Source organism: Pelecanus crispus, chromosome 6 (genome assembly GCF_030463565.1).
Source record: "Pelecanus crispus isolate bPelCri1 chromosome 6, bPelCri1.pri, whole genome shotgun sequence".
In the NCBI taxonomy this organism is placed as follows: Eukaryota; Metazoa; Chordata; class Aves; order Pelecaniformes; family Pelecanidae; genus Pelecanus; species Pelecanus crispus.
In genome coordinates this window covers 31122484-31260551 of record NC_134648.1, presented here as the reverse complement: position 1 = coordinate 31260551, position 138068 = coordinate 31122484, and the positions used below count along the sequence as shown (strand labels likewise).

At 41.3% G+C, this 138068-nt stretch overlaps 5 protein-coding genes across 5 annotated transcripts; 2 read left to right on the top strand and 3 right to left on the bottom strand.

The window, feature by feature from the left end:
• Positions 1-10614: 10614 nt before the first annotated feature.
• Positions 10615-12013, bottom strand: LOC104028105 (carbohydrate sulfotransferase 9-like). Its single transcript, XM_075711761.1, has 2 exons — positions 11920-12013; positions 10615-11465 (listed from the first exon to the last, which is right to left on the bottom strand). Exons 1-2 carry the CDS (start codon positions 12011-12013, stop codon positions 10615-10617), a joined length of 945 nt encoding a protein of 314 aa, XP_075567876.1.
• A 53899-nt stretch (positions 12014-65912) lies between these two features.
• RTF1 (RTF1 homolog, Paf1/RNA polymerase II complex component) lies at positions 65913-104490 on the bottom strand. The gene is given in 19 exon segments (XM_075712729.1): positions 65913-68038; positions 69974-70085; positions 70384-70479; positions 71620-71697; positions 72261-72318; positions 72699-72820; positions 74701-74778; positions 75369-75476; positions 75566-75653; positions 76848-76930; positions 77865-78042; positions 78644-78779; positions 80710-80821; positions 87438-87552; positions 89708-89912; positions 91417-91564; positions 101433-101543; positions 104292-104396; positions 104398-104490. Coding segments are annotated over 19 exon segments (2133 nt in total). The 3' UTR covers positions 65913-67931.
• A 408-nt stretch (positions 104491-104898) lies between these two features.
• Positions 104899-113533, top strand: NDUFAF1 (NADH:ubiquinone oxidoreductase complex assembly factor 1). The gene is made up of 5 exons (XM_075712702.1): positions 104899-104917; positions 106556-107181; positions 109090-109275; positions 110528-110602; positions 113086-113533. Exons 2-5 carry the CDS (start codon positions 106672-106674, stop codon positions 113224-113226), a joined length of 912 nt encoding a protein of 303 aa, XP_075568817.1. The 5' UTR covers positions 104899-104917; positions 106556-106671; the 3' UTR covers positions 113227-113533.
• Positions 113534-115506: 1973 nt separating this feature from the next.
• Positions 115507-128347, bottom strand: NUSAP1 (nucleolar and spindle associated protein 1). Its single transcript, XM_075713023.1, has 12 exons — positions 128255-128347; positions 126763-126828; positions 125481-125669; positions 124250-124424; positions 122405-122494; positions 121576-121688; positions 120790-120855; positions 120417-120604; positions 117936-118111; positions 116786-116896; positions 116083-116194; positions 115507-115603 (listed from the first exon to the last, which is right to left on the bottom strand). Exons 1-12 carry the CDS (start codon positions 128345-128347, stop codon positions 115507-115509), a joined length of 1476 nt encoding a protein of 491 aa, XP_075569138.1.
• Positions 128348-128754: 407 nt separating this feature from the next.
• Positions 128755-132624, top strand: OIP5 (Opa interacting protein 5). Its single transcript, XM_075713022.1, is given in 6 exon segments — positions 128755-129061; positions 129339-129405; positions 130381-130503; positions 131052-131133; positions 132483-132572; positions 132574-132624. Coding segments are annotated over 6 exon segments (705 nt in total). The 5' UTR covers positions 128755-128769.
• Positions 132625-138068: the final 5444 nt, after the last annotated feature.

Below are 138068 nucleotides of genomic sequence, written 5' to 3'. Positions count from 1 at the left end.
CTAAGAAAAAATGTCAAAGGTATTTTACTCATTCATCCAGTACATTATTGCCTCAGGTAAGTACAATTTTGCAAGGTTGCACGATGACCAGACAGGAAGCAAAGAAAACCACATCCTCTTTGAAATTCCAAGGAGAAGACCTTTGCTTCCCTAGTGGGGTTGTTATCAACCTGAAGAAAAACTTTTTTGTTTTAGCTTGGGGGTTTTTTGTTTGTTTGTTTATTGGTGGGGTTTTTTTTAAGTTGGCAAGGGTGACAATTAGTTATGATGTTTACTAACTAGAACATAATGTTTCTGTGTTTTTTTTCTGTATATCAGTTGGAGGAACAATGAATCCTATTTCTCTTTTAATGTTATCAAAGTACTTGCCAAAGAGTGTGAGAAATTGCCTCATGAGGACATAAGCACCTTCAGAAGTGGAAACACTGGGCTGAGATGATACAGGGAGGCTGATATGAAGTGTCTAGGGGTTTGTTTGCTGGATTTCATTTTCATTCTAGGAACTGCATTTCCCTCACAGGCAGTTTTTGGTAATTTTCATGAAAACATTTTCCCTTTGATACAGATGCATATGGATTCTTGGAAAACAATGTTATCTGCAGATTTCATCGTGTAAATACATCTGCAGAATTTTGGCTCAGAGTAATAATAGAGGTATTGAGCTGCACTTTACACACTAAAATGCCTAATGACATGTTAGATGTTCATACATAACTGTATACCACACCGTGTTTTTTCAGATTGTCACATGAAGATCAAACTCATAAAAGATATTCAAAGAGGGTGAGTGGATAAATGTCTCCCTGAAACAATGACAGAGGTGAATCAAAGCATACAAAAGAAAATGCCTTTTCAAATGTAGGCAACTGAAAATTAACTGTCTTTGTAATTTATTTTTATATAACATTGAACCATAAAGTTCAGTTAGAGCTTAAGAAGGGGACATGATTTGATAAATCAAATCCATAATGCCATATTTTCCTGCCCACTTGCAGGCCAAAAAAAAAAAATAGTAGGCTTTCACCGTGGAAGAAGCTAAGTGCAACACAGAAACAAGAAGTTCTTGCTGGAGCAGCACTTGTAATTTCCAGTATCAGAAGCTGGACAGTCCTCACATCTTAGCAAGTTAGGGAGGAAGGCTTGTGGCAAACTGATGAACAAACTACTGGGACAAGAAAGCCACTAGTGGCCAAGTTGAAACTGAATTCTTGTTCCAGGGAAAGAGGGAGGCAATCAGAGGGAGAGGGGAAGAGAAGCAGGGGGAGAGGAGGAACAGGCGTGAGAGTCTTGAGATACAAGACTTCAGGTCAAAAAAGGAATTGAAACACAGCAGCCACCACGCACCTCTCTTCGGGTCAGCCTCGCTTGCCTGGCCCACACCGCACCACGAGGTGGCCCCGCATCAGCTTGGGTGAAGAACGGGTTACTGCCTTCAAGGACACACGGCCTGTAAACCTGTCTGATTTCCAAGGGTGCTAGCTGCCAAAACAACAACAAGCACCCCAAACAAACTTCCAAAAGTCTGTCCGCATGAGGCTGGAGAGTTTGAACACTTCCCGATTCCAAAGCTTGGATTAGAATTCACATCTCAAGTCCTGGGATGTCTGCATGCAGTTATCATCATTCAGTCTTAAAAACACAAGAGGTACACTAGTACAAGGGGGACACTGAATTCACAGTACAAATGGGCATATATTATGTGACATACCTGAGTTCATGCTTTCAATCTATGCGGCACTTGTAACTAAACTGGGAGCCAGTGAATGGGAGGTAACAAATCCTGGAATAGACAGTCTCTTGAGGACCCCTTCACGTTCATTTTCTAAGATGTCTAGGAGGTTTCTTTGCAGGGCAATTAACAATTACACATATCAGTGGAAAAGCACTGAACGCTAATTTCAACACCTACAGGAATTCCACTAAAAACTTTTCTAGAAAAGGTGAAGTACACTGTGTCTGGCATCCCAGGCCTTTTGACTGGGGTAGGTCAGATGAATGTAGGCTTAATTATAGAGCAGAATTTAAGAGACAAGGAGTCCTTGATGAACCAGTGTTTATTGTGATCGGCCCCACTTCAAGGTACAGCAGTGCTGGGCTGCAGTCCCCAGGCTTCTCGTTCCAAACACTTAATTTCTGGCCCTCACTGGTGTCCCAAAGGTTCTTGCACACTTCAGTCAGAGGATTCAACTCGGACTTCCCAGTTCTCCTCTTCCAGGTGCAAGGTGTTGTGGACACCTCTGCCAGCTCTTCATTCCTCAAGGAGAGGAGAGAAAAAACTCTATTGTTATACTTAGTAGGTAAGCACTATAGGTCAAAAGCTCAGTTCTTCTAATCTCTCACCTATACTGTTGGAGCCAAGCATTTCATCAATATATTCTCATAGATGCTTGAATTACTGCTGTGGTACTTTCCAAGATCTGTATTCTCTCCTGCCTATGACAACTTGAAATATCCAGGCTGGGCAATCCTGAGCTCACAACTCTTGAGGCATTCTTGCTGGTCAGTGTGCACAGGATACACCTGTCCCACGAATGAAGGACTGTGATTTTTCCCAAAACTCAACAGCCACAGCAACCAAATCCTACTTTTCTTTTCAGACTAGAGCATTAACCCTGGAAGTGAAAAATTTTGATCTAGAGTCCTCTTTAGCCTTAACTCAAATGTGGAAAACACTCCACATATATAGCTGTAGCATAAGCCATGTTCACTCCTCTGACAGGTTGATGTCGTGCTGTGTAAGCACCCGAATCAGCTTGCTACTGCATACCTGTATCAAAAAGTGTTGCCAAGCTTTTCAGAGTTCATGTGTCTCCCACCCTGCAGGAACATCGTGTGGAAGTCTCCATAGTCAGATAGGAGCATGAAGCGCTGCAGTACAGCCTCGTAAAATATTACCAATAGCTGAACAGTACATCCCTTCCTTGCTTTCTGATAGGGATGCACACACCGGCTATGCCTTATCCTGGGGGAGAGAGCAGGAAATATTCATTGATGTACTGATTTGTTTATCTATTTTACCCTTCAAACACCACAAGATCATTATAATCAATATAGACACCTACTCCTTCAATGATAAATTTAAATTGTTAATTGTTACTGCAGGGTTTTGTGTGTGTGTGTTCAAGTTATGGGCCCTTTTAGGTAGACCTGATTACACCTTTGCCTTACAGCGTGCTGCCCTGAAAGACAGAAAAATATTCTAAACTCACAAAATCCAAGGTTTATTAGAACACAAATTAACAAAAAAATGAAGCAAAGCAAACAGGAATTGCAATACATGATCTTCGCTAAGGCTGCAAGACTTAAATTCATATACAGAATGTATAGAACAGTTTACATATGAAATAAGTGGTTAAAACAGCTATTTCAGAGCTATTTTTTATGTATATTGTTACAATTTTAGAGACACTAAATATTCTCGTCAGCTCGTAAACCTGCAGTTTGCAGAATGTGCGGGGCAAATCTGTTTCAGATACAAGCAAAACCTCAAAACCTAAGTAGAATGAAAAGCCTTGGCAGAGGCTGTAACAAATGCCTAACGTAGCGCACCGTCAGCTGCCAGCAGTGAGACGAGGTACTCCTGAGACTCCTGCAGCGTGTAAACCACAGCAACAGGAACTTAGGGAACAAATCCAAATTCTGACATGGTATACAGCTAAGTGCATGTCTGGCTCTGCACAGCAACAAACAATACAACTACAAATAAAAGCATTGCTGTGACCCTTTGTTTAAAATTACAAAACCTGAAGGGCTCTACCTGTAGTAATAGTTGCTCCGCAGCAAGACCCCCAAAAAGCCAAACACGTAATCTCAGTCTTCCAGATAGGAACCTAATAAACAAAGAACAAAAAATGTACGATTCAGTTGCTGAATACCGAAAATCTTCAGGATAATAATTTGTTTATATTAATTTGATTGATTTTCTCCTGTTTTTGTTTCTTACCTATGCTGTCTTTCTGGAACAGGATGGAGTCAGAATCAACTGTTTAATATTCAGATGTCAGGTGGATTCTCTCCCAATTCCATCACTCTACTTTTCCATGCTTATCAAAAGCTAGAAGTCTCAAGGGGTTCCTTTACCATGGAGGCACCCCTGGGGACAAGACTTAACAAATCTCTGGGGGTAAACAAAATTTAACCCTGCAGACAATGATGGCCCTTCCTGAGAGAGCGTTCCTGTCCCTTTTGGTTTATAATTAACAGGGGCTTGATGAGATTAACAGAGGGGGCTTAACAGAGACTTGATGTCAATGATCCCAAAATTAGCTTTCTCCCTTACCCACTAAAGCTATCTGAATGGAAGGTGAATTTATTTTTAGGGGGGAAAATACCTTCAAAACGTCCTTCACTTTATATTCGCATCTCACCTTGCAGTAATATCTCACTCATGGAGCAGGTGCTTGAACAACTTTCTCACACAAAAAGCCTTCTTATGATAGTTGCAATACATCCAGCAGCATGCACATGGTAACAGCCTGTGCCTGAATAAGTCGGCATCTGCAGCACTTGTTTGGTGGCCCCTAACTGTGGGAACTTGGCAGGAGTCCATGCATGCAGTTCAGGCGAATGCTGAAGAAGGAATCTGGGGGAAATAGCAGGGACAATGCAATCAAGTGAGGTGGGAGGTGGGATATTAGTCATAGATTTGTAAGTAAAACGCTTTCCCCATACCTCTGCTAAATCATAGAAATATAAACTAGCGTATGCCTACCTGGCTCTGGGTACTCGTGCTGAGTTCTGCTCTGAGCTCCAGTAATGGCTGAACTGTTGAGTCTTTGGTGGGACACCATGAATGATATATAATCTCGCTAAAAATGTCTCTACAGAGTGGGATGATGGGACTTTTTAAGAAAGCCCTTTCATCTTGTTAAGCTTTGGTACATCTCCAGAAGAAGCTACAAGAAGGATCCTGGAGGTATAAAGAATGTGTTCTAGTAGCTGTGAGCAAAGGTGAGGCGTACATGGGTAGTGCTGAAATGGTATTGAGCCGGTTCCTTTTCACAGACCTGATCCTGTGGTGTATCACTCATTTTTGATCTGCTGATTCACTGGAATTTTAGTCTTGGTATACTGACTGAGATTTATGATCAATTGAACTTTTTTCTTTAGAAATAGTTCTTACTATTGTAACTGCACACCTGTGTACATTCGATACCTGGTCAAAACTTCCAAGAAGACTTCCTGAAATTTCAGACACTTCTATCTGTACATTCTCTCCCTGTTTTGACTTTATTTGGTTTGCATTAATTTATGTAAGTTATATAATTTAATAGCTTTTTGTTTTATACTGAAGTATGACCTAGCATATAGTTCTGGAAGGAAGGGATATAAGAAGTGCCGCGGCAGGGAAAAATCATGCCAGACCTACACCGCAATCACAGAGCATTAGTCAACTATCAGATCTGTTATACTTTCACCAAGAAAGTATGATGTCAGGTTGGTAGGTACCTATCCTGAAATGATGTGCATGTAGATATCCATGAGAATGGGAAAGTTCTCTTTTATCTCACTGCTGAGAGATAGATTTGTAGGAAAGCTGCAAGTTTGACTTTGCAAGATGTTTTGTTTCTCTTCCTTTCCCAGCTTAGCTCCTTCTTTTCTCCAGACTGGAACACTCATTAGTATTTGCTAATTCTTTTAAAGAATTGAAAGTCCTGTGAGACAGCTTTATATTAATGTACCAAAGCAGAGCCAAATGGCTTTGTGTTTATTGCTGTCTAATAGCGTGTGGCCTATGTTATGATTTGATGGAACAGCTCCGAGTCTTTTTTTTTTTTTTAAACAGATGTTATAGAGGAGGATGAACAAATAGATTAATGTGTTAACTCACTGCAGTTTATTACAGTAATTAGAAGTGAAACCTAGCAATGGTCACATCACAGGCATATAAGAATAAATCAGAAGATTAATTATGGCAACGTCTACCCCTTCTAATCTACCCTGCGGCCCAAGCCCTGAGCCACGCCATGCCACACTGCCACTGCCCTGCTCCCATCTGCAAGCACCCACTTTCCTCCCAGGAAAACATCACCCAGAGTTAGCACCCAAAGGAAAGAAGCTCCACTGGGGGTTCTTCTCTAGGCAAAGGCAGGAGGGAGGCCGGATCAGTGTAGAGCCTTTGTTCCGGACAGTACACTTGTAGGGAAGACAGTACAGGGTATCTCTTTCCCAGACCATGAAGAGACAGTTTTCTTATAATTTTTGTCCTAAAATGTACAGGTGTCTTGCAGTTCTTATAGGCTGACCAGGACAAGGTCCAGGGCCTTCATCAACGTTGATTACATTACAATATCAAGAATGAAATAACAGTAAGCCTTTCACTGATGAATTTACAGTGCTGTCAAGTGGAATGGGCCTTAGGGTTCACCTGGGGAATAAACAAGGTGGTACAGTCCCCACTCTGCTCTGGGCAATGGGCAGTCGCTCACACATTAGGAAATATTATAGACCAGAGTTTTCTGCAAGCATTGCCGCTTGACAGATATCACTAAAAAATACAGCCAACTCAATGCAAGTACTAAAGACCTTGCAATTTTCTCCTGCAGACTCGTTTTTTGAGCTCATCCCAAACTTCCATGCTCATCTTCACAAGCTGTGAAAGCTTTTTACAACATATAGCAAGTCACCATTGTTTTCATTAACTCTGAAACATGTTGCAGAGCTCTTATGTACTCCTGCGCCACTGCACAGCAGCTCTTGGGCAGGAGGGATGTTCAGGAGTATTCTCAAGCTCACAGAAATGGAAATGCAGTAAATTGGGCTGAGCATTAAAAGATGCCTGCAGGGGAATGTTACAAGATCCTTTACAAGGTAATGTCCATTTTTTCTATTTTCCAACAGGTATCAACCCATTATTCTCATTTTGTTAGCATTGGTAATGCACAATTTATACCATTCTTGTATGACACTGCTTTTTAAAACTGTTGGTATTTGTGCACACATGCACACACGTCATCTGCAGTTTTTTGTGTTGAGACCCACACCAGCTAAACAGCATTACAGCAGCCAGTGGTTCCAGGTCATGTGCTACTTATGGTTTCCTATAGGCAAATGTCAAATCTGAAAGTCTGTCGTGAATAGTTACAGACATTTTTCTGCATCAATAGATGGCCTTCTGTTACTGACTAGTGCTTGTGATGAATGAATTAGCCATCCATTTTTGTCACCACTATGGGAAGAATATGTGATCCTGTGTGAAAGAGGAAATAAGAATAGAAAGCCACTCATATCTAACAGCAAGAAATGGGAGGGGAGTGTTAACACTAGAGTGCTGATAGCAAAGACACCTATCAAACTCTGTCAGCATCATTTCTTCAGAGTTTTCCTAGGCTGGCTGATGGATCCAGAAAATTTAAGTATCTTTGCTGAAGCTTATAGCTCTGGAGGGATCTATCATGTAGAACCAAGCTATGAAGCAAATCTTATTTCCTTCTTCCTCTGCATGGTCTGGCAAAGAAAGTAGGAGAAGCATGTAGCTGGGGATGGCTCTGATTCAGGAAAGAGAGAGAGAGAGACTGCATCTCTCTGCACAGCCGTAACTTTGATGGGAGTCATTTCCAGCTTCCTCTGCCTCAGCACAATTAAAAAGTAAAAAAAATTTACATGAACTACAGGGTTGCCAGGGCAGCATGAGCACGCCAGTGTCAGGGGATAGTAGGACTGTGGGCAAAGGAGGTTGTAGTGAGGTGGGTGTTGGTCTCTTCTCCCAAGTACTTAGTGATAAGACCACAGGAAATGGGCTCAAGCTGCGCCAGGGGAGGTTTAGATTGGATATTAGGAAACATTTCTTTACAGAAAGAGTGGTCAAGCATTGGAACAGGCTGCCCAGAGAGGTGGTGGAGTCACCATCCCCGGAAGCGTTCAAAAAACAGGTAGACGTGGCACTTTGGAACATGGTTTAATCTAGTCTACCCTTAATTGGTTTAGTGTGGACTTGGTAATGTTAGGTTAATGGTTGGACTGGATGATATTAAAGGTCTTTTCCAACCTACACGATTCTATGATTCTATGACACCAAATATTGTGGTGGTGAGAGTATGATCCAGAACCATGAATCACTCCACATAAAATCACAAGCTATTTAAAAAAAAAAAATTGTGTTGCTGTTCTTGCTTGGTCTTCTCACTTCGGATCTCTCCCTGTGCCAAAGCTGCCCCATTTATGGAATAGTCAGCCATGCAAGAGCTGCCAGATGTACTGAACGGTAGTCCTGGCTTTGTCTACCATCTGCCGTCAAGGAGGGATGCAGAGAGCTTCTTCCTCTGCCTCCTCCTGTCACCAGGGTCTCATCAGTGTCTCCAGCTAATGTCCAATATATCACTGCATCTTCCCTCTGGGGTAGACCACCCCTGCATCCCGCTCCCTGCACTGGAAGGTCTCTTCACAATCCTCATGACTCAAATCCCATTGCATCCATTTTTCCCAGTCTCTTTTCCCTCTCCTCTGGCTGTGCTGCTGGCAGCAATGGCTATACAGATTGGTGGCTGCAGTGTGATTAAGTTATTTTGTCGCTGCCCTTTTCTATGTAATGACAAGCTGTGAGCCAGCTTTGGATCCAAGACTAGCCTGCCAGCCTTCGTACATTTGCAGATATGGCTGATAGGAACTAAGTGCATTTGAGAGATTTTCAAGTTACCTCCTGAGAGACTGACAGCCCCTAAAGGTGGTGTTAATACTCACGATTAGTTTCTAAAACATGCTACAATTAATATGGTCACAAAATAATTTTCAATGTGACTAGGGAATAGATTTTAAAAAAAATGGGGCAAGTCTTGTACTTAATATAGTAGCAGTTATAGACCCCTCAGTGATCCAAAACCAAAGCCACCTGAGAATGTAAGTGGATAATAGTTTGAGTTGCTTCTCCCACATGCTTCATTGCTCCCCTCACCATAATTCTACAATTTATTTGCACTCAGTCTCCTCTGAGGTGAGAAAGCAACAGGTATAACAAATTTATTATCTCAGGTTATCCAGCTCCACCTAAGTGCCATGCTCAGGTAAGTCCCCAGGGCTCATGGGCTCCAGCAGGCCCAAATATTGTCCCCCCTCTGCTGACCAGCCAGTCAGTTGACTGGGTGGTAAGTGCTTTTGGAGAATAGATAAGTCACCTTTCCACTGAGATTTTAGATCCTGCATGTTGTGGTTTAACCCCAGCCAGCAACTAAACACCATGCAGCCGCTCACTCACTCCCCCTGCCCCGGTGGGATGGGGGAGAGAATCGGAAGAGTAAGAGTGAGAAAAACTCCTGGGTTGAAATAAGAACAGTTTAATAATTGAAATAAAATAAAGTAAAATAGTAGTAGGAGTAATAACAATATTATAATAATAGTAATAATAACATACAAAGTGATGCGCAACGCAATTGCTCACCACCTGCCGACCAATACCCAGCCCGTCCCGAGCAGCAATCACTGCCCCACAGCCAACTCCCCGCAGCTTATATACTGAGCATGACATCATATGGTATGGAATAGCCCTTCGGCCAGTTTGGATCATCTGTCTTGGCTGTGCCCCCTCCCAGCTTCTTGTGCACCTGGCAGAGCATGGGAAGCTGAAAAGTCCTTGAGTAGCATAAGCAGTACTTAGCAACAACTGAAAACATCAGCGTGTTTTCAACATTCTTCTCCTACTCAATCCAAAACACAGCACTATGCCAGCTACTAGGAAGAAAATTAACTCTATCCCAGCTGAAACCAGGACACTGCACCACGCCAGTTGTACAGTTTAGAAGGTACTTCTAAGTACTCTAAAAAAACATGCAATTTTCAGGCCTTCCCTCTTAAATCAGACCACAATGCTCACAAAGGTGGTGAAAAGAGTTTGCAAGGTCACCATGAATACCAGACCTGCTCATCAGAAGATTTTGAAGAGATATAAGGGAAACCCTGGCTGGATTGCTGCCAGCTGTACTGCTTGAGGGATGAGGCTGGTGGGCTGTGGTGAGAGCACTGCCAGAGGGAATATAATCAGGCATTAAGTTCTGTGTAATGCAGCTTCAAGCATCTGAAGTTATTTGCTCCTTTCCTACAGGATTCATGATTGAGGCTCTTGGAGACAGAGAGTGGTTTGACTCTAAAGCAGATTATTGCTTCGTATGTCTTTTTCTAATAAAAAATTTAAATCATTTATATAAAAAAAGGTGTTCTAAAAATATTCATTGTGAAAAACAACATTTATAGGACAGCACAGGAAGAGAAAGTAGTAATAATAATAATAATGATAAAACAATATACAAGTGATGCACAATGTAATTGTTCACCACCCACTGACCAATGCCCAGCCAGTCCCCAAGCAGCGATTGCTGCCCCCCATTCTTTGTCCTTCCCCTACCTCTTACCAACAGACCAAAATCTATCATTTATAAACAGTCTTCATGAAACAAACATACGCCATTAATGATCAACAGGAAAACAATAATTTTCTATACATAAAATACTGTACAGTACAACAGATCATCGCAGGGATTTGTTATAAGAGTGCTTAGCAAGATAAATCATGTCTCCAAACACCAGTAAAATCTCAGCAGCAGTCACTAGCCCACCTATCAGGCACCTGTGAGGACAAGTTCAGCCCATTTTGTAAAAAGTAAACTGTTCTTTGTGTAACCTACATTAGTCATTCAGGGAAAAATAATCCTCATATTTCATAGTATAGTTGAATAAGAAAAAATCCATTTGATACAATTTTTTTATTTTCTCAATTTGTTCTGAGGTTAGTTGTCTGAGATACTCCAAGGTGATATCACCATTAGTTCGTTTCTCTGAGCCATACCTCTTCAAGCTGGGGTAGTGCAGGCTCTCTGGTGCTCCAATGACCTTCAGAACATGCTCAGAATCTAACCCAAGAGTTTCATACTTACCCAGAATATCATAGGGAATGTTGCAAGGATCACAGAGCAGAAACATTGGTTTCCAGTGATTGTCAAGACTATTTGGTGGGTTCGCTGTAATGAAGCTGACAAACTCCTGGAAACTCACTTTTTCAGAAGAATTTTTGTTTTTCCTGAACATTGCCCTAATCTCATTAGCAATAGTGATACTGTACAATGGCTCAGAGTGCAGAAGTTTGTCTCTGTAAGCTGAAACCAGCCGTTCCAAGGGATGCCTGGTGAACATCACTTTGGTGTAATTGTTCAGAAAGTCCTTTTGTATGGCAGGAGGGTAAGCCACCACCTTTTTGATCACCGAGGTTTGATGGATGTGGTCATGCTCAATTTCAGAAGCCTCTGCCTTCATGTCTGCTTGGAGAATAAAAATAGTTCTCTTCCAGTTGGAGCAGCCTACCTTGGGCACCTCACAGTAGATAAATCTATGTTTGTGCTCCACAAAGAGCTGGCTTGCAACATGAGAATTCAATTTGCTGCTTAATTTAACAAGATTTTGCTTCTGGCAGACTGAAGCCAGTGTGCTTTTGCGATCATTTTGAATTGCCAGCCAATCTTCACTGGCATCAGGAAAAGTACCTGGAACTAAGGAAGAAATTTAAACTATTAGTGTGAAATAGACTTACATAAGTCTCTTTGTCTGTGACAACCATAGCACTCAGTCTAGCTCCCTGCATACAAAAACTAATGAAGATGCTAAAATAAATTTGTTTGCTGTCACCAGACTCCTCTATGGCAAACATGCGATAAACTATTCTGCTTAGTGAAAAGTTTGTTAAAATGAAAACTTTCAACATGTTAGCAGTATTTCTTTAAGCAAGATGGATTTTCTAATATTTCTTATTTCAACCGATTTTTGTAGTGCTCTTCCTCTCATACGTTGCTGAGATAGCTATCACAGTGACAGGGCCTTGAATATTTTCCTAGTGTTGTTTACCACTTAGGCTCCATAGTTACTTTCTAACACATTTGGGAAAGGTGTCCCTGGTTCTAGAAAACATTAAGTCTTTCTGTTGGTAAATTCTTTACTCACCTGTTAGGTTTTTTTGTCTCTTATAGAAAAACCCCAAAAGAAATATCCCAAAAAACAAGTTTGGGAGAAGGAAAATTAACACCTTCTGGTTCATATTATTTTCACAGGAAGGAGGATGACGTGACCTCCAAAGTGGAAATCTGCCTTTCTGTCAACAAGGAAAGACAATACAAGTTAGATTTGGTATGACATAATAAAGATAACACGGTATTCTCTTACAGAATTTACAATAGCAGAAAGACCTTTCAAGCCCTATAAAAACAGGTTTTGCTAATAAGTAAAAATTCTCCTATGAAAAACGATGACCACAATTATACAGTTAAACCAGACAAATAATATGACCATTTTGAAGTATTACAAAATTCCCCCCTTTCTCAGAGCAATGAACTATGTATGAGCAAATACTCCTCTCCTCTCCTCTCCTCTCCTCTCCTCTCCTCTCCTCTCCTCTCCTCTCCTCTCCTCTCCTCTCCTCTCCTCTCCTCTCCTCTCCTCTCCTCTCCTCTCCTCTCCTCTCCTCATTTAAAGCTGGTGTTCCTGCCAAGCAAACTCATCTATCCCTTGTGTAACAATAACCTCATTTAGGATTATAGAGATGTATTCTTTTTAAATAATCTTACTTGTTGGAGTCTGGGAGTACAGAGTTTTCTGTAACCTGCAACAGGCCTATCCACAACCCTATGATGCATTCAGGATGAAATTCTTCCCATCTCTTGCCCTGAAGCTTTCCACTTCGTACAAACAAATCAATATTCAGTGCAGAAGAAACTCTTCCACATGCCAGCAGAGAAACCTAACTACTAACAATAGATTAGTTCTCCCTTTTTCTCTCTCCCAAAGACACCGCAATGTATATATGTTTGCTGCCATTGCTGTGGCCCCAAAATGGTTCACTATGTCAGGAAGCATACAGAAGCAGCAGAGGAAACAACAGAAAAGGAGATGTTCCATGTTCACAGATAAAAGGAGAGAAGGCCAATGCAGTCCAACAATCAACGTATTCCCTCTCCTGTGCTCACTCACTAAGTCCTCTGTGAAATCTTATCGTGTTGCCCCCCCATGTTGCCCTGTGTTAGAAAGGTCTTCATCAGCATGCTTTTCACTTTTTATTTGAAGTAGCAAAATTAAGTGCAAAACCATAACTACCGGCAAACATGACATTCTATTTCTGTCCCACAAAGTCTGCACCATCAAAAAAGTCAAGCAACATTGTCTTCCTTTTCTGCTTTTTGATTTTTCACCCTGAACCTGCTCGCAATAAAAACATCTTTGCCTGGATTTCTTGAGGATGTAACTTCAAATTTGTTTTGTTTTGTTTTTACAAAGATACAAGAGGACCACTCTGGAAGTTTTGTGATGACCCCCACCCACCCTGTGTGGATGTACATAAACCCCAGCTGCCATAATGGAAAAGGGTTTCCTGTGTGTTCTGAGACAGCAGTAGGGGCAGCACTGGTTAAATTGCTGAAAATGTACTTGTACACAAGGCTTCTTCCTTTCAGAGCTGATGTGATTATTATATCACACAACTTTACCAGAATATCCAAACTCATACATTTAACAGCATTACTACTTATTAAATCTCTCTTAGTGTAGGCATGACCTGAGAAATGGAGAGGGATGACTGTTGACTATCTCTGACCCATAAACATCATTACGAACAAATCTGCAGTCACATATGTTAACAATTGACTTGTGTTTACATTAAACTGTTACAATACTCATTCAAGTGAATGCAGTGTTTTTACACACGATGGCATTTAGCCAATATTTTTGCATTGTCTTGGCTGCATAAAACCATTATAAAGGCTACAAGAAAAAATATGGGTTGATCTTTGGCCTTTAACCTTTTCTTCATTGCATGTCAATTCTCCTGTGCATGTCAATTCACTGTGCCATCTATTGACTTCTAATGCACCAAAGGCTGTTTTCAAGGCCAGCTGGTCAGTCAGATTGTTCATTGATCTTATGAGGTCCAACATTGAGTGATCTCTTTTTATTCTTTCACAGAAGTGGTTTGAAGACACAATTTCACACTGTGTAGAAATTAAAATAAATATGACACTAAATAATTCTGTACAGGGACTCCTTGTTAGAGTATGCTTAGGAGAAAGAGGTTCGGCTTCATTTACCTTCAAAGCTGTCATCTCAGGGTAGTTATTGTTATCATACCTGTCTCAGGAATCAGAAAATGAATGTCCTGGTTTTGGCTGGGATAGAGGTAATTTTTTTGTGTTCCTAGTAGCTGGTATAGTGCTGTGTTTTGGATTTAGGATGAGAATAATGTTGATAACACACTGATGTTTTAGTTGTTGCTAGAGTAGTGCTTACACTAGTCAAGGACTTTTCAGCTTCTCATGCCCTGCCAGCAAGAAGCTGGGAGGGGGCACAGCCAGGACAGCTGACCCAAACTGCCCAAAGGCATATTCCATACCATATGATGTCATGGTCAGTATATAAACTGGGGGGAGTTGGCCGGGGGGCAGTGACCGATGCTCGGGAATTGGCTGGGCATGGGTTGGCAGGTGGTGAGCAATTGCATTTTGCATCACTTGCTTTGTATATACTTTTATCATTATTATTATTATTAGTAGTAGTAGTAGTAGTAGTATCATCATCATCCTTTCCTTTTCTGTCCTATTTAACTGTCTTTATCTCAACCCACAAATTTTACTTTTTTTTTCCCCCCTCAATTCTCTCACCCATCCCACTGAGGGGGGATGAGCAAACAACTGTGTCATGTTTAGCTGCCTGCCGGGTTAAACCACAAAAATGAATTAATTTACCCTATTTAGATACTTGTATCATATATATTTGTTAATTAAATTACTAGTACAGAATATAAGGTCTGCCATAAGACACATTTCACGTTGAAACATGTCAACGAGTCATGAGAGGGAAATAGAAGAGACATGCCTCCTTGGGGGAAAGAAGATGTTTATGAGCTAGTCAAACACAGGAGACAACTCCTCTTCTAAGACGTTTGCATATTTGTGGAAGCAAAAGAATAATTTTTTTTAGTTCAGGAGAATGGTCAGGCCATAAGGAGGGATAGAATGAGCTCCAAGGTGACAGATGAAATCTGTCTGGACCCCTTAGAAAACTTCAAAGTGCAGACTGGCTGTAAGAGCTAAAACCGTGTGAGGTCAACACGACAATTCAGAGAAGTACCTGAGGGTGAAGTCCGAAGGCTTCTTCTGAAGATGTTTTCTGATCGTAGACCCCAATATGGAGTTCTGTGTAATGCAAGGTCTCCGATGATGGAAATCACCTAAGAGCAATCTGAGGAATAGGAGGAAAGAAAATTCTGAGAGCCATTTTGCCAGAAGAGGGACAAGTGACCTGGAAATGAAAAAGGGGGAAAAAAATCCAAAACAAAACCAGCTTTGTGATGCATTCAGTGTCAGTAGATCAGATGAACTTTTTCTTCTATTCTTTCAGTTATGTCTTTTCCAGATGCTTGTAATTGTGTTGTCTATTTTAGATGTAATGAATTCATACTCCTATTTGCATTTTACTTCATCCTGCCTTGAATTAAGTGTCATTTGAGGTGACTGGGTAACTACAAGGCATTCCTCAGTCAAGGTGTGGTGAATCTATTAATACAACAACTTCATAAAAAATAGTCTAGTTCTGTTGTAACCAAAGGGCAGCAGAATGGGTTCCCACAGGCAAGGTAGAAAGACAGTACCATAGGACTCAAAGTAAGACAGGAGTGTCTTCTAGTGAAAAAGAACACAGCAAGGAGTCGGAGATCTAAATGTCTCTTTGGAGCTAACATATCCCCAAAGAGAGGAGAAAATACTAAAAACTAAATATAGGGCATTAATCTGCATTGTTCTTGTTACACATAGTTGTGGGGGGTTTGTGGATTTTTTTCTTTGTTTTTTATTTTTATTGAAGCATAAAATCTTCTAGATAACAGCTTTACACTGCACTGTTGGTTTTTGCTTGTTCTTCAGATCACATCATTATAGATCAACCATATATAGCTTGGCTTAATATTTTCAACTTGGCATGTCTTACTGGATTCTGCAGATTTCATCAGAAATCATTTTATGACCCTTTCTTGGACATTACTAAACAGTAAACCAGGCAGTAAGAGGAATGATCCTCATAGAACCCTTTCCTGCAGAACCCTTTCAGAAACATTTCTATCAGGTGGTGAGATTTTTTGAAGCCTGTCAGTTAACTAGCGTTTAATTCCTTCAATGTGTGTCCAGCTGATTTGATGGCTTTCTAGATTCTTAGCCAAAACACGCTGCAGTATCAAGTTGAATGATTTATACAATTCTAAATCTACTATATCAATGTTATTACCTTAATCAACCAAATCCAAACAAATATAGTAAGTCAGTTTGGTGAGATCCATTCCCTATAACATAAAACAATGTTTCTATGAGAGAGCAACCAGAGCAATTGCTCAAGCCAAGAGTGGTAGCAAATGGAGGACAGATTATTGGAGAAAGCAATGCCAATCATCTCATGTGCATGTGAGATGGGAAAAAGGCCTGAAGCCCTCATAAAATGAGAAATATTTGTTGAATTCCAACTTTCTTTGCATTACTTATAATTCTACCATCTCCTCCTACTAATGCATTGTTAAGACTCTTTTCTTCCCGATATACACACTTCTCATAACAAAACCAAAAAAAGTTGTATCACATTGTTCATATCTTTGTTCTCAAGTTTGCTGACAATAACATGTTCTTTCCATCCTTCTGTTTCCTTCAAGAAATTTATGACAATTTTCTGCTTTTAATTACTTTCAACATCCCCCTTTTCTATATGCTATACTGGGTATGGAGGAGTGGCTGGCAACCTACTTGCACATCCCCTGTATGTCAGGCTAGATCATTTGACCCAGTAGAGCTCTCTGTCTCAGTGATGAGATTGTACTTTTCCAGGGCACTCACAAAATTTTCATATGCCTGAGTTATCGGATATTTTTGTTGTTATTGTTAAATTGCTTTCTCTTGGTTCATTTGTCTGTAACATTGTCATTGTCAGCTGAGGGAACTGGGATTGTTTAGTCTGGAGAAGAGGAGGCTGAGGGAACACTTTATCGCTCTATACAACTACCTGAAAGAAGGTTGTAGCAAGGTGGTTGTTGGTCTCTTCTCCCAAGCACTTGATGATAGGACGAGAGGAAATGACTTCAAGTTGTATGAGGGGAGGTTTAGATTGGATATTAGGAAACATTTCTTCACAGAAAGAGTAGTCAAACATTGGAACAGGCTGCCCAGAGAGGTGGTGGAGTCACCATCCCTGGAGGTGCTCAGAAAACATGTACACATGGGACATGGTTTAGTAGGCATGGTGGTGTTGGGTTGATGATTAGACTGGTGATCTTAGAGGTCCTTTCCAATCTAAATGATTCCTAGCTTTACTTTCATTAAAAATAATGCAGCCACCAAGCCAGGAAACATGAAATTGCTACTCTACACTTAATTGGTTTAGTGGTGGACTTGGTAGGGTTAGGTTAATGGTTGGACTGGATGATCTTAAAGGTCTTTTCCAACCTAAACGATTCTATGATTCTGCAACCATCCCATATGTCTGTTAGTGGTATAGACTTTAACTGTTCATACCATATGTAGCTACATCAGAACCACTCAACACTTATCCAACCACCAACTTCAGTTTTGTAATGAGTTCCTTTTGCCCCGACCAAAACAAGGTCTGATATAGAATCTTTAGTACTCTTTCAGTTAGGAAATATTTAGACAGTCCAAAGATGTTTTAATGATAAACTCATGTGAATACATGACCTAGCACATCACACTCAGATTGAAGTTCTCCCTCCTGCCCTGCAGGTTTATCCCTAGCACAGGCACTGAAGGAGTAGATTGCATTGCCTTTAACAGGTATCACTGGTACATCACTCTGTCTTCGAACTGCTGAAATAATGATTCATAATACAGCATTCCCTAATCCTTCTTCTGGAACTGCTGAACCATTGCAACTGAAAAATCTGCAGTTTTTAAAGAAGTATTAAAAAACTCAGTCTAAAAAACCCAGTATTTTGATACTTTTATCAACAATTAGAAGTCCTATGACTGGAAATGTTGAATAATGTTAAGTCTTCATATATGTCACCTACTACCCAAGTACAGAAATATATGTACACACACTCATGTGTGTCTATATATATGTATATATATTTCTGAACTATATTCATGTGTAGTTCAGAAACACATTAATATCAGTTACACTAGCATATTATTTGCTCCACATAAACTACGTAGGTTGATAAGGATTTCAAGCCTCCTGGTGATAAACTTACAAAGGTGTGTCTGAAGCTAATTTTTTTGCAAAGACAGACCTTGGTCACAGCTGAGCATACGGGGTGATCCTCTGCACGCTACGTGACAATAAGTGGAACTTTCCCAACTAGAAGAATGAAATTACAACAATACTTATTTGTGTTCCTGATACTTTTGAAGCCAGAAGTAAAAAAAGGTACCAGGAGGGCAGCTCACTCTAAGGTAGGGAAAAATCTCTGGAAACAGATAACATTCTCAGTGGCTGAGCCCCATTCTATACTTAAGCCCTGTTAATCCCTTCAAAAAGACAACTGCAAATACATACATACTGATATCTACATGGGTACATAGAAGGTGAGGAGGGAATGACGTGTAGAAACCCCACAGGAACAGCCAGAATGAAAAACAAACAGCAAAAAGAAGCTTTGCTGGACACAGTTCTGAGTGTGCTGTTCTAACAGTGTGAATTGCTCCTTTAGAAGCAAGGCCCTTGCTAACCCAAACCTGCAGCCCCCTTGTTCCTGTACAACTTGCTATGGATAGACAGGAGGGAGAGAGACCCCAGAAACTGGAGTCTCAGCAGGCAGGCTGGCCTGCTCCATTAAGTGGAAAATCATTAGTGGATTAGGAATCTCCAGTAGGCTGCAGACAGCCAAGGGCTAGAAGAACCATCTGATCTGGGTCATTTTGCCAACAAGAGCCAGGGTCTGACATCATCTCACTTGCAGCAGCAAGGGCTGAAAGGTGTTATGCAAGAACGAGTACAAGCTCAGTAGGGAGACAACATATGAGCTAGGGGGCTACTGAGGAAGAGACTGACAAGGGTGTCCTGCAGAATAGCACGCTTCACAGCAGTGAGGCAAGTACAAAGTCACAATTGCCAATGCAAGCACAAGCTAAAACTCTTGTTCCCTGCAGTGGTTATCTCAACCCTCCATTAGTGCATCAGATTTCTTTCTGGTCTCAGCAACTGCAGCGCTACCTTCCTCATCGCCAGCATTAAACTACTTGTTATGCTCTTTACACCACCTTCTTATGCCTGTCTTTTAGCTTCTCCTTGTCTATTTCATCCCATGTCATCTCCCTGTCTTGCCTTCCAAGGTTTTTCTTTACCTGTCATTTCTCATGCAGTATTAAAAGCTCAACTTTACTTTCTGAACAGTCATATTGCTAGCCCCTGCTAACAAACAAAAAGTTTCTGCTATCTCCTCTGCTGTCCCCATTTTTGGAAGAAGTTTCTGAAGTACCTACAGAGCTATTGCATTTTTCATCTAAAAATCACTCCTTAAAATCCTCCTTTTCATGGATGCCAACACCATAGGCTGCCAGTGTGCTAAAACTATTACTAACCAGTAACTCACAAAAGAACAAGTGAAAGGAAGAGCCAATTTGGGGATGAAAAGAACCAAAGTGAGAGGAAAGAAGAGTACATGGGAAAAGGCAGCACAGTCTGACAGGAAAACTCCCAGTGAGGCAGGGAGTGGCAACCTGAGTAAAAGTGGTGGGGCCAGGGCTATGGGAAATAGAAAGGCTGTGTAGCCTGCTCAAACGATGCTGTGGGAAAGGGAGGTTGAGAATAGGAGTGGAAAAGATGCAAAGTATAATTCAGTGAAGTAAAGATGGAGGAGAACAAATTCCAGAAAATGAGTATAGAAAGGAATATGCAAAACTATCCAATAAATTACCACAAACGTTTAAAGGAGAATGAAATTAAATGCACTGCAGTCACTCATGCACTGAAACCAACCCTTACTATGCAATAAAACTTGTCTGTTTTCCTTCCTGTAGTTGTAGACAGAAAGGCCATGGGCTTTTGATTTTGTAAGTATGGCCACTTCCCATCAATATTGTCAGGGAATAGTGAGGGACAGCTCTTCCCTTTGGGATAGGGAGCTGGGAGCCAAGTGCAATAACCACATGGCCAGTGTGGCAGGGGCCTCACCAGGCTGAATCCATCACCACCCCTGAAGGGTGAAGACCTAGAGATGGTGGCCAGGTTCAGCCAAGAGGCCAGATCATCAGGTAGAGCCACGGTGACATCGGCTTGTAGGTGGGCCCAGCTCAGATGGGCCGTGGGGAGCTGGACACCAGCCCTGCCGCGGAATCAACTGATGGCGCCAGGAAGCTGACAGGGGGTCCTGAGCATTAGGCAGCGTGGGGGAAGACCCAGGGGGCTGGGCAGGGGCAGTCAGGGCCCTGTTAGTGCTCTCAGAGCCTGACAGGTATGAGAAGGAAGTCCACCCCCTCTGCTTCGCCACCCAGTGGATGAAAAGCTGGACATGAGCCAACAATGTGCGCTTGCAGCCCAGAAGGCCAACTGTGTCCTGGGCAGCATCAAAAGAAGCATGGCTAGCAGGTCGAGGGAGGTGATTCTGCCCCTCTACTCTGCTCTGGTGAGACCCCACCTGGGGTACTGCGCCCAGGTCTGGAGCCCTCAGCACAAGAAGGACATGGAACTGTTGGAGCGGGTCCAGAGGAGGGCCAGAAAAATGATCAGAGGGCTGGAGCACCTCTCCTACGAGGCCAGGCTGAGAGAGTTGGGGTTGTTCAGCCTGGAGAAGAGAAGGCTGCAGGGAGACATTATTGCGGCCTTTCAGCACTTAAAGGGTGCTTATAAGAAAGATGGGGACAAACTTTTTAGTAGGGACTGTTATGATAGGACAAGGGGTAATGGTTTTAAACTAAAAGAGGGTAGATTTAGACTAGATATAAGGAAGAAATTTTTTACAATGAGGGTGGTGAAACACTGGAACAGTTTGCTCAGAGAGGTGGTAGATGCCCCATGCCTGGAAACATTCAAGGTCAGGTTGGACGGGGCTCTGAGCAACCTGATCTAGTTGAAGACGTCCCTGCTCATTGTAGAGGAGTTGGACTACACGGCCTTTACAGTCCCTTCCAACACAAACCATTCTATGATTCTATGTGTGGTTACTTGGTAATGAGCTGTAGGGTCGTCTTATCTAAATGCTTAATTCAAAGTCCCATGCATGTATCAACTGCCATTTAAACCACTGCAAAATCAATCATGGGAGAGCAACCTTCACCACTTTCTTTCAGGGAATCTAGATGAGCCTAAGAAACTTGGAAAGGAGGAAGAAAGGGAGAAAAGGGAGTGTAGAAGAAAAGCTTAGAACATGATGCCTGCCTACCATGGTGGCAATGAATTACTTCCTCCCAGGCTTGTTTCTTGGGAGATAGGGCCTCACAAAATCCCTCTGCTTTTCTCATTATATTGATAACTAAGTCTCTGGCTTTTTGTGTGTCTTACAGTTCTCTCCCATATTTCTCTTCTCAGTTACTGTTGGTAATAGCAATGTTGTCTTTGCCATTCAGGTCTACTCACCTTGTCTCAACCCTAGATCCTCTCTGTCCCCTCCTTGTGTAAACTTGATTCATTCATTCCTGCCATTGCACAACAAATAGCATAGCCAGAACTGTCTGTAACAGTCCTACTTGCTTAGCACACAGTCCCGGTTGCTTAGCACACAGTCCCCAGGCAACCTCCTGGCTGCTGTTTATGTTGCTATATCCTTCTTGTATTCCCTCCACTAGTACCCCTCTGCCATGACTGATGACAGCCATGATCTCTCTTTCTCATTTTACACTCCAGTGCATACAAAATGTGTCCTCTTAAATTATTTTCCTTTTTGTTCCCATCTCCTCCAGCTTCTTCTATCATTCTAGTCCAGATTTTGACCCTCATTTTCAGAACCCAACAGCGTTTTTTCCAAAACCATACCTCTACTCTCATTCCTCCCAACTCTTTCTTTTTTATACTCCTCCAATGATTCCAGTACAGGAATCACGTACAAGTCCTTACACCAGTGTTTTGGTGCCTGCTCTTTTACAGAAATAACTTTTTCACATCTTGACACTTACTGACAAATTGTGTGTATGCATTCTTCTCTCTTCCTACATGAATCTAGGCCTATTTTTCCCTTCCTTTCTGGTCTCCTCTGTATTGCAGGACAAGCTGTTCAGCAGAAATGTTATGTTTAAAGTCTGTTTTTATGAAACATATTTTTACATCATACTGTGGCATATGCAGTATCAAATATTAAGAAGTTAGGAGACAGTAGGGTTAAAGTGGTGCATGAGCTAAGTCATAGAGAGTATAAGATGAAGTATCTGCTGGCTTTTGGCAGCACACTATTGAAACTAAAGAGCTGACATTTCAGATTATTTAACATTACAGTACACTCTAAGTTTGAAATAGTCTTCCTGATTCAGTTACAGAAATGAATACTCAAAAATCTGCAAATCTGTTTTCCAGAGCCTGCTCAAGTACCCAGAAAAAGGAGAATGGACAGTCAGTGAGAGTCTCTGAAAACATGGGCACCCCACACCAGTATTTTGGCAGACAAAGAACCCAAACTCTCATCATAAAACCTCTTGCCTGATTCACTGCACACCTTCCCTCATCTGTAGATAGTGGGGATCCAACTGCACAGCCCTAGAGCATCTCAAGAGCATGTCCATCCTGTGAACTGAGTGTGTCAAGTTGTGTGGAATATCTTGTTTCTTTAAAAACCAAGTGTCGAAAAACTACTAAAAAAATGTATTCATGTGGCATTATAACAACATGCACAAAAATCATTGTCAGTGGTGAATCATTTAGCTCTACCGATCTTATGATACTCTAATGGAATAACCCATAGTGGCAGTGGATTATCTTCTGAACAAACCCAGCATCAACAATGCCGAGACCCAAGCTCATCCGACTTACCTGCTGACAGCAACAAAATGGCGAGACTCAGGCATGCAGGATGCCATTCCTGGCACTGGAGGTCCCTAGCACAGGTCCCTGTCTGTGCTTCCCCTGCTCCCACCATCAGCATGGCCTGCACAGAGTCTTCCGCTCCCACTACCCCCAATTCTACCTCCTTGCACCCCATCCCCAGCAGCTCTCCAACACTGAATTCCCCTCCTGCTGGACAGGTATTTGCATGGGCACCAGTGTTTTTCCCTCGGCCCCCACCCCAGGTGTGACTCCTTCTTCCCCAGTCCCTGTTTTCACTCCTCAGGCAAGATTTTAACCCGGTCTCCAGGAAATCCTCACCTCACCTCCAAGCCATCCTTGTATCGTTCCCAGTCAGCTTGCCCAGCAAATCCTGTTTTCCAGCTTCCCAAATGCCCATCAGATCTCACCCATTCTGCTGTTCAGTTTTCCCCATGCACAAGCCAGCTCTTTTCTGGCTCCCACTGCCAGACTCCTCCCTTAGTCTCCTCAGTCAGCCTCACAGCCCCCCACACCAACCACACTTCTGAGCCCAGCTCATCAGATCTGTCTCTCCTTCTTCTTCTTCCAAGCCTCCCACGCAGCCCCACTGCTTCTCGCTCTCAGCTCTGTACTCAGCTAGTCCCAGGCTCTGCACTTCAGCTCCTCTAGCTATTTTAGTATCTCCCAAACTATACTGACACATTTTCCTTTCCTTTCCCTCCCACATCAATTTTCACACTGCTCATCAAGGCACAGTTTCTTCCTGCTGATTTTATTCTTTGAATCTGTTTTGCTAGTGATCCCAAACAATTTCCCCCAAAAAGTCTTGCTCATGCTTGCCTTGTTATTTAAAATGGGTGGTTTACTCCCCTGTGCCGCCTAAGTCCAGCAGAGGTTACACTGAGAATCCCCTTAACCTCAGTTTTCAAATGCTTTTTCCAAAGCCTGCAAAGTACCTAAACTTCTTAGAGGAAAGATCACCAGAAACATTTAACATGAGAAAAAGCACAGTTTCCAAAACACCCTGTATAAAAAGCTATAAACTATTTTTGCTCAAAGGCTTTTAAAAATTATCCTGAGGCAGATATCTAGCATGGAAAATTTCTGCTTAAACATTTGAAATTTGACAAAATCCTATGCAGCTGCAAACTGCAAATGAGAAGAGTCAAGATGCATATTACCCTTAGCAAAGCCAGAAAGTGAATGAAAGCTTCTGTCTCTTCATTTCAGGCACCAGAATCCTTGTAGCATCAACTTTTAGCTGTTGTTAAAATCCCCTGTTCTTAACTGAGGAGAGATATAGCAATGAAAAATAGACTGCCAAAAAATTCCTCTGTAGATTCACTTCATCATGGTGTGATTTCAAAAGATAAACAATGTCTCAGTTTATTTCTTGAGAGATTCAATGGTAATTTCTAAATATATAAATGAAAAGAAAAAAAAAAAAAAAAACAAAAACGAAACCCAAACAACTCTGTGACAAAGAAATCTCTCTTTGTGGAGATTTGACTACACTGTGAAAATCATGGTAACCTGAAAAGCTACTAAGAATCCAATTTTACTCACCAATCAGACAACCTGAGTGGAGATTTCCCATTCCTCTGGGTGATGGTAAATAGAAAATAAAGATTCAGACAAAGAAACATCAGTCCAAAGAGACACATTAATTTAATTTTATGCCTAGGTCTGCAAAGAAAACATGGGAGAGGTTTTCATCTTCTCCTTACCTGGACTTCAAGGCTGGGTAGTGTTTTTGCATCCATATAGATGCTTTCCCAGGAAAGCATCTGAAACACTCTGTATATGTAGCGTTTGGCTTTCTTTTGATTAAATGCCCAGCTAAAAGATGCAAGTGTTTCCCTGTGAATGGTTAGGTGAGCATCTCCAGTTGCACATTACAAAGCAGTGTGCTGTGTCTGTCTGGGTATAATGAGCAGCATTTAACCACTCCCTGCGTATGGTCTACAGCAGCTGTCAGAGCCTGCCAAGTGCTTCAACAGCAGCCTGCCAAGAGGCTGCCTGCTAAGCAACCAAGAAGGAGGATGGTTGGGCATATGAGGGTAAAGGTAATTTGGTTGAGAGCAACTGTGATGTGATCATGTATATTATTTGTTGATGAGGAACAAGAGGAAAGAGCAATTCAAACCCAGTGGACTATACAAGAAGACTCCAATAAACCCTGGGAACTGGAAGGTAAGTTCTCATGGGAAACATGGCTAAAGCAGAAGGAATTCAGTAGAGTTGGCAGTTCCTTAAAGAAATTATGTTTAGGGTACAAGCACAAACAATCCCACACAGTAGGAGGATAGGAAGTATGGTCAGAGATCAACTTGGCTAAGCAACACGGTCTTCAATGACCTGAAGCACAAGAAGGAAATGTACAGAAAGTGGAAACCAGGCCAGACTCCTAAGGACAAGTGTGAAAGAATAGCACAAGATGCTGAAACAAAATCAGAAAGGATACAGCACAAATTTAACTGCAAAAAACTGTGGACATAAGGGATAGAAAGAAAATAAATATGTAAGGAAAAGAAAAACCTAGTGATAGCTCATTTGCAGAAGGCTGAAGTACATTTTCCATCACTCTTCATAAAAGGGTGATCTGTAATTACATGACTAATAACTAACTCAGTAAGAAAGAATCCATCTAAAATAGGGAAAAAACAGGTCTGAGAATAATTTGGAAATGCTGCAGTTCACCTCATCCTCAAGCATGCCTCTGCAGCACGTCTCCAGAAGAGGTCTCTATTGGTCGTTGACTGTACTACGTCTCCCTTGACTGTGATAGGAACCTACACCCCTGCACAGACGAAGATGGTTATTTTATAGGCAGCTAAAGTTAGGTGAAATCATAGTGATATCTGGGCCTGAGGAAGTGCACATGAAGATAGCTTGAGAACAGAGTGAAGCAAGCTTAGAGCTGTTAGCTTCCTCTGAAAATGTTCAGAAGTTGTGTGAGAAATGTGTGAAGGGGTGAACACAGTGCTCGTCTTTAAAAAGTCAAGAAATGAGAAAGAGACCAATTCTGGAAAAATATTAGACTAAATGAAAAAAGAATTTATTCATAAAAGGTTAGAGACAGTTTAAAAAGCTAATAGCAAACATGCCAAAAATATAAAGCGATATAATTTCTGTAACGGGGCAACAAGTCTTATAAATAGAGAAGCAGCAGGTCATGTAATATGTTTTAATTTTAATAATGTTATTGACATTAATTCATAACATTTTCAAAAGTAAATTAAAGTGAAACTACTTCAGGGAGTGTGCAAAACTACCTTGGCGGGGGGGGGGGGGGGGGGGGGATGCAGAGGGAAACCAACACAGACATTAAGATTAGTTTTTAGTCATTCATTATCAAACTCAAAAAATATAATCAGTGAGATTCTAGCTGGGTCTGTTCTGGGCCAGGTAATGGCCCAAGTCACTAATGACTTGGATAAAGGAACAATCCTTCAACCTTGTAGATAACAATAAGCCCAGATGAACAGCAAACACATTGCATGATACATTAAATTCAGAATGCTCTTGACAAATCAGAGTAATCATCTGTAGGAGAAAACACATTGCTGTGCACTTGTGTTTGCAAGTGTGAGGTTCTGAGGGGGTAATAGTTTGTAAAGATGTAGGATTGGCAATGACCAATTAGGCAGCCATTCTATCAAAAAGGGATAAGAGAGGTAGGAGTCACAAGCTATACATGAATAAGTAGTGTTACACCATATGTGTACAAGAATGTAAACTGCATATTAGGAAGATAAACTGTTTTGCTTGTATGATACATTAAGGAATACCTCCTATTATATTTCTGGCTAGCACAGCAACCAGTGGCACTGTGTCCTGTTCAAGCAAAACTGTTCAGAGAGAAGGCAGACCAACTGGACAGAGTCTAGAGAAGAGCAGATAAAATGGCCAGTTGTCTGGGAAAAAAACAAGAAAGAAAAATTGAAAGAATTGGGGTTGCTCAGTCTAAAAAAGAGAAGGCCAGCTGAACACATGAAAATTATCATCTACGTAAGTTAGCTGTAAAGAGGTAAGGAGGGATTCATGTTTTTTTATCTGTTGTGGATATGAAGTGATGGGTTTAAACTATGACACTGAAGTTTGTATTACATATTAGGAAAATCTTATTAACAATAAAGATAATTAAATACTTTTTCGTTTGTGAGATGCAGTTTATTCTCTCTTGGAGCTTCAGAATGCACAAGATGAGGTCTTAAGGTCTTTTCCAGTCTCCTTTTCTGTAAGTCTGTGGTTCATCCTGTTGTATAATTTAGAAGCCCCATCTTACTTCTCCAGAGAAGCTACCCTTATCAAAGTTTTCATGCTAAATTATACGAAGCCAGATTGTTGTTTCAATATAGTAATTTGGAACCAGTGAAGCCACTACAGGGCTTACTGCTGCCCAGATTAGCATGATGCCTCTTTTTTTTTCTACTGAACATCCTTTTAGCTCTCATCAGAAATGTGAAGAGTTGTGGCAAAAGGACTGCTATCTTCCAGAGACTAGCATGTCTGATATTTAATGGTTGTGTACTGCTTTTCCAAATGTCAGAAATGTGTCTGTCTTTCCTGGGGATTCCTAATGGAGTCTGCTAGAGGAGTACTCTTGTCTGCTGAAGCCTGTCCTTCTAGTGAGCTACTCCACAAACCGCTAATAAGACATGGAGCTCATTTGCCTCCGGGGGCATTAACTATGATGAGAGATGGAAGAGCACTAAACTGAGTGATGTGAGATGTGGGCAGAAAATATGGAGACATACTGTGTTAGAGGGCTGCAGAATCAGGCTGCTTCATCTCAGAATTTTTTCATGTGCTTGTTCTTTGTATTAATCAAACTTCAAGATCATGAATTTAATAAAGTATCCTCACTGGGCAGAAAAGATTAAATTTCTTTTGCCTGCCTTCCACCAAAGATCCAATTCTGTCAATGTATAGACATTTTCGGCAAAAGAACTGTATCATACAGATGACCAGCTGAAAGAAAATCTCAGAGAGGGGTGTTTGTTGTACTAATGTATTATATGAATTCCTAAGACACGTGACTCCATTGCCAGCAAATACCAGTGTTGGTCATTACCTGTACTGCCTCTGCAATTCACTTATGTAGACATGTTCAGGTGATTTTTTTGTACAGAAAAAAAACTCCTTAAAGCAGTTTTAACCTTGCAGAAAGATTACATTTTTCACTTTTTATGAACTATCTGAACCAGGAAAAATCCATTTGATATTGATTCTGAATTGATTTCTGGCCTTCTGAATTTCTACTGAACACTGCAATTCTCTAAAAGACACAAGATAATCTGTTTCTGTAAGACATAGTTTTTAAACTCAGAGTAATATAGAACCTAGCATGAAATTCATGCTTACCTAATATAGAATACTACAGGAGTCATACAAAAGAAATATTGTTTTCACAAATTCACTATCCTACGATTTTTCTTTGGGTAAACTTTTCAGACTTTGCTGAAGAAAAGTTTTGGTGAGGGCTGGGTATTTCACCTCAAATAAGGCTGAGAAGAAAGTTGTTCAAAGGAACAAGTAAACTAAAGCTTTTATTTATTCTGTCAGAGTTTAAGACCTTTATAAAAACAGGGACGAGCCTTACATCTAAAGGCAATCTGTCTGTCTTCCTGCCTGAGCACTGACTTTTCAGCTATAACCACATCCAGCTACACCCACCACGCAATATTAGTGACCAAGCCCCAAAGGTAAATGCCAACAGCTGTGACCCTGAGCCCATCTTCCAGTGAAATTAAGAGGATGATGTAATAAAATGTTTGATAAACTTAAAAGCCCAAAGGTCCAAGTTCCAGTACATGAAACAATAACTGTCATGAGGGAAAAGCCCTAGTCCTTTGAGGATAAAAGATGCCAATGCTATTTTCAGATGTGAGATGATAGATTTTTGTGACACTGTGGAATTATTTTATAATATCAGTATTCTTATAAGGCTGCAAAGATGAGAGATGTTAATTTAAACCATTTTAATTGGTAGCAACAGTACCTAAAGAAATAATTAAGATAAACCACAGCTTTCCCACAACTTCTACTCCTCCAGAAAGAAAAGAAGAAATAGCAGTGTCTGGATTTAGGATAACTAATGTAGCCTTGGAAAAGTATATCTGCATAAAGCCCTGCAATGATACCCTCTGGAAAGATCATCACTTTTTAAATTATTGACTCCTCACTGATTTTTTTTTTTTTTTTCCCCCACAGGTCCTAGTTTTCATGGTTTAGCTTCAGCCAGCAACTAAGCACCACACAGCTGCTCACTCACCCTCCCCAGCAGTGGGATGGGGGAGAGAGTCGGAGAGGCAAAAGTAAGAAAACTCCTGGGTTGAGATAAGAACAGTTTAATAATTGATAATAATAATAATAACAACAACAACAACAATAATGATTATGATGATGTAGCGAAAAGGAACAAAACCCAGGAAACACAAGTGATGCAACCTCTTAACACCCACCGACTGACACCCAGCCTGTCCCCAAGCAGCGATCGCTGCCCCACAGCCAACTCTCCCCAGTTTATATACTGACCATGACATTATACGATATGGAATAGCCCTTTGGCCAGTTTGGATCATCTGTCTTGGCTGTGCCCCCTCCCAGCTTCTTGTGCACCTGGCAGAGCATGGGAAGCTGACAAAGTCCTTGACTAGCATAAGCACTACCTAGCAACAACTAAAACATCAGTGTGTTATCAGCATTATTTTCATACTCAATCCAAAACACAGCACTATGCCAGCTACTAGGAAGAAAAATTAACTCTATCCTAGCCAAAACTAGGACACTAGTTCAGCCTGAATATAGTAATACAAAGAAAATACAGCTTTTAATGGCCCTTTTTACAGTTAAGAAACCAGACATGGTATCATGTTGTATAACCATAACATGGGTTGTACACATGTGACTAGCGATACATATGCTCAGCTATGATCCAGGGCTCACTCACCGTAGCCAAATGAAGAATGTCTGTATGAATGAGAGAGGAAGATGGCAGAAACACTTTGTACCGCCACAGTTAAATGGCACTTTCAGAGGTATCTCTTGCTTCATCCACAGAACACAGGGATGATTAAATATATAAAGCATACCTCTATTTTACATTTACGTGCTTACTCAGAAAATCTGCCAATACAGTTGACAAGAATTTCTAAGTAGTTAAGCACTCCCAGTATATGTGAAGCCTGAAGGGAAAAAACCCGAGGTGATCCTTCATTTCAATTTTTTTTGTTTCAAATTTAGAACTATTAGTATCTTTCAAAAGGCTAAAATTTTTTAAAAAGTAAAGCAGAGTGTGAAATAGAAATAGAAGCTAGTAATTAATTCATATTCTCAATAAGCCTTGGCAACTCCCATTCAAATGCTACAAGAGCTGAAAAACAAAGGCAGCTTACTAGTTCCAAAACAGTGTAGTAGAACTCATCCTACAGGTAAAAGTGCTCAAAAGTCTAAGTTTTATTGTGGAAAGACTACCAAAGCAGCTTCAGATTTTGACACAAAAGAACGCAAAAGGAAAGAGTATTCTGGAAATAATCTCAATAATGAAATGACAGTATATGAAGAAACTTGTGTGCACTTTTGCATTCTCTGTATGTTTTCATGAATAAGAGTCCTTGCACTAGTATAAAAATAGGTTTATGACATCGCATTGGTAGCTAAAAAAATTTTAGAATTTTGAAAGGGCAAAAATTCTTGTGCCTTAAGAGGATTGTCCAGGGCTTTGCAGCTAAAAGTTTTAGATATCAAAGAAGAAACTGAAGATGTGTCTTGGCTTTTAATCAAAGCAGAGAGAAAAAAAATATGGAAAACATAGAATGTAATATTCCACGAAGTTTAAAATAGTCTCTAAATAACATCAACATTTCTTCTTCATACTTCTACTTTAAATCTATTGTCTACAAAATATTTTGCATTTTTTCTGATTTGTGCATCTCATTTATGCTGATAATTACACACTATTTCTCGGGTAATAGGAATTAGCCACTGGATATCTAGCCAAAATTTCATGTATTTATGATTTTCTTTTCACTGCAATGAAGGCAATGTAAAAAAAAACCCAACAAACCACATCAAAGCATTAACAATTGCAAAATTATTTCTGCATCTGAAGAGATCAATTGAAAAGCCAATTGCTTTTGACATCACTAAGCCTCAAGTCAGAACTCAGTATCTTTTAAAGCATAAATAGAGAATATAAATGCTTTGATTTACTAGCAAAAGACCTAGGAGAAATAAAATTCATACTAATATTCTAAGAGAAATTGAAAAAAAGAAGATAAAGTACCTCTACAACATTTTCTGCCTCTGGAGCTTAGTGTCTGGATACAGCTTTGCACAACTCTGACTCCAGTTTGCTTTCTGTTTATTCAGTGCTTTAGCTCAAATAAAAAGAAGGTGTATCCTTGAATACTATATGTACAGTACAACCCATTGTGGTCTTTCTTCAGCAAGAGAGTTTGCATTTGTTTCTTAGCAATATAAGACTGTAGGAAAAAATGGAAGAAAATATTTGGGCTGAGTGAACTTTACCTTCATTTTTAACATTTTCTTTGATTTTAAACATTTTCCTTCATCTATGCACTAACCCTGCACTATGCAACCTGTCAATTTCTACTTCAACAAGGGTCTGATTCAAAGCTCACAGAAGTCTGTTTGAGATGTTTCAGACACTAATGTCAAATACATTGATTTGTAGCTAGTCTGGAATGGTACGCAATCATTTCACCTCTAGGCTGTCTGGGTGCCAAGAGCTGTTTGGTGACCTAAGGATGGACAAAAATACATATCTGAGTATTCAAAGGGATGTGTGTGAAAGTGTATGCCTTGGATTCATCCTGAGATTCACATTTATAGATGGAGAGAGGGATCTGTGAAGGCAGAAAAATGAATTAATATTATTAATTAATAATTTGATTTGTTAAATTAATAAAAATAAATTACTATTTATTTTATTTACATTTTAATTTATTAAATTAATAAAAATACATTGAAATAGAAACAAATTAATAAATAATTAATGCTAATTAAAAATTAACCTTAATACTATGCATTTGGAAATCTTTTTCCAATAACTGTCCTTAACTCTGTTGCAGCTCACTGATGATATTATGAAAAAAGTTGTTCAACTGTAGCTAATACGTAAATAGAAAATGGGCCAATCCTACACGACCACAGGAAATGGCCTCAGGCTGTGTCAGGGGAGGTTTAGATTGGATATTAGGAAACATTTCTTCACAGAAAGAGTGGTCAAGCATTGGAACAGGCTGCCCAGAGAGGTGGTGGAGTCACCATCCCTGGAGGTGCTCAAAAAACGTGTAGACGTGGCACTTTGGGAAATGGTTTAGTAGGCATGGTGGTGTTGGGTTGATGGTTGGACTGATGATCTTAGAGATCCTTTCCGACCTTAATGTTTCCTAGTTTTTACTTTCATTAAAAAATAATGCAGCCACCAAGCCAGGAAACATGAAATTAATTATTACTCTACCCTTATACATATACACTTGCTACACATGAAAAAGCAATATTCAGTAAAGAACATAAAAAGGAAAAGAGAATATGCAGAGAAACCTCCTCAGTCCCTCGGTTAATAAAAAAATAAAACTCATAATTAGATTGTTGCCCTTCACACATCAGTTATTTGCACTGCCTCTTCTCAGGCCTTAATAAATGCAGTGTTACCCTGCTGTAACCACTAATTCAACAGTCTGTCATGTCCCATCCACTCTCTTACATCTCCTTTCCATCCTACATTTCAATCACACCACACATCAATTACTTGTCTTTGCTCTGAAGACCCTGTATGTCTTTACTGTGTTCATCACAAGTGCAGCTCTCTCAGCTGTAAGATTTTCAAAGTGATACTGTATTAAAGGCTCTCCTGAAGTCCAGGCAAATTAAATCAACAGCATTTCTCTTAGCTAGATCATTTATTTTATCAGAGATATCAGATCAGTACAGCATGATCTATCTTTGGAAAAATGTATGTTCCATTTTACTGTCCTGCCTTAATTACTTCTTTCCTTTAAAATCTGTTATAAAGCTTTGCACACTGTTGAGTCAGACTAATGGCCCTATTGTTGCCTGAATCAGTTTTACTGCCACTCCTGGTCCTTCTTTAATATGGGTACAGTATCTGCTAGTCCCATAAAATGTATGATCTGAAGCAGTCTAGTGCTGCAGTGGATTAAGCATGGCCTGCTCCCCACAGGCACTGAAAGAAGTTGTATGGTAGGATCTGGGTATCTAACAATCATGCTAATAAGCAAGCTGCAGTTTTTCAAAGGTTTATTTGATCAAAGTGAACAGTTTCCATTCATCAAAAAAAAAAAAAAAAGTCAAATCATTCTCCAAAGCTTTGACAGTACTACAGCTGTTCAAAGAAAATTCACTATAACTTTATTTTCAATGTGGGCAAAATGCCTGCATTCCACAGACTCTCACTCAAACACTTGAAGTGTTTTGGCTGGCTTGAAAAGAAAAAATAATGCATTCTTTGTTCTCGTTTGAACTAGTTAGTATAATCATAGAGGCTTCCATTTCTGACTTTTTGCTTTATTGATCTTCAAAAGAATTGGGCACGTTGGTTAACTCAGTGATGAATTCTCTTAGGGGTAATATCCCTATATCCAAAGTTCTGCCATTCCCTGTGCACACATACTAAAGGAATCAGCATATGCACTTGACCAGTTAGGGATATTTCTCCTTACATGGAATTGGAATTTAGTTTTCTTTAATAGAGGCTAAAGTATATGAATATGTTACCAAAAAGGAACAAAAGGCATTTTTCTTTACAGCCCCAAGAGAGAGGCAGAACAGGGTAAGTCTGAGGATCATAGAGCATTTCATATCTTCAAGTACTAACAGATGAATGGCACCAAAGCACCCCTGGCATGTATAGGTAAAACTCTCCTACCTAGCGTTTCCTTTCTCTGGAATAATTAACCCTCTGGATATGGTGCAATTGCAATCTCTGTGGCCTGTTTACTCATTTCCTGTGTGCTGACAGAGACCAAAACAGCATCAGCAATCAAGGGATACAGCTGAATCGATCTGCTGGAGGGTAGGATGGCCCTGCAGAGGGACCTGGACAGGCTGGACCGATGGGCCAAGGCCAACTGTATGAGGTTCAACAAGGCCAAGTGCCGGGTCCTGCACTTCGGTCACAACAACCCCATGCAACGCTACAGGCTTGGGGAAGAGTGGCTGGAAAGCTGCCTGGCCAAAAAGGACCTGGGGGTGTTGGTCGACAGCCAGCTGAACATGAGCCAGCAGTGTGCCCAGGTAGCCAAGAAGGCCAACAGCATCCTGGCTTGTATCAGGAATAGTGTGGCCAGCAGGAGCAGGGAGGTGATTGGCCCCCTGTACTCGGCGCTGGTGAGGCCGCACCTGGAATACTGTGTCCAGTTTTGGGCCCCTCAACACAAGAAAGACACTGAGGTGCTGGAGCGTGTCCAAAGAAGGGCAATGAAGCTGGTGAAGGGTCTGGAGCACAGGCCTTATGAGGAGCAGCTGAGGGAACTGGGATTTAGTCTGGAGAAGAGGAGGCTGAGGGGAGACCTTATCGCTCTCTACAACTACCTGAAAGGAGGTTGTAGTGAGGTGGGTGTTGGTCTCTTCTCCCAAGTACTTAGTGATAAGACAAGAGGAAATGGGCTCAAGCTGCGCCAGGGGAGGTTTAGATTGGATATTAGGAAACATTTCTTCACAGAAAGAGTGGTCAAGCATTGGAACAGGCTGCCCAGAGAGGTGGTGGAGTCACCATCCCTGGAAGTGTTCAAAAAATGGATAGATGTGGCACTTGGGGACATGGTTTAGTAGGCATGGTGGTGTTGGATTGATGATTGGACTTAGGATCTCAGAGATCCTTTCCAATCTTAATGATTCCTAGTTTTTACTTTCGTTAAAAAATAATGCAGCCACCAAGCCAGGAAACATGAAATTGCTACTCTACCCTTAATTGGTTTAGTGGTAGACTTGGTAGTGTTAGGTTAATGGTTGGACTGGACAATCTTAAAGGTCTTTTCCGACCTAAACAATTCTATGATTCTATGAACATCACAGATTTTCAAAAGAACATTTGTGAAATGTTTACTTGCTTATCTATACATAAACTGTATTTATTAATTGGCATGTAGATGTATCAGTGTCTTGTTCAAGCCTGGATATAGCAGACTTACTAAAATTACATCCTGAACATAAAGTTCTCCTAAACTTCAGAAATTCACATCTAAATTTTGTTTCTGCCTTTCTGGGTATTTATATCACGATCATATACACAGCTATGACTCTGCTTTACTTGTGCTTCTTAATATATACTTTCCAACATCCATCTGATAAACTTGATCTAGTCAAATAGCAATCTATTATATTTAAGGTTCCTCTAGGAACCTCTGTTCTTAACACCATTGTGTTAGAGCAATGTTTCTGGGTTTAAGTATGTATCCAAAACCTCATTCCTGAAAGAATTCATACCTTTCAGGGTAGCAAACAAACAGGTAGAGCAAGAAACAGTGCCAAACATATAGCAAGAAGTATCAGATAAGCTCACTCTTATGGTAGGGTTTGTTTCAGAGAGAAGACCAAGAATGATAAATTTTAAGAAGTTCTTGATTAAATCCTTACAGGATAAGCAAACTTGATGAAATCTGTGTTTTACTCATTTTTCTACAAAAAGAACTGTAAGCCTCCACGTGGGGTCATTCAATAAAACTTTTGGTTTATATTCTAACATTGTTTTAAGGATTATGAATTTTTCATGTTAACTTGCAATTAGGGAGAAATAAATTTGTTCCTGTATCTCTTCTGTTATTTTTTTACTATGTATACATATTTATGTGTACATGGGTACTCCAATTCTTTTTTTGTACAGTTCTGTTATACTTTGACATTTCTAAATGAAAAATTGGACTTATTCTTTATTTATTTACTCTTCTCATGGGGATATGGCACAAGGAACATCTTATTGATTAAAAAAAGACTTTCTGCAGAGGAGTTTCAAGACATTTTTACTGTCTTTATTCTACTGCCTAAATTCCAAGATTTAATAATGAGTAATTTTAAGTTGAAAAAATAAGCTAAATAAAACATAAGAAATCCAAGATACAATTATCTTGGGGAACTAGCAACACAATACAGAAGTGTTTTTCTACAGGTTCTCAGCTCAAATAGCCCTCTGGCAATTAATGACCACCTGTATTATGTATTATTATGCTTATTTTCCTAGGCAACAGTTTTCTGACTGCTGACTCCTGATTTAGGTCAGAGCACACAGATTACTTACTAAATTCTACCAGCATCTACCAATGTATGCAGAAACCCTTTAAAGTTCGTCAGAGTAGTCTTGCAATAATTTAATACTTTGCCATTGTTCAAAATGTAATATTTTCAGTGGCTTAGGAAAAGTGAGACGTGTTTTACATTAATGTATGTCACTCTGTGGATTCCTTTATCATGTTTCTCAGGATTATTCATTGAAGTGGTGAAAGAACTCACAATGGTCTATTATTCCCATATGGGGTTGGTCACCTCTGGCACAAATAGTTTCTTGTTCCTTCCACAGATCTTTCCGGTGTACCTGAAAGACATTCACATCCACACGGAGCTCTACTCAGTTTCCCTTGATTACAAGTGCCAGACTGCATGCCAAGAAGTCACTGTTCTGATGAACTGTCCCTATTATTCAGTAATAGTTGGACATTTCTACTAAAAGGCTGATAAAGCAATAAAGTCTGATTAAATTTCAGAGTTGGTCAAACCAAGAAGCAGTTTTTTCCTCAATGATTTTTTTCCGGATGAGTTCACTCTGTGGGCCATCATTCTGGAAATATTTTGTACACTGAGTCTAATACCTAGAAATTCTATGATACTTTCTCTGGAATAGTAAGGCCACTTCTTGCTCAGCAACAGCACTTTTGACATTGGGGAACCCTGGGACACTTTCTCAAATGTAAATCTGAGGTTGCAAAAAGGCAATTTATTAGCTGTCACAAAAAAGCCATTACAGTATAGTTTGGTTGACATTGCGTACAATGTGTAAGTTTTATGACAAAGGACATTCAAAGACATGGCATGCTAACTGAAATCTTCATTAGCATACATAATACGTGACTCCTAGTCACGTAAAATCTTAGCTGTAACACTAATAGAAGCAACCTTCACACAAGGAAGGAAAATGTAATTAAGAACAGCAAATGTGCTTAAGCTTGTGTATATCAGGGCATGTGAACAAGCAGCAGTTAAGTGTATCAATATTAGCTCAAGAGTTCTCTCTGTTGTTCAGATAAATGAATAATACCGATGATCATCTGTATCATCATGTGTCATTATCCATTGGAAAAGGAAGGAGACAGCAAAGGGCTATTGAAATAATGGTCAGTTCTCCAAAACATCATATGCCACGCAGTTCCCACTAATTACAAAATTAACCTTATTTAATAACCACTGCATCTCAGTGTATTTGCTGGACGTTATGGTTTTTTCTAGACCAAATTTCCTCAGTCTAGATGGGCCAAGGGAGTCACGATCAGTTGCAGAATAGTTTTATGTTTGGCAACTGCATCATGAACAAACCAGGACTGAGAGGAGATTCTAGCGTTATGTGATTAGGCTATACACTGAAGGGTTTGCATTATAACAATGAGAACCTGCTATCATACTTCTGGATGGTGCTGTTTGGGGCAACAAGCTGTTTATCCTTGTTGTAGCTGAAAACTGAGAAAAATTCTAAGAAAAACTGTTAAACTGTTTTCCAAACAAAAATAAAGACAGGATTTGCTGAGATTCTCATATGTTTTGTTCGATTTTGGACACAGCACTTCAGGAGACACGAAAGAGGACTCATGAGAGGTGGAAATGATTAGACATCCAAAGACTATGACCTTTGATAAAGAAATGTAAAAGATGAAGTTATTAGGCTTAAAGAAGAGAAGACTGAGATGAAACATAACCGTCTTCAAATATGTAAAAGGCACTTTTGCAAAGAAAAGGAAATAATCTCTTGTCTTTGGAAAGAACAAGAGATAATGTGTCTGTAGTACAGTGAGGAACTTTAGTTAGATATTAGAAATAAACCTCTAGTAATAGTGTTGGTAAACCCCAGCAAGAAACTGTCCAAGTAGGCTGCAGATTCTCTGCCTACTGTGGCTGGGGGTTTGGTGGTTGACCTGCAGGTCTTCCTGCGCTACTTTTCTGTGACTCTTGTGATACGGTTTTTTTGGTTCTCAATGCTCCCCCTCCACTATGACCAGGGTTAACTAGACCCAACCCTCTGCATCAGAGGGTCATCTCTCGTTTTCACTTTTCCGAGGGAGAAAGGGGGCTCTTTTTGCAGAGCACGCTGTTCTCAGCCCCAGCCTATGCAGCCATGTAGCTGCAGTACAGCAGCAGCAGAACCGCCTCTGGGGAACCATCATTACTTCCCCACACAAAGGAGATTTGTTCCGCCCTGGTAACCTACAACGGGGATTGCAGTTCTGCTCTGCTGTCTTCCTACAGAAGTGCACACCTACACATAAACCAGGGCTGCTGCTTTTTCCTGCTTGACTGTGAATACCACACAGACAGGAACAATGACTTTCATCCTTGATGCAAACAACTGCTAGAAGAGTGCTTCCAAAAGCCTGAAGCACACACATTAAGCTTTCAGAAAAAGAACTTTACTTTTTTCCAGCTTTATGAGCATTTCTCAATCAAGTCAGGGGTCATAATTATGTCAACAATCACCTGTCAGCACGCTAAGATAATTGTCTTGTCACATACCTCTACAGATGTGAATATACCACCAGGTATGTATGATACAACAGGTGAAGAAAATGCATTTATCAACTGGGCAGATTTGGGACATGCAAGATATGAATCCTACAGAAAAAGGAATAAATATTCTGTAACTGCCTTACAACCACCCCTTCAGACTCCACAGAAAATTTAGTCTGAATTCATTGTAGTGAAGCTACAATAATGAATAATTTGGTTTCTCTCCTTGCTAAGAAATCAGACCACTCTGAAATTTCCTGGCCTCCAGTGCAAAGGAGGGAGAGTGGTTACAGAAAGGTATGGATGCAGTTCAATTCTTAAAGTTCGATCAGCCGTAGCTCAACTGCAATAATTAAAATAGTGCTGGCACCAGTCAGTATAATAATTTTAGAAAGCTTCTGACAGTGCTTTACTAGCTGTGACAGAAATGTAGTAATCAAGAATGTGGTTGTCAGAAGTTTGTGTAATCTTTTATTCGCTCATTTTCCTTATTTAATATGAATATAGCATAGGTGAACAGTGCTTGGATCCCAGCCTTCAGTCCATAGCTCTTTATTTAGCCACAAAATTGGTTCATTATTTTTAAAAAAAGCTTCCTCGTTGCCTCAACTGTATCCACATTTTTTTTTTTTTCTAAATGGAGACCAAAGTTTCCTGATAGTCTGTATGCTTTACTTGGAATATTGCATTCTCTGCTCAGATGCTGCCATTGTGCTGATAGGTAATTGGTCAAAGACTATACAATCAGAAACAACAACAACAAAAATTAAGAGTTGGTCAGGAGGGTCCTGTGGAAGTCACCTGGTCCAACCCCGCACTCGAAGTGGGGCAACCACCAAACCAGATCAAATCACCCACAGCTTTGTCAAGTCTTGAAAAACTGAAGTATAGTGAGTTAGAAGGTACCATAGGAGGGTACTACTACAGCTCATACAGTGTTTGCATTTATTCACTGGGAACATTTCACTGAGATGTATTAAGGGTAAGAAGACAAAAGCCCTTGGACACACATATTTCTACTCTCTAGTCCTTGTAATACAACATAAGGACGTTTGAAGACAGCTGAGGAAAATAATTTCTTTGTTTATCTTTTGCAATACAGAATGACCACTTGCATTAGCTGTATGTTTATCATTGCTTTGACAAAACACCAGAACAAAGTGGATCATTCAGCACAAATCTGACGCGAACAAGGTGTATTAAGACAAGCAATATTAAACAATAGCTATCTTTTTCTCTGTTTCATAAAAAAGTTTCCACCTAAACAATTGTTCCAAGTTAAGAGTTAAAGCCTCACGAAGGGTCACAGATGATGTTTCACTGCTAGCAGAAGTGTCAGCTGTGAAAATACAACAGTGAAGTTGGAAGCCTTTACTCCTGACCATCTCCACCTGTCCCTATATGAGAGGACAGAGTTTTTTCTAGAGACAGTTCCTCAGAAAGTCACTGTACTTTCCTTAGTGCCAGCATGGTCACTATGTCCATTTCAGAGGCAGGGGGTTATCTGCACGTCCGACTCTCCTGGGATCATTTTCCATAGCTTTTTGGTGTACAGCTGAGAACAAACTGATGGGTTAAATCAAATTGTATTTACATTGTGCAGTGCCAGCACTTACGGTCAGCTATGTTGTCTGGTTTTCATACAGTGTGTCTTGATTCCTCTGCTTTGTAGTAAGAGTACATTTACTGCCAGCTTTCCAATATCTCAGTACAATCACGTATGATATAGCCATTGTGCAACCTATTCTCAGATTCCTATATACATTTACAACTCACATTTTTGATAACTTGGAAAGAGATTTGTATGAAGTTATTATTTGTCTTAACTACATCCTGCCAAGAGTGATATGATTTTATAACCTTAAACGGTGCTTAAACAGCACTGAAAATGTACACTAACAGCTCAGGCCTGTCAGCATTTGCCATACAAGTACACCCTTTCTGCTGGCTTGTGCTAAGCAGCCCAGATCATCCTGCATGACAGTCTGCAGCAACAGTGAGCCTACCCACTGCTGTGTCTAGGGAGCGTCCCTTAACTACTCTGCCGCTGATATTTGTTGTTAAGGTGGTCCTTCCTCATCAGTCTTTTGCCTGCTCCTGGGAGGAGCGAGCCACCGTGCCACAGTGTGCACCATCTAAGTAGCTACAGCCTAACAGAGGGGCTTGTTTGGATCATATGCTGCACCTCCAAGGACTGGATCACCAGGAAGCTTATTAGGACTACCTAGAGGAAGTTTGGTTTTGCTACACATACTGCCACATCCCATTGAGGACAGAAAGGAGAGGTGACAAAATCTAGAGCAAGGGACCCACCGGTGGGAAAACAGCATGGATTTCTTGAAGTGCTAGGCTGGGTGTGCACAGCCAGCACTCCCGGTGGAAGCTGGCAATGGTGTCAGGAGGGAGCTTTCCGAGGAAAAAAGGAGAGGGCTCTGGGCAGGGAGATTTTGAGGAAAAGGCAGGTTAACATATTTTGGGCTATCACCTCAGAGCTGCCCTGGAAGCCAGAATAGGAAGCAGGGACTGCAAGAATCCCTTCAAAGAGATGCAGAGAACATTTCCTCTCCTTATCACCAAACGTTTCACAAAAGTAGTCTTTTTTTTTTTTTTTTCTGCCACAGAGAAGCCTCCAGCCTTTGCAGAAGAGTGGAGAAGGTGTACAAGCACCGTGCAGTCTAATACATAAGCAACTGTCTGAGAAATTGGGGAAGAAGAAAGTTTATGATTTTGTTTAAAGGTATCCTCCTACACCAATAATGAGTATCTCACAATAAAACAGAATACACTGGGCTTTTGCCCACAACTTGGCAAGAATGTATTTGAGGTCTTGAAGATTTGTTAAAGCGATTGTTAAACCAGAGAATTTACCTATACAATGTGTATGACTGTTAGGGGCAATCCTTACTACTGCTTACTACTTCATGTGTTTGACAAGCATTAAGGAATTTTAAAAACCTTGTTAAATAAAATGGGAAACCAGGGCCTACAAAAAGATCAAATTACTTACTCTAGCATGTTTTTCTGTAACATACAGAAAAGGGTTGGGACATTGCTCAAATGAGTGCAAGTGTCCTGTACTGCATGAGTTGTATTAATCTGCTAGAGTCAAACACATCACTGAATGCTGTGCATGAAAGTATTAACTGCTCTAATCTTATGTCACTTCTGAGTGACAGCACTGTTTGAGTAACATCCTAAGGAAGAGCCATTTGGGAAAAGTTTCAAAGAATAAAAACTGAATTAACGTGACCAGGGCAGGGGGTATTTTTCTTTTTGCAGACAGAGTCTCAGCCTGCACAACATTCTTGCAGATGTCCAAATAAGCTTTGCAAAAACGCTAAAATCTCTAGTGATTTGGTTTTCTTTAGCTTTTTAAAGATAAAGCTTTCCTTCCATAGTGAAGCTGATTAAGCATGGTTTTCATCTGCTGTTGCTTTAATGCAAAAAATAAAGTACTTTTCTGAAGTAGTAAGTGGCACCATCTTCAGCTTAAGAAGTTCCTAACTACTGATTTTTTTTGAAGCTGTCCTGGTTTCAGCTGGGATAGAGTTAATTTTCTTCCTTTAGCAGGCATAGTGCTGTGGTTTGGATTGAATATGAGAAGAATGTTGATAACACGCTGATGTTTTAGTTGTTGCTGAGTACTGCTTATGCTACTCAAGGACTTTTCAGCTTCCCATGCTCTGCCAGGTGCACAAGAAACTGGGAGGGGGCACAGCCAGAATAGTTGATCCAAACTGACCAAAGGGCTATTCCATATCATATGATGTCATGCTCAGTATATAAACTGGGGGGGGGGGGGGCGGGGGTGGGGGGTTGCCCGGGGAGCAGCGATCGCTGCTCGGAAACTGTCTGGGTATCAGTCGGCAGGTGGTGAGCAATTACATTGTGCATCATTTGCTTTGTATATTATTATTATATTGTTATTATTATCATTACCATTTTACTTTATTTCAACTATTAAACTGCTCTTATCTCAACCCAGGAGTGTTTCTCACTCTTACTCCTCCGATTCTCTCCCCCATCCCATCGGGGTAGGGGGAGTGAGCGATCGGCTGCGTGGTGCTTAGTTGCTGGCTGGGGCTAAACCACGACAGAAGCCTAGGTGGCTATACTGCAGAAGCAACTTTTGAAGCAGCTCTGGGGTTTTTGTCTTTTTTTAAAGATCAGCTATTGATCCTCTTAGGACATGCCACAGAGCTACATGAGCTTTGGTCTGAGCCAGCATGATCACTCTAACGCTTATGGAGGCAGCACCATTAGCATTAGAGGTTTGCATGCTTTCATTTTGTGCCTCAGACACTTGACTTGTTTGCTCCAAATTCCTTCTTTTACTGGCAGGCAGAGCACCATAACTGTGTGCTGCTTTTGTCATTTTGACTCAGTATCACCTCCTTTTTCTTTCACAAGAGCAGTGACCTGTCTTTAAAAACTGCTGGTTCTTTCTTCTTGCACCCTATTTTTCATTACATGTTTGTAAAAGTAACAACATACTATAAGAAAGTAAAAAATAGCCCTCTAGACACATCTCCCAGTTACACTGAAGGGTCATGGGATGGCCTTCCAAAACTCTAATATTCCCCCACTTAAAGCAACACTTAGGCATTCATTAGAAGTCCATCATCTCTACTCTGATGCTCACAACAAAACGTGTAGGACTGGAAAACAAGGCTGCATCTATGCTGCCAAGAAGCACTCTGAATGCAGAGTGCCTGCTCTGGTCTGGTGTATACAGCCCAGTATAAGTTTCATCAGTCCTTGTAGCTGTCAACATCAAGGACTTAGTGGTCTCTGCAAGAAGACATCCTGTTTTGCCTCATTTTTCTCCTTGACATCACTTCTGCAAGCATGCATGGATAGCCAGACATTCCTACTACCATATGTACTCTTGGTAAAGGTGCCTTAGTGTGTATTTGTCACAGGAAGAACTCTTAGCTCCCCTGCCAGAAAACTCAGCAAAACTGAAGAACTAGTGCCAGAGGTACTCCTAGAGGAGGAAAAATAGATGTTTATTTTGGCTTCAGGACTTAGAAGGTAAGGGTTGAGACTCCACTGAGCAAGATAACATGCTATTCACCATATCTGATACTAAGCACTGTCTCTATACTATCCTAATTTGAAACAAACTAGTGTGGAGGATCTGAGCAATCATCAGATATTGAAGTGTCTAAATAGTTGGGAAGCTCTGGGACAATAATTGGAAGTCAAGCTAAACATTTCTGATTTTAATCCCTGCCCTCTCCTTAAGACAGATACCAGAGAGCAAAGAAGTTTCCAACGAGAAAAAAATGATAGGAAGTCTGATTGAGATTTCAGACTCTGTTTGCAGGAATTTGGCTGAATATTGATTTGGGAAGACAGATGAAAAATACAGAAACAATGAGATGAGAAAGTCTGCCCTAAACATAGCCCCGCACACCCTAAGGAAAATTCTGAAGTAGTAAAACACTGGAAGTGCCTACTGAAAAGATGTTAGCTGTGAAAAGGAAAGTTACCCGAGAGTCTTCCTGTACTCGGGAATGAAAGACTGATGTCTTTACTCACAGAACGAGGCAATCTTCATATCTGGATCTTCCGCCAATGTTTCTTCCTCCTACATGACTCTTAACTCTGTCATCTGCCTGGAGCAAAAAAAGGTATCTTGCTCTTCTGAATTTGATACGTGTTCGGAAGCTGTAGTTTCTGGGTTTCTCCTTGTCCAGCTATTCCATAAAATCTGAAATTATGTGTAACCAAGAAAACTGATACATCATCTTAAAAAAGATTGGCACTCTAAATAAATCATTTGAACCAGTGGATAAAGATGGGTGACAACTGACTTAATGGGACGGTGACTACTGCGTGTTTTTCTGATCATGCAGAGCTCTGCACTGTTTTCAGAAGAGTGAATTAGAGAAGCAGTTGTTACACTCCAATGAGGCCTTCTTTTTGCTGATTGCTAATATCAGACAGTCATTTCACCAACATTTTCTATAAATAACCTGAGCTGGATCTTCTGGTATAAGACTGACCAAGGATGGAGATTTTTTGCAGAGTCTGAAGTGTTAGATTTAAAGCTTCCCTTTTTAATCCAGGGGATATTGGATACCCTTTGGGGAAGAAAACAAGAAGTTTCATCTTAAGGGGAACAGAAGAATTTCAGGTAAAGCAGGTGCTCCGCAGGCACGGCTATGTCTGTAGCATCTTGGGAACCACTACTCCCCAGCACTTAAAGAAAGAAGCAGGAAAAAAATCTACATCTTTAAAATACTGTATACATACCAATTTTACAAATCAAGGCTTTTAACCTAAGCTAGGCCAAAAGAGAGCTAAGGGGAGGGAGGGAGTTAAGAGACAGACAAGCAATCACCACAGGCTCAAGCATCTTTGTCTTCCACAGCCAGAACTGACAGCAGGAGAGCGCTGCGGGGCTCAGGTACCACAAAACACAACCACAAGGCAAAGGTTTGACTCGGCTTGCTTAGAAACAGGGAGTCAAATTAAATACACTACTCACCTGCTTACTTGTTTGTCATAGCACGGCATTGCACTAATGATTAGACACTAAAACCGCAGCCCTTCCTTGGGGCAGTGTTCCTCACACGAAGCCTGTGTGCATGGAGAAGCTCCTACCTCCGGGCCAGGGAGAGCGATGGCGGCTGCTCCTGCAGGGCTGGGTGCGAGGGGATCCCTGGGGTGGCAGGGCCCGTCCCGCCGTCCCCAGCCAGAGACGGCAGCTGGGTCCGACTGGGAGGGCCCAGGCTCACGGCGCTGGGGCAGGGCAGGCCAAGAGGCCGGCCTGCAGGGCTGGGGTCAGCTCCAGGCACAGCCAGGCAGGGCGGTGGGGACAGGCCATGCCAGGGCATCAGCCCGCAGGTGGAGGCCCAGAGCAAGATGCTCCACAGGCACAGCTGTGCTGAAAACCAGCACCCCACCAGAACACACAGGGGCTGAGGGCCCGGGCTGAGCTTAAATAGAGCCCCTGGGTGTGGGGAGGCCCCAGCTGAGGCCGGTGAGGGCCATCAGGGCCCCGTGGTGGCCCCAGGGCCTGGTGGTGGCCCCAGGGCCTGGCACTCCTGCTCCGAGGTGAAGCCCTAACCTGACATGGGAGCTTACAGCAAGCTGTGGGCCTGAGCTAGCGGCCACCTGACGGTCTTGCGACTTAAAAAATGTCAGTGTTAAGGTTCTCTTTCTGCTTATTATACTCCTGTATTTCTTTTATAATGCTTATTTTGCATTATTTTAATTTGTTCACTGCACTTTGTGAAAAACATTTGCAGTGGAGTTCCTTGAACTCAATCCTTTTGCTTGGGCTAGTTCGTCCTCCGAGTCAAAAAACGGGTAGGCGTGGCACTTCGGAACATGGTTTAGTGGGCATGGTGGTGTTGGGTTGATGGTTGGACTGATGATCTTAGAGATCCTTTCCAATCTTAATGATTCCTAGTCAGCGGGATCCCACTCACCTCTGGGAGCCACAGCTGCCTTAAGTCTATGGCTGAAAATAATCTATGGACTATTTTCTTCATAGGTCCCCATACCTGTGTTGGAGGCGAACCGCTCCTCCCATCTAAACCCTGGTTAATGCAAACTCTCTGGGGCTGCAACAATCTTCACAATGTGCTCGACTGAAGCTCCCCCGCTTCCTTGCAGTGTTGCAGTGACCATTGCGTTGATGAGGCTTATAGAGCTTTGGCTGCCCATGAAATACCCACAAGTCCTTGTTCTCTTGTGTGCATGAAGTTAATAATTTTTGAAAAGCAACCTTCCCAACAAAATTTCGTATCTGCTGTTGTAGCTTTAATCTTACTTGCTGGAGAAAGTAAGATAAACAGTGAATGGAAATAATCATACTGCTGTGCCATAACTGCATATTTTCTTTTCACTCAGCTTCTAATAGACCTTCAGTTAATCCTCTGATATGTTCAGTTCACAATTCAAGTTTAAAATATTTTTTTTTTGTTCCTTTTCTTGTTTGTTCAGTGCCTCACTCCCACTATTCTACTGGAAAAGAGGAGAGTGTGAGACACTAAGCCAGAAATACCGCATGCAGCAAGCTGCTATAATCAATCCACCAGTTCACAGATAATCTAATTAGACTAACATAGTCTAATTTTAAACTCTGTTTTTCTTAATTTATTTTCTGTATAAATCATTGCACCCTCTAATCTATCACACCAAAACCTCTGAACTCTGAATCAAAACTTGTAAGAAAGGTGTATTTTTAACATAGAGTTAAAAGACTGCAGGAGGGAAAAAAGGAGCTTAGGACAGAATGAAGTATTGACAGAAACCTGGTATATCTTGCACTGCCTCACATCAATGGCTGATGTGGGTCAATCATGCCAGTTTCAGAAAGGAACAATTATCTTTACAACTCTGACTTCCATAAGAAAAAAAGATTACACAAGGCATTTTCAAACATCATTTCATGACTCTCCAAACCAGGATTTGCTCTCTACAATGCTTGCCTCATTCCTGTCTCTCAAAGATGTCAAATTTTAACAACCTGTCCTGTATTTTAACTTAGAAACTCCTACTTCTCTTTTTTTTCCCTTCCCCTTTTGTGAAAGAATTCAGATGCTCACTATTCCTTTTATATACCTGCTCAAGTTCAATAATCATCTTGCAGGAACCTGATGAAATTTTAGAAAAGCTTCCAGTCTTTTCCATCTTGTTTGCCACTGTCTCAAGTTTGCTTTTTTCTAGAACATTTTCAGTTTTATTTTTCCCTTGTGCAAGTAACAGATCACCGTATTTACATTTTTAATACTGTCCATTATATTGTAAGGAAGTCCAGGTTTCAGCTTTTTATTGAAAACTTCCTAGTTTCAAATATTTTTAGCTATGCCAATTAAGAGTTTGGGCTTAACTCTCTAGTCTTTTAAAACGTCTGTACTTTTTCCCATAGAAATATTGGATTGTGGATACTCTATACTCTGTAGAAAGTGGGTACAGTTGTATCCTTTTGCAAAACGTTTGAACTTCCAGTAATCAAACTGCGTACTATCTATAAGCAGTTATCACACTTAGTAGGGCACCGCAAACATACCAGATATTATTTATAGGTTTTTTTTTTTAAATGAGAATACATATTTAGTACTTGAACAGCACTATTTCTGTGAATTGAGAAAATAATCCAAACTGGTACAGAATTTCTTTCAAGCACATGTAAGCAAATCTAGGCCATTTTCAACTGCAGACCTTAAGTTTCTGCAGTTACCATTACAAACTTTTCTTGGCCATTTCTGATTTTTTTTTTTACACTTCACATTCTTTGATATACTTCTACATCTACATTCATTTGAGGATAGCAGTATACAGTTTTAGCCATTTTTATATTGCATTAGTTCCTGGAGCTAAACCTAAGCAAACTTTTACACCTTCATTTTCCATTTACTACAGAACTAAGCCATTTAATAGGCTTTTCTTTGCTGTTCTATTTATCAAATGCCTCTCTATGTTTTTGCTGGAACACTAAAGAAACATTCATACATTTACTTTTTTGGGCAGTACAACTACATCTTATATTACAGCTATTTCCTTTTCACACCTTTAAAATATTTCTAAATTGATCATTGTGTCTGTGAGTACGCATCCTCCTAACAAGCCCTGGCATGTTTGCAAGCATGGAATAAATATTTGCTTCTCTAAAATAATTTTAAGTTATTTATTTCCAAGATTTTATTTTGTCTTTATATCTAAATTACTTATGCCTGGGAAATTATTTCTGTGTGGTACATTCTGAATCATGTTTAATAAGAATACATTTTTCTCATTTTTTTTCTTACTGCACATGAACTTAATACCTCACTGCCTGATAAATGCTTATTAAAATTTCAGCCAATAAGTAGATGTTCCAGTCTCTTGACACAGCTCTCCCTTTAATGTCTTCATAACAATTCTTCTGTGTTGTACAAAATACATTTACTTAGTTTCTTGGTAAACATTTTCAGTCCTTCTCTTTGGGCTTTTGTGAAATAGTTCTGCTCCTGACAGATGTACTGTCTCTTTACAAATGCTGGGAGCTGCTTCAGCCTCTGTTATTTCCTTGTGCAGCCCTACATACCGCTCCCTGTTAGTGCATGCTGACTGCCTTTTGCAGACTCCTCCTTGGACCTTGTAACTTCTGTTCTCCTCTGCCCATTTTCATTATTGTTGTTTCTGGTGTTTATTTAATATCATCCAGAATAATATAGGCTTTTTCCCTTCCAACACTGGAGTCTTGTTGGTTTTGTTTTGCATCCTGGTGCAGTTTGATTTCTACATCATTTCTACATTTCTACATTTGCATCCTGGTGCAGTTGTTTTCTACATTTAAATTAGGAAATTCCAGCTACATTTTCCTCAGTTTTGGATGTCAGCATCCTATTGCAAGATGCCCTTGGATCAGATAGCCTCTCTCCAACACCTTTTCACTCAGTTTTATTGTAAGGACCTTCTTTCTGGAAATTCAGTGTTCTTTGATACCTGATTGACTTAACTTACCTTGTATTTTTGACAGATATCTAGCCTCTGCCCCAGCAACTTTCTTAACAGCTGCTTTACTTCCCTTTCATGTGGTTCTCTGTGAGACACAACTCGCACCTGAGCACCTCCAATTTGCCTGCCACACTCCTGCAGAGTGTCAGGCTCTCAGGGTTTTCAGTTCTGTCCCCTCATACACAAGCTCTTGTGCAGCTTCTTGACAGACTCTTTTTCTTACTCTGCTCCTGGCGCAATTGCCCATGCTTGGCTGCTAATGAAGATGATGTCTTGATACAAAGATATTGCTCCTGGTACCAGGGAGCGCTCTTCTGTGGTAGCTAGAATGAAGTCAAGAGTTGGTGGCTTAGAGTTAAGAGGACCCCTTAATAAAAACCCATCAGCTCCCCTGGCAGGGCCCCCCGTGTCTCTCTGCCTCTTCCCCCAAGGTTTTCTCTCAGCAGGGCAGGCAGGAGGTCATGGCAGGGGGGCAACGAAGCCATGGTGGGCGCAGAGTACACGCTCCCTGAATAGGCAAAGGACTTTCCCCCCACAGGACTGCAAGACAGGAACCATTCAGCAGGACCACATTTGATTTTTCCAGAGTAAACAGAAGCTAAACTATTGCAGATTATAACATTAACAAATCGGGTGGTTGTAGCATTTTAATGCCAGAATTTCAGCTTCTCCTGAGTGAAATTTAAATCTTTCTGTAACAACATTTCCCTTCTTTCTGGATCAAATGATTCACTGGTTTAAATCTATTATTGCGAGCCTGGACAACAGACTTTTTTGAATCCAAAAGGACAGATTTCTGTAGAGGACAGTCATAGTTTTATTTATTCCTCAGTTTTCTGTGAAATTCACATTGTGTGTGTCAGAAGTATTCAGTCCCAACCCTAATGCATTTAATGTCTTCATTTAGACCATGTTGTGAAGCTGACAGCATGTTCAGGCTTATGGGGGGTGGGGAGAGAGATGATGAAACAGCCATTGTGGTATACCATTGTTTAACCACTTGAGAACTGTATGACCTTTGAGTTTATTGAGAAATATTAATACATGTGAACATAGCAAACCATTTCTTTTCTCTGAAAGCTTATTGTGTGGTTCAGGTTTTTGGAAGAGACTTTTGTAACATTTGTTTATGTCAAAGATAAAAGACAGTTCCTCCTAGCTACCTTTACTTAGCACCAATGCACACATTGTGTAGTCTTTCCTGTAGAGCATGAAAAGAAACAGCAACTCCAGTGAGCATAAATATTCAAGGACAGAATAGAATTTTCTGTCCCCATCATACATTCTTAAAATAAACCTGGTTTGGTTTTGGTTGTCCAGGAGGCACAAGAAATTCTGCAGAACAACTATTCTAGAGCATAGAACAGAAAGTTACGTGCATTGTGATGGAGAAAGGAAAGAGTTACCAGCAGCCCTGTGAGTGACTAATGGACAGGGTTGACAAGCAAAGGGCCCAGGATGATGTGAATGAAAGGGAATGCAAAATCAACAAAACAGAGTTAAGCAAGGTCACCTCAATTGCTTGCAAGCAATTGCATGTAAGCAAGGAAGTGCCTACAAGGCACCATTATGGGAAAACCCACCAGCATGCCAGCGTGCTCCTCTGAAGTGCCTGTACAGTCATGCATGCAGCATGGGAATAAACATGAGTAATTAGAGATCTGTGTGCAGTTGCAGGGCTGTGATCTTTTGGGGACCACAGAGACACAGTGGAATGGCCTGCATGGCTGGAGTGCTCCAGCGGAGGGAAGCAGGCTCTTAAGAAGGACAGGCCAGGAAGATGAGGAGGGGGAGTTGCCCTTGAACAGCTTGCGTGCACGAAGCTTTGCCTGAGGATGGATGACGAGCCAACTGAGAGCGTACGGGGGATGACTACAGAGCTGACCAGTATGGATGACATTGTAGTGAGTGTCTGCTATAGGTCACCTGACCAGGAAGAGCAAGTGGATGAGGCCTTCTACAGACAGCTAGAAGTAGCTTGACATTCCCAGCCCCTTGTCCTCTTGGGGGACTTCAGCCACCCTGATAAATGCTGGAGGAACAACACAGCAGGGCATAAGCAATTGGAGAACATCGGTTCTTGGATGCTCCAAGATTCTTGGAGATTGGTTCTTGGAGAACATCAATGACAAATTCCTGACCAAAGTGACAGCGGAGCCAATGAACACAGGTACTCTGCTAGACCTCATACTCACAAACAAGGAGGACCTCATTGGAAATGTAAACATCAAAGGCAGACTTGGCTGCGCTGACTGCGAGATGGTGGAACTCAGGATCCTGAGAGGAAGGAGTGGAGCAAAAAACAGGATCACAACCCTAAAATTCAGGAGAGCAGACTTTGCCTGTTCAGGTTTCTGCCTGAATGAGTCCCATGGAATAAGGCCCTGCAGGCAGGAGTCCAAGAAAGCTAGTTGATATTCAAGGATCACCTCCTCTAAGCTCAAGAGCAGTCCATCCCAAATGAGCAGGAGGTCAGGAAAAGATGCCAGATGACCAGCATGGATAAAGAAGGAGCTCCTGGCAAAAAGTGGCAAAAGGAAGAAGAGGGAAAACATGCGCCTGCTGCTGAATGGGGCAGGGGCCCTGGTTGCACAGGACATGGAAGAGACTGAGGTACTTAATGCTTTTTTCACCTCAGTCTTCACTAGGAAGACCAGCTTCAGAAATACCAGGCCCCAGAGAACAAAGGGAAAGTCTGCAGCAGTAAAGACACAACTTTGGTGGAAGAGGATCAGGTTAGAGAATACTTAAGCAAACTGGACACATGTAAGTCCATGGGCCCTGATAGGATGCACCTACAAGTGCTAGGGAGCTGACTGATGTCATTGAGAGGCCACTCAATCATCTTTGAAAAATCACTGTGATTGGGAGAGGTGCCTGAGGAGTGGAGGAAAGCAAATGTCACTCCTATCATTCAAGCCCTATGATTAATGCAAGGAAGTACTGGAATGAACACTTGCAAGTCAGAGCAACCAAAAAATTCATGGATTCACATAAGATACATTCACATCAGATGTTTGCTTTGTTCATTCAAATGATAAGCATGTCAGTAAAAATTCTTGAGTGTCAAACAGAGTAAAGGGATCAAGTCACTGTGCCTTTTCTGTGATACTGACCTGACACTTTTTACAAGAGTTTCTTTGTGGGCTTGTTTGTGCTGGTAAGATGCAAGGCGAAAATATTTGTTTGCTCCAAACTGGATTGACGCTGGCAGACAAGAGATCAGTATCTTTGAAATTATCCCACATGTTCATTACCTATTTGAGTGGCATTTGAAAAATGAACTCACCTTACCTACACTACCAGTTCCTAAACATTTTATTCAGTTCATCTGTGTACTTAGTTACTCATAAGAGGAAAAAAATGAATGAAAAGAGAACATGTGCTGCATACCATTTTAAAGTGGAAAAAGTATGTGATACGGAGAGAGGACAAGATTGTTAAAAAGCTGTAAAAAGAACCACAAAAATTTGTGATTTATTTCTCCCATTTTTCACTGTAAAATTATATTTTCAAACACCCTTACAAAAATCTCAGACAGGGTTGAAGAAAGGTTTTGTGGAAGGCAATACCATTATTATCTTTATGGAAGGTGAGCAAATAAATATTCTGAATACCCAGGATATAAACTTTTCATTTGGAACACTTAAACAGCCTTTAGACTCATGGTTTAGTTCCTTTTCAAACACATTAAAAGAATAGTTAAATAATAAAAAAAAAATACCACTCATGAACATTTTCTTACCCTGGTGTATTTGCTGGTTAAGATGCTCCGTGATGGGGAATAGCGATCCCTTATTCTCTCCTCTGAGATGTACCCCTTAAACTCTGCACAGCCTGCCTGAGGCGTGCTTGGCATCTTGTCTCAAGGCCCCCTGTTTGCCTCAGATGTTGTAGTGACTATCACAGTGATCACAGAACAGGGACATGAGTTTCTAATGAACAGCCAAACTGCTGAGCTGGCAAATCTGCTCTTTTTTTAGCCTTCAGCCCTTTACATATAGGTTGTGGCTCCACAGGTACTAAAGGATCAGGAAATATTACTGGATTTGAAAAGTCTTTCCTCTCTGCTTTACTTACCATGGCTTGTCACAGAGAATTAAGTTTTCTGCTTTTTCCCCCACATCTGCTCCTCAAGACAGGTCTGTGCTTTATTTGCTGTTACCTTCTCTTCTGTATTTGAGCAATGATCACCTTGCAAATTCACAACTAATCTCTTCTGCTGACCTTATCTTAAAACAGAAAACTAAAGCAAAGGAAAGGAAAAGCTGCACGAGGTATTAACAAATTGAAGTGGCAGCTGAGCAGCAATGCTCGCCACCTGGCAGGATGAAGAACCAAATGGCAGTGAGACTGTACCCCTGTCCCAGCCTGGAACACGGTTTCCCTTTTAACAGCCTGTTGGAAAAGTCTGTCAGTGACTTGCAGCCCAAAATAAGACTGCAGGAGCCGGTGCTGCCACTGCAGGCAGTGCCACCAGCAGCTGCCACTGAACATGAGCTCAAGAACATCATGGAAAAAAATCTCTGCTGCTTGCTCCCTCTGACAGGCTGGGAGGCGAACAGAAGAAGAAGGTTGCGTGGCTGGAGGCGGCATGGTTGGGGACTGGGGCTCTGGCAAGGAAACAGAAGGATGATTCCAGACCCTTGATAGCGTTCGCACAAAGTGCCTCCAAAACCTGAGAAGCAGCATGGTAGAAAGCGTGAAGGAGCTTGTCTGAAAGACATTTAAGTCAGCCATAGAGATTAGAGGCAGGAGTCGGCATCTCATTAATGATGAAAGATAATTAGTAGGGTGGATATAAACAGGAGAGAGTCTTGAAAATGAAGGCATATAGCCAATGTTTGATGTAATTAGAAAAGTATATGCCAGAAAAGGGATGTCGTGGTTTATCCACAAAAGAAAGAGAGAGTGGATCATATGTTGTCAACCCAACTGCAAGAAATAAAATTTTAGGATAAGTCCCCAACAGAGTTACCTTGTAACTAAATTAGGAAAGATGGCAATGCCACAGGGACAGCATCTGACAGGCTCTACAAAAACTTCTCCACAATCTTTTCTCAGGACAGCACGGCTCAGCCAGATGAGCCCTGGCAGCAGAGATTGTGAGCATAGCTACCTGCCAGAGGGATGATGCTTATTCCCCCCACACCAGCAAAAAACCCTGTACTGGTTCTGTTCACACCTCAGCAAGGAGCCAGCTAGCCAGCCAGCCAGCTTAGAGGGGTGATGGTTGGGCAGGCACTCTGCCCCTAACACTGTTCTTGTTGCAGTTTGCTCTCTTGTTCCAAATAAGAAGTGGAGGCTTTGAAAAGTATCACTGACATTCGCTCACCACAAACATACCTGTACTACCCAAACTGAAAAGTACTTGAACATCCGTTTCGTCCAGTACCATTTTTTCTCTTAGTTCCTCTTCACCTATTCATTGCTTGGGAAAAGAAAAAAGAAAAAAAATCAAGACCTGCGAAGTAGCTGACTTGTTGCTAAAGTCTACAATCACACCCACACTACACAATTCCTCTGCAAATTTTGGATGCGAAGACCATCATAGTTTCTCCTTGATGCTTGCTCCTCCTCCAGTAGACTCTTACTAGTGAATCTCAGAAACTGCTCCTCTCCATGTCTCTCTGCTTCTATTGCTTGTGAAAAATCATAATGGTTTCTGCCACTTCGCTCTTCTCTTGGCTCCAAAAGAGACCATCAACAACCCAAAGAGGCTAGGTCTGCTGGTGGTTACTAAGTACAATAGTTTCAAAACAACCTCTGGCTCAGGATGCCCCTGAACTGCGGGTGCTGAGAAGCTGGGAGAAGATTATCAAGGGGAAGGAGAACTTTCTTTGTGCCCTATTTCTTACACTGTTGCCCTGGTCATCCCACACTGGCTGTTGTCTGAGACAGGATAATGGCCCAAAGGGATATTTGATTAGACTCAGCAGGGCAGCTCTGATGGCAGCCCTTCCCCGCCTAGAAGAGGAATGCTGCTTCTCCCTCCGAAGAAGCAATGGAGTATTCCCTGGCAAAACTTCTGACAGTCTAACTGCCTTCTTGTGGGAGCCTTTCCCCACCCAGCATCTTTGTTTCTCCACTTAACAGATTTGCAGGATTTATAAGTCCCTCCTGTTGGGAAGCTGTTAGAAAACCTACTATATTCCCCCCTCACCACACAATTTTACTGTGAAACTCTCAGATACAAAAGAGATAAATCAATCTCTTACAGCCTGGTCAGCTAAGTAAGAAAGTAAAGCTTATTATAGCTGTATGTCTGTCCCACGCAGGAAACCTTTACTTTTTTCAGAGAGTTCCTCACAAGCTTTCTGCTGTTTTAAATGAATCCCAAATCAATTTAAAGACCAAAAAGAGACTATTCTGCAAAACTCCTGTCCCACCAGCCCAAACACCGGATTCAGGAGTCTCCGTGTTTAATTTGTGGAAACTGAATGCAGTGTTCACATATGATGCAAGTTAGCTCTGTAGCCTCATGGTCTGCTATTGCCTAGAACAAGAAATTTCACCTTAAGTGTTCTACCATTACAAATAAGTGCTCCTACTCTTTTTTTCTTGATAATGAAAGAAGTACTTATTTGATTAAATTACATTTTGTCTTAGCTTTGATCATGTCTGAAGGTAAAGTCTGGGATCAAGACATGTGAGACAAAAAGAACATGTAAACTTTTTATCAGGTAAGCTGGAGCACCATCTTGACACGTTCAACAAGCGAGCCACTAGCTCCTTCCACAACCAAGCAAACAAACCAAACAATTTCACTTGCATCCAAAGACTGCAGTCTTAGTCCTCCCACACCAAGAAAAACCCCTCAAGAAACTCACCTTTTGCTATCCTTGCTCAACGTGAGAGTTAAAAAAGCAACTGGTTAAAAAAGCAACTGGAATTTTAACAATAGCCTGAGTGCTAATCCATTAAAAGGAGATTGGTCAAATCATGTGGCTCAGTCCACTTTCAAAAAACTACTCCGTGGATTTTGGTTTTGTGTGTGTCTGGTTTTCCTCACTAATAGCTACTCTAATAGACTCAGTAGCTTTGTCTCAAATTTTTTGAACAGTCTAACTTTAGCCACAGAACTTCTGGAACAGAGTCACCAGATTTTCTAAATGGTGAGCCTTCAAATTGTCTTTCATATATAGAGACGAGTACCAGGTAAGATATTTTCATCAATTTTACACTAATTACTTTATTGAAGAACCCGGAGTTTACGGATGTGGCTGATGTCCTGGATGATGTGCATGCTGTAGCCATGTATTACTGTTTTGGGGTGGGGTTTTTGGGGGTTTGGTTTTTTTGGGTTTTTTTTTTTTTTAAGAGAGTTTAAAAAAAACAACAAACCTCGTGTGCTCCTTGAGGTGATGTTTTTTAATGTGCTTGCCCAAGTGGATGGTTACCATAGCTCCCTGCCATGGCTGAACGGTGCTTTGCCTCCCTGAACTTGACAAATTGATTCTTTTTGATACTGAATTACTTTCTACAATACCATGTCAGTCTTTTCCAGGATTAATTTACAGCCACAGTAATAAGTTAAAAGTAGAAATATACTTATATATGTATATTGTTTTATGAAGAAACCTAAGGCTATAGTAAAGCCCGGGCATTTTTTTTTTCCAGAACCTAATCAAGTACAGCTGGGTTATTACAAACTTGTGCCAAAAAGCCAGTGAAGGCATTTGGAAAAGGGTGCTTACAAGCCACCGCTGAGCTGTGGGAGTTGTTCAGCATGCTCAGTAGCAACATTGCCTCCTCGCTCCCCTGAGCTCAGGGGACTGGGAAAACAAGTCAAGGGAGCACCAGTGGAGCAGATGGAGCCAGGCCCTGCTTCAGAAGAACAGTTCCCAGGTTTGTATGGGTCAGCCTGCAAGGCACTGCCTTTCATTCTCCTTGCTCCCCAGGCACCACAGCCCCAGCACCACCGGATCCCCTCACCCCGCCCCAGCACCCCAGACCTTGCTTTCTCTGAGCCCCACGCTCCCCCATCACAGAGGGGGAAGGATGCAAGATGAAGGGACAGTCGGAAAGGTTGTTCAAGGAACACCACTGCTGTGCCTCCTTCCTGGTTTCTGCCGTTGCCACCTCGCCAAAGCACAGAGCTCGAGTGAACAAGCACAGCAGAGTGGTAGGGCTTAGACGCCACACTTCATCTTTGGTGTTTGAGAAAGCCCATACTAAGCCAAAAGTTAGAAATGCTTTCATGCAGCATGGACCACTCTGTCCTCTGACAGCCCCTCAGCTAGCCTCTCCTTTCAAAGTTGAGGTTCAGATCACATTTGATCTAGTTACATTCCTGACAAACTCTTACTTCACTCCAGCCCTATTTTAACATCTGAAAAAACATCTATTGTTCTGCTGTGGCCATCTGCCACTATCCCCAAGAAGTCAGGCCAAAAATACCCAGGTACTTTGAAGAACAGTGTTAGCTGAGACCTAATATGTGCAAAGACAGCCTGATAAATGGGATACTTAAAATCTTTTATGAATAATGGGACTTGGTTTCTACTTCCAAGGGTAAGTTAACATCATTGTTCCCTTTAAAAAGGGACCGCAGCAACAGGAACTAATATACCATATAAATACGCAAGTTGTGATAAAATGAAGAATTTATTTCAAGGTGGAAGTTAATGAGCAGGAACACAGAAAAACAAAGGGGCAATAAGCAGCCTTCAGAATTTAAATGTTCTGGTAATTTTATAGTCATAACTTATGGTTAGTAACCAGACATCAACAAACTTGTCATGAATGATGACTTGCTTTATGGTGGATTACAGTGGATCCCATTACACATCACTTCCTCAAGAGAGCAGGACCAGAGGAATGACCCAGGCTGACTCTGCCCAGCATTCAAAACTTTAATGTGTGGCAGTCTACAGAGACCTCAGTCTTAGCATTCAGTAAATAACACAAACACAAAATCACCACAGAAACAGTCCTGCCTTGTGACTTTGCAATTCAGGTCACCTGTGAGTGAAAATATTCATGAGGACTCTATCCAGCTCCCACTGCCTCCCACAGAGTCTTCCCATCCGCTGCAACAGAGGCTAAATAGACCATTATATAATATCTGGAATTGTATGTTTTCAGGCTTCTGGGCACTCATCCCTAAAGTGTTTCAAGATACAATTTATAAACACATTTCCCCCCCCCCCCCAATACTCTTAATCTGTCTCTGGAGGAGTACTAGCTGCTGTGAACAGATCATGCCAGTTGAAACAGTGACAGGAAACCCAGGAGTGCATTCTGTAATATTAATGCTGTAATACTAAAAACTCTTCAGTGCTAAGCAGTAAAGGGATTTTAACTTGAGGTGAAAATTTTTGCTAAAGACCATATATCCCACATTGTTACCATAGTTCCTTCCCACTCCCAGACTTTGCTTGCTAACCTGAATTGCTGAACTTTTCACAGCAGATCCTTTACTAGGAACAGAGCTAAAAAACAATTTTACAAAATGCTAAAATGCTTTTAATTTCAGTTTTTGACATCATACTTTACTATCTTCAACTTCCCATCTTTGATCATTTGGGAAAATATTGCGGAAGTTTGCAATGGAAAAAAAAATCAATTAATAATCAACTCATCCTGATTCAAAACTGAAAATGACTGCTTTGTATTTGAAATTCATCTAGTCTTTTTCAGATGAAGAGAGCATTTATTCAAACCTTCAGGTTTACCTTAGTAGTGGAAAAACAGTTTGCCTCCATAGTCCATTATGATACTTCCAAGGGGAGAGCTTTGTTACACGAAGAATAGCTACTCTCAGTTTTTCATGACTAGTAAGTCTTCAAGAGCAAAGTATGAAACAAAACTTTGTCTTTTTATCTTTTTAATGTTTATGCTGTATACGATCTGCTTTTCTAGTCACATAGATCAGTGTTTTTCCAAATCAAGGCAGCCTACAATATCAAACCAACAGTTGAGCGTGTGTTTGTGCTAATTGCAGCCCGAAAAACCACTGCATTAGGGCCACTCTTGGGAGAAGATTCAATGTTTCATAGTAATCTTCTAAAGCATATTTGAGATACGAGCAACACTTTTGTTCTAATTGCCATACCATCAAGCATTAAAAAAAAGTCAGTTGTTGCTTGAATAAGATGAGAAATACCTGGTACAGATAAGCAGCAGTGGGTGCACTAGAACTGCTGCCTCAGAAAATGTCCACATGTCAGCTGCCGGGTCATTGGTGTTCAGACGGCTTCCTCACGTCAGCTTGTACTCCTCCACTACTGCTTCCAGTAAAAAGCCTAAAAACTGATAGCCACACATCTGGGTTTGGGAGCTGATCTTTTTACACAGCAATTTCACCTTGAAAAATAATGGAAGTGGGTTACCTGTTGGCAGACGTGCCACCAGGAAAGAATTACAGAGAAGGGATGAAGTAGCTGCCATTTATGCTGTTGCTCTCAAGGCAAATAATCCTGTGCCTCAGGTGCGGTATCTGGCAATTGCACGTTTGTCCGTAATCATTAAGGAGATCAAACAAATTATTCGAGAATGGTCCTTTCATAAAGCACAAAGTCACAATCATCAGGAATTTCAGATAAAATTTTATCTGATTTAGTGGCACATTTTACAACCCTCCCCGCTCTTAAGAGAAGATTCTTTTGAATTTCTTTCCTAAAGCAGGTGCAGCGAACCAAGGCATAGTGATCTTGTTCATGCTGTTTACAAAGGCAGATCACTCCCAGCTTCTAATCAGTACTGCCCCTTCCTCCAACCCACTGAATCACAAAACCAAACTCCCGAAAGACTTGATGTATTTTGGCCTTTGTATGTATATAAACTCATGCTGGAAAATAACTTGTATTCTTTGCTTCCATGTACATTATTTAGCATTAAGCTGTATTTATGAGTCTTGTCTAAAATTGGCTTTAACGACTTGACAAAGTTACTCATCTGCAGTGTAATTTATTACCCTATCCACCCTTGTATTTTCTGCAGAACAAGCTGACAGAGGTTTACTAACGAACCAAAAACCTGCCCCAGAAAGGCTAAGGAAACGTAATATTTTTACTTGAGAATTAACATGAGTTTTAGGACATTAACCTGAGACTTCCAGCAAGTTTTTTTCCCAGTGGCTTTCTTCTATTTCTCTTTTGTTGTGGTCATGGCTTTCTGCACTGACCTACCGTAATTTCTCCAGAACAGTACTCAAAAACATTACTCTCATATAGCAAAATTTTATGCATTTACTAAAACCAAACTTGTGCAGGATACATCATAATTTATGCACATGCAATTAAGTCAAGGATGTTGCTTGCAAGCATTTGTATGAGTAACCACCAATTTCCTAATTAACCTATTTCAAAACTTTAATGTTCCTTAAAAATCATTTCAGAAAATTACTTACTGCATGATGGTTTTCTACAACGTGGGTGAAAATACTGTGGTTCACTCAAGCCAGGTGCCACATTTGGCACAGGTAGAAGGCTAGCTATATATAGCAGCCTATATTATGTCTTCAAGATTGCAACCTCATGGATTAGAGGTTTTCAGTGTTTTCCAGACTATGACTACTCTTTCCCACCCTCATTAGGGCTCAGTGTTTCTTCTGTTGTCAGGGGATTACAAATGTGTGGAAAGACAGAAGCTCAGAATGGCATATAAATAGTTTTAGTAGAACAGAGAGTCTGCAGCTTGCTTTCAGGAATTAGAAAGATATCAGCTATTGTCAGGATCAAAAAACATAAGGGAAGTCAACTTTTTTTTTTTTTAAGCTTGATATGGAGAAAAGAAAAAAAAAAAAACCACAAAAGAAAACCTCTCCATAACTATTACTTTTTAAGAAAGGAAAAGATGCTACCTTACTTCGTACTGCATAAGGGTATTAAGTCTCTTAAAGCATTCAGCTCGCTCACTTTTTGACACTAAGTGCCAGCACTTCTAAAGAGAACACAGTCCTTTTCAGTTTCTCACTTTTCAATACTGAAGACCAAGTGCAAAGTTAATGATAAAGAAAACGTTCTACCCCAAATACATTCTACCCAACCTCATCTCACTCAGACTAATTATTTGCTCTACAGAAAATACACTTTATCACCCACAGACTACTGGAATGCAGGATGCTGAGAATTTAGGAAGAGCCAGTTGTCAAATGCCAGGTTCTTCCCAAGAAGGAGAGAGTCACTGTCCCCCCAGCAGTAGGCTACAGTAGCAGAACTGCTCTTTACATTTTCTATTCAATTAAAAGGTATAAATTAAGAAACTTACACATGGACTGTATATTTAGAGAAGCCAGACTGTAACTAAATCAATAGCCTATAATCCTCATTTGCAAATAGCTAAGTGCTGTGTTTGGCAACCTGGGTAACTCCTATCAGTTGTCTTAAAACAGCTTGACTATGGAGCAGACAGGTTACAGCAAAGTAAACTCAGGTTTCACTTAGAATTTACTGTAAATAGGGTCATAGTATAATTTAGATTGAAAGGGACCTCAGGAGGTCCCTAAGATTAACCTCCTGCACCCAGCAGGGTCAGCTCCAAGGCCACATTGCTCAGGGCTTTATGCAGTTGAAAACCTCCCCAGGATAAGCTGCGCAACCTCTCTGGGCAGCCTGTTCCACTGATTCATTGTGCTCACAGAGGAGCTTCATTACCTTTAATCAGAACCTCTGCTTCAAATTATGCCATCGTCTCTCATCCTCCCACCACACACAACTGTAAAAAGCAGACTACTTTCCTGACAACTTCTCCACGTTTACTGGAAGGCTGCTATTAGCTCCCTCTGAAGTTGCCTCTTCTGTTACACTGAAGATCTGGTTTATGGGCAAAGAGGAAGCATAACATATATATGTAAAGTAAAACTAAGAATTTATTGTTAGCATATGGAACTCTTAACCTAATTCAAGGATTACTATTAGCCTAGATCTAATTCATACAGGAAAAGCAAGAATAATAATGCAGTTAGAGTATTTTTATACAGAAATAGTATCAGTAATACAGTTAAAATTGTAACACACATTTCTCAGTTTCTATCCCTTTTCTAGGGGTTATTTTCACCCTTTATTGCTCCTCTGGGTCTCAAAGTCAATAGCTCCAAACTGCTGGAAAGGATAACGTGACGCTGTCAGCATCTGGAGGAATATGCTGCTGTTTTCTTCCTTGATCCACTTGGGGTTCTTTTTACGTTTGCTAACATGCTTTTACATATTTCTCTTTCTTCATTGGTCTACAGCTCCATGCTACATCCAAATTTATGATATGTGGTGCCTTTCACATATGGTAGATACGATTTCTTTGTTCTGTTACTCTCTAAACACAGTTTTGTCTAGTTCTGGTTCTGCCTTTTTTTAAAAAACAAAACCCAAAAAAGCAAAAAAACCCCAACCAAAACCAACCCCCAAACAACAAACACATACTTGACCACTGATAACTACTCACCAATATATGACTATAAGGTCTCCAGTCCCATACATGTGCCCCATCATCCATCTGTACTACATCTATGCTACATCCTTTGTTTCCACTTCTAAACGTTTCTGCTATCATACCACACCTACATTTCTCTCCACCACATAGTTTTGGTCACAAATATCTCATTCTACATAAAATAACTGCTTATTACTCTTACATATATAAAACTACGGTTGCACCACACAAAGGTAAACAGAAATAAAACAAATTAGCCACAGACACCTGGCCAGTTAGAGAAATCATTGTTATAGAAAACCTAAGTAAAACAAAGCTACATGCAGGTCAAGAAAAGTCCGGAAATGGAAGCCTGATAAGCCTCAGTCCTGAGGCCTTGCAGACTTGGTACTAAGCTTATGGCCTGTTACTAACAGTAATATGGTATTACAGTGCAATATCATTACCTTCTCCCAGTTGAACAAGCCCCAGCCCCTGACCATCTTGGTGGCCATCCACTAAACTTGCTCCAGGTGGTTGAAATCTTCCTTGAACTGGGGAACCCAAAAACTGGAGACAGTATTCTACACATGGTCTAACACAAAATACCAGACACACCGTCATAAGTACTATAAATACTCACCCTGCGTTCTGTTACTCATAGGTAATTGCAATATATTAGCTATTCCAGGGAAGCTCCTACTTTAATTTACCTCCTTTAACCGCTCATACTTCTAGTTGGATACTGCTGCTTCTCAGTAGAAAGGAGAAACACTAAAGAAAAATAGTCAAGCATCCAAAGGCTGGCACATGAGGAACACCTACTTGTTATGGTCTGACGCAGTTGGGGCACAGGAGCCTTTAACATCTAGATAGATGTCAAGGCATAAAGAACCCCAAGGGAGTATCGAATGGCTGGCTTTCCAAACAGCTGGAAAAGTTTGTCACCACCACAACTCTCTTCATGTTCACTACCCCCACAGCCCAACTGACAAAGCAGAAAATAAAGCTGCTGCTTATTATTATTCTTTTTAACCCAGATAACTCCACACAGTATGAGACTAAAGAAATTGCTCATATGATATTTTCCTTCAGCTGCTGAATGTGCGGGGGGGCTAAAATCTCAAGCAGTTGATAATGGTGGTAAGGTAGAACCAGTGACTACTTAACCATTCCAGCTAAAAATAAAAAAAGAAAACTTGCCCATTTATTTGGCTACTTAAGCATCTCCCTCTAAGAGACTAAGTTACTGTGCTGAAGGTAGTAAGACTGTGTATGTAGCAGTTGTTTAAGTATCAAATTTACAGCACTTTTTTCCCCACAATTAAGAACCCCAAAATTCAAAGCTTAAAGTGGTCTGGACAAGCTTAATTATCTTCTAGTTTAGATGGGGGGAAAAACAAAGATGCCAAAGCCCAAATTTGAGATGACATCCATGTGCCTTTTTATTCCCCAGCATGTATAACCAGTGAAGCATTTGCGCAGACTCCTCATTTTCAGTTCTCGATGACTTCTGCTTCCACCTTCTGCTGGGAATGAACTAGCTGTGAAGCACTTTCTTCACAGCTAGTTCATTCCTTTTCCTTTGAGGCACAACATTTTTTCCTTTGGTAGACTATCCTTCCCAAAAGCCAGTTAAAAGCTGTCAAGCCATCCTCAAGATCCTTTGTCCTAAAGATTCCTTGAAAAATCTGTGATCTTGCACAGAAGCTTAAAAGCATATGCATTTAAAAAAAGCTCCTAAGGAGTTGGAAAACTCAAAATGTATTTTGTTGTTCAAAGTGCATCAAAGGAACACTTTGCTAATCAAATCTTAGTTACAGCTCTTTACAGTGTAACAGGCTGTCTTCCAGCCTGTTCAGGGATAAATCTATAGAGACAATTTTGTTTCACAGACAGCCCTTGCATGAACTCTATAGACATACACACCCAGAGTCTCAGAAAGGATGTGTGTTGGGAAATGCCACACTGCTCACGGTAAGCCACCATGTCTGTGAGAGAAATTCTGTGTGCTGCATGTAGGAAGGGCAATGGGGAGGGGGGTGGTACACACAGGGAAGACAGACAAAGCTGGAGAAAGCAATATGAAATTACTTACAGAATGATAGGACAATTCAGGGCAGAGGGGAGCTCAGAGAGGTCTGCAGTCCACCCTCCTGCTCAAAGCTGGGTAAGCTACAAGGTTGGATCGTGTTACTCATGGCTTAATCCAGCCTTCTCTTGAAAACCTCCAAAATACAGACAGAACAATCTCTCTGGGCAACCTAGTCCATTCTCTGACTGTCCTAAGGGTGAAAAAGTGTTTCTTTACATCTTGGCAGCACTTGTCCTGTTTCAACTTACACCTGTCATGTCTCATCCTCCCACCAAGCACCCCCTGAGAACAGTCTTACTTCATCTCATTCAGTAGCTTCCCTAAGTTCAGCTACATGCCTTAGGATCTTTGATTACAAACGTAGTCCGGATTTCTACAAGACAGTCTGTGTTTTTAGTGAGATGCAGTAGACATGCAAGTGAACTGACCTTCCAAGAGGCTCTGTTTGATCCTAGTGATAAGGAGCAACTCCAGTCATTAAGAGAGTGATCCAGGAGTCAACAGCCACTCTTGCAAAAGAGGGGGCTTACTTTTCATTAATTATTTTACAGTATTAGTATCTTAAATAAAATCATCCAGACTGATAAATGAAGTGTCAGTTTCTGAAAAAACAAATTCCAGACAGGAAACCCTTAGCACCTCAGATCAAGGGATAAACAATCAACCTTATTAAACCAACAAACCAAGTTTATTTATAGAAGCCTGTACAGTTGTGATGAACTATGCTAGGACACCAGTGAAACAAAGCAAACAAATGTTTCCCTCTCTAACGAGTGGGCGGCGTAGTCACTCACCTTTACATGCACTTAAAGGAAAAAAGATTACAGCTTTCATACACAGTTCTGTAACTATTCAAGAGTACTTTCTTGATGTATTATTCTCAATATAAAAGGTTTGCATGATAATTTACTGACTGTTGCCTCTCTTAAAAAGAGTATGTCAACAGCATCCATGGACTTTGAGAGGGTAAGTGGCAGTTTCATAGTTGCAGGTAACTAGGACATAGTCCATCATTCAGATCTGCATTCTAAACTCACTGCATCTCCTGTTTCAGTCGTCTCCGTTAAAAGTTACTTGCAACACTGCACGGGTCTCGTCGACATTTTGGCTGTAATACAGACTATTCTTGTGTTACCAAATGTGGAAGTTACCTAAAACCAATACATCAAGGGCAAGCCTATTAAAAATACTGAATTTGAGTTAACTTTACCTTAGGAGACCACTTATCACTGCACCTCAGAGCTCTGAGGCATTTCTGTGGAAAAATCAGTTCCTGAATCGTTTGATTTTGCAATTATTTCTGCAAAGCATTGGAGAGTGATTATTTTGAAAACTGGCTATCGCAAAATAAGTTTAGATTTTTTTATTACAAATCTGTAACATCATTGAAGCTGTTGAAAAAAACCAAAATCATATCAAATGCATATCTACACAGTGAATCATGATGTCTTCTATGAAGTTATCACGGTAGATTCCATAAATCCACTCTTAAAAAGTTAAAAGTACATATATGTGAGAGCCTACTACAACTCCAGAGAAGCTGCTAAAATAGGCCATCAAATAAAGCAGTCTATGTTTACATATTTACAGAATAACCCACATGTGTCCTAGAACTATGGACTATTCAGTAAATAAGTACTGAAGGTTTCCTAGTTTTTTGTTTACACGGTAGATAAGAGCTGCTTCATAGGTTGATTTTCTTTTTATACACAGTTCATAGTATCAATCTGCACACAATTACATGTTTCTTTAAAGCTACTGTTAAAAAAGGAAGAGAAAGTTAAATAAGAACTAGATTAAAGTTTCATTAAGAATCCAACAAGGAAGTATCAAACACAGGTTTAAACGCAACCAGTGTATGATTTCAGAAAAACAGTAATGCTCTGACACAAAAAGAGCATCAGCATTTTCCCTCTTCAGGGTCCCCCAGAAACATTCCTATCCAGTTCAGTGCTTAAGTTATTATGTATGTACTGGCCTGAGTAGGAACAAACACGTGCTTGCACGCTTACCTGAACGAGGGCCTCTAATCTTTTAGACTTCTAATTCTGTTTTAATGTAGTTCTTAGCTCCATATATTCAGTTGTATCTTGTTTGGAAAAGTTCTTTGTTAAATGTCACTTATATTTACAATCTGATCTTTTTTTTTTTTTTTTACACCTGAGCGATAATTTAGCTGTCACCTTGCATCCAGTCAAATATTCCATAAAGCCATACAATTCTTGTGCTAGTGTTGCACTCCACTTGTACCAGTTTCTATATGAAAAATGTGCATCAGCTACCTCTTATACATTACCCACTGACCTTTCTACTATGTCCTTACTGTGTCCTTCCCCTTCCACACAAAGTGATTTTTTTTGTTTGTTTGTTTATAGAAGCCCCTTTTAAGTGGTTCGCAAAGCAAGAAACAAAATGAGCTGGAGACCAGTGAAGACACAATGACTTAACAAACACGTAATATTGGAGGCTTGGAGAAGAAATTAAAGCCCAACCAATGAGCGCCCCAGGGCCATCCCAGAAAAGGTTACTCCACTCAGTTACAGCTGGAGACTCCGGATGTGCTATAGATGACAAGTCCCACATCAAGAGCTGTGTATCTCTCATCAGTTAAGTATAAGTAAAAAAGGGAACATGAAGTTAAACAGCTATATCAGCCAAGCCGTTTTAGTAAGAAGAATCACATTTAATGAGTTTCTTTCTTGCAATTTCAGATGCTCAAGTACAGCTGGTAGAAATTCAAAACAGCCGTAAAGAACTGTGACAGACGGATACAAATAGTACTGCAGCTTAAAAATGATAAAAAACACCTGAAAAAAAGTCACACAACCCTCCCAAAAAAATTTACACTTTGAACCTAAGCCAGTTTTTGAAGATTCCCTTCTCCAAAGCTAGGATGAAGGAGGAAAAAGAGGGGGAAGAAAGTGCAGATGACCTTCCAGCCACAAAGGTCTTGCGCCAATGTTTATTCACCGTGCCTGTGGTGGTATGTAAGGGGAGATCACCAAGTGCTGATTCTGCGACCACCAAGAGTTTCCTATGGAAATCCAGACCTCAGGCTAATACTGAACACAGAGTGGACCAACGAGCTGCATCAACAAAATAAAAACAAAACTCAAACTAAAAGAAATGGGAAAACCCCAAATAGCACAGATCCACATTTGTGAGGGGGGCAGGAAGAAAGGGCAAGAAGGGAGGTCTATACAGTAAATAGTTGAATGGTTTATGTTACAGATGACTGGCAGTTTTAAAGAGTCTCTTCCCAGCTCCATTGCTGCTCCAACCCAGAAGGGAGAACTGAAAAGGGAGGAAGAAAAGGTAGAACATCGTCATGGAGCATGCAGGATCAGAAGCAGCAGAGTGGGCATGCTCAAATAAGCCCCCGCCTCTTTTTGTAGTCCTCCAAGTTCAATGATCGCCGAGGGGCACCATCTTTTGCTGGTGGAGCCTTGGAGGTGATGGCCAGTGCCTTAGATTCTGTTGGGGATAAGAGAAGAGTGAGGACCAAAATACATGAAAACCACAGATTTTTACTTCTTGCTTTTGCTGACAATTTCACCACAAAATCACCTTTGGCTTCTCTAGTATACATCAGGTTAGAACTTCAGTTAATAATACAGGAAGTATTTGGTAGCTTATCTTCATAGATAAAGCATATGCAATTCTGACTGTTTGTTAATCCAGCTTTCTGCCAATAAGCATACTTTCATTTCTTAAGAAAACTACTCTGTAGCACACTGAAAACACAACACAAACAGAGCCTTCAGGCTCAGTTCTGGGATCTTTGATAAATCATTATCCCACGAGAACAGCAAGCAGGAAGAGACAGATAATAAGCAGACAGAAGTCAAACTTCCTATCCATGTCTACAATACACATTTTAACCAATCCCCATGTACTTCTGTTAAGAGACTGCACAAAGCAAGATGCCAAAATGGTGTTCTGTCTGAGTTAAAAACCCAAAAGAGCCATATTTAAACCTCTATCTATATTGTGTGTGTCTCATACTTCTTTTTTCAGTCCCCTTCCTGGTTTTCAACCCTCATCTGCTTGCTAACTCTCTGAAGTGCATAACTCTCACTATCTGCTTCAGGAAGTCTCCTATTCTTGGCACCCTACCTCATTCTGTAGTCTTACATCCAGAGTTCCAATCTTGACCTAGTTTGGAAAGACAACCTCTCCTACTTTCCCTTCTTGACAAGGTTTTAAGTCTTTGTGCGTTCTTACAGTACTTCCTAAATTGTTGTCCTCCAAGAAACTTCAGCTCTAATCCTTCCAGTAATGCAAGAAAAAATAAGCCTTGTGAGTCAAATTGCACTGGTATACTCCCATCCTTTCCCTCCACTGGAAAACAGCTTGACAGGATGAGAGGAAACGGCCTCAAGTTGGGCCAGGGGAGGTTTAGATTGGATATTAGGAAAAATTTCTTCACCGAAAGGGTTGTCAAGCATTGGAACAGGCTGCCCAGGGAAGCGGATGAGTTACCATTCCTAGAGGCATTTAAAACACATGCAGACCTGGCGCTTAGGGACATGGTTTAGTGGTGGACTTTGGTAGTGTTAGGTTAACAGTTGGACTCGATGATCTTAAGAGTCTTTTGCAACCTAACTGATTCTATGACACTGAACTGTTCTTGCCACATATCTTGGGCTCTCAAAGTCGAGATCACAAACAGGAAGGGTCAGCAAGTTTGTGTCTATAAGCATATCTTCACTCCCTGCCCAGTGTTTTGGTTCCCCTAAAATTTTGATTCAATACCATCTGCAATAAGTTAGGGAACAGCAACTTGGTAAAGCAGCAGGTTCAAAATCAAAATAAAAATACTTTATCCACATAGCATGTATGCAGGTTATGGAGCAGGACATCACAGACACCAAAGCTTATCTGTCCTCAAAAGTAATTAGACAAATTAATGAAGTAAGTATTAAGGTAGGTATCAAGGCTTATTAAGTGCAACACTCTTGTCTTTCCCCAAAGATTATGCAAGTCATAGATACTGTAGACTGGAAGAGTACATCAGAAAACACTCATTACCTTCTTCTTTCCCTAGGCATTTGGAGCAAGGATATCACAGAATCATTCATAGAATGCTTTGGGTTGGAAGGGACCTTTAGAGGTCATCTAACCCAACCCCCCTGCAGTGAGCATGGACAGCTTTAACTAGATCAGGTTAAATATGGGGATATGCAGGCTTTCAGTCTAACACAATACAGTTGTTCTTGTTTTCTCCTGGATGTCACTAGCACACATCCCCTCCTCCTCAGTTCAAGATACTTGCCAAGACGACAAATACGGAGTCCTTGCTCCCATTTTCAAAAGCCCACCAATGATTTTGAAAGAACTATTCTGAAGAAGCAAGCTCTACCATAATGAGCTGGGCAATCACATCCCCAATCTCAGCTGAACACCTACCTGAACTGGGAACCTGAAGATCAATCTTTACATCAAAGTCATGCACTTTGAAAAGATCTTCTGAGAGGTCACTGGCTGATTTAGAGTTCACATCTTTATCCTTCCCTTGACCCTGAAATAAAAACTACAGGTAAGTCTCCAACTCTTATCTGTCCACATAAACAGAGACAAAAATGCTTTTTCCCCACTTCTATCATCTATCACAAACATACTTAGTTTAGCTTTCATACTGCTAGAGAAACTTAAGTTTCTTTCCCCAAGAAAGAAAAAGCTGTTTCTTTTCCATGATAATGCTCTACAGGATACCTACATCTACAACTGAAGCAAGCATATCTACTATTAGTCATAAGCTTCTGAAGCGAAACGGTGACAGTAGGAGGAACATAACAGAGACAGAAATGGAAACTTGCCTTACTCATGTCCTTTGGAGCATCTGGTAATACACCAGACCCGTATTTTGCATTTAGCTGGGCAAGGATGGCAGCTTGGACAGCAGGATCTCTGGACTGCGGGGGCAGGGAAGAAAAAGAAAGAAAGAAAAAAAAAAATCACTGTATTTAAATTGGCAAAAACTATACTGCCATTTTGTTAAAACAGCACTCATATCCATGAATCTAAAACCATAAGAAGCTGTAGATCAGTTAGCCCAATCTTCAGGATCTCAGAGACAATTGAAATAATCCTGATACCTGTGTAATGCATCTGACAGTAACAAACTAAAAGTTATCCTTCAGAAAGTCTCTCTTTGAGAAAATGATAAGTACCTTTTCTGTTGATACGGTTTGCTCCTGTGACTAGTCTTAACACTACTGTTAGATGTATTTGCTTTCAGCTTACGGTTCTGGCTAAAGCACTCCACTAGAAAGAAGAAATCTTTAGAAGACTATTTTCTTTACATAATAGTTGTCTACCATAATAGAGCTACTTGGTTATGATTATTTTCTAATAAAGAATTATTTCAGAAGTAACTATTTAATTCAAGCCCTGCAATAAAATTCCTTTTCTATTCCCTTGCCAGTTTGTGGAGACTGATAAGAGCCAGCCTGACCAGTGTGTTTTTTAAGTACTGACATGAGAACCATATACTATTCCAAGACAGGCCTCAAAGCAGCCAGATTGCTTAGAAGTAGGAGCCGATCACCTTACTACCCATCATTTATGTAGCTAGGGACTGCAATAGCAGGTTTTGCCACAGTATCACGGGGGAAGTTTGTGTTAAACTACTTTATCCATCACAGGCCCCAAATGTCTGGTCTCCTCTCTCCTTTCACAAATCTTTCAGGAAAGTTTCAACTAATTCGAAGCGAAACTCACACCTAAAGCAAACTGTCTTCCCAGAGCTGACTAAATCTGAGTAATTCTACGTAGAAGAACTCACTACAGAAGTCTAAACCACCGTTGCTTCTCTATGTATATACCCACATCACTTATGCCCTTCACACTTTGCATTAAAAAAAATACTGGTTTTTCCTTTATTGGGATAATGAGACCAGGATCTTACTCAAACTATACCTCATCCTGGCATCTGGAGTGTTAATAGCACATGGCACAATGGGAATGAATACAAACAACATTTTCCTTCCTACTCTCTGCATTACATTGTTTTCTGTTTCTCTGCTTCAACTAAACTTAAGTATTACACTCACATTAGACACTATTGTGGGCTTGCACTGCCGCCTAGTAAAGGGGTCCATTTGTTGGTTTTTCATGCTGTGACTTTCAGCCTGAAGAAAAAGCACATGGTTTTGCAGAGTTAGCTACTTGCACCCTTGTAAATCCTCCCATAGCACCCCATCCATGCAAGCACTCATCAGCTACATATAATATCAAGATCAGAGAAAAAACAGCAACAGCAGTACAGATTAGAAAGATTTTGACACACCCACAGTCTTATGCTTCACATGGCAAAACTGTCCTTATTGAATATAACAAAGGAAATAGGTGCACAACTCTCAGGATAGTTAAGGCTTAACCATTTGTTAACAAGCTTAACTTTTCAGAAGCGTCACTGCAGAGAATCAAATATTTCCTTTACTATTTTATTCTCTGAAGTCTCCTTTCTGATTTCTTTCCCATACAAAATGCACTAAGTCACTATTACAGTCAGTAATCTGCTGATAATTGTGTTGATAAAAAGGATAAAATGCTTTAAAATCATGTCATTTGCTTATATGAAAGACTGTAGATCAATAAAAAAAAAAACCCTGAGTAACTTCACCATGCAATTACCCCCCTTTGCATCATTTCATCTCTACTGGTACAGAAGTATTAATTCGCCACTATTTACCACAAGAGCCTTCTCAGACTCAACGATATTCCACTCTCTATTTCTCTGGTTGATGTAACTGCAGAAAGGAAAAAAAGGAGGGTGGGGGAAAGAAAAAGAAAGTGACTGTCATTTATCAATCCCTACACAACAAAACACCTGTACAGCATTCTTGTAGCTTCATCCTGATCACAGATTACTCTTATTGCAACACAACCACTACCTGGGCTATGCGAAAGAGAGATTACGTTTTTGACAGTTTTAACTGAATGACAGATACAAGGAAGTGAAGATAGGCAAACACTAATAGAGCCATCATGATACACATTTCATCAATATATTGTACAGGAAAGAAGAGACAAAATCTTGCAGTTAATTCACTACTGCATTAGTTTATCTTCTCTGTATATTTTGATTGATACTATTTAAGAAAGAAAATTCCCAGGATCTGCTTCTTACCTGATTGCAGAAATGTTCTTTGTTCGTTGACGATCCAGGGCCTCTGCTCTCTCTTCAAGTTCATTAAGCTGATCTTGAATCTGTTTGGCCTTATCTTGGTCCCCCAAGTCCTCAGCCATAGCCTTCAATCAAACAGTAACTCATTAGACACTACTCTCTACCACAGAGCTAGTCAGAGAACTGAGAGATAGACCCATGCCAGCTAACCCTATTCCAGTTGCAAATGTTCTACCCCGCACGGTAAGAATACAGCAAAGACCTAAACTCTCCTTACAGCTCAAGGCAAAACAGGACTTCTTACTCTGAAGAACTCTGAAAACCTTTGAAACCCCTTACACTAAGGAAGACATAGGAACACTAGCCCCAGCATGAGGAGGGCAGGTCAGTCAAATGATTTAAGTTACAGGTTTGATTAAAATTTAATATTACTATTTACCAGCTCAGGAAAAGAATGATTACTTCCGCAAATGTCAGTTGCCACTTATTTCAAGGAGTTCGAGAGTCCCCTACTACACCACCAGACCAACAACAGTAGCTTATCATGCCACCTGGTGACACAAAAAGCAATTGCACTCTTCTGCAACGGAAAACTAATGATTTACATTTGTGCACAGTAAAATGATGTACAAACAACACACTTAAGCCAAAGAATGTATTGAAAAAGACTGCACAAGTAAAAACAAACAAAATGTGTAATGTCTATCTTTATCTTCAGAGATACTTAAGACTGCTTGTTTACTTGACTTCTCAGCACTGTTAGAATCATAGAATGCTTTGGGTTGGAAGGGACCTTTAGAGGTCATCTAGCCCAACCCTCCTGCAGTGAGCAGGGACAGCTTTAACTAGATCAGGTTGCTCAGAGCCCCATCCAACCTGACCTTGAATGTTTCTAGGGATGGGGCCTCCACTACCTCTCTGTTCGGCCTATTCATTCCAGGAGGTCTACATGTAAAACAGTTCAGTGGCAAGTAAATCCTTCAGCAACATATTCTTTTCAATATAAATTACTGGCCATAAAGTGACAATTCAGCCACCCCTGAGTAAAAGACAATTTAATATGACTTTTATTTTTCCTATTTGTCCTGGTTTTGGCTGGAATAGAGTTAATTTTCTTCCTAGTAGCTGGCATAGTGCTGTGTTTTGGATTGAGTATGAGAAGAACGTTGATAACACTGATGTTTTAGTTGTTGTTAGGTAGTGCTTACACTAGTCAAGGACTTTCTTAACTTCCCATGCTCTGCCAGGTGCACAAGAAACTGGGAGGGGGCACAGCCAGAATAGTTGATCCAAACTGACCAAAGGGCTATTCCATACCATATGACGTCATGCTCAGTATATAAACTGGGGGGGGGGGTTGGCCGGGGAGCAGCGATCGCTGCTCGGAAAACTGTCTGGGTATCAGTCGGCAGGTGGTGAGCAATTGCATTGTGCATCACTTGCTTTGTGTATTATTATTATCATCATTATTGTATTGTTATTATTATCATTACTATTTTACTTTATTTCAATTATTGAATTGTTCTTATCTCAACCCAGGAGCGTTTCTCACTCTTACTCCTCCGATTCTCTCCCCCATCCCATCGGGGTAGGGGGAGTGAGCAAGCGGCTGCGTGGTGCTTAATTGCTGGCTGGGGCTAAACCATGACACTATTTTAAAAAGTATAAGAAATCAACTTTTAAATGTTATTATGGGGTACCCGGGGCGGGGGGGAGGGGGGGGGGGGGGCAGGAGAAAAAGAGTTCCTAAAGCAGAACAGCTTAAGACCTTCTTGTTTAAAGGACACAAGAGACAGCTACAATTGTTGGCAATTGCCCTTGGAAAAAGAAAGCAATTGCTTTAACTGGGTTCTAAGTGTTCTGAACCCAGCAATGAACCTTGAGATCCACCTTTTAGCTGCGTTAAAGTCGAGCTTACTGCTGACTACTGCCAAAATCCAGATGAGCTCCAGTTCTTCAAAATCAAAGACTGCATTAAGCTTGCAGGCATCATCTCATCTCTCACCTTCTCCTTTAACAGCTGAGTTTTCTTCATAGCATAATTTGGAGGTGCTTTTCTGAACCTTTCCTTCTCTTTCACAATCTGTAAGATGCAGAGGAAACAGCAAGAATATGCAAATATGAAATGTCTATTTCAATACTTGAACACTAGAAGCAACAGATCAATGTCACCTAAGAAACGTACTTACTGCCACAGAATTTTACTCATGCTCTTTCTCTGCTGCATTTTTTAATTTGTGACTTGGTAATGAGCTACAGCTCCATTCCCCTCACTTACGACCTACAAAAATTTGATGCTAATCACGTTTGATCAGCATTAAGCAAGTATTAAACTGCAGAAACTGTGATAAATGCATCTATTACGATGCTGTTAGCTTTTCAGAACTTGAGAACTAAGTTGCCATACTCCGGTTAGGAGTTCAGAGCTCTGCAACACAAGTTCAAGAGGAGGTAACAGGGCACAAAGGATGAAGTAAAGCAGGAGTAAGCACCAAACAACAGCTGGATCACCAAGCTACTCTATCCAGTTATGCAACTTCATTTTGAGCCTTTTGTTTTCTTCTTCAGAAGCAAATACCAGGATCATTTTGCTTTGTAACAGCTAGTGCTCTACTCCATGAGTTCCTGTCACCTTTAAGCACTGCCACAGCCTCACTATAATGCACTGTTTACCTCCTCAATGTCCTGGTCATTAAACTTGTAGTTGAGGGCTTCTTTGATGGACACTTCTTTCTTGTTTATCTCATCTAGCGTGGGTAGCTGCATCCCAGCAGAGAACATCTGAACACAAGAGACAAAGAGGTTACTTTCCACTTAAAGTATCCTTGGCAGAAGGCTGCTAAGAAGAAATTAAAATCTGGCAAACTTACCGCTTCCTTCCACTTCATAAACTCACTTTCAGTAAATTCCTGATTTGAGACAAACTCCAAACGAAACACACGCGAATCACTGCCATGCCTGCAACAAGAAAGTGTAACAACATCCCTCTCCAATGGCACAGACCTGTGATCTTGGATCTATAGGTGTAAACTGATTCAAGAAGCCCAAAACCAGACACTTAAGGCTACTCTTGGGGCTTGCACACTACCTATTCCTAACTTTAGTCAGGTCAGCCACAGTTCAGAAGCTTACATCAGCTATTAGTAGTAATGCAAAGAAATACTAGACAGTGAGTCTGCAGGAAACAGGCACTTAGTTGTGGCAGTAAAACCCTCACACACACCTAAGCCTTACATACCCTATTTGGCATGATTTTTGGAAACACAAAGCTTCATGTTTGTACCAGTAGAAATAACCTTTAAGCAGTACTGAATTATACAATGCTGGAGCCAACCCCTATCTAATTTTTCATTCTTTGGCCAGTCAAAGCCAGAAATCCCTAAACATTTTCTGCAGAGCACTACCTTTGGCACTAGCACCTAAACTACTATACTGCTACTAACCAATGCTAAAATTAGTTGCCATGGTGTAAATTTCACTGAAAGCATAGAGCTCTCTCCTGAGATAGCCTAAGAAGCTATCGAATGTCACAATAGATTTAGATAAAATTTGGTTTTTTACTCCACACTTGCACCCACGTGCATTCTCCACATGCCTTCTTGTTTCTCCCAAATGGTTAATGTCATCTTCTCCTATCTCACCAGGTTGTTTTGTAACTGTTAATCTTCACCTCACGATCCTTATAATGGCCATAAGAACAACTGAGAAATCCAATGCTACATTCAGCTTCTTCCCTCCGAAGTACCATTTTATGTTGTAACACGTATGCCAGATCCAATCATGTATGCCTTTATTAAATAATACATATTTCTAACATCTGATTATAACAATATTGGAGAAAAGATAGAAAAGCGTATTGCAAAGCTCAAGAGGCATATACAAACAATCATGGATTACTAATGCAAATGAATTGCTCAGACATCAACACAATCACAAGTCCCTGCATGAGGTTTCGGGGTTTTTTTTTTTATAATTTCCATTATGCCCAAGGGAAAAAAAAAAACCAAACAAACCCAACCCCAACATTCTAGGAGTAAGCGGTGTGGCAAGACCCACTCTGCTTTTTGTCATCTCCAAACCACACACAGAACCTTATTTGCTATGAAAAGGACACCGATTCATGAACTGATGAGGATTACTTTAGCATCTTACCGCAACTGTAGCCCTTTGTTTGTCCGGGTACCACCAAGCTGGTAAACCTTTGCAGTCTCTACCACACCAGTTATTTCAGCAACCTATATCAGAGTAAAATACACAAGAGGAAGGATGCAAGAGGGGTTTTCTTGTGTTCCTGGAATATATCTGTCATATTCAAGCCTCTTCACTAGAGATCAAAAACCTTAATCTAACTAACAATTCTAATTAGATCAAGGAAACCAAGACTCTTCAGTGCACATTATCAGGTACTGAATTAGTTGCTTCATGCATCACCTTTGAGTTGACAAATTATACCATCTGAATGCTTGATGCAGTTTTTCCTGTCTTCTCATTTCAGCTTTCCTGACCAAATGATGTACACTTCCCTACTTTTTCTCTTTCCTTTTCAGTTAACGCTGGTTTGGGTTAACATATATCCCAAATGAAATACACCAGTGCTGCTCACATACTAAACACAGTCCCCTCCGGGGTCCTTTTTAATGCAAATTTAGAGAATATTATTGCATCCTATGATTGTGCAGTTACAGGAATGAAACAGAAAAACAAAACTGTGTTCTCAACCACCCTCTCTTCTGAGGCACACTGATGTACTAGAAACACTTTGTTAAAAAAAAAAAGAACTGAGACCACGCAATAACTTGGGAACAATCCCAGAAATAGGGAGTGAATGTTACTCATCCTTACTTGGTCAAAGCAGAGTCTGAACTCTAGTTTGCAATACAAATGATGAGAAAGACAGCATGAACCAAAGCTGGAAGAACAGGCTTTGTTAGTGCTCCCTCTCTCACTAAATATCTCTCTTCACCTAGCTGGTCCCACAGATTTATTTGTTCTTAAAGCAGTCTCCTCCACTTCTTTGGCAGCAATTACGTTTTCTGGTTACAAGCAATCTTTTTATGTTAATCACTTAAACAATCACAGGTACCTGAGAATTGCTAAACTGCAAATATTATATTACAGCACTATAAAAAGAATCCCATACAAGACTGTATTCCTTGGAACTAAACTCACCCGATAAACAGGTTTGCTGTTGTGATTTCCAATGCCAATACGGACAAAGCAGCCAGTGACTGTCTTGGCAAAGAAGGGCATATGACACCAGCGTTCCAGCTTGTGTCGTGATAACCTTACTCGGTTCAGTTCTTCAGGCAAGGACACTGGTTGGGACTTAGGAGGAATTTCTTCTTTCCTGATTTGGGAAAGGTGAGAAGGAATGAAGAAAAAAGGTAGAGACATAATTATCAAAAAAGGGGTCCTGAGCAAGGTGCTAACTATTTAAATTACTAGTAAACAGAATGATTCATCACGCACTAGCTGACTGTAGATATGAGAATTTCGCATTCATGAGAGAGGCTTAAGGCAAAGTCCTGGACTTGCTACCCACTGCCCCTGCTACCACAAAGCAGAAAGACTCACACACCATGGCAGTTTATAGGCCAATGCTTTAAGATAAGCCAGCACATATGTCTGCCCTGCTAATACGCCAGAGTTCTGTGGCTGCTAAACTCTAGGACTAAACAAATCTGTAAACAACAGTGTAAACAGGACTAAAGGTAACAGCAGGGAACTGAAGTTGCAAACCTATCCAAGGTAAATGAGTCCCATGCACCATGATATAGAAGCCCGGGACTCAAATCTGAGCAATGCAAGTGTGCCCAGAGGCAAAACCACTTCAGAAACACTGAACTGCCCCCAAACAACCCTCTAAAACAGCATGTGTCTACATAAAGTGGATCTCTGTTTTTGAACACACACTTACAAGTAATCATAGTCCAGTGTTTGCTACTTACTCTTCCTCTTCATCAGAGGATGAGGATCTGGATGAGCGATCACTTTTCTCACTAGACTTATCATCTTCCTCCTCCTCTTCATCATCAGAGTATACTTCACTAGTTTTTAATGGTTGTTTTTTTGCAAGCAATTCAGCTGGGGGAAGGAGGAGAGAGAACAAGGAAAAGCAAACTGTAAATTTTTCATGAAAGCTTCCTTTTAGAGCTGAAACCTTATTGTTTTTAAAAAAGAGAGGCAGACAGCTGTTCATTTTACACTAGATACAAGTGCCACATGTTCAAATCCACTAGTAAGCTAAATACTCCGTTGTATATATTCAAAGAGGGAAATCAAAGTATTTAAAAGCATCTTAAATATCAGTCATACTTATCTTCAGTCTCCCAACATCACTGCACATAGCAATACAAGATGGGCATAACAACTGGATATACAAGATAAAACTATTATGATGAGATAACTCATTGTTATTTTGCAAGGGGGGGGTGGGGTGGGGAATCTCATGTTTGGAGAAGAGCTGTATTGGGTTTGCATGGCAAGGTTTTGGGAGGAGAAGGGCTACAGGGGTGGCTTCTGTGAGAAGCTGCTAGAAGCTTCCCCTATGTCCAACAGAGCCAATGCCAGCCGGCTCCAAGACGGACCCACCACTGGCCAAGGCCGAGCCCATCAGCAATGGTGGTAGCACCTCTGGGATAACATATTTAAGAAGGGGGTCAGGGCTGGGGGCAAAGCCGCACAACTGTAGCCAAAGAGACAGTGAGAATTGCAGACACCAAGGCCAGCGAAGAAGGAGGGAGAGGTGGCGTTCCAGGTGCTGGAGCAGAGATTCCCTGCAGCTTGTGGTGAAGACCACAGTGAGGCAGGCTGTCCCCCTGCAGCCATGGGGGCTAATGGGGGAGCAGATATGCACTTGCAGCCCGGGGAGGACCCCACGCCAGAGCAGGTGGGTGCCTGAAGGAGGCTGTGACCCCATGGGAAGCCCACGCTGGAGCAGGCTCCTGGCAGGACCTGTGGGCCTGTGGAGAGAGGAGCCCACGCTGGAGCAGGTTTGCTGGCAGGACTTGTGACCCTGTGGGGGACCCACGCTGGAGCAGTTCATGAAGAACTGCAGCCCGTAGGAAGGACTCACTTTGGAGAAGTTCATGGAGAACTGCCTCCCATGGGAGGGACCCCACGCTGGAGCAGGGGAAGAGCATGAGGAGTCCTCCCCCTGAAGAGGAGGGAGCATCAGAAACAATGCATGATGAACAGACCACAACCCCCATTCCACATCCCTCTTCACTGCTGTGGGGGAGGAGGTAGAGAGTAAAGTTGAGCCCAGGAGGAATGGAGGGGTGAGGGGAAGGTGTTTTAAGATTTAGTTTTTTATTTTCTCATTATCCTACTCTGATTTTGATTGGTAATAAATTAAACTAATTTCCCCAAGTCTATTCTGTTTTGCCTGTGATGGTAACTGCTGAGTGATCTCCCTGTCCTTATCTTGACCCACAAGCCCTTTGTTATATTTTCTCTCCCCCTGTCCAGTTAAGGAGGAGTGACAGACCAGATTTGGTGGGTACCTGGCATCCAGCCAGGGTCAACCCACCACAGGAGCACAATAAAACCCAGCAGATTAACAAAAAGAACTGCATCAAAAGTCTGTGGCAAGATGGGTGAGATGATGTGCCAGTGAAGAAACAAGCGAATGTAGTCATGGTAGCTCAAGTACAAAAAATACGGTTTGGATGGTTCAGAGATTAAATAACAGAATCTAAGTGACCAATTCAAATACATGAAGTAAACACTACTAAGTGCCATTCAATGGACTGCAATGAAAGTTTCCTTTGTTTTCAGACCATTCCAGTGAGGGACGGGACGGGGTGGGGGCGGGGGGAAGGAGGAATAGAGCATCAGTGGTACCAAACAATACCCTAGGTGGTCATGTTGGGCAAAAGACCAAGGAAAACACAGACACTGAATTCATTCACTCCAAGCCGTAGGATTGTTGCATTAATTAGAAACAGGAAGTAGCAGAAAAAGCTGTAATAATACCTCAAAAAATTGTAGCAACAGCAACACATTTTCATACCTGTTCTGTTCTTCCTTTTCTCTCTTTCTGCTTTTAGCTCCTCCATTGCCTGAGATTTTTTGTCTAGCTTCTCATCCCGCTTTGATCGCCGCTCTTTGTTATGTGACATGACCTAAAAACATGCACAGAAAGTCCCTCAACACCAAGTGCAATTCATAAATTGAAATGCATTAAACCAAAGATTGTTTGCACACTTTGAAAACTTTTCAGATTGAAACTACTAACAAACTCCATTTTGAAATCAGTTTTTTTCAAGTTCATTTTTATAGTGGCTAGGGAAATCAATCTGAAACATATTTATTTTTTCTACTTCATATCACAAGTAATGAACATATTTACACTTCAACATTTCTGCCACCAAGTTTTAGTGTCAAAACTCCTCCTTAAAGTTAAAAAAGGACTAGAGAAATAAAATGGAAGTAATCCTGCAACTAACAAGTAACGAGAAAAATTTGGATGAATATTCTTCCCATTTGCTTCTCCTTCTGCAAGGCCAAAACAAGGCACTTGTTCTCATTCAGTAGCAAAGAGAAAAGTTATGTTTAAAAAAAAAATACTTGAAGCAGAAATAAAGTTGTGTGTAAAGTCTGCAGTATGGATCTGTCCTGGTTTTGGCTAGGACAGAGTTAATTTTTCTTCCTAGTAGCTGGCATAGTGCTGTGTTTTGGATTGAGTATGAGAATAATGCTGATAACACTGATGTTTTAGTTGTTGTTAGGTAGTGCTTACACTAGTCAAGGACTTTCTTAACTTCCCATGCTCTGCCAGGTGCACAAGAAGCTGGGAGGGGGCACAGCCAGGACGGCTGACCCAAACTGACCAAAGGGCTATTCCATACCAAATGATGTCATGCTCAGTATATAAACTGGGGGGAGTTGGCCGGGGGGCAGCAATCGCTGCTTAGGCATGGGCTGGGCATCAGTCAGTGGGTGGTGAGCAACTGCATCGTGCATCACCTGTTTTCTATATTCCTTTATCATTATTATTATTATTACTATTTCCTCTGCCTTTGCTGTCCTATTAAACTGCCTTTATCTCAACCCACAGGTTTTACTTTTTTTATTGTCCCCGATTCTCTCCCCCATCCCACTGGGGGTTGGGGGGAGGGTGAGTGAGCAGCTGTGTGGTGCTTAGTTGCCAACTGGGGTTGAACCACGACAGTCCTTTTTGGCACTCAATGTGGGACCCAAAGGGTTAAGATAATGACAGATCTGACCAGAGTGTGTTAAAACAAATTTGTTACAAGTGTTTGTTATATTAGTTTAGTAATCACTGGTCACAATGTTGATGTTCTTGCTCTCAGAGTTTTTGCATTTCTTCTCAGAGTTGTGCTATGTAACACCTTACTTGCTGTATGCACTCCCTATGGTGCTGTTTATCATCTCTCAGAACTGGATTACAGCTATTGCTTTGCTGTACATTGTAACATTGGTTTATGGTATGATAAAATCATTGGTCATGAGATTGTACTCAGCACTGCCGTCATTCCTGTACTTCAGGAGCCATTTCTCAGAAACTATTAATGATTACACTTTTTACCTCTTCTCCTCAGAGAACGGATCCATTGAGGAGACAGAGGGCGACACTTTCCCCCGCTTCTTTACCATCCCCTCCTCCTTCAGGCTAGTTACAACAGCTTTTGAGAATTTTTAATATCCTTGGGATATTCAAACTAGCATCCTCCTACTGCTATGTCTCCTGAATGTGGTTCAGGCCTTGTTTAAGGTTAAACAACTATTTAAGACTATCATCCAGAGATCAACCACCGCAACGGGCGCCATGGCTGCTCCAACCCCCAGTGACAGGCGCTGCAGCTGAACTAGAGGACCAACCTGTGTTCGTATCAGTCGCCCCCATACACAAGAAGAAATCTTGGAAGCGAAAGTCAACTCCTTTAGGAAAGGGATGATGAAAAACCAGGGCAATCACAAGGAGAGGAGGAGCAAGAGGAAGAACTCATAAATGAGACGGAAACCACATGATCCTTGAGTGAGCTGTGAGATATGCAAAAAGATTTTAGCCATCGTCCAGGTGAGCACATTACCACCTGGTTGCTCCAATGCTGGGATAATGGGGCCAGTAGCCTGGAATTAAGAGGATAAGGAAGCCAAACAACTGGGATCCCTTCACTATGGAAGAGGGTATTGACAAAGTGATTGGAAAAGGAGCACAAGTCCTTAGCCTCTGGAGGCAACTTCTGTCAGGTATGAAGGAAAGATATCCCTTCAAGGAAGATGTTATATCGCCCAGGCAAGTGGACCACCCTAGAGAGAGGTATCCAGTACCTGAGGGAATTAGCCATGCTGGAGGTGATTTATAGTGACCTGAACAATGAGCAGTTATTCAAAGATCCAGATGAAGTCCAGTACACACGACCCATGTGGCGGAAGGTGATATGGAGTGCACCAGTGTCATATGCCAACTCGTTGGCAATACTGTCCTGGAAAGATGAAGCAGCACCAACGGTGGACGAAGTGGCTATCCAGCTCCAGGAATACAAAGAAAGTATCTCTTCCTCTCTTGTCTCAGCTGTAGACAAACTGTCCCAGGAGTTCCAGCAATTCAAAGAGGGTAAGTTCTACTCCCCACCTGTATGGACTAGTATCTCAGCAATTAGGAGTCAGCATTCTTTTGCTCAAGAGAGAGGATATAGGGGGTACACACCACGAGGCACCCTATGGTTTTACCTGTGTGACCACAGAGAGGACATGAGGAAGTGGGATGAAAAACCTACTTCAACCTTAGAGGCACAGGTACATGAAAGAAAGGAAAAAACAGTCACACAGGGGGGTTCTTCCAGGAAAACTACTGCTCCAGTTTCCAGTGGACAGCTCCGCAGACAGACTAGAAAGGCTGATCTTACTTCTCATCTTAATGAACTCCTGACTCGTATGTCCAAGAAGTGAGTAACAAATACTATGACCAGTATTAGAGGGGCCCTGCCTCCAGCCAGGTGGAGAAAAGGTTGCATATTCCAAATTACAGTCTGATCATAAGCCCTCTCTATCAAGTGACCCGGAAGAAGAATGATTTCAAATGGGGCCCTGAGCAACAACAAGCCTTTGAACAAATTAAACGGAAGATAGTTCATGCAGTAGTCCTTGGACCAGTCCGGGCAGGGCAGGATGTAAAAAAATGTGCTCTACACCGCAGCTGGGGAGAATGGCCCTACCTGGAGCCTCTGGCAGAAAGCACCAGGGGAGACTTGAGGTCAACCCCTAAGGTGCTGAGGAGGCCCCACTGTGTAATAAACTGCCGGCAAATGAAAAGCAATATGCCCTGTTCACTGATGGGTCCTGTTGTATTGTGGGAAAGCATCGGAGGTGGAGAGTTGCTGTATGGAGTTCTATACAACAAGTCGCAGAAACAGCTGAAGGAGAAGGTGAATCTAGTCAGTTTGCAGAGGTGAAAGCCATCCAGATGGCTTTAGATATCACTGAACAAGAAAAGTGGCCAGTACTTTATCTCTATACTGACTCATGGATGGTGGCAAATGCCCTGTGGGGGTGGCTGCAGCAATGGAGGCAGAGCAACTGGCAGTGCAGAGGCAAAACCATCTGGGCTGCCGCATTGTGGCAAGATATCGCTGCCTGGGTAGAGAATCTGGTTGTAAAAGTACGTCATGTAGATGCTCACGTACCCAAGAGTCGGGCCACTGAAGAACATCAAAACAACCAGCAGGTGGATCAGGCTGCTAAGACTGAAGTGGCTCAGGTAGGGCTGGAGTGGCAACATAATGGTGAATTATTTATAGCTTGGTGGGCCCATGACACCTCAGGCCATCAAGGAAGAGATGCAACATACAGATGGGCTCGTGATGAAGGAGTGGACTTAACCATGGACAGTATTGCACAGGTTATTCATGAATGTGAAACATGCGCTGCAATCAAGCAAACCAAGCGGTTAAAGCCTTTCTGGTATGGAGGGCTATGGCTGAAATATAAATATGGAGAGGCCTGGCAGATTGATTATATCACACTCCCACAAACCTGCCAAGCAAGAAAAGCACCATGTGCTTACAATGGTGGAAGCAACCACTGGATGGCTGGAAACATATCCTGTGCCCCATGCCACTGCCTGGAACACTATCCAGGGCCTTGAAAAGCAAGTCTTACGGAGACATGGCACCCCAGAAAGAATCGAGTCAGACAGTGGGACTCATTTCTGAAACAACCTCATAGACACCTCAGCCAAAGAGCATAGCACTGAGTGGGCATATCACATCCCCTATCACGCACCAGCCTCCGGGAAAATTGAACGATACAATGGGCTGTTAAAGACTACAGTGAGAGCAGTGGGTGGTGGAACATTCAAACACTGGGATACGCATTTAGCAAAAGCCACCTGGCTAGTCAACACTAGGGGATCTGCCAATAGAGCTGGCCCTGCCCAATCAACACTTTTATATACTACAGAAGGGGATAAAGTCCCTGTAGTGCATATGAAAAATATGCTGGGGAAGACAGTCTGGGTTATTCCTGCCTTGGGCAAAGGCAAACCCATCTGTGGGATTGCTTATGCTCAAGGACCTGGGTGCACTTGGTGGGTGATGCTGAAGGATGGGGAAGTCCAGTGTGTACCACAAGGGAATTTGATCTTGGGTGAAAATAGCCAGTGAACTGAATTGTATTATGTTAATTATGTCATCTCTTTTATGGTTGCTATATGCCATATCAACGGTATTATAGTAAGAATCGCCCAGATTAATGAATAATGAACTTTGATGAAACCAAGCAAAGTGGAGCAGAGTTGGAACCCGAACTGGCTTCAGCGTGCAACAATCCAACACGGCACACCATCTCTCCTGCCCTGAAACACTGTTATGACAGATGGAACCCAAAGTCATGGACTAAATGAACTCAATGGATGTTTTAGAGGGATGGCCCATAGACTAAGGGAATGATATCTGCATGTATGTATCAAGACAGGTAAAGTGGTGGTGATTAATTGGAATGTATTGGAAAGGGCAGGACCTGGGGCATGACATAGATGGTACGGAATAAGGGTTGGATACTGTCCTGGTTCTGGCTGGAATAGAGTTAATTTTTCTTCCTAGTAGCTGGCATAGTGCTGTGTTTTGGATTGAGTATGAGAATAATGCTGATAACACACTGATGTTTTAGTTGTTGTTAGGTAGTGCTTACACTAGTCAAGGACTTTCTTAACTTCCCATGCTCTGCCAGGTGCACAAGAAGCTGGGAGGGGGCACAGCCAGGACGGCTGACCCAAACTGACCAAAGGGCTATTCCATACCAAATGATGTCATGCTCAGTATATAAACTGGGGGGAGTTGGCCGGGGGGCAGCAATCGCTGCTTAGGCATGGGCTGGGCATCAGTCAGTGGGTGGTGAGCAACTGCATCGTGCATCACCTGTTTTCTATATTCCTTTATCATTATTATTATTACTATTTCCTCTGCCTTTGCTGTCCTATTAAACTGCCTTTATCTCAACCCACAGGTTTTACTTTTTTTATTGTCCCCGATTCTCTCCCCCATCCCACTGGGGGTTGGGGGGAGGGTGAGTGAGCAGCTGCGTGGTGCTTAGTTGCTGACTGGGGTTGAACCACAACAGGATCCAAATCTTAAATGCTGTAAGCCTTTTAGTATTTTCTAACAGGTCTATCTGGAATACCAGGTATCACAGAAAGCAGTTTCTATAATAAGCATAAGAGACAGTCATATAAAGTAAGTCAAAGTAATTTCTGGAAGGCACTGTAAAAGAACTCTGCATAAGATCCTTTTATATATACATATATGAGTCTACACATTATGTATTTTATATATATGGACTATGTAAGTGTACATAGACACACACACATATATGGAGTTGAGAGGGGTAGGAAGATGAGATTCACTCCACTTAATGTGTGCCTAAGGGAAAACTCATCTTATCTAATTTGGTTTAGGTGTTGAACACCTATGTCACTAGAAACTAACATGTAGTGAATTGCCAGCTGGAGATGCCCTCCTCCATTGCACAAAGACAGATGCAACAACAAATGCAAACAATCAGCTAGTTCTTGGCTAGTTAGGCAAGATGAATCCCATCCCATTCTGGAGCCTAGCTGCCCAGACTCAATAAATAGCTAAGGGTGGGGTCTTAATCATTTGAAAATGTAGCCAATTCAGCCATTTGCAACTACAGTTCAGTTACAGAGGCCTCACCCCAAAAACTGGTATTATCCTCTTTCTACTGGAGGTGAAAAAACTATGAAACTACTTCTGTTCCTCCTAGCATTCAAGCTTTTCCTTCACACCCTTCCCAGCAGAAACTAAGCATTCTTTCCATTGTATGTGCATGCAAAATAATTAAGACAACAGCTGGGCAGCTTCTGGTCTGCTCTCTCAAACTTTCACTTGCAAGAAAGACTGCCTATGTAATGTTTCAGACTGAATGACAGAAGTTTGGCTAAAGGAACCGCAAAAGGTTGCTTTCCTGTTCTCATATGGGAGGACTATCACAGCAACTCTAGATACAGCTGCAACTTTGCATTTTTCATTAAAAGGAGTTATGAGTGCATCCCTCAGCAGGCCAAAGATGTTAATTTCTTTAAATGAACTAGAAAGGCTATAGATAGCTTGAGCATATAAATGAACTAAATTCTGACCTGCTTACCACACTGTTTGACATTAAGGGAAAACATTAGGGGCAGAGAGAGGCAGCAGCATCCTATCTCCTATTGCCAAGGGAAAAGAGTTTGTTACTAAGGACAGTTTAATTTCCTACCTGGGATTCCTGGATCTGTGTGAGTTTTTTCTTCTCCTGCTCTTCCTCTTGCTTTTTCTTTTTCTCTTTCTTTTCTTTCTTTTTTGCCGTTTTTAGTTTCTTCTTGATTTCAAATCTAGTAGCAGATATTGAAACAAAAAGAATACATGAAAGAATGCTCTCTCCCTGAGTGAGCAAAGTACCGCTCAGATGCTATCTCAGCTTAACTTGTTAGTAGACTGTAAGGAACCCTTCCACTGCTTGCCGCAGATGGATAACCCTCTAATGCTATCCTGTCCCCCATTCCCATTCCCATCCCCTCCCTTCCACAAGAAAAATAAGGTGAAGAAAAGCTGAGAATAGAAAAGTGTAGGCTTGCAGACAGCTAACCTAAAGTGCTGAGGAGACCACATAGCAATGGCTACTCCCCAGAAATCTGTCCTCACTCCATCTTCATCTTTGCCAGTGTAATGACCATTGCATGCTGCCTCCAACTCTAAAAACAACTGGCTAGTTCACATCATCTGAATCTCAACAGCTAAAAACTTGGTTGTTTAGACACTATCATGCTGACTTTTTTCACACTTAAACTCCACCTTTCTGCTGGCACCGGTCTGTGTACATACAACTGCAAAGAAGTCACAGTGAGTCCTCCTTCAGCAGCTACATTCCAAACAGACTCAGGCAGTTTCTGCATCCCAATTTAGGCACCTCCATTTCTACCTTCACAAAATATGTCACCCTGAAATCTTATTTTCAGCCACTCTATTCAGAAGAGTAGTGATTTTGCTGGAACTGTCCTGTGACTGAGATTCCACTGCACCATGGACTGGTCATTGTGAAGTGTCAGTGAAGTGTGCATATGGACAAACACAAGAAAAAAAATACTTAACTTCCAATAACTGAAATTCAAAATGTGTTATCCACATATATATTTCACAGTCCATTCTTCTTCAGTCCTTTAAACCTAGATTTTTGTAGACAAGAAACTGAAGTACCAGGTGAGCTCATTGCCCTTTATGCCTTTAACATGAAGCATAACACACAGGGCACAGGCATTGTATCACATGCAATGTCTGCTGTAATCCCAATGAACTCATGGCACAATGTACATACAAATAGCTAGAGAGCATTTTGAAAGATCCAACTCACCAAAAAGTTAAATAACTACCTCCCCCCCCACTTAGTTCTACCTGCCAACCCCTTTACATAGAACAGAACAAACTCGTTTAAGATTAAAGCAGTAACTCAAGCTTAGATTGTTTAGCTTGTTCTTATCAAGTATTCTCCATCATTCATTCTAAAAGAAAGACATTCAGTTACCATGGAACAGTGAATGAAATTAAAAAAAACATGGTGTCCTTCTACCTGATCTAAATCCAATCTTTCACTCATTTTGATCCCTTTGAGGAGAGAAGCAAGCTAGAGGAGACACTGAAAGCAGTATTAAAACCACAGATAGACACAGGCAGTAGTCCAGGTATGGCTTGGACAAATGGACAGTCTGACAGTAGCTTGCATTGACATGATTTACTCAACAGATGTCAGTCCTCTAGAGAAATTTCTCAGCAAGTGAGAAGAGAGGGAAGTCACTGAAGAGGGAAGAAACTGGAGAAAACTTGCCCCACACATGCCAAATCTTTTCTGTTAGACACATGAGAAGAAAAATATCTTTACTACAAGGAAGCTACCTGACAGGACAGTGTTAGTGACAAACAAACCAAACCACAACACTTAAGGTAGAAATCTGCAAATGATCCCTTGAAAATGACATATCCAACACCACTCCTCATTATTTCATTATCTCTCTCTTTATTAGGGCCCCAACCAGCTTCACATGCATACAGAGGCAACCCTAACACTGCTCCATGCTTCACCATTGTTTTCTGAAAAATGTCAGAAGCTATATACACCTTACACTTTGTTTGCCTTTTTCCAAAGTATCAGCGTGTGACAGGTAATACAAAAAAAGACAGAAGAGAAAGCAGTCCTTCTGACTGTCTGGCAAATAGTGTGCTAAGCAGTAATATAGCTACAATGGTAGCTGACAGAACCACATGTATTCAACAGCTGAGAAACTTTCAGACACTGACTTTTACAAGAACATGCAGAATTTCTGCTGTGTGCTTCTCAACTAGCTACAAGGACAGTTCATACAAAAAAATCTACAGTGAAGCTTAATTCACTTTGTAGTGCTGAATGCTTGGACCCCAAACATGAGAGCAAAGTCAGTATACTCTCCATACAGCCTGTATGAATTTGCTACCAAATATCAACAATCTAAAATTCACCTTCTCTTCAGCACTTCTCTCTTCTCTATCCGGTTAAACAGCTCCTGCTCTCTCTCCTTTTCTGTCATTTGTTCCAGTCGAGCTCGGTCTTCTTCATCTCCCATCAGATCTTCTCCATAGCCGTCATGAAATTCCTCATCTTCAGACGAAGAATCTGAATCTGAGCTAGACGAGGAGCTGTTGCTTTCTGAGTCAGAGACTTCTCCTAAAACAAAAATACAAGGCAGTGAGATTCAGCTGGGGCAAAGCCCAACCACTTCATTGTAGCATGTTAGCAAAGGATATCAAGAATTAATTTTGCACTCCTCTTCCACTACACTAGAAGCATACATATCACAAAAACTAAACCCAGGGGGAAATACTTTATTACCGTAAGATATACATGCTAAAAAATGATAAAATGAATGGTACTACATGTGAACACAAATTGGGTTATAAGTAAAAATTCTTAGTAGAACAAGCAAAATTTAGGAGGCCTTTTGGTTAGTGTGTTGAGGTCTTAAGGTTAGATTTCTATGCTTATTTCCCCGAGAAGTTGCTTGTACATCCATAACTTTGTAAGTGTGTGTGCACACCTCATACGCCACCATTAACCACCACCAATACTCCTCATCATAGCAACCTGAAGAACCAAAATTCTTCATTTGAAGTCTGCAACACTATGAATTGCTACATCACAAGATAAAGTTGAAACACACTACCCTCAGGACTGGCAAGGCCATGATGTTAGCTCCATTACTGTAACAAGCCCTCCCAGTTACACATGGGCTTAGGAAACAGCTGACTCCCCAATAACATTGGGTCACACCACCTTTAAAATTGATCCAAGTCCAAGTCCTTTAATTATCTCACCTAATCGACTACATTACACCAAATCACAAAAGCAGACATTAGGATTCTTTCTTCCACTTTCATTCTGGTCTCAGTATTTCTGGAAAACTTCCAGCTTTGCAAGCTTACATTGTGAAAAACCTTGACTTGTATGCACTGATACATACAGGTTCAGTCACTTCATGCTTTGTCTGTCTCTGCTGTGCTTAATATACTTAAAACTGTAGGCTCCTTCATATTCTTTCTTAACTTTGTTTTTTTAGTACCAACTGAAATCGCAACTAACCACCTGCAAATCTTCATAAGCATGGTGAAAACAGGAAAGAACACAGGAAGTTTGCCCAGCACTGGAACAGATTCAATATTCATGTAAAAAAATTCTGACAAAGTTATAGTAATTGTTTTTCTTCTTCCATGTCAGTATAAATGTGCAAGAATTCCAATTCAGAGCAAATGCATGCAAGATAAGCTCCTACTTGCATCACACAACACTATACACCTCTCCCTTTGTCATCACAAGAAGTTTGGGAAGGGAAAATACATCAATGGGAATAAAAGCAAATACTACCCACACTACAGATGGGACACGCTAGAAGGAAGAAAAGAATTTTCCAGGAGAAAGACAAGTAATGAAACATGTAATACATTCTTCAGCTGAAACAGTATTAACTGTTGGGTTTGTAATAGAGTGCTTACAGCAGTGCTATACTAAATTATATGCACTTCAAACCATGGCAAGTTTAAGAGTCTTACTTGCACAAAGGAAACTCTTTGAAAGTAGTCTTTAACATCACCATTTAACATTACTCTTCAGTATGCACGAAGGGGTAACTTCACTTGGAATTACACTGTAAGTAGATGCACATGTGTTATCTTACCCTCTTCAGGTGCTGAGCTCTCAGCTGAGCTGTCTTTATCTGAGCTGCCTGAAGAGGCAGCTTTGTTCATCTGTTTCTTCATGGCTCCTTTCTTCTCTGCCTTACCCGCTTTTCCCTTTTTTTTGTTTTTAGAACCTCCAACAGTCCACTGCAAGGAAAGAACCAAGAAAGGGATCATGAGATATGAACATCATTCTTTTCTCCCTGCCCCAAAATACTGGAGTAAAAACAACTGAGAAACAGTCCAATACCTGTCAGCAACAAATCAATCATGCAGGGCAGGGCACTGGGGGAGAAGCCAATAGGAAACTTCTCAAATGAAAACATTTTACAAGTTTTTTTGGGTTGGGGGGGTGTGTGTGCAATTGGTTTGGGTTTTTTAAGGAAGGAAAAAAAAAAAAAAAAAAAAAGAGTTATCAGTGCAAGCCAGCAGTTGGTAGGACACTCCTTTTAAAAACAGTGAAGACTTCAGAGCCTGCAATATCTGCCAGGAGAAAAGAGGTACTGAAAACATTTTCTTAGGAAAATAATTTTAAACAATTGTCCAACTGCATTTCTGAAGATTAGCTTCAGTTTACTACTATTAAACAGAAGAAGCAACAGATGTGTTTCCAAAACTAGTTTATTCAATGACAGATTTTAGATTTCATGAAGGCACACCAATTACACATGACAGTCTTTCCAAAAATCTCAGTTTTACCAGGAGTACACAGCACCTGTATTTTTAATGCAACAAACCAACAGCACACCTGCTCATAGACAGTAGTGCCACCACTTGCATCTATGCACACAACTCGGAATCAAATCAGAATCACAGAAGTCAGGAAAAAAAGAAAAAAAAATCAAATGTCAAGTCTTAATTTTAATTCTCTTTAACATTGCATCCTCAATTAACTTAGACTCCACTTTCCAAGTACAGGACTTATACCATCACACACACGGGTAACAACTTTTGATCCCAAAGTCCCAGGAGAAGAGCTAGTATTTAATTTACAGTGTGATTTCTTATTAGAATTTTTGCATTGTCCCAGCCACCTGGGTAAAGCCACAGACCAGAACTGCTAAGGATTGCCTGTGTATTATTTTAAGGCTTTACAATATCTTGCACTTCACTACCTCTCCTCGAAATTCTTGAGCTGCAAGACCTTCAGGGATAAGACAGTTTCTTTCTAAATAAATATAGATATATATATTTAGACTGTTATCCTCTTCATACCTGTATATTACTCTCATCTTTCATGCACATCACCATCTGTTCAAGCATGCAGCCTACTAAAAAAAATATTCCTAAGTTAAATGAGCAAATACTCCTTTGCAAAACTGAGATCTTGTGCTCAAAACTACTCTAACTAGAAAAAAAAAAGTCTAGATTTGACCTCAGGTGCACACAAACTTCAGGCCTCTCACCCACCCACCCCTTCCTGGGGTGTGAATCAAGTCCATCCCTGCAGGCAGTAATCATTCCATCAAATTTGATGACTTCTGCCTCATTAGGTATCATCTTCAGAGAACCCTGCTGTTCAAATACTCTAAACAAAACTCAACCCAGTAGTTAAAAGCTACTACCTGATCTACTAATATCTTTAGAATTTCCTAGGTTTTGACTACTCTCACATCCAGCCTTGTACCTTCCATATTACCACCTGCTTCATCATCTTTGTTAAGCATCAGCTGTGCATTCAAAAGTATCTGTCAAAGGCCAGGCAGACATTTTCTTTTCTGAGGTAAAAGTACAGCTACCTAGTGGTGAGCCTCTGACTGCAACCCATGCCCTGTGCAGTTAGTCCAGGCTATTATGGTCTGCAGGATAGGTGAGAAACTGCGCAAAAAGTATCTGACTTTGTATGAGCCTGAGCTTGCACTCAAGTTTTTATTGGCTTCCACATTAAAGTTTTACTTCTTCAGTGTCACAATACTGCTGCTTAATAATATTCCTGGTTAACTATGCCCATGTAAATCAGTTAAGAACAAGCTTCTACTCTGCCTGAATCTGCTCAAAACCTTAACCAATGTTAAGGAATCATTTCCTAGGTATTACAGAAAAGTGCATTTTTGCTAATTGTGCAAGAGCTTACCTACCGCCAGCATACCAGTGAAAACACAACAGTGAGAAAGTGAAACTGAGCATTATAGCAGGGAGCAGCAGAGCCCTCTGAACCAGGGATGCAGAGGTGCCTCCTTCCCAGAGCTCTGCCACTTCTTTTCGGTGTTCTAACACTGAATTACACCTTGCGTCAGCATGCTGTACAGCAAGGAAGAAGCACAGAGAAAGCCATAGTATACACCACAGTTATATCAAGACCTTGAGAGGTCACAGTGAGATGAAAGAAGTTAAGATCAGATAAAACCAGCAGGACTTCAGTTGTTAATAAAATGTTTAATAGCTGTAGATACATGCGTTACAGATCACTGTTCTCAGCCTTTGACTTACAAGCAGAATTGTGGAAAGAACCTGGGTCCAGGAAGATGGGACTGAAAAGAAAGCGGTGTGACAACCTCTTGAACAAAAAAAAAAGTAACAAAAAAAAATCTGCCCTTATCTAGGAAATTTTGCTTTGGTTTCTGTTTCACCCTGGAGAATACACTTCATCTCGGCTGTTGTTTATGCAAGTGACCTCTACATCTCTTAAGTCACAATAACTGGTTGTCCCCTCCCCATTTCAGTGTTGTCACAAAGCCAAATTCTTCCTGATACAACTCAGGTCCTTCAGGGGCTATTCAGCCACCCCAATCTCTCATGAATGCCTGGTCATTCCAGGTACCACTACAGGACCAGACAAGGGTTTGAGCAAGCCTTAAGGACAAATAAATCATCAAAACCAGGACATAGACAGTGCGAGGCTCTTTTAGGCTCACAGATTGCTCTGCAGGCTCAGGGACCTTCAGTTGTCATTTGGACACTGAATGACCACTCTGTATTGTTCAGAGAGAGACTAGCTAACATCAAGTTTCTTCTTACAGCAGAGGAAGACATAACAGAGATTAGCAGGTCTGGGGTGGGGGGGTGGAGGCAATACTGGAAAGCCATGAGCTGCATTGCAGCCTGCAGTCCAAACCAGAGCCTTGAGCCCCTTCCAGTGGAGATCAGAAAGGCAACAACATGTTTGCAAATAACATCAAGTAAAAACGCACACACAGTTATAGTCAGAAGCATATAACATCAAGTAAAAACGCATACACAGTTATAGTCAGAAGCATTTGTTTGCTCTGTTTCCCTTACCCTCCATGCATCTCAAACAGCAAACAATAACCGTATTTTCCAAAACCTGCCTTCTATTGCAGCTTCACCAGGTTCCGTCTTCCACATTCCAATCAGGCAGAGCCAGTCAACACTTCTCTCACGCTTTCCATGACTATAACACCCCCTCTAAACAGCCATTCTATTCACTGCTGCCTCCTCGGCCACCATCTGGAATCCTCCATGGTTCCAGACACAGCAAGTTAATAAACCCATGCAGAAGTGTGCTGCAACATGGCTTTCTGCTTATTGTTTAGTACTATCAAACAACAGAGCTTTATGGTTCATTCACAGGAAGTAGCCAGAAGAGCATTTCAATTTTTCCTCTTGCTTCAAAGGTTCACAGTGCTAATAGCTTGCATATTTCCCCCAAGAAGTCCAAGTTAAGCCACAGTACCCAGAATGGACTGCCAAAAACAAACAAACAAAAAAAAAACACCACCAAACACATTAGAAATCAGCCAGATTTGGAAGTCAGCTTCTACAAAAGCAACTACACAAAATGATTGAAGAAAATCATTTATAGCTCAGCAAACCTGGAACATATTTCCACCAGGGAGATGAAATGAGATCGAGGAGAAAAAAAAGAAAAAAAAGAAAAAAAGAAGTGAGCTCTGAGAGTGCAGAATGCAGTACAATTGTCTTACCCCTGCTGCTCAGATAGTCACTATTTTCTTCTATTCACACAATACCTAAATGAATTATCCACTTCAAATAGGTATTCTCCCTGCCTTTTTTTTTTCTTCAATCAAACCAGAGATGCACAACCAAGATTACCAGCCTGTCCTTGCCATATCCTTCCCTCCTGGATATGGCTTTTGTAAGAAAAAGGCAAATTACAAGCCCCAACATCAAAGCAAAACAGGTCCCTTACCAATGTTCCTTTCCTAGGCCAGATAAACTTACACGCAGTGACAACGTGACAGCTTAAGAACACCAAGGTACATAACATTAGCCCAGCTTACCAACTTTCATCCATTCTCCTCCACTCATACAAGGAAAACAAAAGGCAGTCCTCCAGGCAAGTCAAAGTGCACTTCAGCCTGTCTGAAAACAACAGCAGGCAGCACAGATATGAAGGTAAGGCAGCATTTACTGTCTTCAGGGTTTCTCAAAGCTGGGAGAACTCTGGAGACAGCACTCCAAGGAGGAAAATGCTCTCTACCACTACTGTTAAAACTAAATAGTAAATAAAAAGCCCTTGTTACTTTTCTTGCCTTTTGGGGTCTGCACCTGTCATTTGGATGCCTCAAACACCTTCATATGACAACAGCCCAGCAATGAGAAAACTTAAAGGACCATTTTAGACACGAGGAGGAGACTCAAGGTGTCAACACCAAAATTGAAAGGAGACAAGCAAATAAAGAAAACTCCTTCTGAAGCCACAGAAGGGGCTTTGCCAGGAACCAGCTGAAAGAAGGTTTCATGGGCCAAAATATCACCACGCACCTGATCCACCCTTATTGTCCGAGTACTGCTCAAAGGAGCTTACAGAAAGGTAACTATGGAAAAAAAAAAAAAAAAGAGTCTACCTATAGTAGGTTCAAATTCAGTTTAAGCTGCAAGTTAACATTTGCGCTCTCATTTTGAGGGGTCCATGTGTTGAAAAATGGCAAGAACTGCTGAGTGACAACATCGAGATGGTAGATACCAAAGGCCAATGAAATGCCATAATCAAAACAAACTTGGGGATGCTACTGGCTGTGAAAACCTGCAGTGTTTTATTTCGGAAGCCTGGGCCAAACAGCTGGAGATGGCAACAGCCATAAAACACTTGGTCAATGAGTGCCTTGCATGTCTCTAGCATGACCAGCCAGCACGCGTCATCTGGACTGACAAAGGCTTAATGACTTCTCTAGATACTAGACAGTGCCTTATGACTGGATTGTTCTCAGCAAAAACTGCTTCCTGGGTACAAAGGAAAAGTTCATTCAGTGAAAAAAATTAAATAAAATCACATATTCAATTCCAATACCTCCATAAGTCTATTTCTGGAGCAACATGCCCCACTTCAGAGCTCCTGCAGATTCTCATACCACATAAATCAAGTCCCCAGAAGTTATCCCCATGCTAGTTTGCAATTTAAAGAAGATACTTGCAGACCAGATTTTATACGTATTTTGTCCACAGCTGGTTCATACAATTAGCCTGCGCTATTCAGATTTGCGCTTGCACTTTGTTTGGGGTGGGGGAGTAACATCTTCCTTAAGGGAAGATTTATTATTCTACTTGTTAACAGCTGAAGGAAACTGCCTCCAAGAAAAGTCAAAATTACAAAGCACAAAGCCTATACAGCTGTGTATAGGAAGACTGTATACAGGAGTGTATACAGCTGTGTATAGGAGATTGTGGGTGTTGGTCTCTTCTCCCAAGTAACAAGTGATAGGATGAGAGGAAATGGGCTCAAGCTGTGTCAGGGGAGGTTTAGATTGGATATTAGGAAACATTTCTTCACAGAAAGAGTGGTCAAGCATTGGAACAGGCTGCCCAGAGAGGTGGTGGAGTCACCATCCCTGGAAGCGTTCAAAAAACAGGTAGACGTGGCACTTTGGGACGTGGTTTAGTGGGCATGGTGGTGTTGGGTTGATGGTTGGACTGATGATCTTAGAGGTCCTTTCCAACCTTAATGATTCCTAGTTTTTACTTTCATTAAAAAATAATGCAGCCACCAAGCCAGGAAACATGAAATTATTACTCTAACCTTAACTGGTTTAGTGGTGGACTTGGTAGTGTTAGGTTAATGGTTGGACTGGATGATCTTAAAGGCCTTTTCCAACGTAAACAATTTTATGATTCTATGATTAAAGCACGTCCCGTTTCAAATTTTTTAAGCTTGAAAACACATATGGCAAAGGCCTCACAGGACTGGAGAACCCACTCATTCTTGGAGGCCTAATTAAGCAGTATTATGAAAGAAAAGCACATGGGGAAGGAAGACATCTAGCATTGTGATCTCTACAAACCCACAAAAGACACCCCCAAAACAGAAGGAACATACACAGTTTTCTGCTAACCTGTGGTTTACTAGAGTGCTCTACCTCGAAGTGCAGTTAAGTAGATCCAAACTTTCACATCCTTTCCTCATAGTAGGGGCATAAAGCCTAAGCCAACTGTTATTCGAGACTGACTTCCTCACTGGCTGCAGGACCAATATTCAACTCTTCCTCTGTTCCACAGCTCTTGACAAGATCTTCAGCTATGCCGTTTCCTACTGAATCTGCATATTTGCAAATAAAGGCCTAAACAGATATCCCTCACTAAACTCCAGACTAGTACCAAGCATTCACGATACAACTTTTCTTGTCCTGGAGTTACCTTCCGCTACCACCCTAGAGCTGTTAAAAGGCACAACTAAACCCCTCACAACATTAGAATGAGCGTAGAAGGGTGCAGACTTACACCAGCATTGCTAACAACAAACCTTTCAAGAGAAACAAACAGGAGCTCCTACAGCACTGTGGCTTTCTGTCTTAATTGTCATGGTTTAACCAAGCAGGCAGCTAAACACTACAGAGCTGTTTGCTTGCTCCCCTCCCCCAGGGAGAGAACTGGAAAAAAGGTAAAACTCCTGGGTTGAGATAAAGAGAATTTAATAGGACAGAAAAGGAAGGGAAAACAATAATGATAAAAGAATATACAAAACAAGTCATGCACAATGCAATTGCTCACCACCTGCTGACAAATGCCCAGCCAGTTCCCAAGCAGCAGCCCCAACCCCCTGGCTAACCTCCCCAGTTTTTTGTTCAGCATGACATCATATGGTATGGAATATCCCTTTGGCCAGTTGGGGTCAGCTGTCCTGGCTGTGTCGCCTCCCAGCTTCTTGTGCATCTCCAGCCTCCTTGCTGCCAGGGCAGTATGACAAGCTGAAGAGTCCTTAACTTACTGTAAGCAGTGCCCACCAACAACTAAAATGTCAGTGTGTTATCAACAATATTCTCATCCTAAATCCAAAACACAGCACTATACCAGGTACTAGGAAGGAAACTAATTCTATCCCAGCTGAAACCAGACTCTAATCTACACTGATGTTAGTGAAGTTGCTGGATAGAAGTCATCCAGGCTTCACCACGCAACAGAAAGAATTCTCTTACCATAAGCAATGACGCCAGGAAAAAAGGAAAAGCAAGAACCCAGAATTAACCTACTGCAACTGAGGAACACCATCCACACAATGTCTTCAATAAGCAATGATGGTACTTTGTGGACACATATACCTCTAGCACAGTAGCCCCAACAGTAACTTGGCTAACACCAAACTGGTTAGAGGCACCAGGCTAAAACCAGTTTGGGATGGTGAGCCATTGGGTAGTCATGGCCACACGCTGCTCCACAGATAAAGGAACTGTCTCTCTCCACATCCGTGTCCAGCTTAGTATATCTCTTTGTGAAGGTGGTACTTCTTATTGCAAAGCCCTGCAGTCACTGCTGTTTATCAGTTCTCGGAACAACAGTTCATAGTCAATTCAGTCATGCACGTTCCACAGACCCACCAGAACATGGTTCAGAGCATCTCTCCTATTTCATTGCCTACAACTCATCTTCAGTCCCTTGGCTAGGTAATTTGTTTCTGACCACACAGGTACTTAAAATGCTACAGAACCCCACATCTGCACCATGAACACCTGATGTGGCTATGAGCTTTCAAAGAAGCACATTCTCACCGAGACACACAAAATGTAACGTTAAATATCTACTGAAATCCCTTGGGCACCACTGTATAGATGTGACATGATTTGTACGTGCTGTTATTCTGTAATTCCAAAATGCATTATCTTTCTCTCCCCAATGCCCCCCAAACTTTCCTCCCTTTAAAATATGCAGAATGCAGCATTAAGACTCTGACGCAGAGATTTAGGCCTTTCCTGTACGTGGAACATAGTGACAATCCTGGAACATTTAGCACTTGCCAGGAACCACAAAGGATGTACACACTACAAAACCTGTGTGGAAGCAAATGGGTATGATTAAGCATATCTGCTCAGGGCAACAGTTTCCATGCTTTTGCCTCAAGGTCCTCATCTTGCAGGAAGACCAGTAACAAAATTTCAACTTTTAGACCCTCTCTCCCAACACCCAAGGCTGAGCAAACGTCAAACTAACAAGAACCCTGATTAAAACCAAAGTTGTTCAAGCAGGAGTAGCGTAGTCAAGCCTCGGGATGCACACAACTGAATGACTGGCAGAAGCAGAACTGTCATAACCCAGCCTGTCTCACCCTGCTGTGACAAGCAGCAGTTCTGAATGCATATTTCAGACACAGGAATAGAAGCAAGTGTCCTAATTACCTCTTCTCTAAATCTTTTCCTCTTGCTGCATGGAGGTCAGAAAGAACAGAGTTTTAATTAGAAATGATACACAGATTAGTATCAAATGCACATGGTGCAACAGGGATACTACTGCATCTGCAAGGTCTGTGCAAATTTGTGAAGAGATACATTGTCATATTCTACATATAATGGACTGCTAGACCTTACTTGTAGTTACACAAGCTAAAAAGAAATTTCAATAATATTATTTATTCTATCAGTCTTCAGAGATAAACACAGAACTGAAAACTTATCAATGAGGTGCTCTCCACACCTAAGTCTACTTTTCCACAGAAGCTGCTCTCCACACAGCTTAGAATAAATAAGCTGTGTGCCAGCAGATCAGAACACACGCAGTGACAAACCGAGCGGTCACCCAATATCAAACCTAATACCTAGTCCATTCATGATTTTCTCTCTCCTTATATCTTAAGCATATATTAGATACTCTGCTACACTACCAAATGCTTAATAGCTAGCAGTTTATCACTGGCCTACCCTACTGGTCTTCAAGTTGTCACAATGAATAATCATTCCTGTAGTTTCAGCAAAACGCACCCTAAACAGCTTCCTGTTAAATTTTTAAGAATGAATGTAATAAAGGACCTCTCTACATTGCACGGAAAACTTGCAAAAGACATCTGTAACCTTTCAAGAAAACGTTTTTATTCAAATACCTGCCTGGCCTGTTTGTCAGTTCCTCTATTTTAACAAGTTGATTTCAATTTTCATTTATAGATGAAAGCAGAGACTTTTAACCAGCTCTAGAACGTAGTACAAGAACAAATAATAGAGATAATATCTGCTAGAGATCTAGCAGATAAGCACCGCTATACAAGGAACTGACAAAACCCCAGAACAAAGCAATTCAAATTCTTCCTTGCCTCACTTTCTTCAAAAATGCCAATATAACACACTCTGTTGCATGTTCAGATGATCAGACAAGCTAGTTCACAGCAGAGTTCTTGGAGAATCAAAGCAGCTAAATAGAACAGTTTTACCACCTGTAAAATAGTACCACCTGCCTTGACCCTTTTCCTCTCTGAGGAAGGAAGCTCTCTTCTAAAGCTGAAAACCTCCCTCCCTTGAATTCAGAGTCCAGCTTTAGCAGCTTCACTGCTACTTCAACCACAAGCGTTACATAGGAAAAGCACTAGTTTTAAGCAGGCAGATCACCAGACCATTCAGACCATACGAACATGGGATTAAACAGGCAGGTCGTCTTTTCTATAGACATTCAGACTATTTTGTACACAGTTACAATTCAAAGCATACTAATTACAAGAAAAAAAGTATTTCTGAGTACACGTCCTCTGGGCTTAATGGGTGTCCATCAGTTCCACTGATGGCCAGTCTCACTTTATGAAGTCAGCAGGCTAAATATACCGTATGATAAATACACTTTCACTACTTAGGTACAATCAGACAAATAACCCATGATAAAATCACTGATAACACGACAAACTCACCTCATCGTCACTGTCTGATGTCTCAGAGTCTGAAGATGCTGTAGGTTTGCTCACAGGTGGCTCCTTTTCTTCAGAGTCACTGCGTTTCCGTTTGGCCAATGACAAGAGCTCCTGGTGTGAAAAACCATATATTTATTTTAAAATGGCATAATTAGTTTTACCAACCCAGGTCAGTACACATGCACTTTCTCTGTGATATTTGAGTACATCCCAGTAACATGATTATCCCCACTGACTAAGAAACAAAGTCTACTTAGGTTTCATAAATATATATACACACACACAGTTCTAATACAACTGGATGCTACAGAAGGATTTTGAAGATAACAAGCTAGAAGTAGTAAATACCACTACCATTACTTTCTTGGTATAAATGACATAAGACAAATTACTTTCAGAGTCACGTCCAGGTCCGTTTTATAAGGATTAGGTAATAATTCAAAAACATCCTAACTACATCATGTAGCATTAACCCAAAAAGCCAAATGCCACTAGAGAGCAGGAGCAGCTCCTTCTTCTAAACAAAAGAGATGTTTGCAATTATACACTTTAAAAGGGAAATACTTTAGGCATCACCACAATGTCAGGGCTGACAATATTTAGTCAGCCAGTTCAATTCCTTTTCACTGTCCCTACAAACCACAGAATGCACTTAAAGCTTTGGATAGACACCGGGCAGGCATCAAGCTCAAAGTTTGCAAAACTAAGTAGAGCTGTTCTCCAAAGGAAGCACTTGCAAAGGCAACACACACCAGCACAAAGAACTAAATGGCTCTCAAATAATCTCATCATCTGCTGCTCATAGCTTGTTCAGATGACAGAAGCAGTAGTATAAACAAACACTTCTGAAGCTGCATTACTGTCTTTGTAGTCCATGACACATAATTTATTCTTAAAAACATTGCTCTGGGGCTGATGAACCTTAGCTGTGAGTAGAAATACAGTCACACCAACTTCTGCAGTCTTGAGAAGCCAATACTAGATTGGTTTGCATTAGTTTTACCACTGGATGATTATCTCCGCAGCAAATGGGCTACAATTGAGTACCTCAAGTAAGAACATAAGCACTGCAGAAACTGACGGCCTAGGCTACTTACCAACAAAGAAACCTTCCATTAGTAATGGCATTTTACAAACCTTTCTCTGAAGAAGGCATGCAACATCAACAGAGCACATTTGTACAATTAACAGTTCTCTTCAGGAAGCTCCTGATGTTTTCTACAATCTTTTTGATAATTTCTCTCTCACGACTGTCTCTAAGTAGTCCTTCAACCCAGATTACCTCCCTGGATGGTATCTTGGCATATTTACCACTACTTTTATTCCAAGCAATTTTCGTTCTTTCTTTCTACCCTTGTTGTGTTTTCCAAGATACTGTATTACAAAGGCTCCTATTCGTTTGATTCAACCAGCCTGGATTGCCAAGGGAAGCTGTCAAACATTTAACCTACAGGGGCCCCATTCAGTATACTCTCATCCTTAAATCACACCACAAAAACATTGCTTCCCAGGTATCTAATCTTCATCCTTGCACATACATATCCCTGTTATAGTTGCTACAAACAGCTCAGTGGAGGAGGAAGCACCTACTACTCGGGTACAGATGCAGGTGTATGCTTCCAGGGAATGATGGAACAGATGCAGAACCATGCAGTTATTCCTACCACCATCACACAGATCGCCTGATCTATGCTAGAGCTGGTCCAATTCCTTCTACTTTCAAGCTCTGACGAAACTACCAAACTAATATACTAGTGGTGAGATGATGGCAGCTCTAAAGACTCTAGAGGCATGCGAGATCAACAACATCAGGGCATGCTCTGCTCCAGCATATTTGTCTAACAGAGCCTCTGATTTGATTTTTCTGAAGCTCCAAGCTGCAAAAATATTTTTTGAGTGTTTAGGAAGGCTTTTTATTGCAACATAGCAACGGCTTCTATATTAAAATCCCTGAAGGTCCAGCACATAAATTACAGCAGACATGTAGGCTTCAGCATATTTAACCAGCCAAACTTCTCCCCGGAACAAGCACTGCCATACAGGCTGTAGCACACTTCACCTATAATGTTTTTTTGTACCACTTGAATCACATCATCGACACCTGCTACACCGCAAGATGAGTCTTTGAAAGCAGCCCCCTCCAAAGAGGAAGATGCCCCCTTTGCAGCCCTGACAGTGTTAAAGTGATGCCAGACATCGCACTTCCAATCCCAAGAGATGCCCTGATGATAAATAAATACCTCCCCTTGTTATACCTACAGGCTCCTAACTCTGCACGCTTTCCCACCAACAGACCTCCCCCAGCTCAGTGGCTAAGATTGAGGAGGGAGCATTAAACGCGCATTAACAACCCCGCCTGGAGCCCGCCTGCCCCGAGGGGCTCACCGGGTCGGCGGGAGGCAGGGACCTGACACGCTGCTCTCCCTAACAGCTCTCCCGGCGTGCGAAAGCAGCGCAGGAAAGTTGCCCAGCCCTTTGGGCCTCTTCGCCCGCTACCCGAGGGGTGACGACCGCCGGGCAGCCCGGCCCCGCTCCTCCCTCCTCAGGGCCAAGCGGCCCCGGGGCATCGCCCCTCCGTCCCGCCGAGCGCCGCCCTCCTGCAAGCACCGGGCCCGCTGCGAAGAGCCCCCGAAACCCGCCAAGGCGGGCCGCCTGCCAGGGGCAGGCCGGGGAGCCGCCGGAGGGGAGCGGGCTCTCTCCACGGAGGCCGCGGGGGCTCCCATCGGGTTGAGGAGAGCGACGACGGCGCGCAACCCCCCCCGGGGCAGGAGTGAGGGAACGAGGGAGGGATGGCGGCGCAGAGCCCTGCGCGGGCCGGAGATCCCAGGCCCCGCGTCCGGGCCGGGCCTCCCCGCGCACCTGATCTAGATTCTCCTCGCTACCGCTATCCTCAGTATCGGAGTCGATAAGGACGCGGCCTTTCCGCTTCTTCACCATGGCGGAGCCGGCTTTACCCCCCCCTCCCCGCCCCGGCGCCGACGGCGGCGGCGCGGCGCTCACAGCGGCCCGGCCTGCCCCGCGCCGCCCGCCCGACCGGGACACAAAGGGCACCGCGCATGCGCACCGCGACGGGGCGGGAAGGAAGGCGGGGCCGCCGCCCGTGAGGGGAGAGGGGCGACGGGGAGGCCGCGACCGCGGCCTCCCCGTCGCCCCTCTCCCCTCACGGGCGGCGGCCCCGCGTCTGAGGGCGGTTTACCGTCCCCTTCAGCGTTTACTCGAGCTGTCCCGCCGACATGTTCCTCACAAATAGGCATCTCCCCCCTTCCCTCAGCCTCTCTTCAAACGCACAGATATTTGCGAATAAACCGCTCGGCACCCTGCAGCGGCCTCTCCGCTCCCGCAGAGTGGAGGGAAGATTTCGCCTCCTCCGCCGCCGGTGAGGGCGGGAGCTCGGTGGCTACGGCCGCCGGCGGAACGTGAGCGGCGCGGTGCCTGTTCCCCCGCCGGGCCCGGAAGCGGTGGGACCCGCCGGTAACGGCGGGAAGGTGAGGCGGTGCCTCAGCGCCGGGGGGTCCGTCGGTCACGGAGGGGGGAGGGGGTGTCGAGGCGGTCGGTTTTGCGGAGAGGCCGCTACCGCCTGTCGCCGCGTCCCGGCCTCTCCTCTGCCCTCGGGGCTCGGGGAAGGCGGGCGGAATCCGGACGCGGTGCCCAGGCCGCGGCGCGGTTCGCTGTGGGGGTGCGGTGAGGCGCAGGCGAGACCGTCGCTAGAAGCCGAGGTTTTGTAACCGCTGGGCGGTGAGTCGGTGCTGGCGTTAGGTCGGTAAAACGTCGCGTAGGGACAAAAATCGGGCAAAAGTAAAATGTGTGGAAATTCCCCATTTTCGCCTTGGTACTCGGAGGAAACAAGGACGAGACTGCGCGCTGCAGCTTGTCTGTACCTTTCCTTTCTGCTGGGTGCGTTTTGGTTTGGGGCAGGGTTGCAGGCGGGGCCCAGGGACAGCCCGGGTCACTGTGCAGGCTCTCGTTGCTTTCATGCTTAGTCCCAAGGGACGTGGAAGCCCGGCGCATGGGTTTTCTTTTTTTAGGAACTTGCCTTCTGTCTTGCCGAATGTGCGATAGAGAAAATGTGACTTCCTTCAATGGGGTTTTATTCCACGGTGCATAGCTTAATCGGATCATGAGAATAATAGTAGTGAATTTTACTGTGACTAAAGGAAGGTATGTGGCATATAGAGAACATATGTGGGGTGACTGGCTCCCATTCCTAAAAGCTCAGAGAAGATGAACTGATTTGACATCATTTTAGGATTTATTGTGGCAAAAAACAAAATAAAACAAAATAAAACAAACAAACAAACAAACCAGGCTTTTTTAGACACTAGTCTGTCTAATTTTATGAGTCAGAGATAATAGCCTCTGTACAGAGCATTGAATGTTAAGGCTCTCCTTTATGAATTAGAGAATAGCAAATACGGCATAGCTCTTCCTACCAGCAGTGATGCAGAGAGAAGCAAGGAGATTTTTTCAGATTTTTTCCAAAACTTTATAAAAAAAACTATTGAATTGCAGTCATCTTTTTTAAATGCTTTGGTCTGCACAAACCTCTGTAATCCTACACCAGATATGTTGAGGGGGCAACGAGCTGGATGACTTATGAAAGAAGCATGTAGTATGGCTGCTGTAGGACTTCATATCTGAAAAGTCTTGTCATTGGTGACTGTCAGATGAGACTGTCATCCTGGTCCACATGGCAACAGAATCTACCTGTTGTGAATTTGTGATTTTCTTGCAGGGGAATATACTTTATAGTTATATAGACGCTATCTTTTAGAAACATTCTTCTTGAGGTTGCTTTTGTTGGTATTACTCATAATACCTAAACTTACTTACAGTGAAAGGGATGAACAGGAATTGCTTTTTTCTGTTTTCAGTTTTACTGGAAGTATTTTACTTAGTTTTTCTTATGTGCATGGGTATTTCACATCACGGGGGTGGGGGGGACAAGACGCATAGGGTGGAAATCATTAAGTTAGCTAGAACCCTGAGCAAGTGTAATACTTGATGTTATTTTTATTCCTTTTTCCAGTGGCTTAGATTTCTAGTTATTATCTGTTTCCAAAATTAAACAGTTTTATAAGCATCATATATGTAATTTTTTTAATCTTTTCTCTTTTTCATTAAAGGTGGAGATAAACTACAGTAACTCAAGTAAGATAGCTCTGGATACTAATTTTGTTGTTAAATTAATTTCAAACCCATTAATTGCCTTACTGGAAGTGAATTCTTCAAGTTTACCAATATGGCTCTGACTCTTACGTTGCTGAACAGTGCTTACTTACATGGTAGATGCTGCAGGCACAAAGTTTTGCACCCCTTACTTGGACCTCTCCTCAGCAATTCCATGTCAAAACTGTATAGCAGCTACAGGAGGCCAGGGTCACAGCCTGAGAAAAAAACATCTTGGCAAAATATTGATTTCAGTTTTAAGGCGGGCATTGATGTCTTAAAGACTCAGCTAAGCATGCTGAAGAAGGAGACCAAAGATTACTTAATAGGACCTGGAGGCCGTCCATTGAATCATTACCTGTTGGAACAGACAAGGGTGTTGTGGGAGTTTCGGAGCCAAGAAGATTTAAATAAATGGGTTATTTCCTCTGATGTAGAGATTGGAGGGAAAAGTGAAGTTTACCTCAAATTGGGTAGGAATAACCAGGCTGCTCTGCTGTATGGAACCCTCAATACGGAAGTACCTCGTGATGGGGAGACAAAATACAGCGGATATTGCAGTATGAGAGCTAAGCCGCCAGTGGTAAGTACAGTTTTGTGTTTGCATAGCTTCTGTTATTTAATCTGAGAGCATTTTAGTGTAATCCCAGTGACAACAAGCGGACTGTTGTTTACTATGGTTGAAACTGATCACTTCCAGGAGTATTAAATATTCCTTCAGGGATGTAATTGCTGCTGTATCCTTTGACCTGGAAGAAACTTAAACTTTTTCTTGGATTTTGTTTTCCTTTCTTAGAAAAGGAATAATACATGTTTGATCACTTACGTATGTACAATAGGGCATCCACTCATTAAGACAGCCCTATTTGCAGCCTCCTTGCAAATGAAGGCTCTGTAATGAACCTTTATATCCAAAATTGGTATGATTAAAATAGATATGTCTCTAAATTTGAAGTTAATTGAATGTGTCATAAGGACAAATTTCCTGGGCTTTAACTTGGCCTATTCATCAAACTTGGTTTAGGTGAATGAGCTCATCATTTTTTCTCACAGGGACAGAAAATAATGCTTTGAAATGTCCTTTTTAAAGATCTGACTCCTACTGTACATCAGAAAAAGCAAGACACAAATCTTTGATAGCTCAGAATTGAGCAAAACAGAACCAGAAATGGATGTGCTTATTATTGATACTGCTTGTTATACCTTATTTTTAAGCACCTTTAAAAGCAAAGGAACGTTTTGACTCAGTGAATAAAATGCTTGATTTTTTAGTCTGTTCTATTGTTTGTGACTTGGCACAAGTACACCGGTAAAATCTTTTCTGGGCCAGAAACTTGGCGAGCGGAAAATACGAGTGAGCAAAATCAATGGGCAAATGAGAGGCAGATAAACACTGATTAAAATGGTGACACTGGATCAGGGAAATGGAACAGCAAGTTGAATCTCTCCTGAGTTAAATTCCCAGGACTGCTGCTGGCTTGTTGCAAATGTGACTCAAACTTTCACCTCCTAATTCTGAGGTGGTGGAGCATTATCAGTCCATCTTTATAATGCAGTTTGAAATCAGAGGGTGAAAACATAAATATAAAGGCTTTTCTTTATTTAAGTAAAAAGGCTCAAAACTGGCAAAACCATAAAATCAAGTAGCCGCAGCCCTTGTATGAATGCATTGATGATCTACTCATCCTATTACCTATAAGATGAATTGGTAGAGGGCAGTTGATAAGTAACTGTAGTAGCGCTGTAAAATAAAGGGGAAACCTCTGAATTTTTTGTGCTAATTTTGATTTGATTTAAGCAATTCTGGCCAAGAATAGCTCTGACCCCTGCCCCCCATCACCCCAAGTGACCTCAGTGTAATTCCCTGAAGACTCTTGGATCTGCCTATGTGCGAATCACAACACCTGGACTTTTAAGATCTTTGGGAAAAAAATGCAGTTGAGAATTAGACATGTTTGCAATCCTTATCATTACGCACAGTTAATGACAAAAAGTGTTGGAAAACATTAAATGCTTCCAGTACTTATGTCAGTCTTCAATAAGGGAAGTTATCACAGGGGATAAATTATACCATTTCTTCAATTTCTTGTAATCACCTCTGAATAATCTAGTACTGACCACAGAATGTTAAACTTAATGAACTACATAACTACTGATTGATCGCTGTAGCATTTGTGTACTTGCCTGGTGGGGAATTTGGTTCTAGGAAGGAGGTCTGATTTCTGATAGTTACAAGATTGTGGTTTATAATTGAAGCATGAGTCCTCAGAGTGGTGTTACTGCAATTTGTAGGCTCTAATACAGTGCTGAAGGAAATTCAGTGAGATCAGCAGCTAGTATGATGAAAGGGTAACCTAGTCTTCACTATATCGCAGCAGATACTATTTGATGTAAGAATGAGGGCAGTGGTCAAAGCAATGGTGCTCTGTTCTTCATAATGGAAGTTTCCCTTTATTAAGGAGGAATAATTCTATTTATTAATAATTTGTAGGGATCCTTTGCTAGGAAGAAGTATTATGACTGGTCAAACTTCAACAGTCTGTATTTACGTGTCCGTGGGGATGGCAGACCTTGGATGGTAAACATTTATACAGACCCTTACTTCTCTCATCAAAAGGATGACCTCTACAACTACTTCATGTTCACCCGAGGAGGCCCATACTGGGAGGAAATAAAGGTGAATTAATGCGTCTTTCCAACTAACAAGACTGTCTTGGGGTCCTGGCCATAGCACTGTGGAAGGGGAATTCTTTCAACAGTCACAGTTTGTTGTGACTGTTATTGCTGTCCATTCAACAATGTTTCTGTTATCTATCTTTATACAATAGACATGGGCATTTGGCTTGGGAGTTCCCAAAATTGTAAATCACCGGATTGTGGCAGGGCATGCTGTGTCAATTGTATTAAAGATTTGATCCACCATATGTTCACCTGAATGTCTGCTGTTAGCTATTACTGGAGTAAGAGAATAGATAGAGCGGTTGGAGCTTAGCAGGTGTTGCCGGGAATATTCTCTGTGATAACCATTTTATCTGTAATACAAATGGACATAGGTTGGAGTAGGATTTGTACCCTGCAACAGGATTTGCTTAACGCACTAACTCGCTGGAGTCAGAGACTCAAAGATGTGGTTTGTCACTTACGGCCTTTGAATCTGTGACACAAAATAATATTTGTAAGAATATACCGTCTCTTTTTCCTGATGAAACTTGGGGAACTTTTGTAATTTGCTGATGACAACATTAAGGAAGTTTGCACATCCTTATGAAGTGGCGTTCAGTGCTTCATAATACCATTGTCCAGTCATATGAGAACAGCCCACTGTTTCAGAGGTGAGGAGGCGGGAGGATGGAAATCAGCGTGTCGTTGCTGGCTCGCATATTTTTCTCTCTCACCCACACCAGCCAACCCTCCTGTTTCCTATCTCTGATCACATCCCCTCCTCTTTCTTGCTCCCACTGCATTCAAAGTAATTTTTACGTTATTCTGAACTGCTTTGCTAGAGTACTGGTGTCTCAGTATGAAGTTTGCCCTATGAAATACACAGCTTGGGTACAGACGAGCTGACAATAGACATGTATGCTAGAGTTTTCATTAATTTCTATTTTATACTGACATATTATTGGAAGGACATATTCTAGATGTAAACAGCCACCTTCTGTGCTGCAGCCTGTCCTGACAGGGTAACAATCCTGCACAATGGCTACAAACGGCCACCGTGGAACGGTGTGGGGCTGGAGCTGGCTGCAAGTGGTTAATGAAAGGGTTAATGTGGCCCATTTCTCTGTGCCAGTTCTACGCACCCAGCCAGTGCTGGTACCAGATGCAGCAGAGTGTTATTTCATTTACTGAGGCAGGGGTTATATTTCTTAAGTTTTTATTCTATGTACTGGTTACACTGAAGTCTGGTTTGGTTTTGTTTCCATCAGATTCCATTCTCCAAATTCTTTCTCTCCAGTCGGGGAAGAGTCCAGGATGACCAGCATCCTATCTGGTTAGACAAGGCAAGTTTTCTGTAGGCTCTATCTGTCTGAAAAATCCTTTAAGAGTACATTGTCATGATATAATTTACAAATCCTTTGTGAATTTGAAATTGAAGGGCCTCTTCTTGTTATAAGGTACTTATTCTTGTGTGCTTGCCTTTGCATTTAAATTATCCTACTTTGTGGTAGCAGTGTCAGTTTACTTCAAAGTAGCTCCAAAAATACTTTTAAGAGATCTAGAGAACCAAGAAACAACTCAAAACTTACTTAGCTTTTTAAAAAAAAAAAGATTTTTTTTTTGAGGAATGATCAAAGTGACTAAAATCTAAAGTGCCAGTTGGCATAGTACTGCTAAAAATAATAAAAGTATCATAAACTTCCTTCCTGACAGAAGACTGTAAAGGATATAATATCGTGAGATTTTATTTGAGGATATACTGTATCAGTGACCTTGATGGTGAGCAGTAAACTGATGTATTTATACGCTCTTTTTTAGTTTTTTTTCCAGGCTTTCTAGTCTAAGTATTAAGTAAATGAGTTTTTAAAAATTAATTAAATTAAAATTGACTATTTTTTAATTTGTTTCTTCAAATAGGTAGACTAATTCACTGATTCACGGGAGGAGAGATGTTGGAAAAAATTGTTTCTGTATCTTTTCTTCTTTTAAATTTCAGTGATCCTCCTGTATGTAATTGAGGGCAGCTTAATACCCAGTGACTAGCAAAAGGAAAAACAGTGCTAGAAATATATATGGCGGGGAAAATAAAAGGCCCATTACTTGAATCAGTGTTAGTCATCTGGAATGTTGCATTCAGTTCCTAATTGCCTTAATGAAAAAAAAATAGGAAAAAATTGAGGGCAATTCAGTGACTGGCAGCATGAAAACAATCTGTTTTAAAACAGAAGTAGTTGAGACTGTAGAAAGCAAGTATGAACGATATGAAGAAGGTGGATCAACTACAAGAAAATACATGCTTCATGGAAGAAAGTTGTTATAAAGAGCCTGTGTTTAAATACAGACACCAAATAATTTATCAGGGTTTGGAATATACAGTCATTCAAAATGAAAACATAAAGTTGTATATGGGGTGTTTAAAAGTATTTACCAGGAGTTAAAGGGCCAAAACGATATTTGATCTAAGCATCCTCCACTTAATTTTCATTCCTTGTTATCTTATGCTTAGTATTTCACAGTAAAAACAATGCACTTGCACATAATACGAAGTGTAATTTTACAAATGTATTTTAGTGAAACCTGAAAATAGGGGAAGCGGTGTGAAGGCAATTGAGAAATCTTGATAAAATGTCTTGGTCCCTCATGGTATTACTGTATGTTTTCCCAGGAACCAGGAAAGGCATTGTTGCCTTTTCATAGGTAGAAAATAGCCAACGTATCTAGGGCTTGCAAAGGAGTAAATTCTTCAGAGCAGAGAGTTTAGGTGACTCCCGTAGTCATCTGTAACAGTATGAACCAGAAAGTCAGAGCTTTAAAGCCTCTCCAGGCTCCAGAAGCCGAGGGGCTGATTGTAGAGCTTGCTTCTGGGGAAGAGACGGCATTTAAAACATTAGAACGATCCGAGAGGAATGTCAATGCATTTAACTTCTTTAGCTTTGTTCTATTCTTTATTTAGCGTACACTTACGATACATATTTAGCCTCAGCCTACAATTATTCAACTTTATCTGACACATCCTAGGTATTTTTTTCCTGCGTGTGCAGCAGTCCTTAAAATCCCGGGTACAGCTGCACTGGTAGCAGGGCTTAGGGGCAGCTGGAGCTTAAGAGGTGCCCTGCCACTGGTGACCCAGCTTGTTTGAGAACTGCTAGCACTGGAGCCTCTGAAAGGTGACTGGTGACATGTAGGAGCTGAGAGCTTTCAGGCAAGCCACGGGCTAATAGGAAGCATGCCTGAGCCACACAGATTTTTATGGAATTTATTAGTTAGAATAATTTTTTTTTTTAAATGGAATAGTGGAGAACATTAGGGGAAAGGAATGAGGAATGTTCTTAAATATAAGAACATTATTCTAATTGGGAAACAGTGGCTAAGAATCTTGCCTTAATATAAAACTCAGTAACAAAGTTTCATGCATTTTTAAAATGTCTGGTTTAGTGCACACATACACTATATGTATGACTTGATCTAGAATGAAAGTCCCCTTCCATCCTTAATTACATTATGTTTGTGTTTTCTGCTCACATAAGAATTGTAATAGGCTCTATGAAAATGTGCCTGTACGCTCAATCGTGATGAAACTGGCCATACACAAACCCTGGAGGATAAAAATTGCAGCGCTGCTTTAGGCTCAGGCCGTTCCCACTGGGGTCTATATTGAAAATGTGGTAGCGAAGTGTTTAAGCCTTAAGAAATAATGCTGCACTTTGAACAAACACCACTGTTTACAGTGAATGGCCATGAATTTTTTGTAAAATATGGAAGTGGTAGATATAATTGGTTTCAATTGTAACATTATACTGTTCTAATGTACACATCTTTTAATTAGATTAGTACCCTTGGATTCACGATCGGAGATAAAGTAGATGGTCCATTCCAGCTGGAGATTGATTTTATCGGCCTGCTCAACGATAGAGCTCATACAGAAGAATTTGCGTATGAAACATATGAAAAGAATCCTCAAGTCTAAGTTAGGCTGGTATCCTTTGGGACATTCTTCAGATGCTCGGTTCATTTTTATAAAACACTTCTTAATGTGTGGCTTATAACAACTTGAAGATTCTGTGTAAACATTAAAGAGATCAGTGTGTGAAGTGTTGACTAGTAATCTGACTAGAGTGACACTGTTGGCATCTTCGAGCTGCCAAATACAGAATCCTGGAGAGACTGTACATACATGGACTGGAACATAGCCTGAGGAGAGTTGTGATGCGTTCTTATAAAGTAGTAACTGTTGACTGGGTAAGTTTTGGCTTCTGTCTTGACCTTTACAGAAATAGAAGTATTTCATGAGCTGCTTGTAGTTCTTTTTTGTACAACAGCTTCATTTTCTACATTATATGGTTTGGAGACAGTTATAAAACATCCATATCCACTAGTTTTAAACTGGAAAAAGTATGATGAGAATTAATACCCTGAGGAATGGTGCTTAAGTGTGACTCAGCCGCTGAAATTTAGAAAGAGCAGCACCAGGAGTGGAAAAGGCAGAAGTATTTCAATCTTTAGCTTTGGCTCCTCTGAATAACTAAAAAAAGAAAAAGCTGCCACTGCCAAATTGAAACAGTAGCTATGCTGTGGGCTTGGCTTTTTGTTTAGAGCTGTTGATGATAGTCCTACAGCTTTATAGAGTTGTTGAACCGAAGTAACGCTCCAACGTTGGAAGTCATCACTGTCTGTTCCCTGAGGAGGCACAGCTCTACTTGATTACTGCCATTACAGGGCAGATCTGATCACGCTTTTCTGATGTGTGCAATTAGCTTAACTCAGCTGTATTGTGAGAAGTCACAGCCTCAGCTCAATACCTCCCTTTTTCTGAGAAGTCTGGTTTTCAGTAATTTGAGAAACACTTTAAAGAACAAGTGCTGAATGGTTTCATTCAACTGTCACAAACTTAGTCTAATCAAAGTGCTGACCTCCTCTGCAGTGACCTTGTTTAAGTGTACAAATACTAAATGTACCTATATTTTACACAGAAGGGGCCACAATAAAGGAAGTTGAAGCAGTGTCTTGTACTATCATTTTCCTCTTGCACAGAATCAAATAGCTTAAGAGCAAAAGAGGAGTGATGGTTATGATTTCTAAAGATACTGGAACAAACATGCTTTCATAAAGTGGTAGGCAGGCTAATCACTAAGGAAAACTCGTTACAAAAAGACATTGAGTAGTAAATACAAGTGTGAATAAAACTAGTGCTACGCTAAGGAGGTATAGTTATACATAGTACACTAGATGATATAACCAGTAATAAACAGGATATATACAAAATATTTATTTCCCCCCCATTAAGTTTATAAAAAAAAAAATTGCTTATTCTTGACATTTCAACATATATTTGATAGGATACCAAATTCACCAAAACAATTCTTTGCTCAAAATTCTAGTTGAGATTACAACTACTAAATTACCTTTCCAGTACCATTCATAATAAATCCAGACAGCTTTTCTATGTATTTCTTAAAAGGAACAATAACAACAGCTTTTCAATCTAAGGTATTGAATGTGCCTCAACACTACTATAACCTCTTTTAAGCATTGTAGAGATGAAAAGCAGAAGACTTTTGTTAACATCTGCTATTTACCATAGAAAGGAACAAAACAAAGCATGTACAAAGCATCCAGTTGGCAATTTGTAAAGCCACTTTTCAGTTGTAACTTTTTAAAAATATGGTATTTTACAATTATATTATGCTGTAAGCTTCCAGTTTTCTGGAGAGCTTGCATATTTTTTCTTGCCTTGGACATTCCCTACTACTTCATAGGCATGCAGTTAGAAATGCTGAATAATTGCTGTAATGGTTGCTACAGAATTTAAGGATTGAGTTGGAGAACAGGGCAAACAGACATCTCTAACTCCTGTAATTTACCAGTGGAACATTTTGAAGCTTGCTGTCCAAAGCGTGCATTCTAGTGGGTAACAAATGTGTTCTGGTGGAGAAGTCTGTCCTAAGTTGCAGGGAGGCTTCTTGAGCATCTTTCTTCCACTTACATTTTCTCCTTTAACATCTTCAGTTAAATGAGTTAGTTAAATGAAAACATTATTAAGCAACGAGAGATAGTTCCAAGTTCCTAAACATTTAGAACTCTCATCTAGTCAGAGAAGTTGATTGCTAAAACATTACGCTTGATGCATTTTAAGGTCTCATTCAATGCTCTCTGGATTCCACTAGCTAACAGCAACCCAAACCATACACAGACAGCACAAATATTTACATGACAGGAACAGTATTTACAGTGATTTCTTAGGTATTTCTTATTCCTCCTCACCCACAGATAGTCCTCTACGTTTTCCGAGAGCCTGAGCCTTTTTCTTTTTTCTCTCTTGCTCATGTTTCTCACGCCTTTCTTCCCTGAAGGGGAAAAAGAAGAGAGACAGACCATATCAAGTTATATTAAAGGTAGAGACACAAGCAACCAAAGGAATGTGAAACTGACCAACACTTAACGTCTCTTTAACCAGTGTGCTGCGTTTGCCATGGGCAGAGAGAACAGTTTCATTTTGGACGGGATCCAAACATTCAGACTAATACTTCTACTTAGATGTATAGGTCTGACACAGAAGGTGACAGCATGTCAATATTCACACCTTCTTCCAAGGTGAAAGTAAATCTCCAGATGCTAGAATTGGTAGCTTTCATAGAATAAAAGTCGATCGGATTCAGAGCTGATTTCTTTGTTGGCCTTCCTGATACTAGACAGACTACTGGAAGCAAAAATTGCTTTAATATAAAAGTATTCTTTCCTGAACTGCGTATTTAAATCCTAAAAAGACAAAGTAAGTCATCATATTAAGTGACAGTATTCAAAAAAAAGTTAATCATGTACTAACCTTGTCTGGAGATGTGGCTGTTTGTAATCTTTCTTATGTGAAGAGATGTTGCTACCGACAGACTTATTTAGGACAGTATTTTCTTTAAATTCTCCCCAAGGTTTTAGTCGTCCTACAATTTAGGGGCAAAAAGAGAGACTACTGAATTACTAGTTTATTAATTGTGTGCTTAACATCTTACTGTGAATTTTATACTAGCTAGCCTCGGGGTTTTTTGCTGGTTGACTGTAAGATGAAATGCCTCTTCAGCTGTATTAACAGTTTCACCAGCTCATTCGCTACAAGTATTTTTTCTGTAAGTACTAACAGGTGACTGTACTTACAAGGTTACTCACCACACAAAGTTCAGCTTCTCACACAATAGTGCCCTTTTTAAAAAACAGACAAACAGCCTCATTTTGTAAAGGAATATCTCATATTTCCTATACATACATCTATTCAGTGGAATACAAGGATGTTTATTCTTATATTTATGGGCTTTTGGTCATAAAGACTTATTTTTCAGTAGGGAGGCTCTTAAAGCATATATTATGTAGAAATTTGACATCAGTCCACAGACTGCGTGGGAATCCACAAAGGAAGGGAGAGGGACAGGAAAAGAGACTGAAAACTTTGCCGTGTCATGGCTTGTATCAATGCCTCACTTCATGAGCAGTTGAGTATAAGGGGTGTGACCAATGCAAACTGCACAGGATCACAGTACCTTTATGTGGCTGATACCGAAGCGGCCTTGAGAGACTTGCTTTGAGGTCAAATGTCTTCTTTGTGCTTGTGGGTTCTGCAGAGTGAGCTGCAAACTTGAAGGGAGTGACAACTACAAAAGGCATGAAGATACCATACTTCATTATAGCAGCAAGAACATCACTGTACATAGCACCTTAGAAAGTGCCTGTGAAGATCACCTTACAACTACCAAGACCAAAGAGCCATTAAATGCTACCATCTGTTACCTCTAAAGACAGAATTGCACAAATACAGCTCACTTGAAATAAGGAGCTTTCAGGTCTGGAGAGAGCAAGGGTTGTAGAGTATTAGCCCTTTTGCTCCGATTGTGCTGTGCAATAGGCATATATAGCTCCATGTATTTTTCTAGTCCTTCAGAGCAAATAGTGTTCCCTAGTCTCTATGGTTATTTGGAACAAAATGGATTTTCACATTAGAAAAAAAAGAAGCATTCTTCAGAAGACACCAGCTTCTGAAAAGTTCCACTACTGATCTTTCCCCCTAAAACCAAAAAATCAGTATCGTCATACAGCAAGACAGGCAACTCTGGGTTCTTGACCTGTGCTAATGTACCTGTGATGCTAGGGTATCAACTGTTAGATAGCAGAGCTGTGCTGGTGCAGAGATCATTAGTAGTCAGAAGACTTTGTTTTCTTACAGAGCTTTAGTTCCTGAGTTAGTCAGGATTGCTGAGCCTGATAATAACAGGTTGTCCTAAAAACACAGCTAGAAGCCTGGTGCATGCCAATCCTGCAAGGAGAATGAGGTCTCTGAGAAGGCATCAGGAACTCCTCTCACCACAGACAGGAGCTCCCTGTACCTGTTGTATGAACCTTTTGCTACATAGAAATCATTCTAGACCTTCAGGGACTATCTCCTACATCCTGTATTAGGCTTTTCTGTAGGTAACTGGGTACCATATGTTTAAGTCTTAGCACCTAACCATTTTAGTCAAAGCACTGAAAACCAAAGGAAACAAAGAAACTACTGCAGTTTCTAAAGAATCAGTCATAAATTAGAGGAATGAAATTAAACCCTGGGTCTACATGACATTAGGTTATTTAAAAATGTATATAAATAAGACAAAGGTCATGATCTCAAAAAAGCCAAATATTTACTGTCCACTTTACCTTTTGATGCAGTCAGATCATTAGTTTTTGCATTTCCCTTGCTGTTTCTCCGACTTATTAGTTTGCAGCTCTTCTGGCTATCAGGTGTGCAGAGCTCCTCCAAGTATGGAGACATTCTGGATGGAGTCTTGGTAAGAGAGCGTTTATGCTCATTATCTTTTGTGGCTTCAGAGAACCTGAAAATTATTAGAAATATGAAGACAAAATTAGTCATCTACAAGGAATGTAAGCAATGTGACAATACAGAAGGTTCTGTGTTCTACCTTTCTTAGAGGTAGACAGTTACTAAGATGTTCACAGCTTATGCATAAACAACGTTAAAGATAACTTGAAAACTGCCAGCAAAGGTATGAGCTATCATCAATAGCAGTAAGTAATATCAGGAATTACAAAGAACTGACTTCCTTGTTATTTTGGAGAGCAAATATATTTGGATGCAAGAAGCTAGTAGATTTCTTCACCAACAGATATGATTTACTTCAGATTTGGATTCTGTAGTAAAACATTATAAACACTACATATAAATATTGTTAGTTTGAAAACTGAAATTAAGAAAAACTAAAAGCAAATTAACTAACAGAACTCTAGAACTCAAAGATCTACAAGAGGAAGAAGCTGGAAATTTTAGTCAAAACACACAAGTTACCTGCATACCAAGACACACATGTGCTGTATGTATGTGTGTATATACACACATTTTGAACTTGTGTGTATACATATATGTGTGTACGTATACATAAACACATGAAAGAAATTTCAAAGTCTTGCATGAAGTAATAGCCTTATCAAAAAGGTACTGAGAATAAGCTGAAAGCCTGCAAGATACGGAAAGACAGTGAGTAAATGTTGAAGAAAGCTATGTTTTGATGCCTAGCAAGTTTATGGATGAAGTGCAGCTTGCAAGATCCACCTCAGCACATCTTTGGACTAATGGAATGGAAGCCAATTCTAAAAGCATTGTTTTGGTTTACATATTGCTAAGAATCAAGTAGGGCTGCGGTGAAGACAATAGAGATCATCGAACCAGAGGCAGCATGAATATTGTTTTCATTTGTTGTTAGCTATTGAAATCAAAGATAGCACATTCAAAGTAGGAACAAAGCCAGTAAGATTATGAACTTGATTTTACAAACAATCTATAATCTTGACTTTTGAATAGCAAAAGAACTGCATGCAAAAACTACAAATCCCATAATTATTTATTAGGACTTGTCAATATTAGAAGTCACACTATCTGACTTAATAGTAACAACCCCCCCACCACCACTTTATTCAGGGACAAAAAAGTCCCAGCAGCTATAATCATTTCATGCAAAAGTTGAGAAGTGAAGATTATCAGAAAAATAGAAAGTAACACAACTGAGACCTGAGATTAACCAGATGTTGTTAGCAGGAGGAAAAGGATAAGGCTAAATTATAGAATATCTAAATCTGTGCTTCAGTCACTGTGGAAAGTTAAGTAAACTGGATAAAGTTGGAATTAGTACAATAGTTAGAAACCAACGAAGAAATAACAGAGACAAGGACTTTCACTGCAAAGAAAACTGGGCAAAAGAGCATTTATCAATGGAGTACCATATGGACTATCCTTTTGATTCCTTCTTTTAAAAGGTTTTTTTGTTCAAGACTTCAGAAAAACTAGTAATAAGCTAATAAAATTTACAGATAACAAAAGTTTAGGAAATATTAACATAATAGAGAATTAGATTACTGTGTAGGGATAATGAAGTGCATGTGGCTTTTTAAAAGAAAATGAGGTTTAATAGCATTGAGTATGAGCTCATTCATTTAGCAATTCATCATGACTTTCGGGTGTCAACTTGGTTCCTATCTGCTAGAAACGATCTGCTTATAGTAGTCAATCACAAGATGAGCCCCTGCTGTGACATGGAGGAGGGGGAGAAGGAAAAGAGAGCACCCAAAAAAACCCCCCAAATGACAACCAGCCGGGTTAGCTCAGTTGGTTAGAGTGTGGTGCTAATAACCCCAGGGTCACGGATTCAATCCCCGCTCACTGCAGGGGGGGGTTGGGCTAGATGATCTCTCAAGGTCCCTTCCAGTCCAAAGCATTCTATGATTCTATGAGTCCGCTGTGAGACTCACCTGTAATACTGCATACACTTCTGGTTAAGTAATCTCAAAGATAAATTAATTCAGATATAACACAGACTGTTAGGTTGCCTGACAAAATGGAAAACCTAACGCAGTAAGAGAAGAAAAACAATTTGTGCTCGGTTGGTTTAGCAAAATGAAAGCTGAAAGAGAGGCAAGATTCCTCTACCATCAGACATCAAAATGAAGAATCAAGCACAGTAAGGCTTAAACCAGCCATAAAGCTAGACTGAAAGTTAGTAATCAGAATTAGTCTCATGTAGTTCATGTTTGGAATAGATATAATGTAGTCAAATCACAGCCAGTGTTGATTATTTCATGTGTATCATACCAAATTGCTCACTGGTAGATTTGGTTTGTTCTTTTTACCTGACATTCATTTTGGTTGTTGAAAGGACAGAGGGATTAAACGAAGATTTCCTAGATAAAATACTCCTATTGGCAGCATTCAGAGAACTGCGTGGTGAGCGCCGGATGTTACTGGGAGTGCAGGTGGCGGAGAATCTGCCTCTTTCTGGATTTGGGCTGAATAAAAATGTTTTGCCAATGGTTTGTTTCTAGGGAAAAGCAAATCATGAGTTAGCACACTCCGGTAAAAATTTATCGGAAAAGCAGCTAAGAGGAAGGGAAAATACACAGTGAATCAGAAGTGTACAGTCTCTTCAGTTTTTCCCTTTTTTCTTTAAAAGCTATTTTAAACATAAGTAGTTTTATTATTATAAACTGATCTGAAAACACATACCTTAGAATTGTTATGTGGAGTGCCTTTTTCTGATGCTCTTAAGTGATTCGATTTTTTGGCCAGCACCTGCCAAAAGTAATTTGTCTTAAGTATACATCGATACCCTGTATGCCATTAGAAAAGGGAAACGTAGCATTCGGGAGTTTCAATGTTACTGTTTTGATATACCCATTGACATACTCATTTGGACATTCATTGACACATCACTGTCAGTTTTCTAAGGTCTGCCACACTCTGAAAGAGGCCCTATGAGCAGCTTTCACCCACGCAAGCATGAAATACAAAAACTGAGAATCGGCGCCACCGAGAACAACATATATTATGTATATTTTAAAGGAGAGTCATACACAGTCATTGGACAATTGTTCTTTAAGGCACAAAAAGAGGAACTTAATATTTAATTTCTGCTCTTTGAAAACTAACCCACCCCTTGGTTAAGTTCTGCAGCAATTCAAACAGTTGTAAGCAAAAGCTCCAGGAGATCCTTCACAAAAGTAATTGTGACATAATTATTTTTACTCAAAACTGACAAGTTACTTGTCGGTTCCTATAACCATTTATAGCCATACACTGTTAAATATATATAGTTATTTGTATATAACTTGTATAGTTTATATAACTAGTTATATAGGACTGCAGTTAAGTTTCACTGATCATAACGTTGCACTGCATGTACACACAACCAACGACTTGCTGCTCTAGAGAGACTCTACAGGACTTCTGCAAAGAGGCTCTGGAGATGGATGAATATGGGAACAATGGATATCTTCCTGTGTTATCACTTACCTTGACTTCGTTGAGAGAACTGCTGCAGTTTTCAATCATTTTTTTTTTCCTCTCAATGTAGTCAGCAATAGATTCCATTTTCTTGAAGTGAGCCTCATGCAACTTTTTAAAGTCTAAGAAGTTCCAAAAATAAGAAGAGTCACATATCTGATAAGCTCCTAAGGAAGTTTACTACTTAATAGAAGAATCTTGCAACACCTATCGTTACGGCCTCAAAAAAAGAAAAAACCATATCCTTCTAAATAAAGGCTGTGTACACACAGGTTCTACTTCACCAACTACATAGGCTGTTACCTGGTGCATGCTCTGGAGAATTATAGCATCATAGAATGGTTTGGGTTGGAAGGGACCTTTAAAGATTATCTAGTCCAACCCCCAAATTCTGCAGTTACAGAAAAAACCCAAATACTTCCAAATTCTAAACGAATTAATGTATTTTACGAGGTGAAGAAAATGAGTTAATGTGTAGTAATACAGTACAACAGTAGTATTTAGAAAGTGAAAACTAAACAAGCAGGAGTTACAGCATGTCTTCCTGCTCTTTGTTGTTTTGAAAATAATGAATGCAAGTATTAATATCCAAAAGACATCAAAGTGTTCCATAAACCAGTTTTATAACATACTTGCGAGTCATTTACTACTATGAATTTATGAGTTGGAAGATACACCTTAAAATGTAACCTTTGGGAACTTATTTTTGTTTGCTTCCTTTGTAAAGAGGATGTTCTCTTCTTCAAGCAGAAATAGAAATCTGGGTTGTAAAAAAACTGCAAGTCAAGTCTCCCTTCACACACAGACAATAATACATCCAGACAGTAGGTTATCTTACTTGGTGTAGTAGCTTTCATTCCTGTTTTCCCAGACCTAGATGCACGGCCTACATATAAAGGGATCTTCCCTCCTGCATGACAAGCATCACCTGGTACAGTAAGATTAGATGAAATCATTAGAACTCCTGGAAAATATTTTAATGTCATCACAACCTTTTTAAAAGTATTTGTTGCAAAAGACACCTTATCTCCTCAAAGTGGGTTTAGGTTTTGAGAAGTAAAAACATCAGCTGGAACAGATCTGTCCTAAGTCTCTCAAAAGCCTTTTAAATGGTATGTCAGTAACAGCATGGCTTGACAAACTACAAGCCCTGCGTGAATCTTACAGTCCTACTAGGTTATTTTCTTTTGACAGTAAAGTGTTTTACAGAGGAAGTTAACAAGAGAACTGTGCTCGTGGTAAGCAAGAACAACTTTAAATTCACAGGTCTTGATCTGTTTAATAAGCTAGTGTTTTTTAAATGTTGATAACAAAGAAGAAATAGCTTTTTGGCCAGCTTTTCTGCCACTGCCTTATACATATATACAGAGTCTAAGTCCTTTTTATCATCTCTGTTCTCAGGCATAGTATTAAGCTCATGTTCACATTTTAGTGATTAATTTTATTAAGAGAAAAAATCAGGTAAAAACTTCACATCGAGTTAAATATTTGCATATTGAAAGCAAACATTTGCTTTTCTATTAATTCACATCCCCTTTAAAGTAAACTTGGATGACCTCAATATATTGAAAGAAACCCTCACTGGAAGCAAGTAATGGAGGGTTGTTGAAAATAATTGTTGAAAAATCAGCTCTTCAACACTAAATGCAGATGTATTTCAGTCACACAGCTCTTGCTGTCTGAAATTACTGAAAAAAAGAAAGACAAAACAAAAAAACAGAAAGCAGTATGGATACTTATAATTACAGTTATAGGAAGAGACGAGTACTGTGCCAACTGTCAGGATGAATGCTGCCTCAACCAAAGCATCCTCTACCTATTCTATTGCTTCTTTTTTTAAAAGAACCTTAATTGAAAATCCTCATTTTCTAAATTGGTTTCAAAATTATAGGTGGCCTCCAATGAGAATGTCCCTGTCAATTCTACTGAACAGCAAGAATATCCATAGTACAGCTCAGGGACTACATACTCTTAGTCTAACAGGAGCAAACAATGGTATGTCTCTTATTTGACAGACCCACAATATCAATAAATTATCAAATTGGGCAAATTCATTCCTTCATGTCAGCTGTATGCACGAAGGTAGGGGACCAATGAATTCATATTTTCAGCGGCATCATGTTTGAAGGTCTAAAAAAGCCACCAGATAGAAAAATGGTCCACTGTAATACATTCAGATATTGTTAGGCAGTTTAAACAAATTATAAAGGATTCTGTCTGTATATCCTTTTGTACTAATTTTACTTCTGGGAAGAAAATGACAAAACCTTTTCATCTGTAGGAAACGAAAAATGAAGCATGAGGAAGGAAGCTCTCCCTTTCTTGCCACTTTTTAAAGGAGCCAAGTAGCATCTCTGGGAAATTCCAAAAGGCACTGATCCCAAGCGAGGTACAAGACTCAAATACACTCAGACCTTTGAGAACTCCTTCACTAAAAACATCAGGTCCAGAGTTCTGAAGTCAAAACCAGCATTATTCCTACACTGCAAAATTTGAGGATTTATGTTACAATGTTAAACAAACAAGTACACAAACGGGACAGATTTTTCCTGGTATCCCCAAATAAGGTACCGATCACCAGACATGCCACAAAAATCTTTGCAGACACAATAAAATAACCAAAAGGTGCATTTTAAGTAGTACAAATTACTAAACTTACTTTTTTTTTTAATTTTCTACTTACATTCATCTCCACTACTTTTAGTAGAAGTCTTCTCTGGTTGCTCTTTCTGACCAGTACCCATCCCTGGATTCTCAAAAGCTCTCTTCTTAGTTACTTGTTCCTCCTTTTGGAATACCTTCTGTCCCTTTTCAGGCTCACCCTGAGGCACTTCATTTTCTTTCATTTCAGAATGCTCCTGCAGTTTAAACATACTTCATTTGAACAGTTTGTTCCGACTGGATATAAAGAAAGGCTGTTGGTCGGAGAACAGTCAGTCAGTGTAACAGGTTGCCTGGAGAGGTTGCATAGCCTCCATCCTTAGATGTTTTCAATATCAGATTAGATAACGCCTTAAGCATTGTGGTCTAACCTCAGCTGACCCTGCTTTGATGGGGAGATTGAGCAAGAGACTTTCTGAAGTCCAACCTGAATTAACCCATGAAATACTTACACTGTTATTTCACAAACAGGTCTCTGTTAGAAAGCTTTTACCTGCACAGCTCTAACATTTTAGTGTAAAATTGCCTTTATTAACACACGTTAATCATTTGCAAGTAAAAATAAATTCACTAGCTATGTTACTTTTTACTGTTGTAGCTTTGGTAACTGTACAATTCTCTAACACTAACAGACTAATACTCCTCATCTTCTCGTTTCCCTCCTCTAAACCAGTAAAAGTCTTTCACACTGTTCTTAGTTCACCCACTACTTGCATGTTATCCTAGAGAAAAATTATTCTACCCCCATCACACCTTGAAACTTCCCTTCCCTCAGTCATACAACCCATGAATAAAGAACCCACTGAGAGGAGTGGGAATTAAAAAATTGCAAGGTTTAGGCAATCATCCAATTTCTGGGTTTTTTTCTATATAAAGAAACTGAAAACAGCCTTACTTTAGATAAATGCTGAAACTAGTCTAATATTCAGAATACTATGATGAACTAGTGAAAGTAGTCTTACATTCAGATAAAGTGTTTGGATTGTATATTTGCTAGAGGAATTTAATTTATTTCCTTGAAGTAACAACTAACAAGTAATCTCTGTCCATTATGGAATAGCATATAGTCAGTACAGAAGTACAGAAGACTGGTACCAGAACGTTTGCATATGAAATTCTTACATATACACACACATACACATATATAAAATATATACTACCTGCTAAATGGTGGTAGAATAAATCAAGTATGCTTAAATTATGCTTGGGGGAAAGGGGGTGGCCAGCACACAAAACTAAGCAATGGAAATCACCTCTTTCTCAGCAGGAAACCCTGTATTTTCTTCACTGGTATTAGTTTCCTCATTGGAATTCCTCTTTTTTCTGGTTATTTTCTTTTCATTACCACGTCGTTTTGTAATAAAACACACTGAATCCGGCATAATTTCCTCCTGATTGCTCCTTTCATCCGATTCAATGGAAGCAGATGCACTTTCAGAGTCCTGTAGCAGAAAAATACTATAATGTGGAACATATCTGACACAAATATAAATCAGATACTCCAAAGAGACAGTTTCAATTTTATTATTGGAAAAAGTATTGCACACAGAAGAAAAACAGTAGCGTGCCATTTAGTAGCATAATAATCAAGAAATTGGCAATATCTAGATTTCCCTAAACATCAAAGCTCTTTGTTTGAAGACTTTAAAAGGAAGTCCTACAGTTGGGGTTTTTTTATATAGCATTTTAATAAGATTATAAAAAACTAATACTTTATATTTGAAATCTGACTTGCATGATGCTGTGACCCTCCCAGATTTGTATGTTTCTGTGGAATACTCTTCACCAAAAAAAAAAAATCAGAGCCTCTTCCATGCTTGTTAAAATTAAAAATAAGCTGACAAGGATTACACCAGTTCCTCAAACCTTTAAAGAAGATTTTAAAGGAAGCGCTTAAAGAAGAGGTGTGTTTTAAAAAAAGCAGATCCCAATTTACTTTCTATCAAAAAAGTAAAAAAACATTGCCATACCCAACAAAATAATTCAGCTTACAGAAGAGAAAACTTTAAAAAAAAGTTAAGAAAACAATACATTAAGAGATGAATAAAGGAAACATCACAATTGTGTCACTTTCTTTATACTGTCAGTGTAACTAAATTGTAGTAGGTTCACAATGTTTTCCGATGAGCATCTGATCCATTTCATCTAGGCATGCAAAAGGACTGAAATATTTTTATATTCAGTACTGACTAGTGTCTGGAGCTAAACAGGCAAGAATTAAGATTTGTTCAACAAATTAAATGTCAGTGTTCACAGAGAATAGTTTTGTACTGATGCTGAAAAATAGATCGTTAATTTTGACAGCTGAAAGGAAATCAGCTTTGGGTCATATAGGAGGCCACTTCAAAGCTAATATTAGCACATCTGTTTCTATCAGTACATGAGTGCATTAAACTAAAGGCCCTGTTAAGAAAAAAGTACTTTCATTAAATTTCATATCATGGTAAAAAAACCTTCAGCACATGCCCCTGCTCTACTAGTTACAAAGTTAGATCTCTCTTCCTCGAAAAGAATGGCTGATTTATCATCACTTACCATATTTTCATATTCTGCTTTTGTTCCATGAAAGTGTTGCTTCAGTGCTTTCAACAATTTGTCTGCCTGGAGAGAAACCCAAACAACACATGAACCAAACATTGCATTAAGTCATCAAAGAACTGCATAAACCCAACTAGTGTACTATAAATTGATCCAACAAACAAGCAGAACATTTCCTGAAACCAACAGAATAAGGCATGCTTAGACCTCCATTCAAGTCAGTCAAATTAGACAAAGTGCTTAAGACCGCAGATAAATATGTAGCATATTCTCCACAGAGGCACAAAGACAAATTTCCCTGACTAGGTTTCTTCCGGTTTGTCCGTTTTCCAGAAAGTTTAACTGTTCAAGGATGAATGAGACTGACTGTTTTTAGCAGCACTGCCTAGCTGAACATGAATTAAAACTGTATCGAATTTCTGCAATAACTTTTATCTTGCCCATACTACATGCAAAGCATTCTTCTCATCCCTTGCATATATTCAACAGTAATAGCAATTAAATAGCGACAACAAAATTACATCATTGATATTTTAGGCTATGGAAGACTCTTAAATATCTAATTGGAAAGGTCAGCATAAAATCAAATCTGAACTAGATGTTTAAGAACAGAACAAGCCAGAACTAAAACCCCTAGCAGAGGTCTTAGTCCTGTCAGGACAAGGAGTTCCTTTGTCCACCTACGTCACGGATCTTCTTTCTTTTATGGCTTTATGCCTTGTCCCACTGGCAGTGCAGCAGCCTGACTGCTGCCGAGTGATTTACTGGCAGTGCCTGCCAGGAGAGGTCAGGCCACTGACATAAATCCGTAGCTCTAGGCAAATAGATGGGCGCATGCTTACATTTCTCGTTCTTAACCGTTATTGATAAACAAACACAGCACTCCCGTCCCTTAAGGCACCCTATTGTTATTATTCTTCCGATTCCTGGTCGTAAAAAACAACCCGCTGGCAGAGCTGCGGGCGGACCCCGTGGGGGGCAGCGTGGGGCAGCCTCGCGCCCCGCTTCTCCATGCCCCGGGAGAAACGGAGCCCCGCGTCCTCAGGTGTTTTTTGGGTTTGGGCTTGGTGGTTTGTTTTTTGGTTTTTTTTTTTTTTTTTTGAGTGTATGCTCGCCACGAAGCTGTATGGCCACAGCGCCTCGCGTTCCGGACAGGAACTAACAACCAGGACGCGTCTTTGTGGGTGAAGGGATGCTTCAGGTAGCGAAGCTACAGCGGGCCCGGGCTGCGTCCCTGCCAGCACCGCCGCCAGCCCCAGGAAGGGACGGGGACCGAAGGCTCCACCAGCGCGGTACCCAAAACGAGACGGGGCACGTTCCCCACACGACACCCGCTCCCCTCGGCTCCCGGCCGGCAGAGGGGGAGCCCCAGGGCCGGGACCGCTCTTCGGAGGGCGGGCGAGAGCCCAGAGCTTCGCCCGCTCGCCCGCCCCTCGCTCAGGCCCACGGCGCTGCTCCCTCCCAGCCACGGCAGCTGCCCCCGCCTCACCCGGAGGTTGGCCTTCAGGCCGGCAGCCTTCGCGATCCGCTGGAGCTCGACGTATTTCAGCGACTCCAGCTGCTGGAGCGAAGAGAGAGCCATCGGGACGCCAGGACACCGCCTTACCGGCGCCAACCGCCACACTTCGAATCTCGCGCTCAACTGACACCTCGCGCCCTGTCCCCGCCCACACCGTTCGAACTCGCCCGCCGCGCCAGGCCATTGGCCGGACGAGGCAAAGGGGTGGGCCTGAGAGGGGAGGGGGAGCACGGAAACAACCAATGGCGGCCCGGGCACTGAGACGCGCTTTTTTTCAAACGCGATAGGCGCTCCCGGCGACGGAAAGTCCTGCCCTCTCCTGCTTGATTGGGCGACGGAACGACTCGGTGCCACCCACTTCCCAATAGTCTTGGGCGACGAGGATTGATGCGTCTTCTGCCCAATGGCAACGCAGATCTGTGAAGACCGCTCCAATTGTGAGGCCGGGAAGGCGGGCACTGCGCTCGAACGTGGGGCGGGAGAAGATGGCGGTGCGGCGGCAGTTGCGGGAGCTCTTGCAAGATCCGCAGTTCAGCGGGTCCATCGTTGTAGAGCGGACGCCGTCCCCTACCGCTGCCTCATGGGTCTTGCGCTCTCCGCTTGCCTCGCCTCCCGCCTCCCCGCTGGCCGCGGGGGTGGCGTCGCCACCGCGGCAGCAGGGGCCGCTGCCGGAGGAGTGCGCCGTGTTCCATTGCCGCGGCTGCTGGGCGGTGCTGGGGGACTCGCTGCACCTGTGCGCGCAGGAGGAGCGGCGGCTCGGCGTCCTCGCCTGCTTCAGTGAGTGCCCGCCGGGCGGCCTCCGGGCGGGGGGGGCCCTGAGGCGGCGGGGGGGGGCCCTGAGGCGGCGGGGGGGGCCCTGAGGCGGCGGGGGGGGCCCTGAGGCGGCGGGGGGGGCCCTGAGGCGGCGGGGGGGGCCCTGAGGCGGCGGGGGGGGCGGGCCCGCCGCTGCCTGGGCCTGGGCCTGGGCCTGGGCCTGGGCCTGTCGGGGGCGGCCGGGCTGGGGTCGGTCCGGGGGTGTGGGTCTCGTTTTCAGCGGCTCTCCCTTCCTCCGCAGAAGTGACGAACGATGTGACCTGGGAGGATTCGCTCATGGTCGGCCTCGAGGGAGCTCTCCTGGGATGGTGCGTAGCTCGCCTAGTCCTTGCTTGTGGCACCGGCCCTGCCGGGAGCAGTCGCCACGGTCACTTGCGTGGGCAAACAGAGGCTTCTGCGAAGCTGGGAGCCAGGAGCTCCTCTGACTTGTGCGCTGGGGTGTCTTCGGGGCTCGGTAAACTCCGAGGTGCTTTTTGTACTCGCGCTTCACCATTTCGGATGGAGAAACCTTTTGTAGGTACGTGGCTTTCCTTTTTTTGTCAAAATCAAAAGTTAGGCTGCTCTAACCTGTGTTGGTGGAGGGGAACATTTGAGTGATGCGGTAAAAGACATCCTTGTCTTTAGGTCTCTTTCTTCCACTCCTTCCCTAAAAAGTCTCTTACCTAAATCCAAGCATCTCAGTTTGGGGGGGTTTTGTACTGAAAATTAATATCTGCTGCTCTATTCACAAGCCTACAGTTAGCAACAGGTTTGGTAACTCTGGGATTAGTCTGATGGGAAGGATGTAAATATCACCTGAGGACTTACAGAACTGGTAGTATGTTTAAAGGCTATTTTACAACTATAGTGGCTGGGAACTTTTTAAATATAAGACTTGCTTTTTTTTTTTTTTTTTTTGGCCTGTTTTTTTTTTTCCTTTCTCTGCATGAGGCAATAATCTGTTTTATCAGGAGGAAATTTCACATCTATGACCCTGGCACAGGCATTGTTTTACCAGTTAAATCATGTTCGAGTAGTATAGCTTAAACTACTCGGTGATAATAAGATACGTATTTTCTTCCTTAACTGCAACTTCACTTATTACAGAAATTATTTTTTGCACAGCATGCCCAATTCTTTTGTTCACATTCTCTTTGTAGGTATTATTTCTTTAAGGAGAAACCATTACTATGTCTCACTTCACTGCCCTGACAGAACTGAAGATTGTATGTCCTCTGACAAGCATGCAGTATCTATGGCTTCAGAGGATTCTGTTCAATAACATTTTTCCCTTTCTTCTTTAGTGCTTACAATGCATTATCCTGTCGCTCATGTGGCTTGATTGTGGGCTTCATTCTTTATTCTGCCTCCAGTGACCTGGCGTATCTCCGAGGCTGCTTCTCTTTCTTCAAGGACAGCATCCTCTGGTGAGTATACTGTATTCTTATGGTCAATGATTTCACGGGAATTTGTAAGTTATTACAACAGGGTGTACAAATCTACAGATAACAAAAGCAGCTTTACCTTTGACTGAGTGCATTGGCATGGGATTTTAATATCCTCTATGTTTAAACTGTTTGTGTTGGCATGACTCCATTGATTTGCCTTGCATTTCTTGAGTGTCCTCATGTAACGTCAAGGTTTAAGTTTAGCTGTTAGCAATACTGAAATCTTCAGTTCCAGATTTGCTTAGCTAATGTAAGGTATCAAAGTAGTTCCATGATAGATTGAGATATGATAGATTTGGGCTGCAAACTGTAAATTACTTAGAGCTGGTGATGAGAGGATCTTACGATTTCAAAGTAAAACCATTGTTACATTTTTAATATTTTCATAATGCATTGACTACTTTTGGCAATAACTTTGTATCTGCTTTAAAATCATCTTACATAATGTATCTAAATAATGAATGCAACTATGGGGTTTTTAACTGTTTTTCTTGGGTTTTTTTTCCCTTTCCCCTTTTGTTTTCCAGTTACCTCTTAAAAAAACAAATGATAATAGAAGCTTCTAAGGTGAATTTTCCTGCTGTGACCTTAAAGGAACAACTGCAGAAAGTAAGGTCGCTACATTAATTTGTATGGAAAATATTTTTTAAATGCTGGTATTTTCTGATATTAGGCCAAAAATATTGATACAATTACTTTTTCTTTAAGTGCATAAGATGGAGAAAATACTGACTTATAAAACAGTGACGGACTTAAATACCTGAGACATGCAAAACATATCCAGTTCTAGCTAATTTTTTGGCAGAAGTGTGTTATGCTTTTGTCGCTACACTTTGAAAAGAAAAAAAACAAGAATCAGTTAGACAGAATTTGCTCAAGTATTGCTACTTGTGTTGTCCCTAGAAGTGATAAGTCACTGTTGAAAAATTTAAAAAATAGCAATTTGTTAATTTGAAAGGGATTCTAGCACAGTTGTATTTATGGCTATGTAAGCTCAAAACAGCATGGCAGTATTTACTTGTAGTTTCAGAGACAACACTAGAACCTCCCTCCTTTTTTGGTGTTTAAATTGGATGTTATTTTCTCTAACTTGCTTACTGCTACCTGAGCAAATTGTCTGTCTCATAGCTCAAATAAAGTTAGTGTGTGTAGGAGACAGCCAGTGTATCCAGTATTTATGTGCTTACTTGTTTCTTACTTTTTTTAGTTTCCCTTCTAAGCATGGAAGTGGGTCTGTGACATTTCTTAAGCTTTGTCCTCTTTAAAGTCATCTTCCAGTGTCTTACCATAAGATCAGAGTGGTTTTATATGTCAAGTGAGGCTAAAATGCAAAAATCTTATCCAGGCAAGACTTTTTAAGTTGACGTTTTTCTGAAGTGAAAAAACGGTAGTACTTCATTGCAAACATAAATTATGTGACAGTGGAGTTTGTTTGTTGACTAGAACAAGTGCAAGAATCTGGTCTTTGCTTTTTGAGATGTAATTTTACTCTGGTGTGTTAGATCTGTTAACTTAAACCCCAGACCCTGGAAATGGCATTTTTGAGGGACTGTCCATGTGTGTTCCTAAGCTAATGATGAAACAATCTGTCCAGATATTGTCAAAGAAGGTCTCTGGCTGTGCAAAAACTTGTAATGAGTTAACTAGGAGAGACTGGATTGATCGTAGTAAGGCTCCACCAACTCTGTCTCCTTAAGTAGAGCACTTCCATACATCTCTGAAAGGGGTTATGCTGGCACACGTTCATCTGTCTCCTCTTTGTAGCGCAGGTCTCTGATTTGGGTGCCAGTTTTGGCTGTACTAGACATGCAGTGTAGAGATTAAAGCCCAGTATAATTTTCCATCTTGAAAGTCAGCTGCTCTTTAGCCACTGAACGTGGGGTGCAGATCATTCAAAGATCCAGCATTAGGACATTTTTTCTCTAGTTTTAATGCTCTTATTTCTGTTTTTTTCCTAGCTGAAAGAAAAGCTTGTGGAGGTCCATGCTCGCATGGAATTGCTGATGAAGAAGCTGGAGGAAGTGGAACAAAAGAATAACATAGCAGAAAGGCAAAGCTCTGCATCAGATGCAGTTGGCCTACTGCCAGGATATGCAATAGTCAGGGTCAACTAATAATATGTCATTTTCAAGAACTGCTGGAGCTGTTTCTGCATCACTGCTGAGTTTGTTCATTATGATGAAACAATGCACCAGAACAGGTTTGAGTGTTGATCTGTCACTTTATCTGTGTATAGAAAGAACCAATGCTTAAGTGCGTCCCTTCAGTCTAAGGGGAACACCTGAAAATCTGACATACTGAAGTTATGCTTGGAAAAATTAATAGCTCACCCATGCAGCACATCACTCTCTGGGACAGTATAACTATAACTTTGATTCTCTCTAATGACTTCAGGGGGAAAAACAGCCTTTGAAATACTAAAATCAGGTTTCTGGAACTGTACAAAATATACTAACAAGATGATATTTGAGAGGAGCTATTATAAATTGAATGTTCTTACAGAGATCTAAAGTTCTTGTCCTATCTTTTCATATAGTTGCAGTGTTCATAGCAGCTAGCTGTTGGTCAAGTGGCTCATTAGCTGCATCTGGTATGTGAGGCACTGCTAAATGGCCTCCTGATTAGTTCTTTTAGATTTGCTTGTGTGTGTAGCCTGCAAAAGGAGCAAGCTAGCATGTCATAGAAGCTGCACAGTGTGCTTAGCGCATGAATCTGGATGGCACAATGCTGGCTGGAGCACAAGGTTTTGGATTTCAAACTCAAGGGCAACCCATGTGCCTGCCAAGTCCTCTGGAAATGCAGCCCCATGGCTGCACAGGACTGAGTCAAGTTCTGGCAGCTCTGTGAAGGATAGGCTATGAGCAACTGCCTTTCACAGATTTGAGCCCTGCCTTTCTGGGACTGAAGCTGAGAAACCAAGGAACAGTCTTGTCATCTTCTCTTCTGCTCAGTCGTGGGAACACTGCTCTGCTGAAGTCGATGATCTGCCTGCCACCTTCCCTTGGCCAGTCAAGATGTTTCATAAAAAATACCTAATGGGTACTCATTGGGATCTCTCTGTTTTGAATGGGTTCTGCTTCTTTTCAAACACCTAGAAAGTAATTTGATGGAAAAGAAAGAACACTACTTACCCCTTGTTATTGGGACAGAGTCTCTTTATACCTTATTCTTGTTAGCTGGAAGATTAAGGGTCTTTTCCGCTTCTTTTTGCTGCCTAAAGGGCTGATGTTTTAAACCTTCCATAAAATTTAGCAGTTGTCTGTAGTAGTCAAGAGGATTCTATTAACTTAATTTCAGTGATGCAATTTGCCATTCCTGCACTTTTACTTCCATATATGATTGGCAGATTGCACTCCCTGTTGCTGCTGATGCCAGTACTCCCTGTATTTCATAGTCTTAATTGTTTTATTTGTAAAATAACTCTTGTATGGGCTTGGAGCAGAGGGGACGAAACTCACTGCAAGGCATCTCAGAGGCTTTAGGTGGGCAGATGGTACTTATACTACTACTTATGTTCACTGTGCTGCTTTTTGATTAAGAGTTCCCAGTTATCTCAGTTCATTCTGATTAAGCAATAACATAGAATATCAACAGCCATTCTGCAGGGAGAGGATAGGTGCTCTCTGTTAAATTCTAATACTGTATGCTATCTAAATTATTTTTATTGTTTATGTTTTACAGATTTGACAGGTGTAAGTGTAAAAATGCAGTGCTTTTCAATGACAGATAAATTCAGGGTATCAAAAGTAAATACCTGAAGTAAACGCAAGATTTCTTGCAAGATCTGTTTCATTGCCTGTAATGATAAATGTTATCGTCGCTAAAATGAGCTCTATCCTGAACCCTTAACTGGAAGGCTGTTCTTAACAGTTGTCCCTGTATATTCATGTAAAGTTTGGATTTGCTGTATTTGATTATTTCATTATGAAGAAGTTTTTAAAGTTGTGTTGTGCAGCGACTTCTGCATTATGTTTAAGGGCCTGTTGGTCTTTAACTGGGGTCTTGTGACTGACCTCATTTTGTGCAAGCATCTTGCCATCTTAGGTAAATGTTTTCCACTGTATAACTTCACCTTTGTGTTACTTTCTAAGTGACAGCCCTTTTGTTGTTGCATCAGTCTAAGAAACATGATTGATAATGGGACTGCTCACTTTTGCCCTTTCATTCTGGTTTCTCCATTGAGACTGTTTCTTGTTATGTACTTTACATCTGTAATGTGTATAATAGTGCTAAATTTTCTTGCTTCATTTAGTTGTGTCCACCCTTAAAAGGAAGAGAGAGTTGTTGGTTAATTTTTTTTATATTACCTTTACAGTTGTAAAGAAGAAACTTTTTAAGTTAAAGCTGAAATTCAGAAATATATATTGTGCAGATCACGTATAATGTGAGTCATAAGCCTACTTCTTTTCCTTAGATTATGTTTGCAAAAAAAAAAAACCCATCAGTTTATCTTGCTTGGGTCCTGGTTCATTATCATAGAATCAGAATGCTTTGGGGTGGAAGGGACCTTTAGAGGTCATCTCGCCCAACCCCCCTGCAGTGGGCAGGGACATCTCTAACTAGATCAGGTTGCTCAGAGCCCCATCCAACCTGACCTTGAATGTTTCTAGGGATGGGGCCTCACTACCTCTCTGGGCAACCTGTTCCAGTGCTTCACCACCCTTCACTGTAAAACATTTCTTCCTTATAGCCAGTCTAAAACTATCCTCCTTTAGTTTAAAACCATTACTTCTTGTCCTGTCACAACAGGCCTTGCTAAAAAGGTTGTCCCCATCCTTCCTACAGGCCCCCTTTAAGTACTGAAAGGCCACAATAAGGTCTCCCTGCAGCCTTCTCCAGGCTGAACAACCCCAACTCCTGTTCTCGTAGGAGAGGTGCTCCAGCCCTCTGATCATTTTTGTGGCCCTCCTCTGGACCTGCTCCAACAGGTCCAGGTCCTTCTTGTGCTGAGGGCCCCAGAGCTGGATGCAGGTACTCCAGGTGAGGTCTCACCAGAGTAGAGGGGCAGAATCACCTCCCTTGACCTGCTGGCCACGCTTCTTTTCATGCAGCCCAGGATTCGGTTGGCCTTTTGGGCTGCAAGCGCACATTGCCGGCTCGTGTCCAGCTTTTCACCCACCAGTACCCCCAAGTCCTTCTCTGCAGGGCTGCTCTCAATCTCTTCATCCCCCAGCCTATATTGATATCAGGGGTTGCCCCATCCCAGGTGCAGGACCTTGCACTTGGCCTTGTTGAACCTCATGAGGTTCACACAGGCCCACCTCTCCAGCTTGTCCAGGTCCCTTTGGATGACATCTCCTCCTTCTGGCATGTCAACTGCACCATTCAGCTTGGTGTCATCTGCAAACTTGCTGAGGGTGCACTCGATCCCACTGTCTATGTCATTGATGAAGATGTTAAATGGCACTGGTCCCAGTACAGACCCCTGAGGGACTCCACTTGTCACTGGTCTCCATTTGGGCATCAAGCTGTTGACCACTACCCTCTGGATGTGACCATCCAGCCAATTCCTTATCCAGCAAACAGTCCACCCATCAAACTCATATCTCCCCCATTTAGAGAGAAGGATGTTGTGGGGGACTGTGTCAAAGGCTTTACAGAAGTCCAGATGGATGACATCCGTTGCTTTTCCCTCGTCCACTGATGCAGTCACTCCTTCATAGAAAGCCACTAGGTTGGTCAGGCAGGACTTGCCTTTGGTGAATCTGTGCTGGCTGTCTCGAATCACCTCCCTGTTCTCCATGTGCTTGAGCATAGCTTCTAGGAGGGTCTGTTCCATGACCTTCCCAGGCACAGAGGTGAGGCTGACAGGTTGGTAGTTCCCAGGGCCCTTCTTTCTTCCCTTTTTAAAAATGGGCACAACATTCCGCTTCTTCCAGTCAACAGGGAATTCACCTGACTGCCATGACTTTTCAAATACTATGGAGAGTGGCTTGGCAACCACATCAGCCAATTCCCTCAGGACTCTGGGATGCATCTCATCAGGTCCCATAGACTTGTGTACATTCAGGTTCCTCAGGTGGTCTCAAACCTGATCTTCCTCTTCCCTTACAGTGGGAGGGGCTTTATCCCCTGGTCCCTATCTTGCTGGACATCGACTCGGGAGGGGCGAGGAGAGAGTTTGCTGGTGAAGACTGAGGCAGAAAAGTTGTTGAGTATCTCCGCCTTCTCCTTGTCTGTTGATACTGGGTTGGCATTCTTGTTCGGGGGGGGGGGGGGGGGCGCGTGGGGGGAGGTGGTGGTGTAGGCTTTCTTTAATCCTTTTCTGGTTGACATACCTGTAGAAGCCCTTCTTTTTATTCTTTACGTCCCTTGCCAAATTCAGCTCCAGCCGTGCCTTGGCCTTCCTGAACCCCTTCCTACACAACCAGGCAGCTTCCCTGTACTCTTCCCAGGATACCTGTCCCTGCTTCCACTGCCTGTGCAGTTCCCCCTTGCTCTTTAGTTTGGCCAGCATGTCTTGACGCAGCCATGATGGTCTCTTCCCTTCTTTGCCTGATTTCTTACACCTGGGGACTGGGAGCTCTTGCACTCTATGGAAGGTGTCCTTAAAGATCTGCCAGCTCTGTTCTGTTCCCCTGCCCCTGAGGACCGTTTCCCGGGGGGTCTTTCTGATTAACTCCCTGAAGAGCTGGAATTTTGCTTTTCTAAAATTTAGGGTCCTGACTGTACTCCTCACTTTTCCCATGTCCCTCAGGAGTGTGAACTCCACCAATGCGTGATCACTGCAGCCCAGGCTGCCTCCAGTCTTGACATCACCAATGAGCTCACTTGCATTGGTGACCATCAGGTCCAGTATTGCATCCCCTCAGGTAGGGGTGTCTATTACCTGGCTTAGGAAGTTATCCTCAATACATTCGAGGAATCTCCTGGATTGCCTACAGCTTGCCATGTTGCTTTTCCAGCAAATGTCAGGGTGGTTGAAGTCCCCCAGTAGGATGAGAGTCTGCAAGTGTGTCCTGGCTTTGGCTGGGATAGAGTTGGTTTTCTTCATAGTAGCAGGCATAGTGCTGTGGTTTGGATTTAGTAGGAGAAGAATGGTGATAACACGCTGATGTTTTAGTTGTTGCTAAGTACTGCTTATGCTAGTCAAGGACTTTTCAGCTTCCCATGCTCTGCCAGGTGCACAAGAAGCTGGGAGGGGGCACAGCCAGAATAGTTGATCCAAACTGCCCAAAGGGCTATTCCATACCATGTGATGTCATGCTCAGTATATAAACTGGGGGGGGGGTTGGCCGGGGAGCGGCGATCGCTGCTCGGGAGCTGTCTGGGTATCAGTCGGTGGGTGGTGAGCAATTACATTATGCATCACTTGCTTTGTATATTGTTATTATTATTATCATTATTATATTATTATTATTATCATTACTATTTTACTTTATTTCAATTATTAAACTGCTCTTATCTCAACCCAGGAGTGTTTCTGACTCTTACTCCTCCAATTCTCTCCCCCATCCCATCAGGGTAGGGGGAGTGAGCGAGCGGCTGCGTGGTGCTTAGTTGCTGGCTGGGGCTAAACCACGACAAGTGTGACGCCTCCTGGA

Bases quoted from the DNA above. Each gene is read 5' to 3' on its own strand.
- LOC104028105 (XM_075711761.1), bottom strand. From the start codon at position 12,013: ATGAACCAGAAGGTGTTAATTTTCCTTCTCCCAAACTTGTTTTTTGGG. The intron at 11,466-11,919 runs GTGAGTAAAGAA...CCTTAGTTCCAG, and splicing joins GAGACAAAAAAACCTAACAG to GTACTTTTCCTGATGCCAGT.
- NDUFAF1 (XM_075712702.1), top strand. From the start codon at position 106,672: ATGGCTCTGACTCTTACGTTGCTGAACAGTGCTTACTTACATGGTAGA. The intron at 109,276-110,527 runs GTGAATTAATGC...TGTTTCCATCAG, and splicing joins CATACTGGGAGGAAATAAAG to ATTCCATTCTCCAAATTCTT. The intron at 110,603-113,085 runs GCAAGTTTTCTG...TCTTTTAATTAG, and splicing joins ATCCTATCTGGTTAGACAAG to ATTAGTACCCTTGGATTCAC.
- NUSAP1 (XM_075713023.1), bottom strand. From the start codon at position 128,347: ATGGCTCTCTCTTCGCTCCAGCAGCTGGAGTCGCTGAAATACGTCGAG. The intron at 116,195-116,785 runs GTACTGTGATCC...CCTAAATTGTAG, and splicing joins TCGGTATCAGCCACATAAAG to GACGACTAAAACCTTGGGGA. The intron at 115,604-116,082 runs GTTAGTACATGA...TTTCCCCTTCAG, and splicing joins CAGCCACATCTCCAGACAAG to GGAAGAAAGGCGTGAGAAAC.